A 110,574-nucleotide genomic window follows, 5' to 3' on the forward strand; every position below is an offset into this window, starting at 1 on the left:
CATGTGCCAGTAATTCCAGCTACTTGGGAGGCTGAGACAGGAGAATAGTTTGAACCCAGGAGGCGGAGGTTGCAGTGAGCCAAGATTGCGCCACTGTACTCCAGGCTGGGCAACCAGAGCGAACCTCCATCTCAAAAACAAAACAAAACAAAAACCATAGACTTGTTTGGTTCTCTCTGTGACTTCAGAGGCCCAAGGAGTCCTCAGTACTACAGATGCATGTGGCCCCTCAGAAGACAACATTTCACACATCTGCAAAGAGTAAAGATCAAATTTATTTAATACATCACCACTAGGGTCCCTGCAGCTGTGTCACTGAGTTAAACAGGGAAAGTGATTTTGGTTAGGTGTGGTTCTCACCAGTGAAATTCCACAGCACAATAACCACAACCGCTGTCCCACCACCCACTCAAGACACTGTCAGGAACGTCTTAAGACCTCAGGAAACCACTTCTTTAGCAAGCAATTTTTTTTTTTTTTTTTTTTTTTTTTGAGATGGATTCTCATCTGTCACTCAGGCTGGAGTGCAGTGGCGCAATCTCTGCCCACTACAACCTCCCTCTCCTGGGTTCAGGCGATTCTCCCGCCTCAGCCTCTTGAGTGACTCATACTACAGGCATGCGCCACCACACCCAATTAGTTTTTGTATTTTTAGTAGAGACAGAGTTTCACCAGGCTGGTCTCAAACTCCTGACCTCAGGTGATGTGCCCGCCTCAGCCTCCTGAAGTGCTGGGATTACAGGCATGAGCCACCTCGCCTGCCCTAGCAAGGAATAAATCTTAAAAAATTAGTAAGAAACATACACATTTTACTTTTTCAATTAAGAATAATATTTGCTGTAGGCACATCATCCTGTCTTTCAGCCTCCAGCATGGTAGAGGAAAAGGGGGTAGAAAAAAGTTTAAGAACATCTGTGCTTGCTCCACCTTCATTTTCTGTTTGCTGTATTGCCCGAATGAATCTAGTCTTCAGGTTGGTATTTCAAAGGAGGTGCTCCCAAGTAGCTTGGTTTTCCCATTTGTGGAGAGTAAAGTTTTAGAGGGGACAGGGGGAGGCCGTCTGGTCAGCACTGTGTATTTCCAAACTACAAGCCTTTGAAGGGACAAAGGAAAAGACAAAAAAAAAAAAAAAAAAAAACTAGCCTCTAACCAGGCCATGTGCTAGAAGCGATTGGCTACAAAACAGAAAACCGATTTCTGTGTATGAGGGCGCATGGAAAAGGTCTTTATCTCTGCACAAGACAAAATATTCAAGTTTCAGAATATCCCAGTGGCCTGTTTGCCCTGGATCTCCTCTTCTGCTCTCCCAATTGCCAAGGATGCTCCAACGTGGTGGAAGGAGGATGTGTGGGAAATTCAACCGCCCCTCTGAATCTCTTTCTACCCAACATTAACTCAGTAGGATGGATTTAAGAACCGGCGGCTTAGCCTGAGGAATTGCTGTGTTCTGTGGGAGCAGGGCAGGTCCATAAATAAGTGCACAGAGCTCTTGAAATGCAGGGATCATCTGCTCTTCTCGGAACATGGATGTCCTTCCAGGGATGTACATCTGTCCTCACTGTCTAAGTTCCATTAAGGGAGCCTTCCGTTCTCTGTAGTGACAAGAAATAAGGCAAGTTATGATCACAACTCTCAAGACTGAAGATTGCCCTGGTGGAGAGAAATGCAACATGGCAGACAGCATTTCTCAAAGAAAACGCAAAGCAGGGCTATTGCCCACTGGTACCGGACCCTGTAGGGGGACTGCTCCCGCCTATAGGCATTTCTCTCTACAGCTGCTCTGTAGGGACTATAATCTCTGTCCCTGCATACACGTTGCACATCATGTCCACTTTGGGAAGCCAAGGAGGGAGGATCGCCCGAGCCCAGGAGTTCCAGATCAGCCTGGGCACCATGGTGAAACCTCACCTTTGCAAAAAAATTTTTAAAATTAGTCAGGTATGGTGACACATGCCTATGATCCCAGCTACTCAGGAGGCTGAGGTGGGAGAATCACTTGAGCCCAGGAGTTCGAGGCTATGGTGAGCTGTGGTTGCGCCACCACACTCCAGCCTGGGTGACAGAGCAAGTCCCTGTCTCCAAAACAAAACGAAAATTTCAGTCGTGCTGCATAAGCAAGGCACCAGCAGTAGGAACAAGGTCTTTGCAGCTCCTATGGCAATGGCCCTTCTCAGGTGGTGGCAAGGGACCAAGGAACTCCCTGGACACAGGGGCTCCGACTGTCCCCAGACCATCAACAGAGACATGAAGGTCGTTAGTGGTCATCTGATCCTTCGACTTCAATCTGAGCCCACCACTCTGAAACTTTGGAAATTGTATGACATTTTTGTGATACAACTTTGTGTGTGTGTGTGTGTGTGTGTGTGTGTGTGTGTTGGGGAAAGGAACCCACAGCTTTCATCATGTTTTCAAAAGAGTCTATCCACCAAGTAACTTCATCAAAACCCATGTGCAGCCGGGCGCGGTGGCTCAAGCCTGCAATCCCAGCACTTTGGGAGGCCGAGGTGGGTGGATCACGAGGTCAAGAGATCAAGACCATCCTGGTCAACATGGTGAAACCCCGTCTCTACTAAAAATACAAAAAATTAGCTGGGCATGGTGGCGCGTGCCTGTAATCCCAGCTACTCAGGAGGCTGAGGCAGGAGAATTGCCTGAACCCAGGAGGCAGAGGTTGCGGTGAGCCGAGATTGTGCCATTGCACTCCAGCCTGGGTAACAAGAGCGAAACTCTGTCTCAAAAACAAAAAACAAAAAACAAAAAAAAAAAACCATGTGCACCCAGCACAGTGTCCTGTGGGTGCGCCACTTACCCGCAGAAGAAAGGAAACCTAAGAGATCCGGCTTCTAGCTCCAGTTCTGCCTCTAACATAAGATGTACCCTTTTGATGCGTTTTTTTTTGTTTTTTTTTTTTTAAATGAAGGATTGAACTTAAATGGCCCAACTAAAATGTTTTAAAAGTGATATGATCTTGGGAGGCTGAGGCAGGAGAATTGCTTGAACCTGAGAGGTGGAAGTTGTAGTGAGCCAAGATCATGCCACTGCACTCCAGCCTGGCGACAGAGCGAGACTCCATTTCAAAAAAAAAAAAAAAAAAAAAAAGATATGATCCTACCTTAAAAAGAGAATGAAATTCGGATACATTTCAACATAGAAAAACCTTGACAGCATTATGCTAAATGAAATAAGGCAGACAGGAAAGGAAAAATATATTAATCCACTTATGTGATGTACCTAGAATAGTCAAATTCATAGAGACAGAAGGTAGACAGTGGTTGCCAGGGGTTGGTGGAGGGGCAGTGGGGAGTTAGTGTTTAATGAGGACAGTGTTTCAGTGGCTGCTCTGCCTATGGAGTAGCCATTCTTTTGTTTCTTTACCTCCCTAATAAACTTGCTTTCACTTAGAAAAAGAAAAAGCTCTGGAGATGGATTGTGGTGATGGTCCCACAGCAATGTGAATGGGCCTAGTGTAACAGAATTATACACTTTAAAATGGTTAAGTATACACTTGGAAGTGCTAAATTTAATATTATATATATTTCACAATGATTAAAAAAAGAATTCCTGGCTAGGTGTGGTAGCTCACGCCTATCATTTCAGCACTTTGGGAGGCCAAGGTGGGTGCATCCCCTGGGCTTAGGAGATCCAGAGCAGCCTGGGCGACGTGGGAAACCCCATCTCCACCAGAAATGCAAAAAATGAGGCATGCATGGTGGTGTGCACCTGTGGTCCCAGTTACTAAGAGGCTGAGGTGGGAGGTTCATTTGCGCCTGGGAGGTGGAGGTTGCAGTGAGCTGAAATAGCACCACTATACTCCAGCCTGGGTGACAGAGTGAGACTTGTCTGAAAAAAAAAAAAAAACCACAAAAGGATTCCTGGCTTCCTTCTGCCATCCTGTAGTGCCCTTTAACAGCGTCAAATGCTGTTTGTGTCACCTATCCACCTATCAGTGCCTGGACCCTTATCTGACACATACACTGTTCTCTGTGCTGGGGTTGCAAGAACCTGTCCCCAACAATTTTATATTGTATCAATTACGGATCAACAGCACCACTATGAAAGAGAAGGTATAAGAGGTCTTAAAATTAACTGCAGAAGGGGTTCAGAGGCAGTGAGAGGGCTCTGGGCTGGGCAGCGGGGGGATTCACAGAAGCAACTCTGGAGTCGGCCTGAAGATCAGATTTTGACAAATGGAAGGAGCCCTTGCAGGACAGAAAAGCAGGGCATGCTGGGAGATCCCAGAGTAGAGGGGGCCCCTGGGCAACAGTGGGCCCTAAAGAACAGGCAGCACTTAAGTCCACTCTTCTGGGACCTTCCACTTGCACAGGACACTTGGCTGCAGGTGGACCTCGGCAAGGCAGAGGCAGGAGCAGGAGACGTAGGATGACCCAGGGTCTTGGGATCTCCACAGCCAGCCTGGTTGGCTTCCTGAGGGTGAGCTGGGATAGTGTCTCCATTTGTTCCAGCCCTGCTGGGTCTGAGGACCCTCGGAGAACAGGATGCAGGGCCGAGGTGCCCAATTAGAAGTCCAAGGCTCTGGCTTCTTCTCTGCCAGGAGAGCCCCATGCGAGTTGGCCAAGCAAGCTGTGGCTGGCCCCAGAGACTGGAGGGCTGCCAGCACTGGCGGTCACCCCGCCCCATTTCCTCTGCTCTGCCTGGATGGAGGAGGCATGACTCTGGTGTCCAACCTTTCTGCAGGCCCCACACCAAGTCCCTCCCCAGACACCTCCGCTCTCCCTCTGTAGGGGCAGCCAGTGTTTGAGGCACCATTGCAGAACCAAAGCCACAGACAGGAAGGGCTGGGCCACAGTCAGTAGAGCCTCAGGGGTTTTGAAGTAAAGGTTAATGCCCTCACATCCAAGGCCTGGGCTTGCTGTGTTTAAATCAGAAGCTAGCCATCAGCCACCTACGTGTAGTTGTGAAATTGCCCTGCCTTGTACCCAGAATATAGTGTAAACTCCCTTAAAGGTCATTTTGATTTCAATACACTCTGGGATCTCTAGTTCCTGCTTCTAGAAAGTGCTCCTACGGGCACTTCCAATAGACCAGGTCTGTGCTAGGTGCTTATTCAACCCTTGCAATAACCAGCTGAGGGAGTTTATGATTCCCAGTTTACAGCTGAGGAAGCAGAGGTCCTGAGAGGCCACAAAATCTGCCTATGATGACATGGCTAAGAAGCAGAAGTCAAGTATTAACATGGGTCACCAATTCCTAAGTCAAAGCCTGGCTTTGGTTGAATCCTATGTTTTGAGTAAGCAACTGCTACATTCTCCATATGTGGCAGGGTCATTTCAGGACCAAATAAAGTTAAGTACCCCATCCACACCTACTACTGCCCAAGTGATAAAGAGGTTGAGCCGGGCGCGGTGGCTTATGCCTGTAATCCCAGCACTCTGGGAGGCTGAGGCAGGCGGATCACGAGGTCAAGAGATTGAGACCATCCTGGCCAACAGGGTGAAACCCTGTCTCTGCTAAAAAATACAAAAATTAGCTGGGCGTGGTGGCAAAGGCCTGAGGTCCCAGCTACTCAGGAGGCTGAGGCAGGAGAATTGCTTGAACCCGGGAGGTGGAGGTTGCAGTGAGCCAAGATTGCGCCACCGCACTCCAGCCTGGCACCTGGTGACAGAGCAAGACTCAATCTCAAAAAAAAAAGAAAAAGAAAAGAGCTTGAAATCAACCAGCTTTTATATGGTGGTTGTAGTTGCTTATTTCATCCTTAAGAAAATCCTAATGGGTTGCTCTTATCATCATCATCATCATCATCATCACATCATCATCACCACCATCTCCACTTTACAGATGAGGAAGCTTGAGCCTGAGGAAGACAAGATCACCCAAAAGGCAGCTGGAAAGCTGGAGCTCCCCTCCCGTCTCCTAATCCTAGCACCTGGGCAGTTTCCACTGTAGTCCAGCTGCCTGCTGGCCTGCTGGCCTCCAGGAAGGAGGGAGGCAAGCCATAGCTGGCAATTGCCTTTCTTTCTGTAAGAAGGCAGGGTTCTCTCCAAGATGCCAAGACTCTTGCAGGTCCAGATTCACCGCTTTCATTTAAGTACAGGGTGTTCTCTTCCACATTATCTGTCTGCCTCAGCCACACACACAATTTATAAACAAGGTAAAAATGGCAGAGGAAAAATGAAGTCAGAATGTGCCATTGAAGCAAGTCAAACAATACCAAATTAGTCTTTGGCTAAGTGGCTATCTCATTGTTAAGATATTTCCTCCAATGTTTTCAGAGGCAACGGCCATTAAACAACTGGGAATGATCGCCAGGTTTGATTTCAGGAAGGAAATCTCCTCCCATTTCCCCGATGGGCAATTCAATTAATTTTCTCCTGACCCACACCAGCTGATTATAGGGAAACTATACCTGCTTCTTCTATAAACAAAATCCATTTGCTTAAAGGTTCAAAATTCCTTTCCCAATGGCTGGAACTCCTGTGCTCCCACCAAATGACTTTATTCTTTTTACTGGGGGGACAGGACCAGCCGTGGGTGAGCTCTCAGGAGCATCCAAGAACAGACTTTGATGTTCAAGGGCCAGCTTCTGGGGAAAGTACTGTCTGGTCTGGAGCTCAGAGCCTTTGTCCAGAGAGACCCTTTGGATCTAAGACAAAGTAAATAAGTTGGTCCTACAGGGTGTTTTGGGTGGACCCAGCCCTGTTTATCGCTGGAGGAGAACACATCTGAGACCTGCAATGTTCAGGGAGCAAAGACCTCACTTTCTACTCTCTCAAAGCCATTATTGCTGGGACAGCAACTTCACATCTTGGAGGGAGTCTCTGCCGTGACAGAGGACTGGCCACAGAGTATAAAGGCCTGGGCTCTATTCCTCACTCTGTTAGCCATCTGGGTGAGCCCAGGCATGCTGTTCTATCAGTGGAGGCCTCAGTTTCCTCATCTTTAAACTGGGATCCTTGTTCTGCTGAAACAATAGTCTCTGATTTCAGGAGTCAGAGTCTCTGATTTCAGGAGTCAGGGTTTTGGCTAGAAAAGAAAAAAAAAAAAAAATTCATGCCATTCCTCTTTTCCTTAAACACATAGCTTGCTTCCATAAAAAGAATGTCAGTGGCTTCCTGTCTGTTGACGGCATAATGGGCTCTGCTTTACGAGAGTCCAGACGTGGGCAAAACAAAGGAAGCCAGGGGCCCACTGGAAGAGCTAAAGAAAACTTGCTGAAAGTTCTTCCCAGGCCTAAAAGAAGTTTATGCGGCAAATGCCTTATTTCTTAAGATATTAGCTGCCCAGTTAACTCCTGCATTGCGGGGTAGCTCACAAAAAGGTTAGGAGTAGAAAGCAGGTCTTTGCAAAATTTGAATGCGGGCCTCAGTGTCTTTCATAAGCCCTCCCATCTGCCAAACAGCAGCTTCTTAACTCTATTTCCTACAGAACGAAACTTCTTAACAAGACAAGGCATGTAAGTCCTTTGGATTTAAGCCCTGACTTACCTTTCTCTCATCACTTGTCACTGTCCCGCTCTTCTCCCAACCCACGCTGCTTAAAACTGGTCATCCCTCACCCCTGCACTCCTGTTGATCTTTCGACTTTGATGCTGCCATCATTCCATTCATTCTTCATGACCCATCCAAATGATTCCTTGGGGAAGAGGCCACTAGCCAGGTTTCTCTTCTGTGTTCCCATAGGCTCTGGCATAGCTTACTTTGCTTTATGGTTAAGTGATCACATGTCTGATTCCCTCATCAGAAGGTGGACTCCTGAGGTCAAGAACCCTTGGGTGTCTCCTACAGCTGATGGCCTGGTGTGTAGGGGGTAGTTGCTATCACTGAAATTGCAATGAGCTGTCAGATGCTCCACTCCTCTAAGCGTAAGCCCCAGATCAGTTTCACTTCCAGGGTCTCAACCCTGGCCTTAAAAGAAATGTGTGCTTTGCTTGTTTGGAGCTAAGCACCCTAGATTCCCAATTCCTTCACATGCGGGCTGAGATGTAATGATAGAAATTGCAGAAGAGAATATTCGAAATCAGAACTGGCCTAGGCTAGTCAGAGAAGCCCAGGGCTCCTGGTCTGAAACAGACTAGGGACGGGGGAAGAATTCATGGGAATGTGGGACCTGGGTGAGTCTGGAAATATTTCACCATTCAGTGGAGTACTTTTAAGTATAATGTATATGAAATTTATACTTACAGAGTATCTGTTTTCCATGGCATCTGCAAAACAAAGAATGACATAGCAGTGAGCAATGCAAAGAACCCAGTTCAACTGCCCCAATAACGTCGCAGGGGCTGGAGCAGGCTGAGAAAAGAGGGAGGAGGAGAGAGCCAGGAGACATCAGCTCACAGGCACACTTAGAGGTTTATGGCTCCTTTGTGCAAAGACAGGTTCCTTGGGACCCTCTATCACCAGAGGACAAGCATATAAAGCCCCTGGCACATCATTTAACATTTCCCTTTTTTTTTTTTTTTTTTCGAGACAGTCTTGCTTTGTCACCTAGGCTGGAATGCAGTGGCACCATCTCAGCTCACTGCAACCTCCGCCTCCGGGATTCAAGCAATTCTGCTGCCTCAGCCTCCCAGGTAGCTGGGACTACAGGTGTGCACACCACGCCTGGCTAATTTTTATGTATTTTTAGTAGAGACAGGGCCTTGCCATGTTGGCCAGGCTGATCTCGAACTCCTGGCCTCAGGTAATCTGCCAACCTCGGCACCCAGAGTGCTGGGATTACAGGCATGAGTCACCACATCTAGCCTTGTTTAACATTTTAAACAATTTTTTAAAAAATGCAGTAGCATGGCTGGGCAAGGTGGTTCATGCCTGTAATCCCAGCACTTTGTGAGGCTGAGGCAGGCAGATCATCTGAGGTCAAGAGTTTGAGACCACCCTGGCCAATATGGCAAAACCCTGTCTCTACTAAAAATACAAAATTAGCTGGGCATGGTGGCGCGTGCCTGTAGTCCCAACTACTCAGGAGGCTGAGGCAGGAGAATTACTTGAACCCAGGAGGTGGAGGTTGCAATGAGCTGAGATGGCACCACTGCACTCCAGCCTGGATGACAGAGCGAGACTGTCTCAAAAAAAAAAAAAAAAAATTAGTAGCATATGTTTTTTTAAGAAAAAAGAGAAAAGTATGGGAAAGTAGGAAGTAGCAGACAAAAATGACCTCTGGCCTCATTCTCCAAACCCTGTTGATGGTTTTTTTTCCTAGTCATTTTCCACTATGATTAGGCTTTTTTGTGGGGTGTGGCAGGGGGAACAGTTATAATTACATAGTATATGCCATTTTATAACTTAACTTTTCACATAACATACTTCGTGAACTTTTTCTTATAACTTCTGAAGCACAATTGTCCAATTAGCTACTAAACAATTGTTAAATGGGTGTGCCACTATTGACTTCACTAATTCCTTACTTTAAAAATGTAAGTTCTTTCTAAGTTTTTGCCCTCAGTAACAGCATCAATGTCCTCTTAGAGAATAAAGCTATTTCTAGATTTCATACTATTTTGTCCATCCCATCCCAGGAGCAGGCTCAACAGAGCAGGAGGCAGAAACACTGCCAACGCTCTTAGCAGATCTGGGCAACTGAGGGCTAGAGCCACCACTTCCTTTCCCATTCCCCTCCGGAGTCTCCTCTCAACTGCCCAGGAGCCCACACCACCTCCTTCTTCTTTATTTTTTTGTGAGATAGAGTCTAGCTCTGTTGCCTAGGCTGGAGTGCAGTAGCGCAATCTCAGCTCACTACAACCTCCATCTCCTGGGTTCAATCAATTCTCCTGTCTCAGCCTCCCGAGTAGCTGGGATTACAGGTGCCCACCACCACACCTGGCTAATTTCTGTATTTTTAATAGAGACAGCGTTTTGCCATGCTGGCCAGGCTGGTCTCAAACTCCTGACCTGAGGTGATCCACCCATCTTGGCCTCCCAAAGTGCTGGGATTACAGGAGTGAGCCACTGCGCCCAGCCTCACACCACCTTCCTGCCAGATGGCATGCTATGTCTGCCTGACCCTGCCAGCCTACAGTTGTGCAAATGGTCCCAACCAGACGTCAGCAGGAGGAGAGTGAGGATGAGTGAAAAAAGCCAATGAAAGCAGGAAGCGCTGCATGGGCGGTGGATGGTCCCTGCCTGCATTCGTTAGAGATGATCTTCCCCACGAAAGGCAAGAGAGGGATACAGCTGGCCCTTTTTGATAGGACCAGGCCCCCACTGAATGGTCAGTGGCCCATATGTTGGAACAGATCCCCTAACAGCTGACTATGGATATTGATATGAAGGCAGAGAAGTCATGGGGACCTCCCAGGCTGCCTGGGAGAGGTCCTAAGAGAAGATGTGGGCATTGGGGATGGTTGCTGTTCTTTTTTTTATTCTTTTCTTTTTTTGAGATGGAGTCTTGCCCTGTTGCCCAGGCTGGAGCGCAATGGCGCGATCTCGGCTCACTGCAACCTCCGCCTCCCGGGTTCACACGATTTTCCTGTCTCAGCCTCCCGAGTAGCGGGCGCATGCTACCACACCCAGTTTTTTTTGTATCTTCAGTAGAGACAGGGTTTCATCATGTTGGCCAGGCTGGTCTCGAATTCCTGACCTCATGATCTGCGTGCCTCAGCCTCCCAAAGTGCTGGGATTACAGGTGTGAGCCACCTCGCCCAGCTGGCTGCTGTTCTTGAAGGTAGTGAAGGGAATGGTGGGAGGCCATAAGTCCTCAGTCTTATTGAGAAAAGCAGGGCAAGGGGCCTCAGTGTAGACCCAGCCTCAAACTCAAATACAGTCCCTCCAGGATCTCGGGCAGGCTCAGGACCCATCTGTCATGGCAGGGGCCACAACCCTCTGTTTCTCTAATTTAGAACTATCCTGTTTCCCCAAGTCCACCTCACCCTAACACCCTGTCTTATCACAAGTCCACTGCGCCTCCCCAATAGATGGAACAGAGCCAGAAGTTCCTCAGGGGCCCTTTTTCTGTCCTGGCGGGTCCAGAGGCTGGCGTCAACAGCCAAATGATGAATCAGCCCCAACGGTAATGTGGGGCCATTGTGTCCACTTCCACGCATTGAGCGAGGTTGGGGACAACACCCCCAACGCAAATCTAACCTGCAAGGACCCGAAGGACCCCATGATTCCTGGATCCTAGTCCCAAGAGCTCCGGAACCTCTTTCCCAACAGGAAAAGAACCTCGACTCTGCATTTTCTAAAGCAATTTGAAGACAAAACGCTAAAAACTCAAATACTGATGGAACACTAACTCCGCGCGCACGTGCAGTCCTCATTTCTCTTTGGTAATACAGCAATCGCCACCAAAGCAGAATTTGAGGCAGCATCCATTTTCTCACGGGGGTACTTTTTTTCACCATCTTGCACGCTGAAGTAGAAAACGCCTCTCTAGGGGCAGGGTTGGCAGTGCCCTTTGGCCTCGCTGGCTGTGGGCCTCGCAGGATGGGTGGGGACTGACCCTCAAGTGCTCTTCTCTTCCTCCCATGGGAGACTTGGCACAGAGGCCTCCTTTTCTTCGGTTCTTTCTCAACCATTTCCTGTCACGGCTACCCTCGGCTTAGCCACTCCTGGCATACTGGGTGGCAGGGGATGAAGTGAGGACCAGGGTTTCTGCCTCCTTAAGAAACACCCTGGAAGTTTGAATTCCAGGCAAATAGAAAGTAGAAGGTGGACCGGGCGCGGTGGCTCAAGCCTGTAATCCCAGCACTTCGGGAGGCTGAGGTGGGCAGATCACTTGTGACCAGCAGTTCGAGACTAGCCTGGGCAATATGGCGAAACTCCGTCTCTACTAAAAATACAAAAATTAGCTGGGCATGGTGGTGCATACCTTTAATCCTAGCGACCTGGAAGGCCGAGGCATGAGATCATGCCACTGCACTCCAGCCTGGGTGACAGAGCAAGACTCAGTCTCAAAACACCACCAACAAAGTAGAAGACGGATCATCGAGTGAGCAGATTCCATGATGGGGAAGTGGGCCCCTTTGACTCAACACACATGGCCAGTGCCCAGAGCAAGACTCAGCACCTATCTAGAGCCACAGTAATCAGGTGGGATGTGCCCCATGTCACCTCCCAAGAGAGAGGGCAGGCAAAAGCTGGCATTGGAGAGAAAACCAGCTCTCCTGTTGGAGTCATTGCAGGAGATGAATTCCTCCAGCTCGGGTTTCTCCATGTTGGGCCTGTTGACATTTTGGGCTGGACGGTGTTTTGTGGTGGGGATGGGGCTGTCCTGTGCATTGTCGCATGTTTAGTGACATCCCTGGCCTCTATCCATGAGACGCAGTGGCATTCTCTTCTCTGTCCACCACGCTATGACAACCAAAAGTGTAGTACTTAGTGCCACTGAGCTGGACACTTAAACTTCAAATGGTAAATTTTGTGTGATATGTGCTTTACCACAATTTTAAAAATAAAATTGTAAAAAGTAAAAAAAAAAAAAAAAAAAATGGACTGGGCCCTGTAATCCCAGCTCTGGCTGAGGCAGGCAGATTGCTTGAGCTCAGGAGTTTGAGACCAGCCTGCACAATGTGATGAAACCCTGTCTCTACTCTAAAATTAATAATAAAAAAAATTGCTGAGTGCAGTGGTGCACGCCTGCAGTCCCAGCTGAGTCAGAGGGGCCCATTTTGGGAGGCAGAAGTTGCAGTGAGCCAAGATTGCGCCACTGCACTCCAGCCTGGGTGACAGAGGGAGAACCTGTCTCAAAAAAAAAAAAAAAAGTGGAGGAAAAAAAGCACAGTGTGGAATTCTACCATATATCTCTAGGCCATAGAGAGTCAATAGGGAAACTGAGGTACAGGGGATCCCTGCCGGTGCTGTGTCCATCCTCTAACATGGGGAGGCAGCTGAGTGGAAGCGGGCCTCATGATAGAATAATTTAAAAAAAAAGTAGAGTTCTCCAATTATGCTGATAACATGAAACCTAGACTAAGAAAGATGGAAAACAGAGGAGAATGCAGTCAGTTGGTTTGGCAAGAAACGACTGACAGCAATTGGTAACAAACCAATTGGCTGCGAGAAAGAAAGAGGGAACAGGAAGGCTTTGAAGAGTGTGGCTTCAGCCAGGTTCCCTGGGTTATATCCCAGTTCTGCCACTGGCTGTGGAACAAGCACAAGTTACTTAACCTCTGGGCCCGTTTCCCCACGTGGAGAGCAAGAATAACGATAGAACCCCCATCAAGCGTATGATGATGATCTTGAGGATGAAGGCAACGCTCCGAGTGTCTCACACACAGGGAGTGCTCAATACATACTAGCTGTAACTGTGACCGAGGAGGCAGGGACTCTCCCAAGCACAAGACAATCAGAGTACAGGGAGAATAAAATCAACACAGAACAGAAGTCTGCAGTCTCTAGAGGTGAAATAGTATCCAGAGGAAAGAGCTGCTGGAGAATTTGGCAATGATGAAGAATCTGGGGATGGTTATGATGATAATAAGAAATGAGAATCTGGCCAGGTGTGGTGGCCCATGCCTGTAATCCCAGCACTTTGGGAGCCGACGCAGGTGGATCACCTGAGGTCTGGAGTTCAAGGTCAGCCTGGCCAACATGGTGAAATGTTGTCTCTACTAAAAATACAAATAAAATTAGCCAGGCACGGTGGCAGTACCTGTGGTCCCAGCTACTCAGGAGGCTGAGTAAAGGAGTAAAGAAAAGGAATCAGCCATGTCCTGCGGGCTTCTCTCCTCAAGGAAGCCCTGAGAAACAGGAAACTCCTTGGCTTCCAGGACCAGAGGCTTCTAGGTGACTTGGAGGCGCAGCTGTAGGCAGCTGCAGGCGAGGGCTATGGCCCATGCAAAACCCAGGGCTCTTTCTACCTCCTGGGCAAGTTAGAGACCTGGGTTCACTCCTGGGCAGGTTAGAGACCTGGCCGGTTCTCTAACGTCCGCCAGGTTAGAGACCAGGTTGTGGGAGGGACAGAGCCCTAACTGATGCCAGGTGGCCCAGGTGGTGCCGTGGGAGCATCCTGGCCTGGGAGTCAGGGGACGGCTCTAGAAGTACCCTGGGCAAGACACTGAACTCTATATGGGGCTCAAGCTCCTCCTGTGTTTTGAAACCGAAATAGATTAAATGCTCACTCTGTGGCAAGGATAATACAGTGACTCGAGGATAACCAGCACGGTCTCCCACGGTCCTATCTCATTTAACCACATTTGCATTTAATAGTTGAAGAAACTGAGTCTCCAAGGGGTTACGACACCTTGGTCAAAGTCACACAGCTGGTAGGTGGCTGCCCCAGGACAGGGACTGGGATGTCTCCCAGCAAAGCCTGTGCTCTACACCACTTCAAATCCTACCAGAGGGGTTTTGTTTTTTTTTTTTTTTAAAAGATGGGATTTCACCATGATGGCCAGGCTGGTCTTGAACTCCAGACCTCAGGTGATCCACCCACCTTGGCCTCCCAAAGTGCTAGGATTACAGGCGTGAGCCACCGCGCCCGGCCCTGAGGGGGTTTTACGATGCCTATGGTTTCAGCCTGAGGGAGGGGTCAGGTTCCAACAGCCCAGACTGAGTAATCCAGAACCAACCTGGAGACCCAGAGAGAACCCACTTGAACAGCCAGCTGCCCTGAAGCAGATGAAGCAGGTATAGGAAATCAGAATGTCACCACAAAATATGCCCCTTTGGCATAAGGACTATTTTGAGCTGGATACAAATGAAAGTTCAGATTTAGAAAGAAGTCTTCCCAGAGCTTCCTTATTTGACTAAAAGCAGAAACTACTTCTTCCTTTTTTTTTTTTTTCTTTTTTGAGACAGTTTAGAGAGACTCTGTTTTTCTCCTGTTAATCTGTCTTGTCTAATTTGCAGGGCCCCGTCAGAAAACCTAGGAAAGTAAAGGAAAAAAAGTGAAATGTTTTGGAACCCAACAGTCTCACTCTGTCACCCAGGCTGGAGGGCAGTGGCACAATCAGAGTTCACTGCAGTCTCCGCCTTCCAGGCTCAAGCTATCCTCCTGCCTCAGTCTCCTGAGTAGCTGGGACTACAGGCACATACCACCACACCCAGCTAATTTTTGTTTTCCTATTAACTTTTTAAATTTTTAAAAACTTTTTGGAAAAGATGGGGGTCTTACTATGCCGCCCAGGCTGATCTCAAATTCCTGGGCTCAAGTGATCCTTTCACCTTAGCCTCCCAAAGTGCTGAGATTACAGGCATGAGCCACCATGCCCAGCCCTAAAAGCAGAAGTTCCTAAGAAAAGAGGACTGCTGTAAATACCCCCAGGGAAGCTCTGTGGCCACCTGATTTGCTTTCCCAGTTTGCCACCCTCAGAAGCCAAAAACCATTTTTCCTTTGTCTTGTCATTTCTCTACAAATTTATTGCTCTTTGTTAAGATGCTTTATATATTTTTAAAAAGAAATTTTTTTTGAGATGGAGTTTCATTCCTGTTACCTAGGCTGGAGTGCTACGGTGTGATCTCAGCTCACCGCAACCTCCACCTCCCTGGTTCAAGCAATTCTCCTGCCTCAGCCTCCTGAGTAGCTGGGATTACAGGCACCCGCCACCATGCCTGGATAATTTTTTTGTATTTTTAGTAGAGACAGGGTTTCACCATGTAGGCCAGGGTGGTCTCGAACTTCTGGCCTCAGGTGATCCACCCACCTTAGCCTCCCAAAGTCCTGGGATGACGGGCATGAGACACTGCGATCGGCCTAAGATGCTTTATAGACCCCAAGTTCTAACCACCCCTTTGAGTTACTCATCATTGATGTTGCTCCTGCGTGATTTGCATTATGTATGGTAATAAACTCTGTTTTTATCTGTTGATCTGCATCTAATTCGAAGGGCCCCAGTCAGAGCACTTAGGAGAGTAAAGGGGAAAAAAAGTTAAATTTTCCCTTATACAAACTCTAGAATCCACAGAGGTGCCCTTCACCACCTAGAGTGAAAGGCAACGAGCAAGCAACCAGAAACCTCAGATGACCACAGACCTCGCTGGAGCCCTCGAGGCAGAGGTGGTGAGGAGCTGGCCTCGTGCAGTGGGGACCCCTGCAGCTTCCACCTTCTACCACCCCCCTTCCCAAAACCGAAGGCATTACGCCTCAGTGGTCAGGAGTGTGGAGTCCACTCTGGGGAGGGACGATTATCAGGGGCTTGCTTGCTGCATGATCTCAGGCAAGTTTCTTAACCTCTGTATGCTTTAGCAGCCTCCACTGTAAAATGAGATTTGTCATGAATCCCATTGACAAATCCCATTGAAAGAGACGACGTACTTAGACCACTTAGCCCATGCAGAAAATGCTCAAATAGGAGCATTGGTGTAACCAAAGCAACTGAAAGTGAACTCTTCAGCACTGACCCAAGAAAGGGAACAATCTCAGGGATCAGCAAGAAAGCAGAAGGGGCATTTTCGCACAATTACGCAACCGGAGCAACTTTGAACCCCACCTCACTTAGAACTTTCCCTTACACTGGACAGAGAACACCTATTTATTGTTAGATTTGCATTTTGTTAGCTCAGAATATATGGAGATTGTAAAATAAGATACTTGAGCCGAAAATTCCCCAGAAAATTGGTTTTTGAAAAAGTATGCAGTCAGTGTCAAGTTCCACAAGGGATTAAGTTTTTGTTTTCCTTACAAATATTCCAACTTTTAAAAACAAATTAAGGAGTGATCACTATTTCAGATAAAAAGTAGGGTCAGCCGGGCGTGGTGGCTCATGCCTGTAATCCAAGCACTGTGGAGGCCAAGGCGTGTGGATCACCTGAGGTCGGGAGTTCAACACCAGCCTGACCAACATGGTGAAACCCTGTCTTAAAAAAAAAAGTAGGGTCTTCAGAGAATTAGACGTTCTTTTAAAACAGTGCTTTTTGCCTGTCATAGTGGCACACATTTGTAATCCCAGCACTTTGGGAGGCCAAAGTGGGTGGACTGTTTGAGCTCAGGAGTTCAAGACCAGTCTGGGCAACATGGTGAAACATCGCCACCAAAAATATAAAACTTAGCTGGGCGTGGTGGTATGTGTCTGTAGTCCCAGCTACTTGGGAGGATTGCTTAAGCCTTGAGGCTGGGTCGGGGAGTGTTGTATGGAGGTTGCAGTCAGCTGAGATGGCACCACTGCACTCCAACCTGGGTGACAGAGTGAGACTCCAATTCGAACAAAACAAATAAAACTAAACAAAAACAGTACTTCTCAAATATTGGCAGCATCAGAAACACCTGAGGCTGGCTAAGTTCAGATTCTGGAGACTGATTTGTGGGTCTGGGCCGGGCCTGAGATTGCTGTTGCTAGTTCACCAAGTGCACTCAGAGTAGCTATCCTTTTTTATGTATTTATTTATTTTGAGACAGAGTCTCGTTCTGTGGCCCAGGCTGGAATGCAGTGGCATGATCTCAGCTCACTGCGACCTCTGCCTCCTGGTTCAAGCGATTCTCCTGCCTCAGCCTCCCAAGTAGCTGGGACTATAGGCATGCACCACCACACCCAGCTACTTTTTAAATTTTTAGTAGAAACAGAGTTTCACCATCTTGGCCAGGCTGCTCTCAAACGTTTGACCTCAGGTGATTTGCCCACCTTGGCCTCCCAAAGTGCTGGGATTACAGGTGTGAGCCATCACGCCTGGCCAGAGTAGCCACCTTTGCAGAAATGTCCTGGACCATTTCAATGGTTCCCTTTCCAAGAATCCACTTAAATAGAGGTCTGTTGTACAAAGCAAGACACTCACATAGTTAGTATTTCCCCCACAATGTTTATGTCTTTTTGAATTGCTGACTTACTTTCACAATTTAAAAGTTGTCATTGTAGATTTCATTTCTCTAGAATTGAATACAGTTATTACGCCAAAAAAAAAGGAGGGGCTTGTTGAGCTGCCCTGGTTCTGGGTCTGCTGAAGCTCTCTGCTCAGCTCCAGGGAAGCAGTGGGTCATCAAGGGAAGGGAAGCTCTCTGCTCAGCTCCATTTGGAAGCAGTGGGTCATCAAGGGAAGGGAAGTGGGGCCAGCAGAACCAAAGGAAATAGAGCAGATCCGCACACCCACACCCCCTCCCAAAGTCAGTCTATTATCAGAAAAGCTGAAGCTGCTGGGTGCAGTGGCTCACGCCTGTAATCCCAACACTTTGGGAGGCCTAGGCGGGTGGATCACTTGAGGTCAGGAGTTTGAGACCAGCCTGGCCAACATGGTGAAACCCTGTTTCTACTAAAAATACAAAAATTAGCTGGGCATGGTGGTGGGTGCCTGTAATCCCAGCTACTCGGAAGACTGAAGCAGGAGAATCACTTGAATCTGGGAAGTAGAGGTTGCAGTGAGTCAAGATTGCACCACTGTACTCCAGCCTGAGCGACAGAGCAAGACTCCATATAATTAAAAAAAAAAAAAAGAAAAAAAGAAACGCTGAAGCTGCTGGGAGTCTCCAAAGCAAAACACTTGACATCCAAGACCTTGGGGCACCCCAGCCACCAGGGCCTCGTGGGGAGCAGGTGAGGTCACTGGCTGGGATCAGTAAGCACTCAAGAAGCACGCTGACTAAATGAATAGTAAAAATAACCCGAGGTGACATTTGAAGGGTGGTGGGAGAGAGGGAGCCCACAGCACTGGTGTAAGAGGTGCCACCCCTTTCTCGGCCTTTTTTGCTTCCTCTTTTCTCTGCCCACTCCCAAGGCCCCATCAGTGGTTCTAGGGGGCATCCCCCAGGCTGGGGCATTGGGGACCCTCACTCACCAGGGGCAGCTTTCCGGATTTCACTGTACACCGTCTCTGTGCCCTTCTTTCCTAGATCTGGAAAAGGGACCAGGCACAAGTCAGTAACTGCCTCTGGGAACCAGGTCAGTCCACTGCAGTCGCAGGAAAAGGCCTGAGGCTCTGCAGTCAAGGCTGCACCCCACTACTGCACCCCACCAGAACTAGGTCCAGAAGCACCCGGAGACCTTGTCACTTCTGACATTAAAAGATCCCGGCTGGGCGTGGTGGCTCACGCCTGTAATCCCAGCACTTTGGGAGGCTGAGGCGGGTGGATCACTTGAGGTCAGGAGTTTGAGACCACCCTGGCCAACATAGCGAAACCTTGTCTCTACTAAAAACACAAAAAATTAGCCCAGCATGGTGCTGGGTGCCTGTGCCTCCAGCTACTCAGGAGGCTAAGGCATGAGAATCGCTTGAACCTGGGAGGCAGAGGTTGCAGTGAGCTGGGCTTGTGCCACTGTACTTCAGCCTGGGAGATAGAGTGAGACACCATATCAAAAAAAAAAAAAAGAAAGAAAGAAAGAAAGAAAATCCTGGTCTAACCAGCACCACTTCCAGTCTGGGAGTAGGAGGTCAGCAGGCCATTGTGGAGCAGGGCCATGTGCTCCAGAGAACCCCAACCTGAAGGGCCACAGATGGGGGAGCACCTAGCAAGGGCCTGCAGCTTCCAGCTTGGTGGCCCCACTCCTCTTCCCCTGCCACCGTGACCCCTGTCCAGACACTCTACCAGGTCCCCTGACACAGGGCTGGGCCATGGCCTCCCAATCACCTGAGAGCCCAGACCCTGGGATCCAGATCCAGATCTCGAGGTCTGGGTTAGAGCCTGAGGTTGTCAGGGACCCCAGGAATAGCCGGACTGAGAACTCTGACAGGGCTAGATGGCTGGGCTGGCCAGGAGGTCCCTGCCAGCTCCTGGGCCTCACTGCAGCTTTCTGGCTGGATTAGGCTGGGGTGGGCCCTGGCACTGTTTTTTTAGGAGCTCCTCAGGGGCTCTAATATGCAGACAGGGCTGAGATCCTCTGGGCTAGACCCTCTCAACACAGCAGCATGATGACCCATCCAGGGTGTGGGGTATACCTGGAGGAGACTCAAGGGCGCCCATACTGCCTTCTGTATACCTTACACTGGGGTATGGGCACAAGATGTGTACACAAAAATACACATACAGCATATACAGACACACTCATGCACACAAGGTGTATACATGCTATGCATACCCTCATACAGTGTACACATGGTGTATCTACACACATTGTATGCACACATACAGCATATCCATACACACCGCATGTACAAACATGCAAGCTGTGTGTACGCACACTCATGTACACAGGGTGGGCACACATATACAGACGCACCAACCCTGAGGAAGCAGGCTGGAGCCTGGCCACTTCGCAGCTCCTGTCACCTGCACAGAGGCCCAGGAAGCCTCACTGTTGAAAGAAGCCTGATGTGCGGGCCATCGTTCTCTTACAGATGGGGAAAGGGAGCCCCAGATGGGGTAAGGTGCTTCCTGTGCCACAGTCAGTGCCAGGTGGGTGTTTCCCTCCTCGGGGTGGACGGCCGGGGTGCGACCATGAACTCCACCTGCACCGACATGCCCCTGACTCGCCATGCTTCGCTCTCACCTCCTGGCCCCGCACTGCCAGCACTGCCCTTTCTCCTTGCCCAGTTCCCCCATGACCCTGGTGGAGCTTCACGCATGTGCCCCCACACTCACCCTCCCTCTGTGCCCTGGAAAGTTATGGAGCCCCCTGAGCCCCACAGCATGTTGGTGACATTTGCCTATGACACACGGGTGTGACTTGTTCCCAAGACCGTCTCCCTGGAAGACCCTGAGCTCCTCTGGGGTGATGGCTGGGGTCTGGGACATGTCCCATTCCTAGACTTGCATAGCTGCCTAGGGCACCCGTCCAAGTTTGAAGCAACAATAATGGTGGTGTTTCCTGCATCAGGAACCATTAGTGAGGAGAAAGCCTGGGGGTGGGTCAGATCCTACAGTTGAACTCAGGGCATGTGGGGTGACTAAGGCCTTGCAGTGACTTCTCCAGGGCATCAACAGGATTTGGAACTAAGTAGAGTGGCTGAGCTGCCAGGGCAACCTGTTGCTGGCACAGCAGAGATGCCCCTACAACCCTCACTCTCTCTCTGTGGCACCAGATGTGGGGGCTTCAAGAGAAGCTCTAGGGATCCCCATCCCCTGCTGGGGGCTCCTCCGCATCCCCAAGGCACCCTCTGGTCGATGTCAGGCCTGGCCAAGTCACTCACTCAGCAGAATCCTAGACACCTAGTATGAACCCGCACTGTGGAATAGGAAAGGTGTTGGGGCCTGCTCCCAGCTTTCAGGAGCTCCAGGCTGTGAGGCACACAGGTGCACAAACAACACAGACACTGCAATGAATGCTATCCAACGCCATGTCCCAGGCACGTGGTGGGTCATGACCAGCTCACCCCCGACCCAGGCTGCGTGGGGGCTGGGGCAGGTGGGGAATAAATGGAGGGAAAGGGCTTGGTGGTTGGGCCTAGGAACCCGGAGAGCTTGTAAACCCCACAGTCCTCAGGCCCACAAGGGGCAGCTGGGAGACCTCTTTGGTGGCCTTGGGGATGCTGCAACACTCATATCAGCCAGGGCAGCAGGGGTGACTTCTGCTTCTTGGTGGCGCTGCTAGCGTGGCAGTTGCCCCGAATCTGCCCAGCTCAGTGACAGGTGGGCAGGGGGAGTCACAGCTCATCACCGCCTCCCCTCCCCACCCCCTCCCTGGCAGCAGCTGCCTGCTAATGAGTCAACCAGGTCGGCAAGCTGTTTGTCTCCGCTGTCAGGAATGTTTCCGGATGGAGCTTTATTTTGGCTTCTGTTTTTCTCTGTGTTAACACAGAAAGAAACGGCTTCAACGTCATGGGGTTTTCCCAGCAATTAGCCTCAGCGCAAACATGCAGCAAACCGGGATTGATTGAGTTCCTTCCCGCCCCTCCTCCACCCCAAGTTAGCACTTGGTCCGCTGCCACTAGGGTCAGAGCTGGACTTGGTTCCCATCCCCTCCTCCACAGAAGGAGGAAGCCTTGAGAGCAGGGAGCTTCGTTGGCCAAGACCAGGTCAAACGTACTCACCACTGGCCTTGTACCCGCAAAGCCCTTTTCTTACCTGGTAATACCTGGCTCCCCACCCACAGGAAGGCTCAGGCCTGACCTCACCCACTGCCCCTTAGCTGCTAAGGAGGAGGATGGGCCTGGAAAACTCCGCTTGAATCCCCAAAAAGCTCTCTATTGCTTTCAAGTGACCCTCATTACAGGTCTCCCTGGAACCTCCAAAGCCCACACAGCCTTTGTGCAAATGGAGAAAGAGAGACCCGTTAGGTGATGGTGCCCCTGCAGCTGCACAGCTTGGCAAGGAGGGCACAGGCTGACCGCCCCTGCTTCACCCAGTCCTTGGGGGGTCTCGATAGCGCCTTTGTTATTTTTAAATTTTTTGTAGAGGCGAGGTTGTCTTGCTTTGCTGCCAGGCTGGTCTTGAATGCTGGGCTCAAGTGGTCATCTCATCTCTGCCTCCCAAAGTACTGGGATTACAATACCTCCTTCTTGTTCCTTCAACCCTTCCCCGTATTTGAGCAGGAAAAAGAAAATCAGGACCAGGCGCAGTAACTCATGCCTGTAATCCCAGCACTTGGGGAGGCTGAGGTGGGCAGATCACTGAAGTTTAAGAGTTTGAGACAGCCTGGCCAACATGATAAAACCCCATTTCTACTAAAAACACAAAATTAGCCGGGCGTGGTGATGGGCACTTGCAATCCCAGCTACTTGGGAGGCTGAGGCACGAGGATTGGTTGAATCTGGGAGGTGGAGGTTGTAGTGAGTCAAGATCGTGCCACTGCACTCCAGCCTGGGCAACACAGTGAGACCCCGCCACACACACACACACACACACACACACACACACACACACGCAGCAGGCAGTAATGAGGTCTCCCATCCTGGCAGTTCAGTTCTTCACCTGCTGCTACCATCTGCCTCCAAGATGTATCTAGAATAGAATCCATGCATTGCCAGCACTGTGGCTGCCCCTCCCTCTTGCCTGGCGATAACATACTCATCTCTCTGTTTCCATTCCTGCTCTCCTTCAATCTGTTTTTCATGCCAGCCACAAGGACTTTTTTTGTGTGTGTGAAATGGATTCTCACTCTATCGTTCATGCTGGAGTGCAGTGGTGCAATCTTAGCTCACTGCAAATTCCACCTCCCGGGTTCAAGCAATTCTCTTGCCTCAGCCTCCTGAGTAGCCAGGATTACAGGCACATGCCACCATACCTGGCTGATTTTTGTATTTTTAGTAAAGACAGGGTTTCACCATGTTGGCCAGGCTTGTCTTAAACTCCAGACCTCAGGTGATCCACCCACCTCAGCTTCCCAAAGTGCTGGGATTACAGACATGAGCTACCGTGCCTGACCAAGGATTTTTTTTAAAGAAGAAAGTTGAAAGCTGTTACTTCCCTGTGTAAATCCTTCCAAAGGTTCTCTAATCCATTTAGAATAAAATGCAAAGAAATCCTCAGAGGCCCTGAACCCTCCCCAGCTTCCTGTGCCTGCTTTCTGTCCTGCTCACTCTGCAGGCACAAGGGTCTCCTTTCCAATCTCGGTTGAGTCAAGCTCTGAGCCACCTCACACCGCCCTTCCTATTTCCTGAGGCTGCCCATCCCTCCCTCCTGGTGGGGCTGCCTTCTTTGCACCCCTATGGCCCTGCTTAAATGTCACTCCTCAAAGGGGCCTCCTTGGGCCACCCAAGCCAGAAAAGGTGTCACCTCTTATGCCTGCTCAGTGGCTGGTCCATCATAGGCCTTAATCACAATTTGTTATCTCAACAAATGAACCACTTTACAATGAAATAAAGACAAAGAGACCTGGCTCGGTGGCTCACCCCTGTAATCCCAGCACTTTGGGAGGCCAAGGCGGGTGGATCACCTGAGGTCAGAAGTTTGAGACCAGCCTGGTCAACATGGTGAAACCCTGTCTCTGCTAAAAATACAAAAACTAGCTGCTCGTCGTAGTGGGCACCTGTAATCCCAGCTACTCAGGAGGCTGAGGCAGGAGAATTGCTTGAACCCAGGAGGTGGAGGTCACAGTGAGCTGAAATTGCGCCATCACACTCCAGCCTGGGTGACAAGAGCAACACTTGGTCTTAAAAAAAGAAAAAAAGGAAGAGAGCTTCAGGCCTGGCGTGTTCCCCACTCCCTCAGGTCCAGTCTAGACTCAGAAGTGAGTTGTGCAGATTGGGCAGCACACCCCCCCCCCGGGGCTGTTCTGTGGGTAGCTGTGGGAATGTGCCCCACTCTTGCGGCATACAGCACAGAGGCTCTACGCGATGTCCCTATAAGGAAAGTTTTGTGCATACCCCTGCTGTCAAGGCACTCAGCCCAGGCTCAAAAAGAGAAGAAAGGGAGGAACCCAAGACTCCTCCCAGATCATGGAGCAAGGGGTGATTTCAGAACCCCATTGCCATGTGGTCTGGCTAGTGGCTGGCTCGGCCTGGAAAATAGCACACAGCCTGCACTGTCTGGAAAACTGCCTCAGGCTGCCTGGCTAGGTGCATGCAGCCTGGCGTTAGCCTCAGAAGAAGGGAGATAGATGGCAATGATCCCAGGGAGCTTCCCAGCTGGGCAGGAAGGTTCTGAGACTGTTTCCTTTGAGCGTGCGGGAGCCACTGTTTCCTTTGAGCGTGCAGTAATCCCGGGACTGTGTACTGCCCAATCCAGGTGAGCAAAGGAGGAGGAGGATTGGGGGATGCATTTTTTAAACTGTTTTTAGACTGAGTCTTGCTCTGCCACCCAGGCTGGAGTGCAATGGCACAATCTCAGCTCACTGTGACCTCCGCCTCCCGGGTTCAAGTGATTCTTCTGCAACAGCCTCCCCAGTAGCTTCGATTACAGGCACGTGTCATCATGGCCAGCTAATTTTTATATTTTTAGTAGAAATGGTGTTTCACCATGTTCGCCAGCCTGGACTCAAACTCCTGGCCTCAAGTGATCCTCCTGCCTTGGCCTCCTGAATAGCTGAGATTACAGGTATGAGCCACTGCACCTGGCTGGGAGATATATGTTTTTTTATGGTGCCCAAAGCAAATGAGATTGATGTTCTAGCATTTGCTACGAACCAGCCCACTGTGTATCCATTTCCCCAGCACAGAACCAGAGACAGGGACTTCTAGGCCAGCCTGCCCTTGAGAGAACCACATACACGAAAACAAAACCCGGGGTGTAAAATCAGTGCCACTGCTCACACAGACAGGGAGTTTGTGCTTTTAAAAGCCTTTATCTAAGTGTCCCTCTAAACGGCAAAGCACTCGATACCTTGAAATATGCATTTGATTTACACACATTCAATCTGCACAAGCAACTTTAGGAACTCAGTGGGTTTGGGCAAAGGGTCTACCTCTAGAAGGGACAAATTGCTCAGTACTTCCTAATTGCCTCGCACTTAGTAAGTGCTTAATAAATCTTACCTATTATTAGTAGTACCCTAACTAATAATTAACAAAAATTGGCTCGGTGTGGTGACTTCCGCCTATAATCCCAGCACTTTGGGAGACCAAGGTGGGCAGATTGCTTGAGTCCAGGAGTTTGAGACCAGCCTGGGTAACATGGTGAAACCCTGTCTCTGTTTTTCTTTAATTAATTTTTTTAATTATTGAAGCCAGGTGTGGTGCCTCACACCTATAATCGCAGCACTTTGGGAAGCCAAGGTGGGTGGATCACTTGAGGTCAGGAGTTCAAGTACAGCCTGGCCAACATGATGAAACTCCGTCTCTACTAAAAATACAAAAAAAAAAAAAATTCGCTGGCTGTGGTGGTGCATGCCTGTAATCCCAGCTACTCTGGACGCTGAGGCAGAATGGCTTGAACCCTGGAGGTAGAGGTTGCAGTAAGCTGAGATCGCACCACTGTTAGCCTGGGCAACAGAGAGAGAGACTCTGTCATATATATATATATATATTTTGTTGTTGTTGTTGTTGTTGTTGTTTTGTTGTTGAGATGGAGTCTTGCTCTGTCACCCAGGCTAGAGTGCAGTGGCATGATCTTGGCTCACTACAACCTCTGCCTATCAGGTTCAAGCAATTCTCCTGCCTCAGCCTCCTGAGTAGCTGGTATTACAGACATATGCCACCACATCCGGCTAATTTTTTATTTTTATTAGAGATCGGGTTTCACCATGTTGGTCAGGCTGGTCTCGAACTCCTGACCTCATGATCTGCCCACTTCAGCCTCCCAAAGTGCTGGGATTACAGGCATGAGCCACTGGGCCCAGCCATATTTTTTTTTCTTTGAAATTACTGAAATTCTACAGCTCAGAGCCAGAGTGAGGGCCTTTGCTCCTTCCTGTCTTAGGCAGGCTGGTGGGTCTGCTGATCACCTTCCTTTGGAGTGACTCAGGGTGCATAGACTCTTCCCACTGAGCACAGCACCTCTACCTTGGGGTTTACACCCAAGCCAAGGACAATGCCTGGGGACTCAGTCAAGTGAGTGGCACATACCTTTGTGAGGCTCAGCTGAGGACACTTGCACTTCCGTGTACTGCACATCTGAGTTCCGAGGCTCTGCTCAAAGAAACCACAGCATCTTTTGTTTAGATGGAATCTCTTGTGGGGACCTCAGATCACAGAAGTAGAGACTTTGTTTATGAGATGGAGTATCACTCTGTTGCCCAGGCTGGAGTGCAGTGGTGCAATCACCTCCAGGGTTCAAGTGTTTCTCCTGCCTCAGCCTCCTCAGTAGCTGGGATTACAGGTGCTGACCATCACGCCCTGCTAACTTTTATATTTTTAGTAGAGATATGGTTTCGCCATGTTGACCAGGCTGGTTTTAAATGCTTGACCTCAAGTGATCCACCCACCTCAGCCTCCCAAAGTGCTGAGATTACAGGCATGAGCCACTGCACCTGGCCAGATTTTCATTCAAGTTACTGAAGTATTCTGTATTTTGAGGGGGCGGCCAGACACAGGCTTAATTCCATTCTGGGTGGGGAAGGGAGTACACATCGCACACTGGTCCAGGAGGCAAAGACAGGGCCTAGGGACCCATGGCCTCCTCCTTGACTGTTACCAGGATGTGGAGGGACCCTTTAGCCTATGTCCCTGTTTCTACAATGTGGGGACTTGGAACAGGTCAGTAGAGACAGAAAACAGCCCAGTATCAGCCACAGTCATTCTCCCAGTTCAGTCTCACTCAAGATGCTAGAAGCCTTCTCCATAGCCACAGGCAAACAAAGCTACCTCCAAGACTGAGATGGTCTCAGGAAATGGGGAAGGGGGATCACAAGCCTAAAAATACTTGGACAGTATGAGGCATACAAGTGAACAAAATCGCTCAGGGTACTATGATGAAAGGTAGGAAAGACGTTTGTCTTCAAGTCAAAACTAACATTAGTTTTGTTTCTAAAGCCCTAAAGAATAGTGATTCTCATCAGCTACTAAAACAATGATTCTGCAATCAAGGATACATTTCAGGCTGGGTGCGGTAGCTTATACCTGTAATCCCAGCACTTTGGGAGGCTGAGGTGGGCAGATCACCTGAGGTCAGGAGTTCAAGATCAGCTTGACCAACATGGTGAAAGTCCATCTCTACTAAAAATACAAAAATTAGGTGGGTGTGGTGGCACACACCTGTAATCCTAGCTACTTGGGAGGCTGAGGCATGATAATGGCTTGAACCCAGGAGGTGGAGATTGCAGTGAGCTGAGATCATGCCACTGTACTCCAGCCTGGGCGACAGAGTGAGACTCCATATCAAAAAAAAAAAAAAAAAAAAAAAGAGCCGGCGGGGTGGCTTACACCTGTCTGTAATTCCAGAGCTGATCATGAGGTCAGGAGTTCAAGACCAGCTTGGCCAATATAGTGAAACCCTGTCTCTACTAAAAATATTAAAAATTAGCTGGGTGTGGTGGCGGGTGCCTTTAGTCCCAGCTACTTGGGAGGCTAAGGCAGGGGAATCACTGAAACCCAGGAGGCGGAGGTTGCAGTGAGCCAAGATCATACCACTGCACTCCTGCCTGGGTGACAGAGCGAGACTTCATCTAAAAAAAAAAATAAGAAAGAAGGCCGGGTGTGGTGGCTCACGCCTGTAATCCCAGCACTTTGGAAGGCTGAGGTGGGTGGATCACGAGGTCAAGAGATCAAGACCAGCCTGGTCAACATGGTGAAACCCCATCTCTACTAAAAATACAAAAAATTAGCTGGGCATGGTGGCACGTGCCTGTAATCCCAGCTACTCGGGAGGCTGAGGCAGGAGAATTGCCTGAACCCAGGAGGCAGAGGTTACAGTGAGCCGAGATCACGCCATTGCACTCCAGCCTGGGTAATGAGTGAAACTCCGTCTCAAAAAAAAAAAAAAAGAAAGAAAGAAAGAAAGAAAAAGGTCTTAACAGATCCTTTCTCTTTATTAGGAGCCTTGGCTCCCATGGCAGCCGCCCAGAGCCGAAGGGAATTTTGAAAAATTATTTAGTCCAATCCCTCAGTGCTATAAGCAGAAGCCGGCAATTTATTGTCCATTGTCTTTAAAAATCTCCACCTCAAGACCCAAGAGAAAAGAGGTTCCACTGCCTTACTTAGTAGCCTATTATGAGTAAGAAAGTTGTTTTAGGGGCATAACCCAGTTCTTCCCTACTTTGATTTAGGTGACTTTCCCACTGAGGACTCTAGATAGCATCTCTGGGGAAGACAACTAGACACCTCCATTGACACATGGGCTGGGTACAGGGTCATTAAGACAGGTGGGAAATTATCCACAGGCCTTCAAGTTTTACTTTTCTTTTTCTTTGAGTCTTTTTTTTTTTTTAATGTAAAAGTTGGTTCTAATAAAAACACATAATTAGATAATTACCTTTATTATCATTTATTGGTTTCATTGCATGGTTTCCGACATCATCTTTGTGACCTAGGTGAAAAATAACAATTACGATGAGTGACAAGGGAAACTCTAGTTTTCTATAACCTTTTAAAAACTCAGTGTCCCTATCAAAGTCAAGCCTGATTTCTTCAGTGTAGTGACAACCAGCATTGTCTCTGGGTCCTGGTCCCCTCGCTGGTCCCACTGTGGGCTCCATTTGACCTGCTGTGCAGTCTTTTTCTTTCTTTTTTTTTTTTTTTTTTTTTTTGAGATGATGCCTCTCGCTGTCACCCAGGCTGGAGTACAGTGGTGTGATCTCGGCTCACTGCAGCCTCCCCTCCTGGGTTCCAGTGATTCTCCTGCCTCAGCCTCCCAGGTAGCTGGGATTATAGGCACCCATCACCACGCCCAGCTAATTTTTGTATTTTTAGTAGAGATAGGGTTTCACTAGGTTGGCCAGGCTGGCCTCAAACTCCTGACCTCATGTGATCTGCCTGCCTTGACCTCCCAAAGTGCTGGGATTTACAGGTGTGAGCTACTGTACCTGGCCTGTATGGTCTTTTTCTAACATGGGTGGGGTGTCTACCATCCCATGGCAGGGGCACTTCCGTCTGTGAACTATTTGGAATTCAGAATTGTTCAATGTGAGCAAGTTCACGAGAAATTCTGGAAGGGACCGGCCAGTACTCAGAAACATGAAAGATGCTAGTTAACTAATCGTGTCTAGCTGGAGAAAGAAACAGCAGGATCTCCAGGTTGTCATCTCAGTGGGCATGGACAAAAACCATTTTTGTCTTTTTTATTAAGTTGTCCTTTATTAAAAATAATTTGTACAAATGTCACAAATAGTATTCTTGAACACATGGCTTTCCATCATGTATTTGAACTTACTATCATGATTACTAAAATATATTTATAAATTGAAATAATCTATGCAGAGATGATATAATAAGAATTGGAGTATTTGGAAATTAGAAGAAAAATCCTATTTTTATATAAACCTACATCAACATTTAATTTAGTTAAATGTTATATATAAATAATACAAATCAACAGAAGCCCCTTAAGCCAAAAAGGTATTATTTTCCCTGTAGCAGTAGATTAATTTTTGATAAATATTTACCTTTTTTTTTTTTTTTTAGAGACAGGGTCTCACTTTGTTGCCCAAGCTAGTCTCAAGCTCCTGGCCTCAAGTGATCCTCCCACCTCAGCCTCCCAAAGAGCTGGGATTATAGGCATGAAGTACCATGCCTGGCCTGAATATAGTTTCTTTTTTTTTTTAAGATGGAGTTTCACTCTTGTTGCCCAGGCTGGAGGGCAACGGCTTGATCTCAGGTCACTGCAACCTCTGCCTCCGGGGTTCAAGCAATTCTCCTGCCTCAGCCTCCAGAGTAGCTGGGATTACAAGCATGCCTCACCATGCCTGGCTAATTTTTTGCATTTTTAGTAGAGACAGGGTTTCACCATGTTGGCCAGGATGGTCTTGAACTCCTGACCTCAAGTGGTCTACCTACCTCGGCCTCCCAAAGTGCTGGGATTATAGTCATAAGCCACTGTACCTGGCCTAGAATAGTTTCTTAACAATATATTTGATGTTTTCTTTTTACTAGCACATTACTTTTATTACCACAAATATTTTATTTTCCTTTTTTAAAGTTTATGATTCAGTACTATACAAGTTACTCAATTCTTTTTTTTTTTTTTTAAGACAGGGTTTCACCATGTTGGTCAGACTGGTCTTGAACTCCCAACCTCAGGTGATCCACCCGCCTTGGCCTCCAAAGTGCTTGGATTACAGGTGTGAGCCACTGCACCCGGCTTGAAATACTAAATTCTTTTTTTTTTTTTTTTTTTCAGACAGAGTTTTGCTCTTGTTACCCAGGCTGGAGTGCAATGGTGCAATCTCGGCTCACCGCAACCTCCGCCTCCTGGGTTCAGGCAATTCTCCTGCCTCAGCCTCCTGAGTAGCTGGGATTACAGGCACGTGCCACCATGCCCAGCTAATTTTTTGTATTTTTTTTAGTAGATACGGGTTTTCACCACGTTGCCCAGGAGGGTCTCGATCTCTTGACCTCGTGATCCACCTGCCTCAGCATCCCAAAGTGCTGGGATTACAGGCGTGAGCCACCACGCCTGGCGAAATACTAAATTCTTAAAATGTATTTCTCAAGCAAAATATGTCTCTGTAAAAATATATCCTACAAATTTCTTAATTTGTGGGGCACTTATACAATTAGAAAAGAACATGAGCATTCTATAACCAAATTTGCTGATAAGGAAAGAAAAGTGGCCGGGCGCAGTGGCTCACACCTGTAATCCCAGCACTTTTGGAGGACAAGGCAGAAGGATTGCTTGAGCCCAGGAGTCTGAAACCAGCGTGGGCAACATAGGCAGATGCTGTCTCTACAAAAAATAAAAAGTAGCTGGGCATCGTGGCGCATGCCTGTGATCCCAGCTACTCGGGAGCCTGAGATGGGAGGATCACCTGAGCCTGGGAGGAGAAGAAAGAAAGAAAAGAAAAGAAAGAAGAAAGGAAGGAAGGAGAGACAGAGAAAGAGGAAGGGAGGAAGGAAAGGAAGGAAGGGAGAAAGAGAAAGAGAGAAAGAAAGAAAAGGAAGGAAGGAGGAAAGGAGGGAAGGAAGGAAACGGAAGAAAGGGAAGGAGGGAAAGGAAAGAAGAAAAGAAAGAAAAGAAAAGAAAAGAAGAGTGGTCCAAATTTGGTCTGGGGCAGGACCCAGTGTGTGATGTATTATAGCCCCCTCTGGGAACTAAGCAGCATCCTTGCTAAAATGCTTGAGCAATTTTCTTACTAACCTAATGGGATTAGAACATTCTGCTGAGCTGAACCTGAAGCTAGTGATGAGCCTTAGAACCAGATATTTCTTAATTGGAGCACTTTCTTTTTATGCCTCTAAGCAAATATTGAAATTAGTTTCCCTTTGTGTCAAATTTGAAGTAAAACTGTCTTGTACTTGTAATAATTCCATCTGAGAAGATGTTTTGCCAATGTTTTAATTCAATCTCTGGTCTGTCTAGCAAATGGAGAATTATACTATTGTGTTGGAGCAATATTCAAAGTCTTCGACGGTAACAAGGCATGATGATTATTCTCTATCTTTCATCTACAGGAAGTTTAGAAGGTGAAGAAGTTATTCCTTTTAAGCTTCTGTTTTACTAGCTCACTGCCCAGTGGCTGATGGGATGACATATTCCTGGTGAAGCCAGGGTTTCTTTTCCAACTTTAATCCCACTACTTACAGATTCTGCTTCTGAGGCAGATAAGAAAGTATGCAGCAAGCTGGGGAAAATTAGCAATGGCAGAAGACCACAACTTTACCGTAATGACTGTTAGCTTCCATGCTGGGATCTGACATTTTCTCGTTGTTGGAGTTCAGAAGTGGTACTGCTGGCCTTAAAATCAAATATAAAAAGGGAAAACAATATACATATATATTATATATATATGTTGTTCTAACCCCAAACCAACAAAGTAATCAAAGGAAGATCATGAGAAAACCAGGAAGAGTTTTCCAAGGTAAGGAAAACTTCACTGTCTCATTGGAAAACTAATATTTTTTTGCAACTCCAAGGATTACATGAAAAAAACTTTTTTTTTTTTTTTGAGACAGTCTTGCTCTGTTGTCCAGGCTAGAGTGCAGTGTTGCAGTCTTGGCTCTCTGCAGCCTCCACCTTCCAGTTTGAAGCGATTCTCGTGCCTCAGCCTCCTGAGCTGGGATTACAGGCATGCACCACCACGCCTGGCTAATTTTTGTATTTTTGGTAGAGATGGGGTTTTGCCATGTTGGCCAGGCTGGTCTTGAACTCCTGACCTCAGATGATCTGCCTACTTCAGTCTCCCAAAGTGCTGGGATCACAGGCGTGAGCCACCATGCTTGGCTGTGATAAAACTTTTTGCTATTAAAATAAGCATCAGGACCAAAGGGCACATGAACACCAGAAGGGCTTCATAGCCCACACCCAAGCCCCTGAATTTCTTATTCTGTGCGACTGTTTCTCTCCAGAACACAGCAATCATTTCCATACTTTTGGATTTGGGATTTCAAGAACAGTAAAGATAGTAAAACCATTTCTTAAAGGCCTCTATTTTGCCAAATTTAAAAAATGTTATCTACTACCTTTATAATTTCATAAGGAAAAGGAGATTTCACAAATAATCATCTAGGAAGGACGTGATCTCAGAATAAAAGCCATGCCTTCCTATGAAAGGACAATCGGCAGTCTTCCACTGAGCTACACACACACACGCACACACACACACACACAGACACACACACACACACACATCTCACAGCCAAGGAAGGCCTATATTTTTGTGAGTTTGCCAAGAGCCACTGAAAACTTCCTAATGACCAGAATCTTCCTCCAGACATGTCCGCCCTGCTCACAGAGCAGCCGCCCCCTTCTTAGAAATATACTCACCTGGACATTTCCACCGGCATCTGCTTGGCTTTATAAAAGAAAAAGAAAAACCAAAGTCAGTCTACGGTGCCCACATCCATACCACTATAATGGCAAAACAGCAATTACTTTTGCACCAACCTAATGGAAAACACTTTTTCTTTTTCTCCTAGTAAGCTGTGAAGGAACACTCTTTTCAACGACATTTGACTTTCCAGAAGATTGAATACCCAGAAAAAGAGAGAAAAGAAAGCCAAATATATTCACACTTTTACAAAAGACAGAAAAGAAACAGGTATGCTCTTGGTCTTATACCAAGATATTTCCCCAGAAACATGATATCTTGACTATTTTAGTCAGAAGTGATTTTCATTAGTGAAATGTGATGGAAAAGAGTCAATACAAGAACCAGATTAGCCGTAAGCAGGCAGCTCTCTCTCTCTCTCTTTTTTTTTTGAGACAGAGTCTCTGCTATCCGAATGTCACACACACACACACACACACACACACACACACACACACACACACACAGAGTCTCACTCTGTCACCCAGACTGGAGTGCAGTGGTGTGATCTGGGCTCACTGCAACCTCTGCCTCCTGGGTTCAAGTGATTCTCCTGCCTCATCCTCCTGAGTAGCTGGGATTACAGGCGCCCATCACCAGGTCCGGCCAATTTTTTGTATTTTTAGTAGAGACAGGGTTTCACCATATTGTGCAGGCTAGTCTTGAACTCCTGACCTCAAGTGATCCGCCCGTCTTGTCCTCCCAAAGTGCTGGGATTATAGGTGTGAGCCACTGTGCCTGACCACTCTCTTTGATTCCAGATAATTACAAAAAGTAAAGGCCAAATCAATCCCTGTGCTGGTAACTTCAAGCTAGCTAATGCCAGGGTGTGCTCTGTCTTCCCTGAGGAGTGGCAGTTTTCCTGACAAAAACCAGGGCCCCTCCTCATCCTATCTGCCCCTCCCATCCTAGGCAGCAGGACCAAAGGCTCCAAAAGAACCTACCTTATCCTACAAAAAAATTTTTGCAGAATTTACTGATGCTATGCTCTTTTCCTTGAGTCTTGGACAGCTGACTCTGATTCCTGGTTATCAGCAGGTGATCCTGACTGCCCAGCCAGGCTTACTTAGCTAACCTCGACCACAGGGTAGAAGTCACAGCACAACTGCCAGGTTAATGACGAAGCATTCAATGTGTGTGTGTAACATGTGGGTGTTATGCGAATGTATGTGTGTCGCCAGATACTTGTAATACACTCTGTGTATTACAGGACCAGGTGTGGGAAAATCTACAGAAATGGTTTCTTCTATCCACACGAAGATGCAATTTCTCCCCAAATTTATCTTTTCTGGTTTGCCCAAGAAGGAAAGTGATAGCTTTCACTTTTGCCTAGCTGAATCCAGGGGTCAGAAAAGCACCACAAATCCCTGGCTGCCTTCTTGGCAAGGACGATCAGTCAGAATGGAAGGAAAGAACTATGCTCACCTTTGGATTTCCTCAGAAAATAACATTTGGCCCCAACGATTAAGAGAGCAATGATGACTCCGATGACAACCACTGCAATAAGTCCTTTCTTCCATGGGGCAAGAACGACTGAAAACAAACAAAATTTTTTTTTTGGTATAAAGGCTCTTTTTCTGCCAGGAAGAAATAATATCAAGCTTAAGCAACAAAAGTCAGTCAGATTCTCACAGCTCTTGTCACAGGCAGCTTGCCTTAGCATCTACCTACCTCCTGAGGGGCCCTGCACTCACAGCTGGTGAAGAAACGATCGTTTCTGCTGCAAATAGAGGTCAGCTGCGGTCCCCAAGGAGGGAACAAATCAGCTTTGCTGGAGTAGACTTTTTTTTTTTTTTTTTTTTTTGAGACAGGGTCTCATGCCTGTCACCCAGGCTAGAAGCTGATCACAGCTCACTGCAGCCTCAACTTCCTGAGCTCAAGCAATCCCCCCACTTCAGCCTCCCGAGTAGCTGGGACTACAGGAGCATACCACCACACTTGGCTATTTTTCGTTTGTTTGATTTTTGAGGCAGAGTTTTGTTCTGTCATTCAGGCTAGAGTGCAGTGGCATAATCTCTGCTCACTGCAACCTCTGGCTCCTGTGTTCAAGTGATTCTCATGTCTCAGCCTCCTGAGTAGCTGGGATTACAGGTGTGAGCCACTGCACCCAGCCTATTTTTGTACTTTTTGTAGAGACTGGGTTTCACCACATTGCCCAGGCTGGTCACCAACTCCAGGGCTCAAGTGGAGTAGACTCCTTTTTGGCGTGTGTGTTCAGCCCTCTTCCTGGACAGAAAACCACCCCCACACATATAAGTGGGCTCCGCAACCATGTCTGTTCTGCCTGACCCAATCTCCTTGGCCACAGGTGATCTGTGGGTGGATGTGTGACCCAAAGTGACTCCATGGTGAGTCTGCCAAGACTTTGTAATTGGAACAGTGTGATATTCTCCCAATTCCTTATAATAATCAATTCCTGGGCCGGGTGCAGTGGCTCAAGCCTGTAATCCCAGCACTTTGGGAGGCCGAGGTGGATGGATCACGAGGTCAAGAGATCGAGACCATCCTGGTCAACATGGTGAAACCCCGTCTCTACTAAAGGTGCAAAAAATTAGCTGGGCATGGTGGTGCGTGCCTGTAATCCCAGCTACTCAGGAGGCTGAGGCAGTATAATTGCCTGAACCCAGGAGGCGGAGGTTGCGGTGAGCCGAGATCGCGCCATTGCACTCCAGCCTGGGTAACAAGAGCGAAACTCCCTCAAAAAAAAAAAAAAAAAAAAAAAAAAAAAAAAAAAAATCAATTCCTCTTTTCTACTTAATTTCAGTGAATTTCTGTCACTTGCAACCAAGAGCCTGGAGGACGTTGGTCTCCCAGCCTTCAGTCACGTGAGCTAAACTCTCCCGAACTCCCTCTTACAAGGGCTGTGTTCTCTTTTCTAGCCCTTGGGAGCCCACAGCACAGCTCACTGTGGAGACCATGACTCACCTGTGACTGTCAGTATTTTGCTTCTGGGGATACTGGAGGCTTGGTTGGCTCTGTTGAAGGCTGTGCAGTAATACTGTCCCTCGTGCTCCTTGCTAGCCTGTGACTTGGCCCAAAATGTATGGGTGTCATTCAAGGTTCTTTGGAAGAAGGGTTTGGTCTCCTTTTCTCTGTAAAAGCTATAGGTGATGGGATCAGATCCTTCAGTCACAGCGCACTGCAGCACAATGTCTGCGCCAGACTCCACCACCGTATTTGACAGGATAGAAATCTGGACCTCATCCACCGGGGCTGAAAAGCAGGAAAAGGATTCACACTGAGCAAACGGCAGAGGAAGAGAAGCAGTACAGCCACTGCTGAGGGCCGGCTCCCTCCCGGCTGTGACCTGGACTTGGATTGTGCTCTTCATTCCAGCTACTCCTTGCATCGAACGTTCTTCACGTTTCCTCCTCTGATTAACCCAGAAGGGCAGGAAAGCAACAGACGCCTCCTGTTCTCACTTGATGATTAAACACAACACAAAAGACATCTACCTCCCTTCATTTACCCCTCAAGGCTTACAGGACGCTTGGCTTTACTGTAAAATTAACTTCAGGCTGGGTGCCGTGCCTCACGCCTGTAATCCCAGCATTTTGGGAGGCCAAGGGAGGCGGATCACAAGATCAGGAGTTCGAGACCAGCCTGGCCAATATGATGAAACCCTGGCTCTACTAAAAAGACAGAAATTCGCCAGGCATAGTGGCATGTGCCTATAGTCCCAGCTACCTGGGAGGCTGAGGCAGAAGAATCACTTGAACTCAAGAGGCGGAGGTTGCAGTGAGCCAAGGTCACGCCACTGATTCCAGCCTGGGTGACAGAGCGAGACTCCGTCTCAAATAAATAAATAAATAAATAAATAACTTCAGTGTTCTGCTGGGGTCTATTTTGTGTATGTACATAAGTGTGTGAGTGTGGTTGATTTCTCTCCCTCTGCTTACAAAAATGCATGACACTTCTTCCAGATTTTTTTTTTTTTTCCTGAGACAGAATCTCGCTCTTATCACCCAGGCTGGAGTACAGTGGTGTGATCTCAGCTCACTGCAACCTCTGCCACCTGGGTTCAAGCAATTCTCCTGCCACAGCCTCCCCAGTAGCTGGAATTACAGGCACACACCACCACATCTGGCTAATTTTTTGGATTTTGTTGTTGTTACAGAGATGGAGTTTTGCCATGTTGGCCAGGTTGGCCTTGAACTCCTGACCTCAAGTGATTTGCCCATCTCGGCCTTCCAAAGTGCTGGGATTACAGGTATGAGCCACTGTGCCAGGCCACAGACAACCTTGACCCACTGCCTTCTCTAGCTATTGGCCATCTTTTCTCCTTTTTCCTTTATGCTTGGACACCCTTATTTCCCACTTTCTTGTTACCCCTGAAATCTGACTGCCCTCTTGTGTAGTCACAATCTTGTGACACCATACTCTAGCTCGAGTTTGGAAGAAAATGGGAAGGTCACCTGACTCCCAACCAATGTCCCTGAGTCCCCTGCAGATTAAATTCAGGGGTGGATGCTCTTCCTCCAGGTTCCCAACCTTGGCCTCTCTGCAGCTCACTGTTGCCCAGATCCTACTGTGGAACTCAGCTTTTTCTGGGCTTCCTCAGGATTCTGATTCTCTTCCTTTCTTACCCTGGCACCCCTTTCTTATTCACTAGTTATTCTTTGTTTTGCCCTGAAGTACAAACTTTCTGCAAAATTCAGGCCTGAGTTTTCCACCCCCACTTTCCTCTTGGGTGATTTCACCTGCAATCACAGCTTCTGTCTCTGAACCACCGGCCCCTAAACCAACAGCTCCCATCCAGGTTACTTTCCCAGACTCCAAGTCTCCCTGAGTACCTGGGCATTTCCACTTGGAAGCCCAGCCAGCCTCACTCCCTGCAGGTCCAAGCAGAACTCGGCGACCCTCTGTATCTGCTTTTCCTAGCTTCATGCTCAACTACCAAAATTTGGATCCTAAATTGTCTTCCCAAGTAGACTTTCCTTCTAGTGAGAGAGCAGACTGATCAGCAGATGGTGTTGTGACTTACGAGTCACTCTGCTGTGAGTGCAGGCTGCGGTGAGACCACGGAGGAAGCCAGGCACCGGGCCTGGACAGCAGTGGGCTCCAATCCCAGTCCCATCACCCACCAGCTCTCTGCCCTAAGCCTCAGCCGCGTCATGATAAAACAACAGCAATTCTGTTATTGGTCTTCTGTGGTTATAGTGAGTTTTCATTGGAGCAATTTACTCCACTACCTTCGCACAGGGCTGGACACATGGTCACTAAATGTCAGCCACTCATATCGACCCAGTTAAAACCAACAGCTTCACATGGGCTTCTGCATTAGCCTCTAACGTACCACGAGGTCTGAAGTCCCCATGCCTGCTCCCTGACCCAGCCACCAGGTGGATCTTTCCGAGAACTCTTTGCATCCTGTCCTTCCTTCTGTCTTCTGGCTTTTCACTGTATGCAGGTCAATTTCCAACTCCTAAGACTGGCACTTGATGCCCTTCACACATGGGCTCAGCCACGTTTTCAGCACCTATCTAGTGATTCTCCATTCCCAACCTCCAACCTTTGTTTCCAGCCATCTGATTTCCCACAGTCTTTGTTTTTTGTTTTTTGTTTTTTGTTTTTGTTGAGATAGAGTCTCACTCTGTTACCCAAGCTGGAGTACAGTGGCACAATCTTGGCTCACTGCAATTTCCACCTCCTGGGTTCAAGCGATTCTCCCGCCTCAGCCACCTGAGTAGCTAGGACTGCAGGCACCTGCCACCATGCCGGGCTAATTTTTGTATTTTTAGTAGTGGGGCGGGTTTGCCATGTTGGCCAGGCTAGTCTCAAACTCCTGGGCTCAAGTGATCCACCTGACTCGGCCTCCCAAAGTGCTGGGACTGTAGGCATGAGCCATCACACCTGGTCACCCACAGTCTTTTAAATTGCCCCATGGAAGCTTTGGCTCATGTGTTTGCTGGAGATGTTCAGTCATCCTTAGCCATCTCTGCCCACCCATTCTCAAGCCCTGGGTCTTAGCCCAGCTCTTTCACAATGTTTCCCACTTAAGTTAGATGACGTCTGACACACCCTGAATTACTGTCACCATCACTATAAAGGATATAGTTTATGTGACAATTAACCAAACATTACCTCTAACATTTTTTTCTATGTTTATTTGTATTGTGATTCAGATATTTTTCTCTTTAATTAGGAGATCTTGTGTTTCTTATTAAAGCATTGAAACAAAGAATATGTCTTCTTTATTTTGGTATGCCTCACAGCATTAGGGGCTTAGTTTATGTTCATGTTAACTTTTCTTTCCAAGATACAGTCTTACTCTGTTGCCCAGGCTAGAGTGCAGTGGTGTGATCTCAGCTCACTGCAACCTCTGCCTCCCAGGTTCAAATGATTCTTGTGCCTGAGCCTTTCGAGTAGCTGGGATTACAGGTGCTTGCCACCACACCCAGCTAATTTTTTTTGTATTTTTAGTAGAGATTGGGGGGGGGGGCGGTTTCAACATGTTGGCCAGGCTGGTCTCGAACTCCTAACCTCAGGTGATCCGCCTGCCTCAGCCTCCCAAAGCGCTAGGATTACAGGTGTGAGCTACCGCACCTGGCCTATGTTAACGTTAATTGAAAAGGTATGGCCACTATTAGACCTTACATGAATAGAAGCAGGAATCCCTCCCTCCTACTCACATCCAGAGCAGCACGTGTAAATAGTTACTAAACAAGAAGGACGAAGAGGAGGACGCCTTATTAAACTTTTTACAACGGGATGCAAAGTATCTAAGATACACAAGCAATGGCACTCCTGAGGCCTTCTGAGAGGCACGAGATAGAGGCTTAAGAAAAAAAACTATCCACCGCCAAGACAATGGTATATTTCTCTTGCGTATGATGAGAATCCCAGGCAAATGTTAGCTGTTCCCATGAGACCACAGCCTATAGCTCTCATTGCTGCGGATTCCACACAAGACAGAGTTGCCCGGCTAGGGTCACAACTGTAGTGTCCTGATCTACAATTCTCAGAACAGTGTATCTGAAAAGGAGAAAGTGCTAAGGGAGCCCAAATGCACAACTTCAGTGCTTCCTGCTGCAGGACACTTTCACGCTTCTCATATTTTAGCAGTTCACCGAAAGCTTCTAGAAAGAGATTACATTGTCCCCATCAATAGTCCCCAAATATTTTCCAGCCTCCTTTACTGGGCCTTGGCCCTGCTTTGGTGCATATCTAGCACACGGACTGTGCATAAGCACTCCCTACTTCTCTCTTTTTTTGTTTCAGACGGAGTTCTGCTCTTGTGGCCCAGGCTGGAGTGCAATGGTGCATCTCAGCTCGTGCAACCTCCATTTCCTGGTTTCAAGCGATTCTCCTGCCTCAGCCTCTCAAGTAGCTGGGATTATAGGAACCCCCCACCATGCCCAGCTAATTTTTCTACTTTTAGTAGAGACAAGGTTTCACCACGTTTGCTGGTCAGACTGGTCTTGAACTCCTGACCTCAGGTGATCCACCCACCTCAGCCTCCCAAAGTGCTGAGATTATAAGTGTGAGCCACCACGCCTGGTCCCTTATTTCTCTTATTGTCCCCACAATCCTTGGGCAACCCTAAACCTTCAAAAATGTTAACAAATGCCCCAAGCCAACATGATTTCTTCTCATAGCACAGTAACTTACCTATCACCTTCACCCTCAGAGCCTCACTTAACAGTCGGTCTTGGGAATGGCAATTATTCACAGCACAATAGTATCTGACATCTTCGGTGGGGTTGTCTTTGAATACCGCAGGGTCATTTGAGCTCTTCGTACAACTCTCCAAACTTTCTGTATTTTTAAAAAGCTGATAAGAAATGGGTGAAGTTCCACTGATCGACTGGCAACTGACTTCGATGGTCTGCCCTTTTATGACCTCAAACTGGGTGTTATGAGAAATCCTCGGCCTGGAGAGCATTTCTAGAACAGAGGGAGAAACCACCCTAAAGGCACTGAAGGCAAAAGCGAAACATTCAGCCCAAGAGGTTCCTTCTCTAAAACCTGGGCTTTGCTTTCTGTCCCTGCTGTAATTTCAAATGCCTGCCTGCTTTATTTAGCCTTATAGGACACCTATGAGACTAACAGGCTGTGTGTGTGTGTGTGTGTGTGTGTGTGTGTGTGTGTGTGTGTTGTGTGTGTGTGTGGTGAGAAGGGAAAGGGAAAGAGAAGTGCAATAAGCAAAATGGAGAATGACAGAAATACATGTTTATATTTTACCATAGCTCACATGCACATGCACACATACATATGCTTTTCTTGTGTTGAGCAAAGACACAGAAAGCATAGGAAAAGTACAACAAGTAGCCAAACAAAATTGTGTGTGTGTGTGTGTGTGTGTGTGTATTTGAGACAGGGTCTCATTCTATTACCCAGGTTGGAGTGCAATACTGCAATCAGGGCTTACTACAACCTCCCAAAATCAAGCAATCCTCCTACTTCAGCCTCCCCAGTAGCTGCGACTACAGGTACACACCACACCTGACTAATTATTTATTTTCTGTAGAGACAGGGTCTCACTATGTTGCCCAGGCCTGTCTTGAACTCCTGGACTCAAGTGATCCTCCCATGTCAGCCTCCCGAAGTACTGGATTATAAGTACAAGCCACCACACCTGGCCCAGGAGATATATATATATATATATATATATATATATATATGTATATGTATATATATGTACATACACACACATATACACACACACACAGATATATATGTATGTATGTGTGTGTGTATATATATACACATATATATATATATATATATATATTTTTTTTTTTTTTTGAGACGAAGTCTCGCTCTGTCACCCAGGCTAGAATGCAATAGTGCAATTTTGGCTCACCACAACCTCTGCCTCCCAGGTTCAAGGGACCCTGCCTCAGCCTTTCGAGTAGCTGGGATTACAGGTGTGCACCACTACACCCAGCTAACTTTTGTATTTTTAGTAGAGATGAGGTTTCACCATGTTGGCCAGGCTGGTCTTAAAACTCCTGACCTCAGGTGATCTGCCGGCCTTGGCCTCCCAAAGTGCTGGAATTACAGGCTTGAGCCATGATGTCTGGCCGATATATATATTTTTAAATACTTCTTGGCCTGCCTTTGAGTTAGGTGGTTAGAGTATTGACAACAGGTTCAGTTGAAGCTACAATAGAATCTTAGCTCACAGCCACAGGTTAAATGAAAGGATCACAACTGAACAATAATAGTGATAGTGACCACTTGACTGGAGATCTAGAATCATCTCGAATCTCGCCACACAGAGTGTGGTCCAGAGACCAATAGCATCCACATCACCAAAATGCTAGTTAGAGATGCAGAACCTGGCCCCATCTGGACCTAAAATACTGAATCAGAACCTGTATTTTAACCAGGTCTTGTACACACATTTAGGCAGGCACCTGTAATCCCAGCTACTTGGGAAGCTGAGGCAGGATACCCTGGAGCAGTAACCTAGGAGACAGAGGTTGTAGTGAACTGAGATCATGCCACTGCACTCTAGCCTGGGCAACAGAATGAGATTCTGTCTCCAAAAAAAAAAAGCCAGGCGTGGTGGCTCAAGCCTGTAATCCCAGCACTTTGGGAGGCCGAGGCGGGTGGATCACGAGGTCAAGAGATTGAGACCATCCTGGTCAACATGGTGAAACCCCGTCTCTACTAAAAATACAAAAAATTAGCTGGGCATGGTGGCACGTGCCTGTAATCCCAGCTACTCAGGAGGCTGAGACAGGAGAATTGGCTGAACCCAGGAGGCGGAGGTTGCCGGTGAGCCGAGATCGCGCCATAGCACTCCAGCCTGGGTAACAAGAGCAAAACTCCGTCTCAAAAAAAAAAAAAAAAAAAAAAAAAGTTTTAACATTGGCTAAGTAGTGTTTCCTCCCTGAGCTTTTGGGTGGTTACTTCCTCCAGCAGGCTGAACCTTGCCAGAATCTTAGCAAGTCAGAACCCACATCATCATCAGGGAATCAGTACTCTGAGCAGGAATACCTCCTTGTTTCTTTGACCTTTTGATTTCACCCTTCTTTCCCTCTAGTTCTTACCCTGCCTGAGTCTGATCAGACCGGACAGGGCGGTGGCTGCAGATAAATTTCCTTTCTCCCATTCAGCCCCGGATGCCCTCTGAGTCAGCGCTGATATACTCACCACACACGACTATCTGGACTGTGTTGCTTTTCTTGACTACTTTGCCAATACCTGCAGTGCAGATATACGTCCCACTGTCCCACTCTGAGACTGTCTTACTGAAATTTGAAGTCTGTGACACAACCGTGTCTTCCTTCAGGATGGTGAAGTTGGCTGTAGTCATTCCTGGGATGGAGCAGAATAGGGACAGTTTCTGACCTTGGTCCAGACGTTCGGAGGAAGATTCCAGTTTGGGCTTGGAAAATAGTTCTGAAAAACAATGCATGGGAATGGAGTGAGATGTGTCTGGACGCCACCACAAAGCCCCTTCCTGGAGAGGACCTTGGCTCAGATGCTATTGGAAGCACCAACTTCCAACTTCCAGCAAAAAGTTTTCCTTTGCTTCTCGTATACCTAACGATCACCCCAGTAAGGATCATTCTTTGTCTAGGATTCCAATGGCAGGTTTTCCTTTCTTGTTAATCCAATTTATTTCAATGAGAAGGATTAGAAAAGTTTTGCAACTTGTGGCCAGATGCAGTGGCTCATGCCTGTAATCCCAGCACTTTGGGAGGCAGAGGCGGGTGGATCACCTGAAGTCAGGAGTTCGAGACCAGCCTGGACAATATGGTGAAACCCTGTCTCCACTAAAACTATAAAATAAGCCGGGCATGGTGGCAGGCGCCTGTAATTCCAGATTCTCGGGAGGCTGAGGCAGGAGAATTGCTTGAACCCAGGAGGCAGAGGCTGCAGTGAGCCAAGATCGTACCACTGTACTCCAGCCTGGGTGACAAGAGTGAAACTCCCTCTTAAAAAAAAAAAAGTTTTGCATCTTGTAATGCAGCAAATAATGACTCATGCATTCACTCATTTATTTGTTCACTCGCTCATTTCACCCCACAAGTATTTACTGCATGCTCTCTCTGTGGTGGGCCTGTTGCTAGGCATTGAGAGAGAGCAGTGCATCAGAAACAGTCTCTGACTTCAAAGCGCTTAGATTTAGTGGTAGATTCAGATGTGTTGTTTGTGACAGAGCCCATGAGAAAAACACTGAACCTAGGCTTAGGGAATCAGAGAAAGGACTTTTGGAGAAAGTTATCCAGAGAAAGTCTCTGAGACAGAATGTCTCAGTCCATCTGGGCTTCTACCACAAAATGCTGTAGACTGGTCTATTTATGTCTGTGAATACTTCAAAGGTAAAACCAGCTCTTAGGTAGCCCAGTAAGTTGCCCAGCACACAGATGGTGCTCAATATGTATTGAATTGGTACTTTTCTTTAATGAGATCATATAAATTGTGTCAGTAAAAAAATACCATGAGCCATCAAAATATAAGTCATTATCAATAATTACACTGCTAGTACACACTATAGACCAGCAGGAGCCAACGTGTATGCCAATATCCCAGTTGGGTAGTTGGCAGCCTACCCGTGGTACTGGGGACTCTTGTTGACACTGCACACTCAATGCCTGACACATAGGAGGCTTTTAGTAAATAAGTGAACAAATGAATGAATGAATGTATGAATGCAGACACACATGAACACCTTCACGGTGCAACCGAGAAGTGCTGACTCTCTCTGTCCCCTGTCATCCAACACTCATTCCTTCATCCAACAAATATGTATTCAATACCTACTGTGTGCCAGACACTGTTCTAGGTGTTAAGGGCATAGCACTGAACAGAATAGATAATGTTCCTGCCCTTAGCCGCTCACGTTCTAGTGGCTGCATACACACAATAAACAAGAAAGGTAGAGTATATTTTTGGTGCTAAGTACTTTAGAGAGAAATAAAGCCAGGTAAGGGGGATTAAGAGCCTGAGGGAATTTTCCAGCTCATGGATTTAAAAGCCAAACAGGCCTGAGGGTAATTCTTGTTCTACCCCTTGGTAACCCTGCAATCTGACCTCTCAGTTTGAGTTTCCCCATCCATAATGTGGGCACCCTTATACCTATCTCCTAGAATTGTTATGAGCATGAAATGAAAATATATATAAACCTAGGCCAGCACTTTGGGAGGCTGAGGCAGGCAGATCACTTGAGGTTAGGAGTTTGAGACCAGAGTGGCCAGCATGGCGAAACCCTGTCTCTACTAAAAATACGAAACATGAGCAGGGCATGGTAGTGGGCACCTGTAATCCCAGCTACTCGAGAGACCAAGGCAGGAGAATCACTTGAACTTGGGATACAGAGGTTGCAGTGAGCTGAGATTGCACGGCTGTACTCCAGCCTGGGCAACAGAATGAGACTTTGTCTCAAAAAAGAAAAAGAAAATGTATATAAACCCATCATACTGTGTTCAACAAAGGGGAATTGTTGTCACTTTTTTTTTTTTTTTTTTGAGACAGACTCTCACTCTGTTGCCCAGGCTGGAATACAGTGGCGTGATCTTGGCTCACCGCAACCTCCACCTCCCGGGTTTAAGCGATTCTTGTGCCTTAGCCTCCTGAGTAGCTGGGATTATAGGCACATGCTGCCACACCCAGCTAATTTTTGTATCTTTAGTAGAAATGGGATTTCACCATATTGGCCAGACTGGTCTTGAAGTCCAGGCCTCAAATGATCTGCCCACCTTGGTCTCCCACATCCAGGGATCACAGGTGTGAGCCACCACACCCATCCATGTTATGATTATTTTCGAGTTTACTAATGCTTTCTCATTTGTGGCTCTGTCGTAGGACCCATGTCTGGGATTTAGCATTGTGCTTGGCACAGGGGACAGAGAAATATAACAGAGTAAGGAAATATTAACCAGTATCATAGAGTCTTACTCTGTACAAGGCTCTCACTTAATCATTATAACAGTCCAAAAACGTGAGTGCTGCCATAATCACCATCTCACAGAGCTGCGGCATGTTCAACAACTCACCCAAGGTCACAGAAGCAGTGAGTGGCAGGTTTGAGATTTGGTGTCGGAGCCCCTACCCTCAACAAGCACAGTGGACTGTTAACTCGCTCTGCATTGACTTCTTCCATGAGCACCAAAGCCCCACCTGAGCACATTCATTCAGATAAGAAGGGGCAGAAAATGTATCAGCTCTCTTCCGCCATGCTGGATGGCAGCTGGGTGGCTTCTTGAGCCCGCCACATGCCAGCCCTCTCCCGCAGCAGCAGCCCTACCTGTTATGTTGACGACGACGCTGCTGACCTTGGCTATGCGGCTGGACTCCACTTTGCACGTGTAGTTGCCACTCTGCTCCACCGTGGCCATGACTGAGTACACAGCCTCGTTGCCGTGTTTGCTGTTGGCCACAATCGCCTTGTCCTTCTGAATTATGATTTCTGGAAACTCCTGAGCTAGGTGAGTCACTTGAATGGTGCACTTAATGTGGAGTTGATCTCCCTCCGTGATCATTCCGGTGGGGCTGATGTGGAACTTGGGCATAGAGAAGGATTCTGCCAGAGAAGAAGACAACCCCGTTGGACTCAAGTGCAAACCTGGGCAAGAGGAAGCTCTTCTGATCTTTACCTGCTCCCTGTTATCCAACTTCTATTGTTCCTAACTTTTTTTTTTTTCAAGACAGAGTCTTGCTTTGTCACCCAGGCTGGAGCACAGCGGCGTGATCTCGGCTCACTGCAACCTCTGCCTCCCAGATTCAAGCAGTTCTCTTGCCTCAGCCTCCCGAGTAGCTCAGCTAACTTTTTGTATTTTTTTTTTTTTTTAGTGGAGTTTCACCGTGTTGCCCAGACTGGTCACAAACTCTTGAGCTCAGGTAATCTGCCCACCTCTGCTTCCCAAAGTGCTGGCATTAAAGGCGTGAGCCACTGTACCCAGCCTTTCCTAACGAACTTTAAAAATTCAACCTTTCCTCTCTAAAACTTTTGCCTGGGTTGCTCTCATACTCTCTTGCTTCTCACTCACTCTTGCATCTTCAGGCTTCTTCACTGCAATTCTCTGGCTTTCTGAAGCTTCCCAAAGGCCAAACACTTTCTCTAGATCTCGCCTGCAGAAACCTTCAAATGACTTCAGAAATAACCACAGTATTTAGACATGATCTTCCTCCTGCCCACTATGGATTTTCTAGGCTCTTCTCAGCACTTTATGGAAGCTTGGCATTTCAGCATGAAGATACTACAGCTTTTAAAAGTTCAGCTATGTGAAATGGGCTGCTTCATGGAAATGCATATTTGAATAATTGCATCCCTTCAAAAAAGTGGCTTCTAGTCTTTTCTATTTCATTTTTGTAAATGCTGGCCATCACTTACTAAACTGATTTCAGGACTTACACAGTTTGAAAAACAATTTTGCCCTAGCATGGGGCTTTACGCCTATAATCCTAACACTTTGGAGCCCAGGAGTTCTAGAACAGCCTGGGCAACATAGTGAGACCCTATCTCTATTAAAAAAGAAACATAGTTTTAGTCAAGTATAGGTTAGATACCAACCGGGGCACAGGATCTTCAGGGAAGTAGGGATAGGTCCTAGGCTTTCATTTCCACTGACAATAAAAAACAAGCCCAGGGCATAAACTCAATACATGCACAGATTCCACTGTGTAAAATACAAAATAGGGATGTTTAAAAAATGCTAAAAGTGAATTTAGAGTAATCTAATACTTTAATATTCATTAGTGGTTTCTAACTTTTTTTTTTTTTTAAGATGGGGTTTCACCATGCTGGCCAGGCTGGTCTTGAATTCCTGACCTCGGGTGATCCACCCACCTCAGCCTCCCAAAGTGCTAGGATTACAGGCGTGAGCCACCTCGCCCGGCAGTTTTTAACATTATAAAGTCAATTCATGGCCAGGTTTGGTGGCTTACACCTGTAATCCTAGCACTTTGGGAGGATGAGGTGGGCAGATCACCTGAGGTTGGGAGTTCGAGATCAGCCTGGCCAACATGGAGAAACCTCATCTCTACTAAAAATACAAAATTAGCCAGGCATGGTGGCGCATGACTGTAATCCCAGCTACTTGGGAGGCTGAGGCAGGAGAATCACTTGACCCTGGGAAGCAGAGGTTGCGGCGAGCCGCGATCACGCCATTGCACTCCAGCCTGGGCAACAAGAGTGAAACTCCATCTCAAAAAAAATAAATAAATAAAAAATAAAGTCAATTCATAATAAGAAGTTATCATAAAATAACAGCCTGCCTTCTCAAGTAAAAGTAAAAAAGGGGAGGGCATCCTTTACATCCTAGGACTCTCAAATTTTAGGTCTTCTGGGGAACCTTAATAATAGCTGAAGGGTGTTTTTCTTTTACCCAAATCAACTCCAGATGCACCAGAGATTTAAATACAGGGGGAAAAGAAATGAAACCACAGCACAGTAAAAGAAAACATAGGTGACATTTTTTTTTCCTTTAATAATCTTGACATGGACAGGCACAGTGGCTCATGCCTATAATCCCAGCACTTTAGGAGGCCGAGGCAGGTGGATAACCTGAGGTCAGGAGGTCAAGACCAGCCTGGCTAACACAGTGAAACCCTGTTTCCACTAAAAATATAAAAAATTAGCTGGGTGTGGTGGCACATGCCTATATCCCCAGGTATTCAGGAGGCTCAGACAGGAGAACCACTTGAACCCAGGAGGTGGAGGTTGCAGTGAGCCCAGATCGTGCCATTGCACTCCAGATTGGGCAACAAGAGCAAAACTCCGTCTCAAAATCATCATCATCTTCTTCACATGTGGAAGACCTTTAAGTATGAAACACAAAACTGAGATGCCATAAAGAAACATGATAGGTAAATTTGACTAGCTGAAGGTTCAAAACTTCAGCATGGAAAACTTAAAAAAACTAAAAGGAAAATGACAAACTAGAGAAAATATTTGCATAATCTCGATGACAAAGCACTAATTAATTTCTAAAAGGCTCAGCTGGGGGCAGTGACTCACACCTGCAACCCCAGCACTTTGAGAGGCTGAGGGAGGAGAATTGCCTGAGCTAAGGAGTTTAAGATCAACCCAGGCAACACGGTGAGACCCTCCATCTCAAAAAATGTATCACAAAATATTTCTTAAAATAAAATAAAGGGCTTGAACAAATCAATCAAGAACAATAAAAAGAGCCTTGGTTAGTTAAATTTACCTATCTTGTTTCTTTAATGGCACTGAGTTTTGTGATTCACAATAAAAATGACAAAGTGTATATGAATAGGCAGTTTAAGGGGGGAAAAAAGTAATAGATGAATAAACAAACTCAACCTCACTAAAAACTAGAAAAATACAAATCACCACAACAATGGTATGTATCACTATACCTCAACTAGATTGTCAAAAATAATAAAACATTGAAATACTCTGCTGGGTGCCAGGTGCAGTAGCTCATGCCTATAATCCTAGCAATTTGGGAGGCCGAGATGGGAGGATCACTTGAGGCCAGGAGTTCGAGACCAGCCTGGTCAACATAGCAAGACACTCATCTCAGAAAAAAACAGAAAGACTCTATTGGTAAGGAAGTGGGAAAACAAACACTAACATCACGTTTGATAAAAATGTTCAACCACCTGAAGAGCCTTTGGCAATATCTAGCACTCTGGGAATATCAAGCCAGGCATGGTCGACCAAGTCTTTTACAAATGAAAGGAATTAGCTCTTTGTCAAAGGTACTATGCAAATATTTTCTCCACTTTGTTATTTGTCTTATTTTATGATAAGTTTTTCATGCTGAAGTGGTTTTTGTTGTTGTTGTTGTTTTTGAGATGACGTCTGTTGCCCAGGCTGGAGTACAGTGGCATGTAGACTCACTGCAACCTCTGCATCCTGGGTTCAAGTGATCCTACCACCTCAGCCTCCCGAGTAGCTGGGACTACAGGTGCCCACCACCACACTTGGCTAATTTTTGTATTTTTAGTAGAGACAGGTTTTCACCATGCTGGCCAGGCTCATCTCGAACTTCTGACCTCAGGTGATCCATTGCCTTGGCCTCCCAAAGTGCTGGGATTACAGGTGTGAGCCACCACATCTAGTGTCATGCTCAAGTTTTTAATCCACTGAAAATGCAAAAAGCATTTGATTCAACAATTTGACTGCTAAGAATTAACCCGGGCCCAGCACGGTGGCTCATGCCTGTAATCCCAGCACTTTGGGAGGCCAACGCGGGTGGATTGCCTGAGCTCAGGATTTGGAGACCAGCCTGGGCAACACGGTGAAGCCCCATCTCTACTGAAATACAAAAAAATTACCCAGGCATGGCAGAGTGTGCCCGTAGTCCCAGCTACTCAGGAGGCTGAAGCAGGAGAATCGCTTGAACCTGGGAGACAGAGATTGCTGTAAACCAAGATTGTACTACTGCACTCCAGCTTGGATGACAGAGCCAGACTCCGTCTCAAAAAAAAAAAAAAAAAAAATAGTTGCCAAAGTACACAAGTTATAAGTACAAATATCTACACTGTAGGATTGTTGTCACAGCAAAAACTGAGAAAAATATCTAAATGCCCATCAACAAATGAGAAGGTAAAAATCACTTAAGCCCAGGAGTTTGAGGGTTGTAGAGATGGCCCATCCCTACAGTAGAGTTCTGAGTTCTAAAAATGATACAGATCTATATTTCTTCATACAGACCATCGTCCATAAGATTTTGTCAAGTTTTTTTTTTTTTTTTTTTTTTGAGGCGGAGTTTCGCTCTTGTTACCCAGGCTGGAGTGCAATGGCGCGATCTCGGCTCACCGCAACCTCCGCCTCCTGGGTTCAGGCAATTCTCCTGCCTCAGCCTCCCGAGTAGCTGGGATTACAGGCACGCGCCACCATGCCCAGCTAATTTTTTGCATGTTTAGTAGAGACGGGGTTTCACCATGTTGACCAGGATGGTCTCGATCTCTTGACCTTGTGATCCACCCGCCTCGGCCTCCCAAAGTGCTGGGATTACAGGCTTGAGCCACCGCGCCCGGCCGGATTTTGTCAAGTTTTTTAAAAATTATTAAAATGAGCCGGGCGCGGTGGCTCAAGCCTGTAATCCCAGCACTTTGGGAGGCCGAGGCGGGTGGATCATGAGGTCGAGAGATCGAGACCATCCTGGTCAACATGGTGAAACCCCGTCTCTACTAAAAATACAAAAAAATTAGCTGGGCATGGTGGCACGTGCCTGTAATCCCAGCTACTCGGGAGGCTGAGGCAGGAGAATTGCCTGAACCCAGGAGGCGGAGGTTGCGGTGAGCCGAGATCGCGCCATTGCACTCCAGCCTGGGTAACAAGAGCGAAAACTCCGCCTCAAAAAAAAAAAAAAAAAAATTATAAAATGGTGTGATAGGTTCCCATCTTTTGTAAAAATAAAACCTGTGTGCGTGTGTGTGTGTATGATATATAAATATATATAGAAAAGTCTACAGGATCATGCGTTTTTTGTCACTTTATCTACATACTTTATATCCTGCTCTTATTTCCAAAAATTCTACCCAGAGCACATATGATTCAATAATAGAACATATAGACACACACACCATAGGCAGGATAAAGTGGGATGCCAAAAGAAGGAGACCATTTATGACAAACTGTAAGGTTCTTGCTTTGAAAATATTTGCAAATATCTCCATGGGTGTGGCTTCCCTGACTTTTCATACTTGGCCAATGAGCCCGGAGCCTGGGAGTGGCTGACTACCTGTGCTAGAGTCCTGCTTGTCCTGGACACTCCCCGGCTTCCCTGCTGCTGCCCTCTTCTCTCCTGGGAGCATTTCTCATTTGTTTAGTGTTTGTCCAACAAAAGTCTATGGTTTTTTTTGTTTTGTTTTGTTTTTTGAGACAGAGTTTCGCTCTTGTTACCCAGGCTGGAGTGCAATGGCGCGATCTCAGCTCACCGCAACCTCTGCCTCCTGGGTTCAGGCAATTCTCCTGCCTCAGCCTCCTGAGTAGCTGGGATTATAGGCACGCGCCACCATGCCCAGCTAATTTTTTGTATTTTTAGTAGAGACAGGGTTTCACCATGTTGACCAGGATGGTCTCGATCTTGACCTCGTGATCCACCCGCCTTGGCCTCCCAAAGTGCTGGGATTACAGGCTTGAGCCACCGCGCCCGGCAAAAGTCTATGTTAAACGTTAGGACACCAAGGCTGAGGACCTGGCCCTCTCTTACCTCCCGATCCCCTCCAGACCCAACTTCCTGGTGTCTGACCCTCAATGGCTTAAAGCAGTGGCTTCCAAACCACAGATCACATAATGCATCAGTGTAGTGCATCATGGCTCGTGTTTATAAAGACTGAAATAGGGCCGGGCGAGGTGGCTCACACCTGTATTCCCAGCACTTTGGGAGGCTGAGGCAGGCGGGTCATGAGGTCAGAAGATCGAGACCATCCTGGCCAACATGATAAAACTCCGTCTCTACTAGAATACAAAAAAATTATCCAGACATGATGGTACATGCCTGTAGTCCCAGCTCCTCTGGAGGCTGAGGCAGGGAATCGCTTGAACCCTGGTGGCAGAGGATGCTGTGAGCTGAGATTGTGCCACTGCACTACAGTGACAGAGCAAGACTTCGTCTCAAAAAAAAAGAAAAAAAAAAGACTAAAATAGGCTGGGCGCAATGGCTATAATCCTAGCACCTTGGGAGGCTGAGGTGGGCGGATCATCTGAGGTCAGGAGTTTGAGACCAGCCTGGCCAACATGGTGAAAACCTGTCTATACTAAAAATACAAAAATTAGCCAGGTATGATGGTGTGCCCCTGTAATCCCAGCTACCTAGGAGGCTGAGGCAGGAGAATCGCTTGAACCTGGGAGGTGGAGGCTGCAGTGAGCCGAGATTGCGCCCACTGCACTCTAGCCCGGGCGACAGAGCAAGACTCTGTCTCAAAAAGACAAGACTGAAATAGAGTAGAATAGGAAATATTGAAATGTCTCATATGAATACTGGGGGTTAACATCAAAATAAGAGAAAGAGAATACAAGAAAAAGAGAAGAGTTGAAATGATTTTAACAAAATTTTTTAAATGCATCATATATACTGGACAAGGTGGTTCAGGCCTGTAATTCCAGCATTTTGGGAGGCCGACGCAGGACTTTGTAAACCCAGGAGTTTGAGACCAGCCTGGGCAACATAGCAAGACCCTGTCTCTATGAAAAAAAAAGAAAAAAAGGAAAAATTATCTGGGCATGATGGCACGTGGCACAGTCCCAGCTACTTGGGAGGCTGAGGTGGGAGAATCACTTGAGCCCAGGAGTTGGAGGTTACAGTGAGATATGATACAGTGAGCACTCCAGCCTGGGCAACAAAGCAAGACCCTGTCTTTGAAAAAAAAAAAAAAAGAGGAAAAAAAGGCCAGGTGCAATGGCTCACACCTGTAATCCCAGCAGTTAGGGAGACAAAGGTGGGAGGGATCACTTGAGCCCAGGAGTTTGAGATCGCAGTGAGCAATGATCGTGCCACTACACTCCAGCTCAGGCAACAGAGCAAGACCCTGTCTCAAAAACACATACAAGGTCAAGCACGGTGGCTCATGCCTGTAATCCCAGCACTTTGGGAGGCCAAGGCAGGTGGATCATCTGAGGTCAGGAGTTCGAAACCAGCCTGGCCAACATGGTGAAACCCCGTCTCTACTAAAAATATAAAAAAGAGGCGTGGTGGCTCATGCCTGTAATCCCAGTTACTCCAGAGGCTAAGACATAAGAATCACTTGAACCAGGGAGGCAGAGGCTGCAGAGAGCCAAGATCCAGCCACTGCACTCCAGCCTGGGTGACAAAACAAGATTCTGTCTCAACGAAACTAAAACAAAACACACACACACACACACACACACACACACACACACACACCAAAAGCATCACCTATATTAAGGATAAAGTGTTGGTGAAACTCTTCTTTGAAAAATTATATGTAATTTCACTGAATCACAGTTTAAAAAAAAAAAAAAAGTTTGAAAAATACTGGCTTAAAATGATTAAGTTTAAGTCCTGAGAACAACAGCCCAGCCAGAAGGCCCTACCCCTTTCCAGTTCTGGGTTCTTTCTCCCCATGCCAAACCAGAAACCACAAAGAACGACGAGAAAGGGAGCAGCAGGACTCTGACCTCTCACGGTGACCAGGTCACTCTTGGTATATTCCGAGGTCTGCACGTGGATGCCAGAAATTATCCTAGCTTGACATCGGAAGGTTATGACACTGTCCTGTTCCTCAATAGGGAATTCCAGCGTCACAAAATTCTGGTCCCGAGAAGTCTTCTCTCTTTTTTGCTTGACAATTTTTGAATTCAGTCCAAGTTTTTCAATTGTGAAGTGTATTGGGGCCTTTTCCTCTGGGACGGAACAGTTGACTCTTACGACCCCACCTTGGATGGCCTCTTTCTTGTCCAGTGTCACGCTGGGACTGGGCACTCCTTTGAGGAAAGAGAAAGTCTGTCGGTATCAGCCTGACTGAGAGACACAAGCTTCCCTCCACCGAGTTCCGAAAAAAGGAACCATGAGAAGGTTCCTTTTTTTGTTCTCTGAATACTGAATGCGACCTATCAGGTAATAACTGAGCAGGTATGTGCCCAGTACAGCACCAGGTACTTTGAAAAATATAAAATCTGGAGGCTGAGGCGTGTAGATCTCTTGAGCCCAGGAGTTTGAGACCAGCCTGGGCAACATGGTAAAATGCCATCTCTACAAAAAAATTAAAAATTAGCCAGGCGTAGGGGTGTGCACTGGTAGTCCCAGCTACTTGGGAGACCGAGGTGGGAGAATGGCTTGAGTCCAGGAGGTTGAGGCTGCAGTGAGCAATGATCGAACCACTGCACTCCAGCCTGGGCAACAAAGTGAGATCCTGTCTCAAAAAGAAAAGGAAAGAAAAAAGGGCCATGGAGAGGGACACTGACCAGCTGGACACCCTGCTTTTCCATTCTCATGAAAAGAAGAAAAAAGGGGAGAGGAGAGGAGAGAGGGGAGGGAAAGGAAGACATTTGAGACCAGCCTGGCCAACATGGCGAAACCCCGCCTCCACTAAAAATAGAAAAAAATTAGCTGAGCATGGTGGCAGGTGCCTATAATCCCAGCTACTTGAGAGGCTGAGGGAGGGAGAATTACTTGAACCTGAAGAAAGGCAGAGGTTGCAGTGAGCTGAGATCACACCACTACACTCCAGCCTGGGCAACAGAGTGAGACTCTGTCTCAAAAGAAAAAAAAAATCACCACTAAAGAATTTATCCATGTAATTAAACACCACCTGCCCCCCAAAAACCAATTTTAAAAAATAAATAAAATATGGCTGGCCATGGTGGCTCACACCTGTAATCACAGCACTTGGGAGGCTGAGGAGGGCGGATCACTTGAGGTCAGGCATTCGAGACCAGCCTGGCCAACACAGTGAAACCCCTTCCCAACTAAAACTACAGAAATAAGCTGGGTGTGGTGGCAGGCCCCTGTAGTCCCAGCTACTTGGAAGGCAGAAGTAGGAGAATCGCTTGAACCTGGGAGGTGGAGGTTGCAGTGAGCCGAGATCATGCCACTGCACTCCAGCCTGGGTGACAGAGTAAGACTCTGTCTCAAAAAATAAATAAATAAAAATAAATAAAATATAGTCAAGATGTAGTTGGTATTTTCTTTTTTTTTCTTTTTTTTTTTTTTTTTTTTTTTTTGAGACAGAGTTCCACTCTTGTTACCCAGGCTGGAGTGCAATGGCGCGATCTCGGCTCACCACAACCTCTGCCTCCTGGGTTCAGGCAATTCTCCTGCCTCAGCCTCCCAAGTAGCTGGGATTACAGGCACGCACCACCATGCCCAGCTAATTTTTTGTATTTTTAGTAGAGACGGGGTTTCACTGTGTTGACCAGGATGGTCTCGATCTCTTGACCTCGTGATCCACCCGCCTCGGCCTCCCAAAGTGCTGGGATTACAGGCTTGAGCCACCGCGCACGGCCTAGTTGGTATTTTCAGTGGTTTATAATCCCATTGGGAAGAGGACAAATTCAGATTCCCAACAGATGCAGCTTAGAGGACAGAAGGTAGCCAGTGTTTGTCAGTGTCACTGTGATCGTTGTTAGCATTTGCTGAATGCAGCCACAGGCTGGAACTGACTTTAACTGATTCCATAAACATTGACTAAGTGCCTACTATGTGCCAGATTCATTGTTCAGGATGTAAAAATAAACCAAATGCCATCTCTATCTTCATAATTTCACTATCCGGAAGAGGAGACAGAAGTGTGAGAAAGGAAGGCAATATTGAGTGAAATAAGAAATTTCTGGACCAGGCGTGGTGGCTCAGGCCTATAATCCCAACACTCTGAGAGGCCAAGACAGGTGGATCATTTGAGGCCAGGAGTCCGAGGCCAGCCTGGCCAACATGGTAAAACCCCATCTTTACTAAAAATACAAAACATTAGCTGGGCATAGTGGCATGGGCTTGAAATCATAGTTACTGGAGAGGCTGAGACAGGAGAATTGCTTGAACCCGGGAGGCAGAAGTTGCAGTGCGCCAAGACTACACCACTGCACTTTAGCCTGGGCGACACAGCAAGACTGTCTATAAATAAATAAATAAATAAGCCAGGCGCGGTGGCTCAAGCCTGTAATCCCAGCACTTTGGGAGGCCGAGGCGGGTGGATCACGAGGTCGAGAGATCGAGACCATCCTGGTCAACATGGTGAAACCCCGTCTCTACTAAAAATACAAAAAAAATAGCTGGGCGTGGTGGTGCGTGCCTGTAATCCCAGCTACTCAGGAGGCTGAGGCAGGAGGATTGCCTGAACCCAGGAGGTGGAGGTCGCGGTGAGCCGAGATCGCGCCATTGCACTCCAGCCTGGGTAACAAGAGCAAAAAACTCCGTCTCAAAAAAATATAAATAAAATAAATAAATAAATAAATAAATAAATAAATAAATAAATTCCAGGTATTAGGAACTCACTAGGTGCTGAAAATTTTGCTAAGCACTCTACCCACATGACACCTTTTAACCCTCTCAATAATTGCCTGAGGTGGGTATTATTGTTATCTTCCTTTTACTAAAAAGGATTTTGAAGTTTAGAGCTGTTAAGGGCCTTGCCCAGATTGTAACTCAGGCAGAGTGATTGAAGAACCCAGTGTCTTAACACAGCTCTGTGGCCTTTATACACATAACTACCATTGAATGTAGAGGGAGCATCAGAGCTGAAACGCCCGGTGCCCTGGGGGAGATCAATTTTGATTTGGAAAGAGAAAATACCATTGAGTCCGGTCTTGAAGAAGAAATTGAAGTTCACGCGATGAGATGAAGAAGCATTTGGGGAGGCCAAGGCGGGTGGATCACTTGAGGTCAGGAGTTCAAGACCAGCCTGACCAACATGGTGAACCCCTGCCTCTATTAAAAATACAAAATTAGCCAGGCATGGTGGTGCACACCTGTAATCCAAGCTACTTGGGAGGCTGAGGCAGAAGAATCGCTTGAACCCAGGAGGTGGAGGTTGCAGTAATCCAAGTTTATGCTACTGCACTTCAGCCTGGGTGACAGAGTGAGACTCTGTCTCAAAAAAAAGAAAGAAAGAAAGAAAGAAAGAGAATCTGGCCTATTGGCAATATGTCTAGTGACTATGTTTTCAGGTAAGGAAAATGCCAGGCAGATTAATGATGAGAGGGTGATGGGTGGAGAGTTAAGTCCAGTGTCACTATTCATTCACAGCTGTTATTCATGCCACTGTGTGTTACACTCCATCTGCTTGCCTGTGTTCAGTGCCAAGAACTCACCTGTCACCAACACCTGGTACTCTTGCGTGGTTTTCTCTTTGTTGTTCACAATCACAGTACATTTGTACGTCCCTGAGTCATAGACCCGGGCTTTGGGAATAAAATAACTCTCTGTGCTCTCCGTGGAAGAGACGTTGTAAAACAGTACGTCATCCTTATAGAAAAGCATCCTGTGCTGAGGCTTGACGTAAGAGGTGGTGCTGACATCCGCGGTGCACTGCAGGGTCAGGTTCTTCCCATTGTGCACTGTCCAGTCCGGCAGGCTCTTCATGTCGACAGTATTGATGGTGAAAGCTAAATGCAAAGGGAAAGAGGGCAGACAGACCTGTTATCTCAGAAACAATATCATCCCGGTGGCCTTCACCACATCAGATGTAGTCTTATCACATCCTATGCAGTATTGAGTCTGGGGTTCTACAGGGCCAGGCTGATAGTAACTGTGCATAGTGGCTCAAGCAGGAGCAGTAGGTACTAAGCTGCAACTTTTCCCACCAAAGCAAGGAAACACAGTATTATTAATATAAGATGTAGAGGCCGGGCGCGGTGGCTCAAGCCTGTAATCCCAGCACTTTGGGAGGCCAAGGCGGGTGGATCACGAGGTCGAGAGATCGAGACCATCCTGGTCAACATGGTGAAACCCCGTCTCTACTAAAAATACAAAAAACTAGCTGGGCGTGGTGGCGCGTGCCTGTAATCCCAGCTACTTAGGAGGCTGAGGCAGGAGAATTGCCTGAGCCCAGGAGGCGGAGGTTGCGGTGAGCCGAGATCGCGCCATTGCACTCCAGCCTGGGTAACGAGCAAAACTCCGTCTCAAAAAAATATATATATATATATATAAGATGTAGAGCTGGGCGCAGTGGTTCGTGCCTATAATCCCAGTACTTTGTAGGAGAATCACCTGAGGTCAGGCGTTTGAGACCAGCCAGGTCAACATGGTGAAACCCTATCTCTACTAAAAACACAAAAATTAGCTGGGTGTGTGGTACATGCCTGTAATCCCAGCTACTTGGGAGGCTGAGGAACGAGAATCACTTGAACCCGGGATGCAGGGGTTGCAGTGAGCCAAGATTGTGCCACTGCACTCCAGCCTGGGTGACAGAGTGAGACTCGGTCTCAAAAAAAATAAATAAAATAAAAGAGAGATGGAGGCATCCTGTGAGCTGCCACATCTTGACCCCTAGAGAGAGCATATGATTCAAGCAGTCAAGTTTTCAAGTCCTGGCTCATCATTTACTGTGTGACCCTGGGCAGCTAACCTCTCTGGGCTCAGTTTCCTTACTTGTAGGGTGGGGTAATCATATCTCATTAGGTCTTTGCAGGAAACTTAGACGAGAGCAGCCAGAACATCTCCCGTACAGTGCACAATACACACCAAGTCCTTAATAAATGACCGCTACCTCCATTCCAAAACCAGATGGTCATGCCCAGGAACCCTCCTTCTCCACCCAGACCTCACCGAATTAGCACAGTCCCAGCTGGCATTTTCTATCTGATGGGCTCTGAGGTTTCACCAGATGGTGAGGACTTGAAACCACTTTTTAGGCAGCTACTTGCATTTCCAGCCTCACCTGCTACTACCAAGAAGCAAAGAGTATAGATTCCTCTCTACTAACGACAGGAATCTCTGATCAAGACCCAAAGCAGCCACAATGCTCAACCAGCTATCCAGTCTCTGCCAGGAACTAGGCTCTGGGTCAACTGGCCAAGCATGTCATTTCTGGCCGATGTCCCCAGAAGAGTATTGGCTTATATCCAGTAACCACAGGCTGTCAATAGAATTCAGCTAACTGCAGATCACATGTTAAGGCTCATTTACAGTGGCAGGCTAACAGAAGGCTGGATGGCTTAAAACTGGGTGCTCTATAGCTATTGCCATAAGCATTTCTGTCCGTTGGTTGGTTGTGGGCCACAGCCCTGAAAAATTTCCAGGCTAGCAGATCCTGAACCATGCCCATGAGTCAGAACTTGTGTCCAAGCTTCAGAGCAGACCAGGGTGGCCTGCTTTCGAAGATCCTCTTCGCAAGGCCTGTAGGTGTTTCTGAAGTCCACCTGTAGTCCCAGTTATACCCCTTGACACATCTCAAAGCACTCACTACCTTCCCTGGGGTTCTCTTTTCCAAGCACATGAATCCAGGTTTAATCAGCACCATAAAATTTTCACTCTCCAAATTCGTCAGTAAAACAACTTCAAACATCTCCCTGTCTATACATGGCTTAAAAAATATGGATGAAGTCAGGTGCGGTAGCTCATACCTATAATCCTAATGCCAGCATTTTGGGAGGCTGAGGCAAGAGGATCATTTGAACCCAGGAGTTCGAGACCAGCCTGGGCAATATGGCAAAACCCTGACTCTACAAAACTACAAAAAAATGCCGGGTGTGGTGGCTCACATCTGTGATCCCAGCACTTTGTGGGGCCGAGGCGGTTGGATTATGAGGTCAGGTGTTCAAGACCAGCCTGGCCAACATAGTGAAACCCTGTCTCTACTAAAAATGCAAAAAATTAGCCAGGCATGGTGGTGGGCACTTGTAATCCCAGCTACTCCAGAGGCTGAGGCAGGAGAATCACCTGAACCTGGGAGGCAGAGGTTGCAGTGAGCCAAGATCACACTACTGCACTCCAGCCCTGGCAACAGTGCAAAACTCTGTCTCAAAAATAAAAAATTAGCTGGGCATGGTGGCATGTGTCTGTAGTCCCAGCTACTTGGGAAGCTAAAAGTGGGAGGATCGCCTGAGCCTGGGAGGTTGAGCTGCGGTGAGCCATGATCATGCCACTGCACTCCAGCCTGAGTGAGAGTGAAATCCTATCTCAAAAAAAAAAAAATGAAGAAGAGGTCCAGCACAGTGGCACACAGCTGTAATCCCAGCACTTTGAGAGGCTGAGGTAGGTGGATCACCTGAGGTCAGGAGTTCGAGACAAGCCTGACCAACATGCTGATGCCCTGTCTCTACTAAAAATACATAATTAGCCGGGTGTGGTGGCGCATGCCTGTAATCCCAGCTACTTGGTCGCTTGAGGCAGGAGAATCGCTTGAACCCGGGAGCCAGAGGTTGCAGTGAGCTGAGATCGTGCCACCGCACTCCAGCCTGGGCAACAAGAGCAAAACTCCATCTCGAAAAAATAAAAGAACAAAAAAGCCGGGCGCGGTGGCTCAAGCCTGTAATCCCAGCACTTTGGGAGGCCGAGGTGGGTGGATCACGAGGTCGAGAGATCGAGACCATCCTGGTCAACATGGTGAAACCCCGTCTCTACTAAAAATACAAAAAACTAGCTGGGCATGGTGGCGCGTGCCTGTAATCCCAGCTACTCCGGAGGCTGAGGCAGGAGAATTGCCTGAGCCCAGGAGGCGGAGGTTGCGGTGAGCCGAGATCGCGCCATTGCACTCCAGCCTGGGTAACAAGAGCGAAACTCCGTCTCAAAAAAAAAAAAAAAAAAAAAAAGAACAAAAAAAGTAGTGATCTGTAGGGGGTTTGGAAAAAAAAATGTATTGAAAGCCCATGACCATAAAATCAGGTGTTTTTCCCAAATCCCTACACATCCCCCCAAGAAATTTCTACCATACCCATTCTCAAAGAAGCTATCTATCCAGCATCTGGACCTGAGATTGAAAGCAACTATGTTTGGTATGCTTTGTTAGCCCCCCATCTACCTCTCTCCATGAAGTGTGAATAATGCAATCATAGAATCTAAAATTTTGTATTTAAATTTTTGAGTGAATGGAGCAGTCAAATGTTTAAAACTCTCAAAGACAGACGATATGATGTCTATGTAAAAACCTCCAATAGTCTACAGACAAATTAACCTGGAATAAATGTGAGTTTAGAAAAGTGGCTGGATAAGAGTGGGCACGGTGGCTCACAGCTGTAATCCCAGCAGTTTGGGAGGCCGAAACAGGTGGATTATTTGAGGCCAGGAGTTCGAGACCAGCCTGGCCAACATCATGAAACCCCATCTCTATCAAAATGCAACAATTAGTCAGGTATGGTGATATACACTTGTAATCCCAGCTACTCAGGAAGCTGAGGCAGGAGAATCTGAACCTGGGAGGGAGAGGTTGCAGTGAGCTGAGATTGTGCCACTGCACTGGGTGACAAAACAAGACTCTGTCTCCAAAAACAAACAAAACAAAAAGGTGGCTGGATATAAGATCAATATTTTACACGTCAGCATAGTGGTCATCTCTGGAGGAAGGGGGTATGGGGTAGGGAGGAGCACAGAGGCAAACTCTTAAGAAATGTTCTTCTGGGATGTTGGTCTGGGATGTTAATGAGATATTGTCCCTAATTTCACAAAGTGTTCCAATAGCACCAGGAAACACTGTGTTTATGCTGAATAACTGATTCATTTCTATCTTGTGGATTCTGAGAATGTTCTAATGGACACTGTTTCCCTTTCTGCTTTGATTGCTAATACACAGCCAAGATTTCACCTCTGCTTCTAGCAACCTTTGGAATGTGTTTTGTGCTAAGGGCCATGGCTTTATTTGCGTGCCTTTATTTTTTTCTCAGCCTGAGTTCCTTATTAATGTATCTTGTTGAACAACAATACATAATTTTTATAAGTGGTCCCAAGTTGGTTTTTTGGAATAAGAAAAAGGTTAGTTAGCTAGCTGGCCAGAGATACTGGCAAATCTGTCCTTTCCCTCTCTTTTTAACAAAGTTAGGCCTTTTTTGAGTAATTTAAAATTTAACCTTCGATTTTAAAATGAGTACCACATTTTGCACCTGCTGCTATATACTGAGCAATTAATTTAACAACAACAACAACAACAAGAAAATGGCATCTGGTCAGTCCATGAGATGAAACAAGGTGATGGTTTAAATTCAAGTCATTTCCCGTAGCATTACTCTTTGGAATTCCCTTTTTTTGTCTTTGTGTGCAACTTACAAGCTCCTGATGTACGGAGCCTACTGGATGAGCTCTCTACATAAAATGTTCTTTAGACCGGTGAGGCACAGTGGCTCACGCCTGTAATCCCAACACTTTGGGAGGCCAAGGCGGGTGGATCACTTGAGGTCAGGAGTTTGAGACCATCCTGGCCAACATGGTGAAACCCCGTCTCTACTAAAAATACAAAATTAGCTGAGTGTGACGGTAGGCACCTGTAATCCCAGCTACTTGGGAGGCTGAGGCAGGAGGACTGCTTGAACGTGGAAGGCAGAGGTTGCAGTGATACAAGGTCATACACCAGTGCACCAGCTTGGACAACAAGAACAAAACTCCATCTCAAAAAAAAAAAGTTTCTTTGGATTATATTAATTTCTCTGCACCCTCAATTAATATAGTTCCCTCCCCAGCACTCTCTTCCCTCTCAGAAACAGGTAGGTCTCCTTCCATTACCTCTTCAGTACTTCCTCCTTCATTTTAAGCTATGCCTTGTATTCCAGTGACTCAACCAGGAGATGCTAAAGTGCAGAAATCAAGTGCCTAGAGTCAGATCTGGGCCAAATCTCATCTCTGCTACTAGCAAAGCTGTATGACCTTTGGCAAGTCCCTAAACTTCTCTGAGCCTCAGTTTGTTTACCCATACAGTGGGTACAAGGAATGTAAGTATAAATGAGAACCTGAGTTTAAGTACTTAAAGTAGAGTTCCTGGCACTTATAAAGTGCTTGAGAAATGTTAGCTAGATTCTTTCAGTTACAGAAATAAAGTCAACTCTTTTATTTTTTAATTTAAGTTTTTTAGAGATGGGGTCTTACTGTGTTGCCCAGGCTATTCTTAAACGCCTGGTTTCAAGTAGTTGTCCCACCTCAACCTCCCCAAGTGCTGGGATTACAGGCATAAGCCAAAAAAAACCTATTCAGAGCTTTAAAGCTGTGTCTCCACTCCATGTTTCTAGAGAATTTTTTCAAATAAAAACCATATTTAAGGCTCTCATGGTGGCTCATGCCTGTAATCCCAGCTACTCGGGAGGCTGCGGCAGGAGAGTCCCTTGAACACAGGAGGCGGAGGGTGCAGTGCGCTGAGATCACGCCATCGCACTCCAGCCTGGGCAATAGAGCACAAACTCCATCTCAATAAATAAAATAAATAGGTGGGTCTCAGCAGCTCGGAGTGGCAGGGGCCATGCAGCCCAGCCTCGCAAAGGCTTTCGGCCCGCAGGCACCCGGCAAGCGCCTCCCCGCCCCCAGGATGCCCAGAAGGAAGGTCAGCTCCGCTGAAGGGTCGCCAAGGAAGAGCCCAAGGAGGAGATCCGCGCGGTTGTCAGCGAAACCTCCTGCAAAAGTGGAAGCGAAGCCGAAAAAGGCAGCAGCGAAGGATAAATCTTCAGACAAAAAAAAAAAAAAAAAACGCCAACAAAAGAGAAAAGGGAAGCCAAGGGAAAACAGGCTGAAGAGGCTAACCAAGAAACTAAAGAAGATTTACCTGCAGAAAACAGGGAAGCGAAAACTGAGGAGAGTCCAGCCTCTGATGAAGCAGGAGAGAAAGCAGCCGAGTCTGATGAATCCCATGTAGCATGTCTTAGCAGTGGTCCCTGTCTCCCTTCTTGTACAATCCAGAGAAATCTTTTTATCAGCTATTTTGCAAATGCAAGTTTTTTAGTAGCTCTAGAAACATTTTTAAGAAGGAGGGAATCCCACCTCATCCCATTTTTTAAGTGTGAATGCTTTTTTTTAAGAGGTGAAATCATTTTCTGGTTGTTTATTTTTTGGTACAACCAGAAAATAGTGTGGGATGTTGAATTATGGGAGGCTCTGACTGTCTCGGGTATCAGCTTAACATTCCATAGATGGGGGATTCGTTTTTATATCCTATAATACAAAGCATATTAAATGCGATATGGAGTCAGTCCTGCATTTAATGTCTTTTTTTTTTTTTTTAAAGATGGGGTTTCACCAATGATGGCCAGGCTGGTCTTGAACTCCCGACCTCAGGTGAGCCACCCACCTCAGCCTCCCAAAGTGCTAGGATTACAGGCGTGAGCCACCGCACCCGGCCCACATTTAATGTCTTGAACATTTTTAATTACTTCTTTTCCCATGTTTCTTAGTAGAATTGTTTCCTAAAGAAAACCACTCTGATCGTGGCTCTTCCGGTCAGAATTGTGTGCACTCTGTAACATCTTTGGTGTGGTAGTCTGTTTTCCTAATAACTTTGTTACTGTGCTGTGAACAATTAAAAATTTGAATATGTAGTGTACATGCTATTCAGTTGTGAATTGTTGGGACGTATGTAACAGCTTATCAACATGTGAAGATACAGGTACTTGATAGCCTCTTAAGGAAAATTTGCTTCTAAATTTTAAGCCGGAAAGTCACTGGAATAACTTTAAAAAAGAATTACAATACATGGCTTTTTAGATTTTTGTTACCTGTGTTAAGAATTGTGTACAAATTGAAATGTCTGTACTGATCCTCAACCAATAAAATCTCAATTATGAAACAATAAAAAAATTAAATAAACAAATAAAAATAAATGAACTCAACGGATGCACTGGCAGGAACACCATATTCCCATGGCTAGCTTGAACAGACAAGGGAGAAGAGAAGGCAGAATGGGAAAAGCATTTTATAAAATCCATCGAGATATGAATCCCAGCTCTGCATCTTAACACAACTATCGCTGAGAAAACAACAAAAACCGTGGCCTGGTTTTTACTGCCACAACGAGCACCCCCTCCCTTGCTATAGCCGCCATTCGAGATGCCCCCGCAAGGATCCTTGCCCTCTGCTCAGCACCCTGGCACGTGGTCGCCTCCCACGTGACATCAACCAACAAAATACTCCATCAGGTAATAAAAGACAAGGCAGCTTTTATCCTGGTCACTCTCTCTCCTGTCTGGGATCCCTCATTCTGCGCAAAGCCAGTTGTCCTGTCATGAGGAGCTCTGTGGAAGGCCCCCAGAATGAGGAACTAAGGCCTCCAGCCCACAGCCATGGGAATGAGCTTAGAAGCAGATTCCCCAGATTTAGTTAAGCCTTCAGATAACCACAACCCAGACCAACAATTTTTCTGCAATTTCAGGAGACAACACAGACACTCTTGCATTCCTGACCCTCAGGAACTGTGGGATAATAAATTTGTGTTACTTCAAGCCAGTAAGTTTTAGGGTAAACTGTTAAGCATAATAGATAACAAATATACCACAAAACCAAACTTCCAAAGTCTCTACCTGATTCTTGTTTTGATAAAACGGAAAACATTCTCTTCTTTCTAAACACACCCTCCAAGCTCAGCCAAACTGATTTACTGCCTGTAGGTCTCACTATTTACATAGCCAGGGGACACAGGCCCCTGGGAGGTGCACCGGTGGGCATAGGAGGCTCCTGAACTACCTCCAATTGTGTGCAAATGTAAATGTGTGCTTTTTTCTGAAGAAAGGGCCCAAGGATTTCTTTACTGAACCCAAAAAGGTTCAGAACTGCTGTGATGAAGGGTGGGGTTGTGGGACAGCCTAAAGAGGTCTAATCATCTGGGCATGGTGGCTCATGCCTATAATCTCAGCACTTTGGGAGGCCGGGTCGGGTGGATGATCACAAGGTCAGGAAATGGAGACCATCCTGGCTAACATGGTGAAACCCCCGTCTCTACTAAAATACAAAAAATTAGCTCATGCCTGTAGTCCCAGCTGCTCAGGAGGCTGAGGCAGGAGAATCGCTTGAACCCAGGAGGCAGAGGTTGTAGTGAGCCAAGATCATGCCATTGCACTCCAGCCTGGGCAACAAAAGCGAAACTCCATCTTGGGGCGATGGGAAGGGTAGAAAGAGGTCAGATCTTTTCAACCTGGGGAGATGAAGGTTGATGGAGAACAATCCAAAGTAGCAAAGTCACCATGGCACAGCCAGTGACCACAGTGCCAAACACCAAAATACTAAAACGGTAGGACACTGATCTCAAGGCCACTCATCAGTGGATGGTGATGCGCCCTGGAAAGATACGGCAGCATGACTCAGCCAGCCACCTGGCCCTCAACCTGGAAATGACTCAGAGAGAAAGTGGAGGGTGCAGAAGGAGGGGCTGCCCACCCTGGTCAGGAAAATTACAGGGAGCTGCAAGGCATAGAGTCCCTGATGAACTTCTGTGCCTACCAGAGAGCACGCTGAGCCATCTTCCTACCCAAATCACAAGCATCTCCAAGTTCAGTTCAAGTTCCCATCAAGGAGACCTTTATCGAGCACCTGTGCCAGGTGCTGGGCTGACAGAGTAAATGAGAAGTCACCCTTGCCGTCCAAAACAGCGAAGGTTGGTGGGACCCACGTAGCTAGAGTCCAGTGATACCAATAGGAAGGGCTGCCCAGGAGAGGGCAAGGAGTCTTGAAGGAAATGCCTGCTGCACTGAGCCTGCCAGGCCAAGGACAGGCAGTGGGGTGCCCTGGGCAGGAGAACAGCATGTGCCAGGGCACAGGGGCATGAGAAATCAGTGCATTCGGGCATGGCCCATTACAGAAACCATGGTGTGGGGCTCCAGAGGCCAGGTGGCTGGGTCTGTGGTGCCAGAATGGAGGGCCAGCTTGGCTCGCTGTGCTGACAAGCTAGGCCCTGTCCTGAGGGTGTCAGGAGGGTGCGACAGCACCCAAGACCAGTAAACAGCCTGGAAGTGGTTCCAGTGAAAGCTGCTGAGGCTTCACCTAGGCGGGTGCCGTGGGAATGAAGGAAGGATAGGCTGCGGAACTCCTGAGTGGCCGCCACAGGGCTTGTTTTTGGGGTGTTGAAAATGTTCTAGAACTAATCACAGCACTTTGGGAGGCCAAGGCGGGTGGATCACCTGATGTCAGGAGTTGGCTACAAAAATTAGCCAGGCATGGTGGTGTGTGCCTGTAATTCCAGCTACTCAGGAGGCTGAGGCAGGAGAATTGCTTGAACCTGGGAGATGAAGGTTGCAGTGAGCTGAGGTCGAACCATTGAACTCCAGCCTGGGTGACACAGTGAGACTCTGTCAAAAGAAAGGAAAGAAAGAATAGAAAGAAAAGAAGGAAAGAAGGAAATCAGGAAAGAAGGAAAGAAGGAAGGAAGGAAGGAAAGAAAGAAGAAAGAAAGAAAAAGAAAGAAATGGAGAGAAAGGAAGGGAGAGAGAGAGAAAGAGAGAGATTGTTCTAGAACCAGACAATAGTGAAGGCTGCACAACACTGGGACTGTGTTAAATGTCATTAATAATAAATGTTGTATTATTTGTATTTTACCACGATTTTTAAAAAGATTTTGTTTAGGCCGGGCGCGGTGGCTCAAGCCTGTAATCCCAGCACTTTGGGAGGCCGAGGCGGGTGGATCATGAGGTCGAGAGATCGAGACCATCCTGGTCAACATGGTGAAACCCCGTCTCTACTAAAAATACAAAAAAAAAATTAGCTGGGCATGGTGGCGCGTGCCTGTAATCCCAGCTACTCAGGAGGCTGAGACAGGAGAATTGCCTGAGCCCAGGAGGCGGAGGTTGCGGTGAGCCGAGATCGCGCCATTGCACTCCAGCCTGGGTAACAAGGGCGAAACTCCGTCTCAGAAAAAAAAAAAAAAAAGGTTTTTGTTTAATTGGATATGGGGTTGAAATAACTGACAATAAACTTCCTGGATTAGGTTCCCAGGAGGATGTGTGTGCCACTAAACCAAATAGAAAATGCCACGCACAGCTGGGTGTGGCGGCTCACATCTGTAATCCTAGCGCTTTGGGAGGCTGAGGCAGGAAGATGGCTTAAGCCCAGGAGTTGGAGACAACAAAATGAGCAACAAAATGAGACCCCAGTCTCTACCAAAAAAAAAAAAAAAAAAAAAAAAAAAGCCATAAAAAGATAAGAAAGGAAGACAAAGTCATTGTGGCGAAGCTGGGTGCGAGGGGCCAGTAGGAGGACTCGGGGGAGACACCAAAGGTCAGCCTGTGTTAACGGGAGGCTCAGGGCAGAGGCCAGGGTTGGACTGTGAAGGAGGGAGGAGTGTGGATTCAGGGGAGGGGGAACGTGGAGGTGTTGAGAGGGGAGCTGGTCTCCAGGGAGGACAAGGCCAGGAGCCTGCAGAGACCAGGATGGGGTTCAGACGCTGGGAAAAGACAAAGTCAGTTCAAAGTCAGCCCTGGGGGAAAAGGAGGAGGGTTTGTTAGACAGGGAGGAGATGAACCAGGGAAGAAGATGGCGAAGGTCAAGGCGGGAGGCTTAGGGGCACGATCAACAGTCAAAGGCAGGAAAGGGGTACAGGAAGCCGAGGGCCGCAAGTGTCCGTTGCATTTGGCATCAGGTGGTCCTTGGTGACCCCTTAGCAAGAGGAACCCAACACTGGGGCCTGAGGCCAGGCTGCTGGGATGGAGGTGAGCGGGGTAGGGACAGATTGTAAGTAACCTTTAGGGAGGTTCGACTGGTTCGACTGAGAAAGGAAACTAGAAAGGCCAGATGTGGGGGACACAAGATTAATGGCAGGGGTGGGTGTCTGTGGGTGATTTTTTTTTTTTCCTAAATAAAGAGTTCCCATTCAGGTTGGTATAGTGAGAGAACAGAGCCAGAAGCAGGAACAGCGATTCTAGAAGGGGCGGTAGGGGAGAGGGACCTGAATGAATGTAGGAGTGGGGTCCTGAGGGGCTCAGAGCCCAGGTGCCTGGCTGGCCCTGATCAGCTGGGGAGCAGCGGGGTCCCCAAGTCCCCTGAGCCCCGGAGGGAATAGAAGCCCAGAGGACGGGTGGGGAGGTAGATAAGCCCTCAGCCAGGCCAGGCGGGAAGTTGGGGGAGTTTTCTTCAGATGACTTTTCTTTTTTTTCTTTGAGACAGAGTCTTGCTCTGTCACCCAGGCTGGAGTGCAGTGGCATAATCTCCGCTCACTGCAACCTCCGCCTCCCAGGTTCAAGCAATTCTTCTGCCTCAGCCTCCCGAGTAGCTCAGACTATAGACACCCGCCACCATGCCCAGCTAATCTTTGTATTTTTAGTAGAGACGGGGTTTCACCTTGTTAGCCAGGCTGGTCTCGAACTCCTACCTCAGGTGATCCACCTGCCTCAGCCTCACAAAGTGCTGGGATTACAGGCATGAGCCGTCTGCCCAGCCCAGATACCTGTTTTCAATGTGAAAATCTAGCAGCAGTCACCTCCTGAGTCGAGACAGTGTGATGAGGTTTGGGCTGGAGGGGAACCAGGCGGCCTGAGATGGAAGGAGGGGACAGGACCAAGGAGACCAGCTGTAAGTGGAGCAAGCTTGCAGGCCACGCGCTGCAAATGCTAGCCTTGCCGGGGGCCTAAGGAATGGAGACCTGGTTCCAGCCCCCGCCCTGCCCACCCCCAGTGTTGACCCTCCTCGTGCCTTGTGGGCTCCAGGTCTGTTTCCTTGAGCGTTAAAACAAGGCAGAAGCCTGAGGAGGCAGTGGGAACCAAGTCCTGCAGGTCCAACGTCTTCCCTGAAGGTACAAAGAACATTCTCTAGGAACCCAAAGGAAGGAGCGATTGATTTCCCTGTGGGGTGGCAGGGGAGGGGAGAGCACCCGGTTGTGGGAAGCAGGATGTATCGAGTGAGAAAAAGAGGTCTGGCCCAAAGGGTGTGGTCTGGAAGGGGAGGAAGCCTGGAGTGGACAAAGGGAGAGTGGGTGGGGCAGGACCCAGAGTTGGAGAGACGGGCTAGAACCGTAGAGTAAATACTGGTGTCATTTATCAATGGCCTTGTCCTGGGGCCGGTGAATCACCTCCCTTTATCCAGTCTCAACCTCACACCCACTCCAGGCCCAGGAAGTTCTCTTGCCATCTTCATGCTACAGACTGGGACAAACGGTGCAACTTCAGAGAATGGAAGTTCCAGTGCTAATGCCCAGCACTCTCTGCCTCTCTCAGGGACAAATAGGTTATGACTTTTTTTCTTTTTTTTTTTTTTTCTGAGACAAAGTCCCGCTCTGTTGCCCAGGCTGGAGTGCAGTGGTGCGATCTTGGCTCACTGAACCTCTGCCTCCCAGGTTCAAGCGATTCTCAAACCTCAGCCTCCTGAGTAGTTGTGATTACAGGCATGTGCCACCACGCCCAGCTAATATTTTGTATTTTTAGTAGAGACAGGGTTTCACTATGTTGGCCAGGCTGGTTTTGAACTCCTGGCTTCAAGTGATCCGGCCGCCTCGGCCTCCCAAAGTGCTGGGATTACAGGTGTGAGCCACCGTGCCTGGCAAAATCAGTTTTATTTCTGAGGCTCTGTGACACCATCAGTCCAGCAGGATAATTATAAAGATTATGGAAATCCTGCCTCTGCGGGTTGCCATGGGGATCAAATGCCCAAGGAAGCACTGCCCAGCTGAGCAGAGAGGCCTAGCAGAGCAGCTTTGCCCGTGGCCAACTAGCCCTCCCCAGCCTGGGGTCACCGCTCCGAGGCTTGACTCCCCAGCTAGCCTGGCCGGGGGACGGCACCTCCAAAGAGCCGTGCAATTTGCCTACAACCCAGTCACCTCCATTCTTTGTCGATTGCAGTGACTTCTGACAAGGAAAGAGTGTTCTGTGGGCTCTCCTTCTATTCACAGCCCCAGGACCCAACTGAGCCCCTCATTTATGTGGTCCCAGATGAAGCAGAGAACAAAACCCCTCTCATCTCAAGACAAAAGTTCAGAATCAGCTCTAGAGTAGAAGATAAACCAGGCTTCAAAGATAGGCAGCACCGCCCTTCCCTTTGTGCAAGCACAAAATATTATATATATATGATTGTAGCCTCACAGGTGAATGGAAAATGAGCTCCATTTTTTTTTACTCCTAAATGATAAAAAGCACACTCTCTCCATGGAAGGATAAGGGAGGATACGGCCAGGAGCCTGCAGAGACCAGGATCGGGTTCAGACCCCAAGGGAGCTTTTTATCATTTCCATGGAAAGTGTGCTTTTTAGTATTTAGGAGTAAAAAAGGAGCAACGATTTAAACTAGGATCTGTCTTCATATGTCTAACAAAGCAATTATATCTCATTTGCAAATAAAAACAATTGGAGATAACTTAGGATATGCAAATAAGCAATTATGGTAAAACAACAAAAAACTAATTATGGAATTGCTCATTTTAAAAAAAATCACCTCCCCATCCCCAAAAAACAATGCACTGGAATCTAGAAAATGTGAGGCTGGGCGCAGTGGCTCACACCTGTAATCCCAGCACTTTGGGAGGCCGAGGCGGGTGGGTCACTTGGGATCAGGGGTTTGAGACCAGCCTGGCCAACATGGTGAAACCTCATCTCTGCTAAAAATACAAAAATTAGCTGGGTGTGGCGGTACACACTACTCAGGAGGCTGAGACAGGAGAATTGCTTGAACCCAAGAGACAGAGGTTGCATCGAGCTGAGACGGCACCACTGCACTCCAGCCTGGGAGACAAAGACTCTGTCTCCAAAAAAAAGCAAGAAAAGAAAGAAAATGTGTGCCACTTATAATTGTGGTTTTTGCCATTTTTTAAAGTAATGGCAAAAACCACAATTACTTTGCATCAACCTAATATATTTTTAGACTAGTCAAGTGTAGTAGTGAGAAAGGAGAAAAGAACATGGCGTTTGATCTGTAGCTGACTAAAGAATTCATCAAGATAACTCTGTACCTTCAAACCAGACAAGGAAACATATGCTACTTCTAAAATACACTGACCAGAACTTGGCTTAGCTCTAAGCCTTTCTTAGAATGCCCATATGGGATTAACTTTAATTCTCAATTGGAATATTTTCCTTAATTGTTAGAAATATCAAAGCCCAACAGTTTTGTTTGCTTCTTTGTTTTTTTGAGATAAGAGTTCTGCTCTTGTTGCCCAGGCTAGAATGCAGTGGTGCAATCTCAGCTCACTGCAACCTCTGCCTCCCGGGTTCAAGTGATTCTCCAGGCTTAGCCTCCAGAGTAGTTGGGATTACAGGCACCCACCACCACACCTGGCTAATTTTCATATTTTTAGTAGAGGTGGTGTTTCACCATGTTGGCCAGGCTGGTATCAAACTCCTGACCTCCAGTGATCCGCCCGCCTCGGCCTCCCAAAGTGCTGGGATTACAGGCATGAGCCACCGCACCCGGCCAAACCCCAACAATTTGATGTGCATTTTAGGCATCACGAAAGAGACAGGAGGAAGCCAGGTAGAAACATTTGTTACAGTAGAAACATCAAACTTACAATTTTCTTGACCCTCAAGGCTTGAACCTGGAAGAGACAGAAGAAACATGTTGATTCCAGAAGCTTCGACTCTCATGGAGTTAAAATGATGTGGGTAGAGAGTAAACACTCACAGAGCAGAAGGGCCAGCAGGACTCCAAGCCACATCGTGGCCCCGCGGGCCCACCTCGGCTGCATCCTGAGAGTGAAGACTGCAGGCACAGTTAGTTCTGCCTTCGGGCCATCCCTCGCTCAACAGAAGGCACTGCCCACAAGTCACCGTTGAGAAACCCGCCCTGTGAAAAGCAGAAACCACTCTGGTCACTTCTCCCGGCGCCTGCAGAGAGACCAGCTGTGGCGCTGATCAGGTAATGGCAGCCATGGCTGGAAGCCGGGAACAATGGGGCCTGGGCTGGCCTGTTATCTCCTCAGGAAATGACTGGTCTTCCTGAGGGGCCACCTAACGCAGCTGCTTTGTTTAGTTTCTTTAGGGAAAAAACGAGGCACAAGTGACATTTGCCTCTGGTTCTTGACCCTCCCTCTGTCTCGCCTGGGTTTGGGGCCCCTTCTCACAGCACGGTGAGGGGGTTCCTCCCTGGCTCCAGCCTGCGCCCAAAGGACTTCTCTCCCAAGACATCCAGAATCTCTCTGCTTTTCCTGTCCTCCCCTTCCCCCACCACAGAGGGCTTTTTCCACCCAGCATAAATCTGGGCCTCCTGACTTTCTTGGGCTGACTTTTCCCCAAAATTGCAGCGTTTGTCAGAGAAACCTGCTGCTGGGGCAGGCTGAGCTTGGCACACAGTGATACTGATGCGGGAGAATAGCAGAGGAAGTAGAGGGCGCAGGGGACCCTTGGGGGTAGGCTAGCTTAAGCAACAGCAAAAGCAGAAGATGTAAGACTGTGGCAGCAGAACACCCGAAATAAGGGAGTAAGGAGTAAGATAGAATTAACTTCTTCCATGGCACTTAGGAGTGACGTGTTCACCCAATATGATACCCTTTAGAACATGGCTTCAGGCCTCAAAATATACTATTCCTACTCCTTCAAGCCTAAAAATACATGATTCCTACTCCTTTTAAAAGAAAATACTGGGCCAGGTGTGGTGGCTCATGCGTGTAATCCCAGTGCTTTGGGAGGTCAACGTGGGTGGATCACGAGGTCGGGAGTTTGAGACCAGCCTGGTCAACATGGTGAAACCCTGTCTCTACTAAAGTTACAAAAAATTAGCCGGGCGTGGTGCATGCTCCTGTAATCCCAGACATTCAGGAGATTGAGGCAGAAGAATAGCTTGAACTCAGGAGGCAGAAGGTTGCAGTGAGCCAAGATCACACCATTGCATTCCAGCCTAGGCAACAGTAGCTGTAATCCCAGCTACTCGGGAGGCTGAGGCAGGAGAATCGCTTCAACCCTGGAGGCAGAGGACGCCATGAGCCAAGATCACACCACTGCACTCCAGCCTGGGCAACAACCTGAGACTCCATCAAAAAAATGAGAGAAAGAGAGAGAAAAAAAAGGAAGGAAGGAAAGAAGGAAGGAAGGTAGGTTAAGGCTCAATAAGAGAAAGGCAAGGGACGTTAAGCAAGTGAGGCAAAACATGCAAAAGGCCATGAAATGTAACAAACAGGCACTAATAACCACTCACAGGTCAGCCCACTCGCCCCACAGTGACAGAGTGTCACTGTGCTTAATAAATCTTTTGCTTAGCACACTGGTTAGGTGAAAAAAAGTTTAAAAAAGAAAATAAAAGCCGGGCGCGGTGGCTCAAGCCTGTAATCCCAGCACTTTGGGAGGCCGAGGCGGGTAGATCACGAGGTCGAGAGATCGAGACCATCCTGGTCAACATGGTGAAACCCCATCTCTACTAAAAGTGCAAAAAATTAGCTGGGCATGGTGGCACGTGCCTGTAATCCCAGCTACTCAGGAGGCTGAGGCAGGAGAATTGCCTGAGCCCAGGAGGCGGAGGTTGTGGTGAGCCGAGATCGCGCCATTGCACTCCAGCCTGGGTAACAAGGGTGAAACTCCGTCTCAAAAAAAAAAAAAAAAAAAAAAAGAAAAGAAAAATTTCAAAATAAATCTTTTGCTGCTTTGCTATTTGTACGTGTGTCATGTTCAATTCTTTGCTCGTGGCACCAAGAGCCTGGAACTGCGTAGCACCATCCGGTAACAGAACTAGGAAGCTCTCCCCAGCCTTTGGTGTAGATGACACAGGCAGCCCTGTGAGAGGCCCCCTCCAGCCCGCAGCCCTACACACATGCGTACTCTCCTGGGTCACTATGCGGGAGCTTTCTAAGATATATCTTGTCTCTGTTTGAGATGAGAAAACGTCAATTTACAGCCTGCCCTAATACAACCTTTGCTTACCTTTCAAACCTGGTCTCACCACTTTCTTCTTTGCACCTACGTTCTGGCTGCTAGAATTCCCAGTTCCCAGCACTCTTCAGCTGTCCGTGCCTTTGTCGGGGCTCCCCCCTGCTTGGAATGCCCTCTGCACTTCTTTTTTTTTTTTTTTTTTTTTTTTTTTTTTTTTTTTTTTTTGAGGCGGAGTTTCCCTTTTGTTACCCAGGCTGGAGTGCAATGGCGCAATCTCGGCTCACTGCAACCTCCGCCTCCTGGGTTCAAGCAATTCTCCTGCCTCAGCCTCCTGAGTAGCTGGGATTACAGGCACGTGCCACCATGCCCAGCTAATTTTTTGTATTTTTAGTAGAGACGGGGTTTCACCATGTTGACCAGGATGGTCTCGATCTCTCGACCTCGTGATCCACCCGCCTCGGCCTCCCAAAGTGCTGGGATTACAGGCTTGAGCCACCGCGCCCGGCGCCCTCTGCACTTCTTTCCAGGCAAATTCCTACCCATCCTTCCTAACTCAGTTCAGGCATCAATTTCTCCAGAATTTTCCCTTGTCTTTCCCAGACTGAGCTGCCCTTCATCTGCAACCCCTCACCTCCCTGGTTTTCCGTCTGTCCAACAATTTTTTTTTTTTTTTTTTTTTTTTTTTTTGAGATGGAGTCTGGCTCTGTCTCCCAGGCTGGAATGTAGTGGTGCGATCTTGGCTCACTGCAACCTCCATCTCAAGGGTTCAAGTGATTCTCCTACCTCAGCCTCCCAAGTACCTAGGGTTACAGGCATGCACCACTATGCTTGGCTAATTTTGTAGTCGCCTGACCTCAGGTGATCTGCCCACGTCAGCCTCCCAAAGTGCTGGGATTACAGGCGTGAGCCACCACCATACCCAGCTGTTGGACACTTTTATTATACAATGTGTTATAATGGCCTATCTTCCCTCAAATGAGCTGAGAGCTCTTTGATGGCAGGCACAGTGCCTGGAACCTAAATGATGATCAAAAAGCACGAGTACAATGGATGATTGTCTAGATGAATGAAGACAAGCTACTGTATTGTCTGAATAAGATAATCACTGCCTTGAGGGTGCCAGGTTGTTTCTGAAATGCGATCCTCTGGGACTTCCCATGGTAAAGCTAAGGCAGATACAAACTGGCCACAATTAACACCAGATTCCTCGACCTCTGGAACTTCCCCATGGTAAAGCTAAGACAGATACAAACTGGCCACTATCAAAACCAGATTCCCCAACCTCAGAGCAAGAACCAAGGAGTAACGGCTTCTAGCTAGAAAACAATTCCTCTCTGACCTAGGATTCAGTGGAAGTTTTGATAAAAGCCTTGAACAGCAATGCACACTTTACCCATTTCTTTCTTTCTTTTTTTTTTTTTTGAGAAGGAGTCTCGCCCTGTCACCCAGGCTGGAGTGCAGTGGCGCAATCTCAGCTCACTGCAACCTCTGCCTCCCTGGTTCAAGCAATTCTCCTGCCTCAGCCTCCCAAGTAGCCGGGATCGCTGGTGTGTACCACCAAGCCCAGCTAATTAGTCAAGAGAAAAACTACTAACTGGAAAAAATGTTTGCAAGTCACATCATAGACAAAGAGCTCACCTCCCTCACATGTAAAGAATACTCACACATTAAGAAGGAAAAGATCGGAGATCCAAGATGGCTGATCACTAGCAGCTCGGGATTGTAGCTCCCAGTGAAAACGCAAAGAACGAGAGGACGCCACACCTTCACATGAATTCTTGTTGCTCACGCACCAGGAGATTCCCAGCGGAGGAGCCCCACGGGTCGCCAGCATGACTCTTGTGACCGGCGAGGCGGTTTTGCCGGCGCCTCTGAGCGTCGGTTCTTGGAGCAGAGTCAGAAAAGCACCATCAATCTTAACACCGCTGATTTAGTCGGTGCAGTGGGTTGCTCAGATTTCGGCGCTGAGAATCAATAAGTTGAACGTCCACTCAGAAACCCAATTACAAAGACGGTAATTATAAAGACCACAGATGGGTAAATCTACAATGAAGGAAAGAAAACAGTCAAAAAAGGCTGAGAATACCCAAGATCAGAACGCCTCTCCCACAGCAGGGGATCACAGTTCCTCATCAGCAACGAAACAAGGCTTGATGGAGAATGAGTGTGTTCCAATTACAGAAGCAGGCTTCAAAATGTGGATAATAAGAAACTTCTGTGAATTAAAAGAACTTGTTCTAACACAATCTAAAGAAACTAAGAACTTTGAAAAAAGGTTTGACGAAATGTCAACAAGAATACAAAATTTAGAGAGGAAAATAAGTGAATTGATGGAGCTGAAAAACACAATACGAGAACTACGTGAAGTATGCACAAGTTTTAACAGCCGAATTGATCAAGCAGAAGAAAGGATATCAGAGGTCGAAGACCAACTCGATGAAATAAAACTAGAAGACAAGATTAGAGAAAAAAGGATAAAAAGGAACGAGCAAAGTCTCCAAGAAATATGGGATTATGTGAAAAGACCTAATCTACACTTGATAGGTGTACCTGAATGTGACGAAGAGAATGAATCCAAGCTGGAAAATACGCTTCAGGATATTATTCAGGAAAATTTTCCCAACTTAGTAAGTCAGGATAATATTCAACTCCAGGTAATACAGAGAACACCACAAAGATATTCCTCAAGAAGAGCAACTCCAAGACACATAATCGTCAGATTCACCAGGGTTGAAATGAAGGAGAAACTACTAAGGGCAGCCAGAGAGAAAGGTCAGGTTACCCACAAAGGGAAGCCTATCAGACTCACAGCAGATCTCTCAGCAGAAACCCTACAAGCCAGAAGAGAGTGGGGACCAATATTCAACATCCTTAAAGAAAAGAACTTTCAACCAATAATTTCACATCCAGCCAAACTAAGCTTCATAAGTGAAGGAAAAATAAAGTTTTTTGTGAACAAGCAAGTACTCAGAGAATTCATCACCACCAGGCCTGCTTTACAAGAGCTTCTGAAAGGAACATAGAAAGGAACAAACAGTATCAGCCTTTCTAAAAAATACCAAAAAGTAAAGAACATCAATATAATGAAGAATTTACATCAACTAATGGGCAAAATAGCCAGCTAATATTAAATGGCAGTATTAAACTCACATATATCATTATTAATTCTAAATTTAAATTGACTGAATTCCCCAATTCAAAGACAGACAGGCAATTTGGACAAAAAACTAAAACCCATTGGTATGCTGCATCCAGACCCATCTCACATTCAAGGATACACAAAGACTCAAAACAAAGGATGGAGAAAGATTTACCAATCAACCAGAGAGCAAAAATAAATAAATAAAAAGCAGAAGTTACAATTTTTGCCTCTGATAAAATAGTCTTTAAAGCAACAAAGATCAAAAGAAGCAAAGAAGGACATTATATAATGATAAAAGAATCAACGCAACAATAAGAAGAGTTAAAGATCCTAAATATATACGCACCCAATACAGGAATACCCAGACATACAAGACTTATAAAGAGACTTAGACTCCCACACAATAATAGTGGGAGACTTCAACATTAATATTAGACAGATCAATGCGACAGAAAATTAACAACGATATCCAGGACTTGAACTCAGATCTGGAACAAGTAAACGTAATTAACATTTATAGAACTCTCCATTTTACACAAAATATACACTCTTATCAGTACCACATCATATTAACTTAGAAGTTTAAACGAAATGTTGGTTGGCTCCTTGTTTGTTATTCTCTTCCCTCATTTTCTTTCATGTCTCCATTATTAAGGACAATTATAGGGATACCCATATTTAGATTGCATTCTAGCCCGGGCAACAAAGCAATACCCCCATACTCTCTCCCTCTTCCTCTTTCTCTTTCTTCCTCTTCTTTATTCTTTTTCTTATTATTCTTTTTTTCTTTCTAAAAAAATAAAATATAAATAAATAAATAAATAAATAAAAAAGAAGAGGGTGTGTGCTAAGATGACCTTTCTTCCCAGACTCATTCAACTGTATAATTCCTTTACGGTGTACTTATAAAATATATGCAGAGTAAAATCAGTTTAGGTGATATGGTGAAAAAATGTGAAATACGACACTTAAACCTTCCACAAATATAACTTAAAAGCCAATTTTTTTTTTAATTGCAGCAGCAAGCTGAACACTAAATCTAGGGATAGTGTTATTTGAATGTAAAACCTATTTGTTCCCAAAGCGTGCCTATCAAGTTATTTGCCTTTTAAGAAATAAATGAGATTTTTTTTTGGGGGGGGGAGACAGAACATGTTTTGAATGTCTCAATGTAAAAAAAAAAAAAAAAGAAGGAAAAGATCGGGACTCTCTCTAAGCCTACTCCGGCTTGGGGGTGCTGCCTGATTATGGCTTGGGGCAAAGAATATGACCAGATAGTTCCATAACGCAAGAAAAAGTATCTGAAATTGGAAACAGGCAAAAATGATGACTGCATGCATGCCCAGGGTTTCCCTGACTCTCTAAGGGTACTAATCTTTGTTTGATTTGCTATTTACAGTAGACTAGGGTCCTTTACAGTCAGTAGCAGGGGTAAACAGTAACTTCTAGAAAGTCAGTGACGAGGCAAAGGATTCTTACTCTAGTGGCAGAGTGGTGGGTGGCAGAAACTGAGCATTTGGGGGCTTTTCTTTGTAAAGTTTTCTGTACTTTTGGTTTTTAAATCATGTGACTGTATTATCCTTTAACTTTTTTTTTTTTTTTTTTTTTTTTTGAGACGGAGTCTCACACTGTCGCCCAGGCTGGAGTGCAGTGGCATGATCTCAGCTAACTGCAACCTCCACCTCCAGAGTTCAGGCGATTCTCATGACTCATCCTCCCAAGTAGCTGGGACTACAGGCACGTGCCACCATGCCCAGCTAATTTTTGTATTTTTAGTAGAGATGGGGTTTCACCATGTTGGCCAGACTGGTCTCAAACTCCTGATCTCAGGTGATCCGCCCACCTCAGCCTTCCAAAGTGCTGGGATTACAAGCATTAGTCACTGAGCCCAGCAGCACTACCCTTTAAAATTGTAATTAAGAAATTGAATTTCTGTTCAGCTTTATGAAGTATTACATAATTGACATACAATAAGCTGCAAATGTGTAAAGGATACACTTAGAAAAGTGTTGACATGTGTATACCCACGAAAAAAACCTCCACAATCAAGGAAGTAGACACGTCCACCACCTCCATTATCTCCCTTGCCCTCTGCACTCTCTTCCCCAAACACTATCCCCGATGCCAGGACTGATCTGCTTTCCGATTAGTTTGAATGTTCTGGAATTTTGTATAGATTCACAGTACGTACCTTTTATTATTATTATTATCACTATTTTTGGTCTGCTTTCAATCTGTGTAATTATTTTGAGATTCCTCTATGTTGTCATGGTGGGTGTATCAATATTTCATTCCTTTTTACTGCTGAGTAGCGTTCCATGAATACACCACAGTTTATTTATTCATTCCCCCCCTTTTTTTTAAGACGGGGTTTCACCATGTTGGTAAGGCTGGTCTTGAACGCCAGACCTCAGGTGATCTGCCCGCCTTGGCCTCCAAAGTACTTGGATTACAGGCATGAGACACCACGCCTGGCCGTTTTTTGTTTTTTGTTTTTTTTTTTTTTTGAGATGGAGTTTTGCTCTTGTTGCCCAGGCTGCAGCACAATGGCACAATATCGGCTCACCGCAACCTCCGCCTCCCAGGTTCAAGCAATTCTCCTGTCTCAACCTCCTGAGTAGCTGGGATTACAGGCATGTGCCACCATGCCCAGCTAATTTTATATTTTTAGTAGAGACAGGGTTTCTCCATTTTGATCAGGCTGGTCTCAAACTCCCAACCTCAGGTGATCTGCCCACCTCAGCCTCCCAAAGTGCTGGGATTACAGACGTAAAGCACTGTGCCTGGCTCATTTACCTATTATTTTTTATAATTTGTTTTTTTAAGATACAAGGTTTTGCTTGTTACTCAGGCTGGTCTTGAACTCCTGGCCTCAAGCCATCCTTCTGCCTCAGCCTCCCAAAACCCTGGGATTACAGGCATAAGCCACCACACCTAGCCTCTCCATTTACCTACGGATGGACATTTAGGCTGTTTCCAATCTTGGACTGATACAGATCAAGCTGCTGACTGATACAGATCAAGCTGCTATGAACAAACCTGTATGGACATATATTTTAATTTTCCTTGGGTAAATACATGAAGCAGCTGGATTATACGGTAGGCATGTGTATGTTTTTGTTTTTTGTTTTTTGTTTTTTTAAGACGGGGTTTCAGCATGTTGGTCAGGCTGGTCTTGAACTCCCAACCTCAGGTGATCCGCCCTCCTTGGCCTCCAAAGTGCTTGGATTATAGGCGTGAGCTACCATTCCCGGCCAGCATGTGTATGTTTAACATTTTAAGAAACTGTTTTCCCAACTGGTTATGCCATTTTGCATTCCCACCAGCAGTGTACGCCACTCCATACCCTCACCAACGCTTGGCAGGCCTTTAATTTTAGCCATTCTAGTGGGGGTGTAGTGAATATCTTATTATGATTGTGATTTGCATTTTCTTATTGACTAACAATATTGAGCATGTTTTCACATGCTTATTTGTCATCTATGTATCAGTTAACATTATTTATTTATTTATATTTATTTGAGACAGGGTCTTGCTCTGTTGCCCAGGCTGGAGTGCATTGGCAAGATCTCCACTCACCACAACCTCTGCCTCTGGGCTCAAGCAATTCTCCTGCCTCAGCCTCCTGAGGAGCTGGAATCACAGGCATGCACCACCATGCCCAAGTAATTTTTGTATTTTTAGTAGAGATAGGGTTTCACCATGTTGGTCAGGCTGGTCTTGAACTCCTGACCATAAGCAATCTGCCTACCTCAACCTCCCAAAATGCTGAGATTACAGGCCTGAGCCACCTCACCCAGCCAACATCTTTTTATTTTTTTATTTTTTAAGACAGGATCTCATCCTGTTGCCTAGGCTAGAAGTGCAGTGGCGCAATCATGGCTCACTGCAGCCTCAAACTTCTGCGTTCAATCGATCCTCCTACCTCAGCCTCCCAAGTAGCTGGGACTACAGGGATGCACCACCAGGCACAGCTAATTTTTTACTTTTTGTGGAGACAGGATCTTGCTATGTTGCCGAGACTGCTCTCCAGCTCCTTGTCTCAAAAGTTCCTCCAGCCTCAGCCTCCCAAAGTGCTGGTATTATAGGCATCAGCCACTATGTCTGGCCTTGCGTTTTTCAATATAGTAAATCGAATGGCTTTTTATTTTGTTTGTGGGCCTCTCCTAGCTCCCCACTTCTTCCCCTTGACCTTGGTGGATTCCTTGATGGGGTGGGGGCAACGTTTTCCACACTGCTTTGGCTTCTTGGTTAACTGATCGAGAGACTGACTCCTGCATAGCCAAGGTACCCCAGGAATTCCCACCAGGCTTAACGAGCTCACCCAGGATGCTGTTTCTCCCGTGGTGGTGTTCACTTCTTCTCCTCAGCCAAGTGGAATTGAAGGAGGACAGTGATTTCTACATGCAGTGCTCCTGCCTTCAAATACCGGGTAAGTAACGCAGATACGAAACATAGCGACTCATTCACTGCACAAAAAAAGCTGCCTGCTGAAATAAACTTCAGGAAGTGGTTTTTCTGTGCAGCTGGGGGTGGGGTGAGGGGAGGAAGGCGGGGGCAGGTGGGCAACAGACATGTCAGAGGGCTGCCAGCACCAGGCACAGCGGGCCAACCACCTATTTCATGACGATGGGGATGGGAAATAAGATTCACCGGCAATCCATTTCCCCCACCTTTAGCCACAGGTCTCCTCAGTCTTGGAGTTGATGAGCCAGACTCATCAGCCCCCATCCACTGGGTCTGGGATACACCGCAGCCTGGGAGTGACCATGCACTAATGTATAAATCAGAAGCCTGAGGTTCCTGTCTGTTCTCTGCAGTTTAATAGCTTAAATGCTCTGAGGCTCATGTTCCTCACCTATATAAGGGGAATAATATGTCCATCTATCCATTGTATAGGCTCGTTAGGAAGATCAAACAAGAGCTAGCCTTGGAAAGCACATTTAACCAGCAGAGCACAATAAGAACATAGTAATAGCTTGGCACAGTGAGATTACAACGCCTGTAATCTCAGCACCTGGGGAGGCCAAGGTGGGTGGATCATGAGGGCAGGAGTTTGAGACCAGCCTGACTGGAGGATTGCTTAAAGCAGAGTTTGAGACCAGCCGGGGCAACATAGCGAGACCCCGGCTCTACCAAAAAACAAATTTTTTTTTTCACCTCACACCAACTTCCCTCAAAATTTGTTTAAAACGTTAGCCCGGTGTGGTGGCGTGCCCTGTAGTTCAGCTACTCTGGAGGCTGAGATGGGAGGATTGTTTGAGCTCAGGACTTTGAGGCTACAATGAGCTAGGGTCGCACCACTGCACTCTGCCCCAAGTCACAGTGTGAAACTGTCTCTAAACAACAAAAGGAATGAAATACTGATATATGCTACACTATGGCTGAACCTTTAGGACACGGTAAGGAGAAGAGCCACACATGAAAGGCCACTTTTTTTTTTTTTTGAGACAGAGTTTTGCTCTTGTTGCCCAGGCTAGTGTACAATGGCGTGATCTCAGCTCACCGCAACCTCCGCCTGCTGGGTTCAAGCGATGCCCCTGCCTCAGCCTCCTGAGTAGCCACTGCACTCCAGCCTGGGTGACAGAGTGACAGGCATGTGCCACCACATCCAGCTAATTTTGTATTTTGTAGTAGAGATAGGATTTCTCCATCTTGGTCAGACTGGCCTCAAACTCCTGACCTCAGGTGATCTGCTTGCCTCGGCCTCCCAAAGTGCTGGGATTCCAGGCGTGAGCCACCGCACTCCTCTGGCACATGTTCATATTATATTGGTGTGAGAGCTATGATGTTACTCCTAAAAATTACAACATAAGATTCCACTATGGAGCTTTTATTTAAACAATAATAGTTAACATTTATTGAGTGCTTAGATACTTCTCACGTTTCCTTTAATCCTATGAGTCAGATACTGCTATTACCCTCATTTTACAAGAAACAAGAGTCTCAGAGAGGTTAGTACTCTTGTCCACAATCTCACCCCAGCTGAAGTGGTGATGCTGGCTGCCCGCCTTCAGCCCTGAGCCCTTAACTCCTCACACAGTGCCTTTCTACATTTCAGGGTGGGTGCGATGGCTCACACCTGTAAATCCCAGCCACTTTAAGAGGCTAAGGCAGGTGGACCAACTGAGGTCAGGAGTTAGAGGCCAGTCTGGCTAACATGATGAAACCCCATTGCTACCAAAAATACAAAAAATTAGCTGAGCATGGTGATGCATGCCTGTAATCCCAGCTACTCAGGAGGCTGAGGCAGGAGAATTGCTTAAACCCAGGAGGCAGAGGTGAGCCGAGATCCCGCCACTACACTCAAGCCTGGGTGACAGAGTGAGTGAGACTCTGTCTCAAAAAAAAACAAAAGCAAAAACAAAAAACATTTCAGGACTTACTGAAATGCTCCACAATAGACAAACCTTTGGTTTAGATCAAAGTCTGAAACAGTTGAAATACAGTGAATGTGACATATGTGTTCACCAAGGTTATTCAAGGATGTAATCCGTCACCTTGTTCTATACAACTGTCTTCATGTTTCCTGTTTCTTTACAGCTTCATTACCTGATTAAACAAAATTGAAATAAATAGATATATAAAAATTAAAAAGGCAGCCAAGTTGGGGTATGAGAATATGCACAGGAAATGGTGCTTCTAGACAGAAATGAGATTCATGTGATTTAGGACCAAGTCAGGAGCCTGTGTAAACATTCCTAATACTGAGAAAGTGAGCACACATCTGGGCCTGCGGATGGATACCTTCCAAATGTCAAGGACGAGCTTTAATTAGAGCTTTTTAAAAATGGACCAGTTGCAGTCCGTGCTATGGCTTATGCCTGTAATCTCAGCACTTTGGGAGGCTGAGGCGGGAGGATCAGTTGAGCCCAGGTGTTCGAGACTCTCCTGGGACACATAGTGAGACCCCATCTCTACATAACATTTTTTTAAATTAGCCAGGCATGGGGTACTTGCCTGTGGTCCCAGCTACTCGGGAGGCTGAGGTGGGAGGATTGCTTGAGCCAGAGGTGGAGGCTACAGTGAGCCATGATTGGGCCATGGCACTCCATCCTGATTGACAGAGTGAGACCCTGTCTCAAAAACAAAACAAATGAATAAACAAAAGCCAGAAAATTTGGTTGTGATGGTATACTGTAGTTTTGCAAAATGTTACCATTGGGAAATTGGTACATATCTCTGTATTATTTATTACAAATGCATGCGAATTTACTATTATCTCAATAAAAATATTTATGTTTTAAAATTGGGGCCGGGTGCTGTGGTTCACACCTGTAATCCCACCACTTTGGGAGGCTGAGGCGGGTGGATCACTTGAGGTCAGGAGTTTGAGACCAGCCTGGCCAACATGGTAAAACCCTGTCTCTACTAAGAATGCAAAAATTAGCCGGGCGTGATGGCACACACCAGTGGTCCCAGCTACTCAGGAGGCTGAGGCAGGAGCATCACTTGAACGTGGGAGATGGAGATTGCAGTGAGCCGAGATCGTGAGACTCAGTCTCAAAAAAAAACCCCACAAAAGCAAAACCACAGATTTTCACATTGCTCTAATTTTAAAGAACATTTCCATGTTCTTTAGAATGTGGAAGGAACTTGGAAATTTTCTGAGGGTGAGAGGGAGGAAACATACTCCAAATAAGGGGGAAATTCTGAATGGAAAACAAACAGGAACATTTTGCACCTAGAAAAGATCTTGGGGCTGGGCACCGTGGCTCAAGCCCGTAATCCCAGCACTTTGGAAGGCCAAGGTGGGGAGATCACCTGAGGTTGGGAGTTCGACACCAGCAGCTTGACCAACATGCAGAAACCCCATTTCTATTTAAAAAAAAAAATAGATCTTGGATATTCAGGGAGGTAAAGGGAATTTCTGCACATTATTATGAGATACATTGATAAGCCTCAGTTCCTAAATGAAATGTTTTTCTCCCAGGTCATTTCAAGGCCAGTTTCCCCAGAAAACTACTCTTAGATAAACCTCTGTAAGAGACAGATGGGCAAGTAGGGGGTGCTCTTAGCTTCCTCTCTTCCATCCCCCATAAGATGAGACCTACAGAAGAATTCCTTAGGTCGACATACAGAGAATGACCCTGAGGCCCTGAGATTAGCCATATCTTATCTGTGCAGCCAGCAAGGGGGCTGCTGGGCCTGACAGTGTCTCAGGACTTCCTGGCCAGAGAGCTTCCTCTGTTGTCTCGGGAATCCCCCCTTGCCCTGTGTCCTTGAGTCTAGGCCCTGGCTCAGGTATATGTGATGCTATGCCCAGGGTGCTCTAATCCAGGCACTGGCCTCTAAGGAATGGTTACTGAGGGCCGGACCAAGTCTAGTAGAGCCAGCTCTCAAAAGTCCAGTAGAGACTCACCAGGCTGTGCAATGAGTGGGCATATATAATGGGAGGGCATCTGCAGTGAGTGGGTATATGCAGAGGACAGGCATGTGTAATGGGCAGGCATATTAAATGGATGGGCATATGCAGTGGCTGGATATATGTCATTGGTGGGCATATGCAGTGGGTGGGTATATGTCATGGGTGGGCATATGCAATGGGTGGGCACCTGCAGCAAGTGGGCTTTCACAGGAGACTTTGCCCACGCTAAGGGACTCTGAGTTTCAGTTTTCTGCTGCCTAATGCAATGCTACCCGCAATTGCCTGTAAACCTTTTTTTTTTCTTTTTTTTTCTTTTTCTTTTTGAGGCAGAGTTTCACTCTTGTTACCCAGGCTGGAGTGCAATGGCGCGATCTCGGCTCACCGCAACCTCCGCCTCCTGGGTTCAGGCAATTCTCCTGCCTCAGCCTCCTGAGTAGCTGGGATTACAGGCACGTGCCACCATGCCCAGCTAATTTTTTGTATTTTTAGTAGAGACGGGGTTTCACCATGTTGACCAGGCTGGTCTCGATCTCTTGACCTCGTGATCCACCCGCCTCGGCCTCCCAAAGTGCTGGGATTACAGGCGTGAGCCACCGCGCCCGGCCTTGTAAACCTTTTTTTTAAGACGGAGTTTCACTTCTGTCGCCCAGGCTGGAGTGCCATGGCACGATCTCGGCTCGCTGCAACCTCCGACTTCCGGGTTTAAGTGATTCTCTTGCTTCAGCCTCCAGAGTAGCTGGGATTACAGGCATGCACCACCACGCCCAGCAAATTTTTATATTTTTAGGAGAGACAGGGTTTCTCCATGTTGGTCAGGCTGTTCTCGAACTCACGACCTCAGGTGATCCGCCTGGCTCAGCCTCCCAAAGTTCTGGGATTACAGGCGTCAGCCACCGTGCCCGGCTCGTAAACCCGTGTTTAACCCGCAGCTAGGGAAGCTGAAGAGAGAGGAACTGCAGGGCCACCAGCTCAGCCACCGCCACATTGTTCTCCCCGACATTGTTCTGAGGCCGGCTTTGCTTACCCAGAAGGCCCCCATGACCCCTGGGGAATCCAATGAGATTGTTTTTCCCAAGTCTGGGCTCTTCAGGTGTGAGCGGCAGTTCTTGGGCCACGTAGGTTACTGTGGCATTTCTGCAGCAGGAAAGAGGAAGGAACTTCTGATCTGAACGGCAACAGCATCAACAATGTGCACTCCCAGCAGCCGGCAGCGCGAAGAGGAAAGGAGCTCGGTTTCCATAGCGATAAATCACCAGGAAGGGGGCCCGCAGGGAGCGGCAATAGGACTTCCCCCTTCCCCGGGCCCTGAAAACACATCCCCAACGCCGGAGTCGGTTAGCGGCCTGGCGCCTCTCCAGGCTGAGCCTCCAGAACCGCAGGTAGAGGAAGGGGCTCTGCCAGATGGAAAGCAAATTCCCAGCTCCTTTTCAAGGTGTCAATAAAGCATGGGTGCCTGGGCGGATGCAGCGGGGCCCAGGACTGTGAAGCTCTCAAGCCCGTCGGCTACATTATTCCATTCCATCCTCTTACATTCTGCCCTCCACCCCACGGCACAGGTGCTTCGAGCCCTTTTATCACAGAAGAACAAACAGGCCTTTTGAGGGAGAGAGATGCACCCGCACCTCGTTAACAATCGCCGCTTGAAGGCCCCAGAGCTCTCTGAGATTCTTTCTCTTGCCAAAATCACACTATTTTTCCCAAAGAAAGCATTTGAGATTTTTTGAAATGCTCTGGAATGTCACTTATCCCAAGCCTCATCAGCCACTTTTGTTTGTTTGTTTTGCGTAGAATGTTGAGAATGTGGTCACCTAATGTTAATAATGCTTATTTCATCTCTGTACGTCTAATGCATTGCTTGGATTTTTTTTTTTTTTTTTTTTTTTTTTTTTTTTTTTTTGAGATGGAATTTTGCTCTGTCACCCAGGTTGGAGTACAGTGACACGATCTCAGCTCACTGCAAACTCCACCTTCCGGGTTCAAGCGATTCTCCTGCCTCAGCCGCCTGAGTAGCTGGGATTACAGGCATGCACCACCTGGGTAATTTTTGTATTTTTAGTAGAGACAGGGTTTTACCATGTTGGTCAGGCTGGTCTCGAACTCCTGACCTTGTGATCTGCTTGCCTCAACCTCCCAAAGTGCTGGGATTACAGGTGTGAGCCACCACGCCCAGCCCAGCCTCTCTTTATGAAGTCCATGGTCTCTTGCCTATAACCTCTGCATGTGCTGTTCCCTCTGCTTGAAATGCTGTTCCCTGCTTCCTTGGTCAGCTAACTCCTCAGGGGACTTGTCTCATCCCTTTTTCCCAGTAGCTCAGATACCTTGCTTTCTGGGCTCCCACAGAACGTACACCATATTGTGAAGCAACACAGAGTAATAGTAGGCGAAAAGGCTCTTCTAGGCCCAGACTAGCTGTGTGAACTCAGGGGACTGTTTAACCTCTCTGAGCCTTGATTTCTCATAGGCAAGATGTAGAGAATGATAGTATCTGCTTCACAGTATGTCCATGAGGATTGGACATTAACACACGTAAAGCATCTAGAAAATGCTTGCCTGGGCACATCACCTGAGTTCGGGAGTTGGAGACCAGCCTGACCAACATGGAGAAACTCCATCTCTACTAAAACTAAAAAATTCGCCGGGCATGGTGACACATGCCTGTAATCTCAGCTACTTGAGAGTCCAAGGCAGGAGAATCGCTTGAACCCGGGAGGCAAAGTTTGCGTTGAGCTGAGATCACGCTATTGCACACCAGCCTGGGCAACAAAAGCAAAACTCCATCTCAAAAAAAAAAAGAAAGAAAAAGAAAATGCCTGCCTGTGGCTAGTGCTCTGGAAACATTAATCACTGAAGAATTAAGTTCTTAAAGCAGGAACCATCCTTCATGGATATCTCTAGATCTCGAGGCTCAGGCCAAACTGGATGTGGAGCAAAGGTCACTCTGGGTTCACGGGAGACTATTTTCCAGCTACCGTTTAGGCACCAGTCTTGGTGCTAGGCACCTCGATTCATAATATTTAATTTAGTTAAGTCATTCCAGGACTGGCCCAGGTAGCCAAGGACCAGCATTTTGTCAAGGAAGCCCGCAGCATTCTCGAATGACCCCTCCGATGGTTTGACCTCCTCTCCCGACTTTCTACCCTGCCCAGTCTTGGAAGGAGTCCCCACGCTCAGTGACAGGTGAAGAGGCTCTCAGGTGGCCACAACAGGGCTTACCCATGTGGTCTGGAAACACCAACAGATTTAAATGATGGACATACCTGCATCCCAAGGGGCCACTCAGACAGCAAAAGACAAACCCCAAGTTGGCAAGCCACTCTCCTCCGTGGTTTCGCTTGAAAAAAATGAAACTCTTCATGCAAATACTTGGATTTTTAATAAAGTTATATAACAGCCAAGTCTCTCCACTTAAAAATACAGTCATCTTCAAATCTATAGAGACAGGATGAAGACCAGAGGTTGCCTAGGCTTGGGGAGGGATCAGAGAATGATTGCCAATGGGCAAGAGGGAACTTCTGGGGGTGAAGAATGTGCTTGCTCGATTGTGGTGATGGTTGTACAACTCTGTATTCACAAATTGTAGGGTTCCTGAATTTAGTCAATAAAAATACAGGATGTTCAGTTAAGTTTCAGGTAAGCAACAAATACTATTTTTAATATAAGTATGTCTCAGATGGGATATCCTTGCACATTGCATGGGATATAGTTACAATAAGAAAGTATTTGCTATTTACCTGAAATTCAAATTTTTTTTTTTTTTTTTTTTTTTTTTTGAGGCGGAATATCTCTCCGTTGCCCAGGCTGGAGTGCAGTGGCACGGTCTTGGCTCACTGCAGCCTCTGCCTCCCTGGTTCAAGCGATTCTCCTGCCTTGGTCTCCCAAGTAGTTGGAATTACAGGGATGTGACACCACACTCAGCTAATTTTTTTTTCTTTTTTTCTTTTTTTTTTAGACAGAGTCTCGCTGTGTCACCCAGGCTGGAGTGCAGTGGTGCAATCATTTTTGTATTTTTGGTAGAGACAGGGTTTTACCATGTTGGCCAAGCTGGTCTCAAACTCCTGATCACAAGTGATCTGCCTACCTAGGCCTCCCAAAGTGCTGGTATTATAGGCACGAGCCTCCGTGCCTAGCCTGGGAATTCACATTTAACTGGATATCCTGTATTTTATGTGCAAGCCTAACTAAGAGACCCTGAATTAATTGTACACTTACAATGGGTGCGTTTTACGGTAGGCAAAGCTGTTAAATTTAGCACAATGCCTAGAATAATATTGTTGCTTAAAAAAATAAAGTTTTGGTGGGGCACGGTGGCTCATGCCTGTAATCTCAGCACTTTGGGAGGCCGACCTAAGGTCAGGAGTCAAGACCAGCCTGGCCAACATAGTGAAACCCCATCTCTACTAAAAATACAAAAAAAAATTTAGCCAGATGTGGTGGCAGGTGCCTATAATCCCAGCTAGGGAGGCTGAGGCAGAATTTCTTGAACCCGGGAGGCATAGGTTGCAGTGAGCTGAGATTGCAGCACTGCACTCCAGCCTGGGTGACAAGAGCAAAACTCCATTTCCAAAAAAAAAAAAAAAAAAAATACAGCTTTACCTTCCAGGCACCCTCTCCACTCCCTCCCCACTGTCACCTCTGGCAAAAATACAACTGCAAAAACCATCCCACATGCTCAGGAACCATAGAAACCACCAAGGTAGGAAATACAGTCTAAACAGTCACGTTAGCTTTGTCTTTCCGGTGCCCACGGCCTGCAGAGAAGCAAGATTCAAGATCAGAAACATCACAGGATTGGCCGGGCATGGTGCCTCATGCCTGTAATCCCTGCACTTTGGGAGATAGAGGCGTGGATCACTTGAGATCAAGAGTTCAAGACCAGTTGTCCAACATGATGAAACCCCATCTCTAACTAGAAATACAAGAATTAGCTGGGCATGGTGGCGCACGCCTGTAGTCCCAGCTACTTGGGAGGCTAAGGTAGGAGAATTGCTTGAATCCAGGAGGCAGAGGTTGCAGTGAGCTGAGATCACACCGTTGCACTCCAGCCTGGGCAACAGAGCTAGACTCCATCTCAAAACAAACAAAAAAGAAAGAAAGAAACACCACAGGACAAACCGGGCAGTTGGGGACAGCCTTCTCCTTGTTGGATGCTCCAAATACTAAAATCACCCACCTATTCCCTTTTGCTGCCCAGAAATTAGAGAAATATACAGACTCTCATTGGCTGATTGGCCACTAAATGCTCTGTGCAGGTAGGGTAAGGAGCTACAAAAATGAATACAACAATTCCCTCTCCCTAAGGAGGTGAATTACAAACCCAGGACACACTCACCTCTCAACACACAATCATTCAAAGCAAAGAATGAGAAAGATTTCTCATTTTTCCATTCTATGGAAGAGAAACATTTTTCACCTTGTCCAATAAAACTAACATTCATATATATGTGGCGTTTGCCTTTACAATTGCATTTTGCACTTAGTAAGAGAAATCACCTTTTTAGAATTAGCACAGTTCCACTGTCCATAGTAAACACAAAGCCGCTTGCTAGTAGGTCTGGCTGTCTCAGCTATCCAGATACAAAATTCTGCCCAGCTATCAAAATTACAATAACACATTCTTTAAATTCTTCCCGTCTAAGAAGGAGTCTTGGAGACTTAGTTAAACGTGCTGTAATTAAACTTTTTTCTTTGTTAATACAGTGGTCCCTTGATATCCATGGCAGAGGTTGCAGTGAGCCGATTGTACCAGGACCCCCAAGATTCCAAAATCTCAGGATACTTAAGTCTGTTCTGTAAAATGGCATAGAATTAGCATATAGCCCAGGTACACCCTTCTGTATATTTAAAATCATCTCTAGATTACTTATGGCCAACTCCAGGTGTACTGCCTATGAGTTAGCCCTGCTCCGTAAGGAGCAGTAAAAAAAACCATCATCTCTAGATTACTTATAAAACCAAATAAGAGCCGGGCGCGGTGGCTCAAGCCTGTAATCCCAGCACTTTGGGAGGCCGAGGCAGGTGGATCACGAGGTCAAGAGATCGAGACCATCCTGGTCAACATGGTGAAACCCCGTCTCTACTAAAAATACAAAAAAAATTAGCTGGGCATGGTGGCGCGTGTCTGTAATCCCAGCTACTCGGGAGGCCGAGGCAGGAGAATTGCCTGAACCCAGGAGGTGGAGGTTGCGGTGAGCCGAGATTGCGCCGTTGCACTCCAGCCTGGGTAACAAGAGTGAAACTCTGTCTCCAAAAAAAAAAAAAAAAACCACATAAGATGTTGCAAATCACTTAGTTTTCGGGGGATTCAACACAGTACTCAGCACGCAGAAAATTCAAGTTTCAATTTTTGAAACTTTGTGGAATTTTTTTTCTGAATATTTTCAATCCATGGTTGATTGAATCCATGAATCTGGAACCCATGGATACAGACAGATGTATCTGCAAAGGAGCTTTTTTTTTTTTTTTTTTGAATGAGGAGGATTCACTGACACTCCACTCTATTCCTTTCACTCCCATGGTGCCATTTCAGTACTAGAGGATTTCATAGAAACTGCCCCATACAGTGGAGGCTTCAGCGACTCTAAACTTATAATCCCATTACTTAGCTCAGCAATGTGCCTGTGGCAATTTGGGCATTTCAAGCAGGAAGGAGAAGTACTCTATATTTTTTTTTTTAAAGACAGACAGAGCCTTGCTCTGTCACCCAAGCTGGAGTACAATGGTGCGATCTCGGCTCACTGCAACCTCCACCTCCCAGATTCAAGCAATTCTCCTGCCTCGGTCTCCTGAGTAGCTGGAAGTACAGGTACGCACCACCGCACTTGGCTTATTTTTATATTTTTAGAAGAGATGGGGTTTCACTGTGTTGGCCAGGCTGGTCTCAAACTCCTGACCTCATGATCCGTCTGCCTCAGCCTCCCAAAGTGCTGGGATTACTGGCGTGAGCCACTTCACCCAGCCAGGATGGAGTTTTATCAACCTAGCAAGCTTGTCCCTTATCTACTAGGGACTTTAATTAATCAAATATACATATAAATACAAATAGAAAAATCATTGACTACTTAGTCAATGCTGTTTTGGATAAAATATTCCCAATACTGAGATTTATAAAATAAAAATAATGAAGGTGCCAGTCGTGGTGGATCGTGGCTATAATCCCAACACTTTGGGAGGCAGAGGCAGGAGGATCACTTGAGCCTAGGGGTTTGAGATCAGCCTGAGCAGTACAGTGAGACTCCATCGCTTAAAAAAAAAAAAATTAGCTGGGCTTGGAGGCGTATGCCTGTAGTTCCAGCTATTAGGGAGGCTGAGTTGGGAGGATGGGACCCTGGAGCTCAAGGCTCCAGTGAGCTGTGGTTGCACCACTGCACTCTATCTAGCCTGGGCAAAAGAGCAAGACCTTGCCTCAAAACATAAAATAAATACATAATAAAAATAACGGAGGGGTTGCTGATGGTGAAAAGGTAGGACTGCCAGCCTACTCAGAATTACGGAACATTTTAAAGTAGCCAACAGTATTTTTCTCTGTGATAATCAAGGTATCAGGGGTGAATTTTTACAGGGCTAAAAGAAACTACATGAGGCCGGGCGCGGTGGCTCACGCCTGTAACCCCAGCACTTCAGGAGGCCAAGGTAGGCGGATCATAAGGTCAAGAGGTAGAGACCATCCTGGCCAACATGGTGAAACCCCGTCTCTACTAAAACTACAAAATTAGCTGGGTGTCGTGGCATGCGCCTGTAGTCCTAGCTACTCAGGAGGCTGAGGCAGGAGAATCGTTTGAACCTGGGAGGGAGAGGTTGCAGTGAGCTGAGATCACCACTCCAGCCTGTTGACAGCCCGACTCCATCTCAAAAAAAAAAAAAAGAAAAAGAATGCCGGGCACGGTGGCTCAAGCCTGTAATCCCAGCACTTTGGGAGGCCGAGGCGGGTGGATCACGAGGTCGAGAGATCGAGACCATCCTGGTCAACATGGTGAAACCCCGTCTCTACTAAAAATACAAAAAATTAGCTGGGCATGGTGGCGCGTGCCTGTAATCCCAGCTACTCAGGAGGCTGAGACAGGAGAATTGCCTGAACCCAGGAGGCGGAGGTTGCGGTGAGCCGAGATCGCGCCATTGCACTCCAGCCTGGGTAACAAGAGCGAAACTCCGTCTCAAAAAAAAAAAAAAAAAAAAAAGAAAAGAAAAGAAAAAAAAACGTGCATTTGATGGTATTTTTCATCTGAGGACTAAATTCCTTTAACAAGCACCTCATTTGGTTTACCTCTATAGGCTTGAAATAGCGGGGGTATTTCTGAAGGGAGCTTCAACTTGTTTCTTGTTCGTTTTGCTTGTTTGTTTGAGACAGAGCCTCGCTCTGTCGCCCAGGCTGGAGTGCAGTAGTGTGATCTCAGCTCCCTGCAAACTCCATCTCCCAGGCTCAGGTAATCTTCCCACCTCAGCCTCCTGAGTAGCTGAGACTACAAGTGCACAGCACCACACAGGGCTAATTTTTTATATTTATTGTAGAGACAATCACGTTGCTCAGGCTAGTCTCAAATTCTTGGGCTCATGCGATCCTTCCACGCTGGCCTCTCAAAGTGCTGGGATTACAAGAGTGAGCCACTGCTCCCAGCCTCAACTTTTTTTTCTTTAATTTCAAGTGACTCAAAAGAAAAATAAGCAAAAATAAAAATAATGTGTTAAGGCATAAACAGTTAATGGACAATGGGTTCCTTCCCCAGCCCATTTGAAATTACAGACACTTGACAATAACGCCATCTAATGGACGATTAGCAGGTCAGACAAAAAACCATTTATTTCCAACTTGTTCTATCAGCTGCAGCTTCTCCTAAACACTGTTTTTTTGAGACAGAGTCCTCCCAAGTAGCTGGGATTACAGGCGTGTGCCACCATGCCTGGATAAACCACCATGCCTAGCTAATTTTTTGTATTGTTAGTAGAGACGGGGTCAGACCATGTTGCCCAGGATGGTCTCAAACTCCTGGCATCAAGTCAATCCGCCCACCTCAGCTTCCCAAAGTGCTGGCATTACAGGCAAGAGCCACCCTAAACACCTTTAAAACAGCTTTGGACTTTTTACATTCTTATTTCTTTTTTCTTTCTTTCTTTCTTTCTTTTTTTTTTTTTTTTTTTTTGAGATGGGAGTCTCACTCTTTCGCCCAGGCTGGAGTACAGTGGCACGATCTTGGCTCACTGCAACCTCTGCCACCTGGGTTCAAGAGATTCTCCTGCCTCAGCCTCCTGAGTAGCTGGGATTACAGGCGTGCACCACCATGCCCAGCTAATTTTTGTATTTTTAGTAGAGATGGGATTTCACCATGTTGGCCAGGATGGTCTTGATCTCTTGACCTTGTGATCTGCCCACCTCAGCCTCCCAAAGTTCTGGGATTACAGGCGTAAGCCACTGTGCTCAGTCTATATTGTTATTTCTAATAGAGACAAACTATTGATGTTAAAAAGTATATCGAAGATAAAATATAGAAATAGTACATTGAAAATACATAAAATAGGCCAGGCATGGTGTCTCATGCCTGGAATCTCAGCACTTTGGGAGGCCAAGGAGGGAAGATCACTTGAGCTCAGGAGACCAGCCTGGGCAACAGGGCAAAACCTTGACTCCACAAATAAGAAAAAAATTAGCCAGACGTGATGGACCATGCCTGTAGTCCCAACTACTGGGGAGCCTGAGGCAAGAGGATCACTTGAGCCCTGGAGGTCAAGGCTGCAGTGCTCACTGCAAGTTTTTTTGCCCAAAAAACTTGAGTTTGAGCCCAAACATCACTGCCATTGAGTAGCAAGCAACTTTGAGCAAATCTCTCAGCTTCTCCCTCTATAGACTCCAACAGTAAGGCTCTTTTAGAACTGTGTATGAATGCTATACAAGTATTTTCAGCCTTCCTGCAAAGAGACAGACTACCTTTACAGTTACAGTTTTCTTTTTTTTGTTTTTGACAGTGTCTTGTTCTGTTGCCCAGGCTGCAGTGCAGTGGTGTGATCACGACTCACTGCAGCCTTGAGCTCCTGGCCTCAGCCTCCCCAGTAGCTGGGACCACAGGCACGCCCCACATTATCTGACTAATTTTTTAATTATTTGTAGAGATGAGGTCTTGCTATGTTGCCCAGGCTAGGTTTTTTCATGTGTGAAACAGAACACGTCACTGGGTCATTATGAGGACGGAGTAAGCTGGCCCATCTAATGAACTGACCCATAACCAGGAGGTACTCAGTATGTGCTAGATTCTTCTCTTTGGATCTTGAAAGACCAGAGGAGAGCACAGCAAACTCAGAGAAGCAGGAAAGACCATTCACATGATGTTGTTCTTGAGTCCTGACCCCCCTACAACTGGGAGGTCACCAATCACCTCCTGTGATGGCCACCAAAACTCACTTATTCATAGCTGAGAATGGATAGAGCAAGAATCAGGAGAAAGAGGGTGAGGCCTGCAGCTGACCTGAGTGAACTGATGGAGTCTTCTCAGAATCCGCAGCACCCCTTTCCCTGAATGGGGCCTGGCGGTCAAGTGGCATCAATTTGGGACCCAGGGAATGCAACATTCTCCCAGGTGGCAGCCCAGGCCATTCTGGATACAAGACAAGACAGAGTCACCAGATCCCCTTCTAGTCCCCTGCCCCCTCAAGGAATCCCAAAGCCTCCCCTCCTTGTGCTCAGCCTGTGGTAAACACCCAGATTTTCTAGAATCTTCTTCTCTCTACTAGCAAAATCTTGACAAATAATCTCTTAGGATAGGTTACTTCTGCAGGCAGCTAAGGGCCTGCCCAGATTCTTTTGGCTTTGGTTTAAATGGGTAAATTCAGCTGGATATGGTGGTGCATGTCTGTATTCCCAGCATTTTGGGAGGCTGAGGTAGGAGGATCGCTTGAGCTCAGGAGTTCAAGACCGGCCTGGGCAACATAGGAAACCTCATCTGTACTAAAAATTTTTTTTTTTTTTTTTTGGAGATGGAGTTTCGCTCTTGTTACCCAGGCTGGAGTGCAATGGCACGATCTTGGCTCACCGCAACCTCCGCCTCCTGGGTTCAGGCAATTCTCCTGCCTCAGCCTCCTGAGTAACTGAGATTACAAGCATGTGCCACCATGCCCAGCTAATTTTTTGTATTTTTAGTAGAGACGGGGTTTCACCATGTTGACCGGGATGGTCTCGATCTCTTGACCTCGTGATCCACCCGCCTCGGCCTCCCAAAGTGCTGGGATTACAGGCTTGAGCCACCGCGCCCGGCCATCTGTACTAAAATTTAAAAAAAAAAGCCAGTCGCAGTGGCTGACGCCTGTAATCCCAGCACTTTGGGAGGCCGAGGCAGGCAGATCACAAGGTCAAGAGATCAGGACCATCCTGGCAAACATGGTGAAACCCTGTCTCTACTAAAAATACAAAAATAGGCCGGGCGCAGTGGCTCACACCTGTAATCCCAGCACTTTGGGAGGCCGAGGCAGGTGGATCACGAGGTCAAGAGATCGAGACCATCCTGGTCAACATGGTGAAACCCCGTCTCTACTAAAAATACAAAAAATTAGCTGGACATGGTGGCGCATGCCTGTAATCTCAGCTACTCGGGAGGCTGAGGCAGGAGAATTGCCTGAACCCAGGAGGTGGAGATTGCAGTGAGCCGAGATCGTGCCATTGCACTCCAGCCTGGGTAACAAGAGCGAAACTCCATCTCAAAAAATAAAAATAAAAAAAATACAAAAATTAGCTGGGCGTGGTGGCAGGTGCCTATAGTCTCAGCTACTCAGGAGACTGAGGCAGGAGAATTGTTTGAACCCGGGAGGTGGAGGTTGCAGTGAGCCGAGATTGTGCCACTGCACTCCAGCCTGGCAACATAGCGAGACTTCGTCTCAAAAAAAAAAAAAAAAAAAGCCAGTCATGTTGGCAAGCGCCCGTAATCTCAGCTACTCGGGCAGGTGAGGCGGAAGCTTGACCCTTTAACTCTGTGACTATGTTGCAGTACTTTCTCTTGGCTTCTGCCATCAGAGGGTGGGAATTTGGGGGGTTCATGTCATATTTAGCTCTAAAAATTATCTTGAGCAGTTAAAAGCCTTGGTAAGCTTGAAATGGACTGCTTTAGGCTCCTTCTGGGAAAAGTACTAGAAACTTCTCAGCACCCTAGCTCAGTAGCTAAGGCCTTATCTTTCCACAGTGGTGGCCTCGGTTCAATTCCCGGCTTAGGGAATGAGTGTTTTCTGGTTTGCTATCTGTGTGATTTTTGCCAATCATTAATTCTCACTCCCTCCATGAACAAATTCTAACTTCCTGTCTTGAATTTTCCTTTCTCTAAGCTACCTTTGGAGATTCTAGATCTTGTAACAACTGCTTACCAGCTCTTTGAAAATACCATGCATGGCCAGGAGTGGTGGCTCATGCCTGTAATCCCAGCACTTTGGGAGGCCAAGACAGATGGATCACCTGAGGTCAGGAGTTTGAGACCATTCTGGCCAAAATGGCAAAACCCATCTCTACTAAAAATGCAAAAATTAGCTGGGCATGGTGGTACATGCCTGTAATCCCACCTTCAAGCGGGGCTGAGGCAGGAGGATCCCTTGAACCTGGGAGGCAGAGGTTGCAGTGAACCAAGATCATGCCACTTCACTCCAGCCTGGGCAACAGAGCAAGACTGTCTCAAAAAGAAAAAAAAAAAAAAACCCACACATATCCATAGTTAGGTCATAATCTTAGTTAAGTCTTATTGGTTTCACCTGGGAGGTTCCCTTTGGTAAAGTCCAAAAGCCAGGAATATCGGCTATTTGTCCTGGCTAGAGTGGCAATAAGAAATTTGGTTAAAAGTCAGGCTCTGCTGTTTTGCATTGTGTTATCTGATTTTTTTACTTTTAGGGTATCAGAAATTACATTATGAGAGAGCTTTTAGCCTTGATGTGTAATAACTAAGTAGGAAGTTTACCTCAAAGGATGGCTAATGGCAGTTACGAGGGGATACTCAGTTCTTTGCATGTTTGGATCAGAGAAGCATGCTCTTAACCACCTAGAAGGTATGGAAACATACCCACCCCCCACTGAGAAATAAGACTTCTACAGGGGATAGGCTGATTCCCTCTTTTGGGGGATCCAAGCCTGGTTATTAGTCTCTAGAACCTACATACGTTCCTGGCCCTGTTCCTTAAAAGGCTCCAACCTAAAGACAGTAATTAACTTACATCTTTTTTTGTTTTGGTTTTGGTTTTGTTGTTGTTGTAGTTTTTTAACTTACATCTTTAAAGAAAACTCCGTATGTAAAATATTTTCCTGGGCATCTTGAAACCACCTTTGCAAAATTATGACTGAGACAATGAAAAAGATCTAACTTAACTGACTCCATTTTGCGGTCCTTTTTTCATTCCTGGACAGGCTGAACTAACTTTGGGAGAAACTTAGTTTAGAGTTTAAAACAAAGGCTGGGTGCGGTAGCAATTGGGCGTGGTGGCTCACACCTGTAATCCCAGCACTTTGGGAGGCTGAGATGGGTGAATCACTGAAGGTCAGGAGTTCGAGACCAGCCTGACCAATATGGTGAAACCCTGTCTCTACTAAAAATAAAAAATTAGCCGGGTGTGGTGGCAGGCACCTGTAGTCCCAGCTACTCAGAAGGCTGAAACAAGACAATTGCTTAACTTGGGAGGCAGAGGTTGCAGTGAGCTAAGATTGAGCCACTGCACTCCAGCCTGGGTGACAGAGCGAGACTCCATCTCAAAAAAAAAAAGAAGACAATAAGCCGGGCGCGGTGGCTCAAGCCTGTAATCCCAGCACTTTGGGAGGCCGAGGCAGGTGGATCACGAGGTTGAGAGATCGAGACCATCCTGATGAACATGGTGAAACCCCGTCTCTACTAAAAATACAAAACATTAGCTGGGCATGGTGGCGCGTGCCTGTAATCCCAGCTACTCAGGAGGCTGAGGCAGGAGAATTGCCTGAACCCAGGAGGCGGAGGTTGCGGTGAGCCGAGATCGCGCCATTGCACTCCAGCCTGGGCAACAAGAGCCAAACTCCGTCTCAAAAAAAAAAAAAAAAAAAAAAGAAAGAAATTATGGGTTAGGAATCATGCCTCTGGAGGGTACAAGATTCTGACCTCCCCTAAACTGCTCCTAAGATCAGTGCTTAAGACATTTTGCAGACCCTGCACCTGATGGATCAGCTGGCAACACCCAGATCAATAAACTGACTCATCTGATCCTGCGCACCCTCCACCACCCAGGAACTGACAGCACAAGAAGACAGCTTCTAGTCCTTACTATTTCATCCCTGACCAATCAGCACTCCTGGTTTGACGGCTTCCCCTCACCCACCAAGTTGTCCTTAAAAACTCTGCTCCCTGCGTGCTTGGGGAGACTGATTTGAGTAATAATAAAACTGGGCTCCCACATAGCCAGCTCTGTGTGAATTACTCTCTCTCTATTGCAACTCTCCTGTCTTGACAAAGAGCTCTGTCTAGGCAGTGGGCAAGGTGAACCTATTGAGTTGTTATAGTCTTAAAATATAGATTTGTCACGGGAAAGGAGTCTCAATGTAGACCTCAAGAGAGGGTTCTCGGATCTCACACAAGAGGCAATTCAGAGTGAGTCCGCAGAGTAAAGTGAAAGCAAGTTGTTTTTTTTTTTTTTTTTTTGAGATGGAGTTTCGCTCTTGTTACCCAGGCTGGAGTGCATTGGCGCGATCTCGGCTCACCGCAACCTCCGCCTCCTGGATTCAGGCAATTCTCAGCCTCCTGAGTAGCTGGGATTACAGGCATGTGCCACCATGCCCAGCTAATTTTTTTGTATTTTTAGTAGAGACGGGGTTTCACCATGTTGACCAGGATGGTCTCGATCTCTTGACCTCGTGATCCACCCGCCTTGGCCTCCCAAAGCGCTGGGATTACAGGCGTGAGCCACCGCGCCCGGCAAAAGCAAGTTTTTATTAGGAGAGTAAAGAAACAAAACAATAGCTACTCCACAGGCAGAGCAGCCCCAGGGCTGCTGGTTGGCTATTTTTGGTTATTTCTTAATTATATGCTAAATAAGGGATGGATTATTCATGAGTTTTCTAGGAAAGGGGCAAGGAATTCCTAGAACTGAGGATTTCTCTCCCTTCTAGACCATACAGGTTAATTTCCAGACATTGCCACAGCGTTTGTAAACTCCCATGGCAATGGTGGGAGTGTCTTTTAGCATGTGAATTCATTATAAATAGGTTTTCATGAGCAGTGAGGACAGCCAGAGTAGCTCTCCTTGCCATCTTGGTTTTGGTGGGTTTGGGCAGCTTCTTGCTGCATGCTGCTTTATCAGCTGGGTCTTTGTGACCTGTATCTTGTGCTGATTTTCTGTCGTATAACTAAGAATGACTAACCTGGAAATGCAACCCAGCAGATCTCAGCCTCATCTTACCCAGCCCCTATTCAAGAGGGAGTTGCTCTGGTTCGAATGCCTCTGAAACATTTGCTAAATGCTTTAATGTCATAAACCACTGCATTTTCTTTTTTTCTTTTTTTCCAAGACCGGAGTCTGGCTCTATTGCCCAAGCTGGAGTGCCGTGGCTCAACCTTGGCTCACTCGGGTCTCCACATCCTAGGTTCAAGTGATTGTCTTGCTTCAGTCTCCCAAGTAGCTGGAACTACAGGGGTGTGCCACCACGCCTGACTAATTTTTGTATTTTTTTTAGTAGACTCAGGGTTCACCGTGTTGGCCAGAAGCTTCTTTAATTTGATAATTGTTCAGCTTACCTGCCTGGGAGCTATTAGATTCTAAGTAAGCCCCATTAGAGTGTAGATAACGCCTAACTTCCTGGGAATGCAGCCCAGCAGGTCTCAGCCTCTCTTTACCCAGTTTCTCCTCAAGATGGAGTCATTCTTGTTCCAAGCCCCTGACGCATTTTCCCCTCCCTTTTACAAGAGGACTTTTCATCCTAAGGGTTGTAGAGCGATTAAGATCCATCATCTGTAATTTCTTCTGGCTAAATAGGGGTGATGACATTCCTGCTTAACTATTAGGATCTCTTGTATTCAGGGTAAAGAGGAGCTTAATCAGAAAGCATTGGTATGGTCAGGGTAAATCATAATTCTGAGTTCTGATAAAATGTGATACTTAGAAAAATAATAAGTGTTCAATTTAAGAAATTATTCAAAGTAAACTAAATAAGGAGGCTTTCCATGAACTGGGCAATTGTTGGAACCAAGCTGATACGGAGTCGCTAGCCAATTCCATCCATGCCCAGAATTAGTTATTGATCCATATTTTTATGTTACCCATTCCTCTCTTCTTCTAAGCAGCAGCGAGAGATCACTTGTTGGTTCACAAGAATAAGCAGGGTCAGTTTAAATTGCAGAAAAAACTAAAAAGGTTTTTTGGCTTTTTATTAGTTCAGTCTATGCAGTTAGTTCCTGTTTTGCTCGATGCTTATAGATTCATTAGTTTTCCAAGAGAGTCTTGGAAGCTCTTTCCTCTCCATTTTTTTTTTTTTTTTTTTTTTTTTGAGACGGAGTTTCGCTCTTGTTGCCCAGGCTGGAGTGCAATGGCATGATCTCGGCTCACCGCAACCTCCGCCTCCTGGGTTCAGGCAATTCTCCTGCCTCAGCCTCCTGAGTAGCTGGGATTACAGGCACACGCCACCATGCCCAGCTAATTTTTAGTATTTTTAGTAGAGACGGGGTTTCACCATGTTGACCAGGATGGTCTCGATCTCTTGACCTCGTGATCCACCCGCCTCGGCCTCCCAAAGTGCTGGGATTACAGGCTTGAGCAACCGCGCCCGGCCTTTTCCTCTCCATTTTAATGGCACACTTTCCAAAGTTATCAGAAATTTGTATTTAAGAGTACTTGTCACAGTTCTATAGCTGATTGTAAACCACCTTTTGAAGAGGACCAAAACAAGACAATTGTCTGTGGATGGTGTGAAAGGAAAATAAATCTCGAGACTCTGAAATCGCTAAACAAAAGTTAAGCTGGGAATTGCATCAGGCAAATCTGCCTCCCATTCGTAAATAAGATAGCTACAAAGATTAAAATTTTTAAAAAGCCGCATACCTCCCTCACAATTTGCCCACAAGAAAATTCCTTGTGGGTCTCATGTTCTTCTCCTTAAAACCGTTCTGTTGAGTTTCACCCTGGTAGTCTAAATTGATAGCTTATTTTCACAGGTGTAGTAGGACAAAGGATAGAACTCAGAGTCATCCCTCTGCTCACATGAGACCAATACATATTTGATTGCTTCTTCTGCCCTCCTGTTTACATTATCTTATGTAAAAATTTAGATCCACTGAGCCAGACGAAGGCGTAAGTGACTATTCATCTACTCCCATGCCATAGGTAAACTGTGTATTCAGTGAAAGCCTGAACAGACACGGAAAGATGCAACCATTTGTCTCTTATCTACCCACACATTTTTAAAATTTCTTCCTCTTCCCCCAATATTCATCCTTTCCCCTTTAAATATTGAAGACCTCAAAATCTTTGGAGAATGGCCCAGTCTCCTGAGCATATGTCCTTAACCTTGGCAAAATAAACTTTCTAAATTGATGAGACCCCTCTCAGATACTTTTCGTTCACAATGACAAAAAGTATTAAGGCAGCCACCGGTAAAGACACAATTGACTAGGAATTTTAGTTATTTCTGTGCCATACAACAATTTTACACAACAGTTATAATTACTGATAGCATACAATAAGTCATATCAGAATTATAGAAGTTTCCCATAATTTTGGAGCATACATCAATAGCACATTTATACAAAAAAAATCCAAAGAAAGCTAAACACCGTTTTATATTTGACAATACTTCCTGTATGATTTTAATATACCAAATATGCCAAAATATTTTATTTTAGACTTATGGAAATTAATATCTAAAAGGATTAATCCAGTCAGAAAAAGACATAATTTAGAATTTGATTTTGGAAAGTTGGTCAAATATCAAAGATTTAAAACACTCTTTTTAAATTATAAAATAAAATTCCAGGTCACTGTAAGTCATTTATTTAGCCAAAATGATAACTTAAAGATTTTTTTTTTTTTTTTGAGATGGAGTTTCGCTCTTTTTACCCAGGCTGGAGTGCAATGGTGCGATCTCGGCTCACCGCAACCTCCGCCTCCTGGGTTCAGGCAATTCTTCTGCCTCAGCCTCCTGAGTAGCTGGGATTACAGGCACACACCACCATGCCCAGCTAATTTTTTGTATTTTTAGTAGAGACGGGGTTTCACCATGTTGACCAGGATGGTCTCGATCTCTTGACCTCGTGATCCACCTGCCTCGGCCTCCCAAAGTGCTGGAATTACAGGCTTGAGCCACCGCGCCCGGCAACTTAAAGATTTTTAAAAGGCAAAAACCTTTACTCATTAATAGAGGGATGATAGCTTTCCAAACAATGCCTTTTTTCTCCCTTATTTTTCCTGTAGCTTATTTAAAAGGTAAACAAAAATATTTCATTGTCTCTAAAAAAATATTCTTCATTGTCTTTTAATATTATGTGAAAATGTTGTTCAAGAGAGAAAGCCAAATTTCACTTTTGCATTAAGGTACTATTAATGTCAAACCCCATTCTTAATAGAATCTTATAGACAAATCTATACAATCTTAATGTTTCACCATGACGTAAGATTCTCATAAACCTTTTACAAGATATTTTCTTTTTTAAAAAAGAAAAAGAACAGATCAGTTTCCCAGGGAAAAGTCTGTTGTGCTTTATTTCAATGTTCAATTTATGGAAAAACTGAATAATATCCCCTTTAACTTTAGCTAATATGTTCACACATAGAATTTCTTTTATAAGATTAACCTTTCACAATCTTCTACAATGTGCTCAAACTTCACCTTTATCCTATTTGACTGTTTTCTTGTTTTGTTTTGTTTATTGAGACAGAGTCTCGCTCTGTTGCCCAGGCTGGAGTGCAATGGTACGAAAATCTTGGCTCACTACAACCTCTGCCTTCCAGGTTCAAGTGATTTTCCTGCTTTAGCCTGCTGTTGCAGCTGAGATTACAGGCGCGCACCACCGCGCCCAGCTAAATTTTGTATTTTTAGTAGAGACAGGGTTTCACCATGTTAGGCTGGTCTCAAACTCCTGACCTCATGATTCTCCCACCTCAGCCTCCCAAAGTGCTGGGATTACAGGCGTGAGCTACCACACCTGGCTATCCTACTTAACTTTGACAATCCCCTTTTTTTTTTTTTTTTTTTTTTGAGACAGAATCACTTTGTTGCCCAGGCTGGAGTTCGTAGTGTGATCTTGGCTCACTGCGAACTCTGTCTCCTGGATTCAAGAGATTCTGGTGCCTCAGCCTCCCAAGTAGCTGGGATTATAGAGCTGTGATACCACACTTGGCTAATTTTTATATTTTTAGTAGAGACAGGGTCATGCCATGTTGCCCAGGCTGGTCTTGAACTCCTGAACTCAAATGATCAGGTGACCTGCCTCAAAATCTCAAAGTGTTGGGATTTATAGGCATGAGCCACTGCACCTGGCCAAAACAATCCTTTAACCCTCTAAACTAGGCTAAAAATTCCACATTCCTATGCCTTCTTAAAATCTTTTACCAAAAGCATTCTACTTTCCTTACACACCTTGCGTGTAAAGCTTTCTCCAGTAGTCTTAATTACATATATGCCAATATTAACTCTTAGCAACTTTTCTTTAGGTAAAAAACTTGGCTAGTAAGCAATTTTATTTATGTACCAGGTGTGGAGACTAAGACAGCAGACAGTAGTGGAGATAAGGTCTGACTCTTTCCAGCATAGCCAGGAGCATCGCTACCCTCATATATCCCCAGGCCTTACATAGACTCTAATGACTCCAAAGCAGGTAAATTGAACAATTATCAAAAGTCACAGAAGCAGTTTATGTAGTTTAGTAAATACAGTATCTGACCTGCCTAACTTAGACCAAATGTTTAAATTTTAAAGACACTTTTACCAGCAATCTTTATAACTATCTTTATCTCCCAAAGATGATTTAAGTCATGTGAACTAAAAAGCAATAGTTTCTACTTTTCTGATGAAATATTTAAGTGCGTATTTTTCTTTAAACCAATTAATGATAGCTCTTTTATATAAACATTATACACACAACACATAGAAATATGCACACAGAAGAAGAGCTGCTTTTTCTTTCTTTTTTTTTTTTATTTTGAGACAGGGTCTCGCTCTGTCACCTGGGCTGGAGTGCACTGGTATGATCTCGCCTCATTGCAGTCTGGACCTCTCAGGTTAAAGCAATTCCCGTGCCTCAGCCTCCCGAGTACGTGGGATTACAGGTGCCTGCCACCAAGCCTGACTCTTTTTTTTGTTTTGAGAGAGTCTCGCTGTGTCACCCAGGTTTGAGTGCACTGGTGCAATCTCGGCTCACTGCAACCTCTGCTTCCTGGGTTCAAGTGATTCTCCTGCTTCAGCCTCCAGAGCAGCTGGAACTACAGTCACCCATCACCACGCTCAGCTAATTTTTTTATTTTTAGTAGACATGGGGTTTCACCATATTGGCCAGGCTGGTCACGAACTCCTGACCTGGTGATCCACACGCCTTAGCCTCCCAAAGTGCTAGAATTACATGCATGAGCCACTTGGCCCAGTTTTTAAGTTTCTTAACTGAATTTCTAGCTTCAGCATGGAGCCCTCTGAGGGACAGGGCCAGGAAAGCATGCAGCTTCCAAGAAGATGAGTCTCTGATCCAAACATGGAAGAGCTGAGTATCCCCCATAGCTGCCATTAGCCATCCCTAAAAACGTATTTCCCACCTGGTTATTACATGCCAAGACTAAAAGCTCTCTCATAATGCAGAGTAATTTCTGGTACCTCCAAAAGTCAAAACCATTAAGTAATGCGATGCAAAACACAGCAGAGCCTTAGATTTCGAGAGGAATCTCTCTGCTTTGAATTTCCGGAATTCCATGAGGAAAATGGGTTTTTCTCAAAACAAGGTCTGTGACCGCTGTGTTTCCCAAGGAGTCTCAGCTCTTCTAAATTATCTCAGGTCCTCTCACGTGGGCATCAAAAGTGACAAGAAAAAAAATGGAGCAAAACAATTCAGTTGAGTGAGAAGAAAACTTTTTTTTCAGAAATACATGATTTAAGAAGAGAAAAAAACCATACCGGCCTTTTAAATATATAAATAGCTTGGGCAGGGCGTGGTGGCTCATGCCTGTAATCCCAGTAGTTTGGGAGCTAGAGGCAGAAGGATCACTTGTGGTCAGGAGTTTGAGACCAACCTGGTCAACACAGTGAAACCCCCGTCTCTACTAAAAATACAAAAATTAGCTGGGCATGGTGGCAGATGCCTGTAATCCCAGCTTAGGCAGGAGAATTGCTTGGAGGCAGAGGTTGCAGTGAGCAGGGATCATGCCACTGCACCCTAGCCTGGTCGACAGAGGGAGATATCATCTCAAGTAAGTAAGTGACTAAATAAATAAATAAATAAATAAATGCTTAGCTGGAGTGCAGCAGTGCGATCTCAGCTCACTGCAATCTCTGCCTCCCGGATTCAAGCAATTCTGCCTCAGCCTGCTGAGTAGCTGGGACTACAGGCACATGTCACCATGCCCAGCTACTTTTTGTGTTTTTGGTAGAGACAGGATTTCACCATGTTGTATAGGATTGTCTCGATATCTTGACCTTGTGATCCGCCCACCTCAGCCTCCCAGAGCTGGGATTACAGGCATGAGCCACTGTGCCTGGGCAAATACCTACTTTTAATTAAGCTGAGTTTTAACCAAATCTCTTATTACCAGACTCTAGCCAGGACAAACAGCCAATATTTCTGGCTTTTGAACTTTACCGATGGTAATCTCCTGGGAGAAATCAATGAGCCCTAACTAAAGTTATGACTTAATCATGGGTGTACGAGGTGTTTTCAAAGAGGTGGTGAGCAGTTTTTACAAGATCTGGAATCTCCAAAGGTAGCTCTGAGAAAGAAAAATTCAGGACAGGAAACTGATGGGCTGGCTTGAATAGCGGGCTTATAGGGGTCCCAAGTCCACATTCTATCCTGTGGTAGCCCTCTCTTCATGACAGAACACAGACAAATTCAAAACACAAGGTACACCAGATTCACTACAGCCTGAGGCTAGCCTCACAAATCATTTTTTCCTATTAATCAAAACTTTGCAGAGGAGACAAACGGTATTTTTAAAAAACCATTTATTCAACCAGTTTGCACAGACAGAGAGGACAGAAGCTTGACTGGTAAGATTTTTTTTTTTTTTTTTTTTGACAGGGTCTCTCTGTCGTTTGGGCTGGAGTGCAGCGGTGCAATCTCTGCTCACTGCAACCTCTGCCTCCCAGGCTCAAGTGATCCGCCTACCTCAGCCTCCCAAATAGCTGGGACTACAGGCATGCACCGCTACACCCAGCTAAATTTTGTGTTTTTTTTTCTTAGAAATGGGGATTTCATCACATTGCCCAGGTTGGTCTCTAACTAACTTCAGGTGATCCTCCCATCTCGGCCTCCCAAAGTGCTAGGATTACAGGTGTGAGTCGCCGCACCTGGCCTCTGACTGGTAAGAAATTCTTACCCTTTGCCAGCATGGCAAGTTTCCTTTCTCTGCAGGATTTTGATGGCCCTGCTTGCTGTGCCATAGCTATGGGGTCCAAGCCACATGACAAAAGAAAATCATCTTTTTCTGTTTCATGCAACCATAAGCAAAAGCCTCTCAATTTTGCAAGCTGTTCCCCAAGGGGCTGCAGGGACAAACTGAATTAACATGTTTCATTGTGGCTGGAGGGAAATACATGTGATATAACATAGACACTAGCCACCCCACTGAGCACCCAATATAACCAGGCAAGGCTCAAACTTGCCCCTGTTGGCCCCTGTCATCTTTGATCTACTCAAAGTACGGTGGAAGGACTTTCAACATGTGATCTCTGGACAAGATGGAAGAGTGGACAGTCTCCCTGAGGGACAGAAAAGATAGAAAAAGGAAAGGAAGGCACAGAAAGGAAAGTGGAGGGAGGAAAACATTGCCTGTGGCAGAAGAAGGGGAGACGAGGGGCTCCAGAGGCCATAGAAAGACCCACTACGACAGCGACACTGAATCAAAGTTCAGGCGACTGCTTGTCGGTCACGAAGGACTCTTCCAGGAGCTCCACCAGCTCTCACTTTTCCCCTTTGAGGGAGAAAAAAAACCTCCCTATGTCCCGTGATCCTGCACATGCCCAATCCTGTCACCCACAGCCATCAGCAAAGAATACAAGGTGGATTTATCCAAAGAGAATAGCCGTTAGCATCCCATCGTGCCAAATCCTTTTTTTTTTTTTTTTTTTTGAGACAGAGTCTGACTCTGTTGTCCAGGCTGGAGTGCAGGGCACCATCTCAACTCACTGCAACCTCCATCTGCTGGGTTCAAGTGGTTCTCCTGCTTCAGCCTCCTTAGTAGCTGAGATTATAGGCGCCCACCACCATACCTGGCTAATTTTCGTATTTTTAGTAGAGACGAGGGTTTCACCATGTTGGCCAGGCTGGTCTCAAACTCCTGACCTCAAGTGATCTGCCTGCCTCAGCCTCCCAAAGTGCTGGGATTACAGGCGTGAGCCACCGTGCCCAGCCACCAGATCCAGTTTTAACTAAGAGGGGCCTTGCTGAGGGGGACCTCTAAGTCCCTGTGTCTTTGGGGGAAGTTTAACCCTTCTAAGTTGGGCTTCTAACTAACTTTCTGTCCCTTAACCAGGATAAAATGTACCCACCACTTACCCAAAGTTGGCCAATTAGTGCTGCACAGATGATTATCCTTTGGGCCAGTGGTCTCTCGGGTATTGTCTTCTTGTGGTTTGCCAGGAAGATGTTCCTGGAAAGGGGTCCCGATACAGACCCCAAGAGAGGGTTCTTGGATCTCACACAAGAAAGAATTCAGGGTGTGTCCACAGAGAACAGTGAAAGCAAGTTTATTAGAGAAGTAAAGAAACAAAAAAATCTTTCCGAGGCCTAGCAACCCCGAGGGCTGCTGTTGGCTGTTTTTATAATTATTACTTGAGCGTATGCTAAACAAAAGGTGGATTATTCATGAGCTTTTGGGAAGGGGCGAGGAATTCCTGAAACTGAGGAAGCTTTCAGACATTGCCATGGCATTTGTAAACTGTCACGTCACTGGAGGGAGTGTCTTTTAGCATCCTAATGCATTATAATTAGCATGTAATGAGCAATGAAGATGTTCCAGAGGTCACTTTACTTGCCATCCTGGTTTTGGCAA

The 110,574-nt window shown here is 46.5% G+C and overlaps 1 protein-coding gene and 1 pseudogene across 3 annotated transcripts; one reads left to right on the top strand and one right to left on the bottom strand.

The window, feature by feature from the left end:
- Positions 1 to 253: 253 nt before the first annotated feature.
- On the bottom strand, positions 254 to 75,079 carry PECAM1 (platelet and endothelial cell adhesion molecule 1). Of its 3 annotated transcripts, XM_039476306.2 has the most exons (17): positions 74,966 to 75,079; positions 72,738 to 72,899; positions 72,625 to 72,651; positions 57,612 to 57,905; positions 53,985 to 54,290; positions 46,173 to 46,448; positions 43,073 to 43,321; positions 40,580 to 40,855; positions 35,894 to 36,181; positions 34,394 to 34,501; positions 32,926 to 32,953; positions 31,823 to 31,896; positions 28,480 to 28,533; positions 26,136 to 26,198; positions 18,597 to 18,653; positions 8,139 to 8,161; positions 254 to 1,592 (listed from the first exon to the last, which is right to left on the bottom strand). In XM_039476306.2, exons 2-17 carry the CDS (start codon positions 72,799 to 72,801, stop codon positions 1,563 to 1,565), a joined length of 2,217 nt encoding a protein of 738 aa, XP_039332240.1. In that variant the 5' UTR covers positions 72,802 to 72,899; positions 74,966 to 75,079; the 3' UTR covers positions 254 to 1,562. The 3 variants fall into 3 exon arrangements, with proteins under 3 accessions (XP_039332240.1, XP_039332239.1, XP_039332241.1); XM_039476305.2 differs by lacking the exon at positions 74,966 to 75,079 and having other exon boundaries at positions 72,738 to 73,010; XM_039476307.2 differs by lacking the exons at positions 18,597 to 18,653; positions 74,966 to 75,079 and having other exon boundaries at positions 72,738 to 73,010.
- Positions 63,746 to 70,317, top strand: LOC120366772 (uncharacterized; annotated as a pseudogene).
- Positions 75,080 to 110,574: the final 35,495 nt, after the last annotated feature.

Source organism: Saimiri boliviensis, chromosome 17 (genome assembly GCF_048565385.1).
Source record: "Saimiri boliviensis isolate mSaiBol1 chromosome 17, mSaiBol1.pri, whole genome shotgun sequence".
Lineage (NCBI taxonomy): Eukaryota > Metazoa > Chordata > Mammalia > Primates > Cebidae > Saimiri > Saimiri boliviensis.

Coding starts and splice junctions, on each gene's coding strand:
- PECAM1 (XM_039476306.2), bottom strand. CDS start 72,801: ATGCAGCCGAGGTGGGCCCGCGGGGCCACGATGTGGCTTGGAGTCCTG. Junction 57,906..72,624: donor CCTTGAGGGTCAAGAAAATT/GTAAGTTTGATG, acceptor CTTTGCATTTAG/CTTTCACCATCAATACTGTC. Junction 26,199..28,479: donor ACCAATAAATGATAATAAAG/GTAATTATCTAA, acceptor TTCTTTGAGCAG/AGCCTCGGAACTCAGATGTG.